Source organism: Emydura macquarii, unplaced genomic scaffold, assembly GCF_026122565.2.
Source record: "Emydura macquarii macquarii isolate MOO-44397 ecotype Brisbane River unplaced genomic scaffold, CSIRO-AGI_Emac_v2 contig_1551, whole genome shotgun sequence".
In the NCBI taxonomy this organism is placed as follows: domain Eukaryota; kingdom Metazoa; phylum Chordata; order Testudines; family Chelidae; genus Emydura; species Emydura macquarii.
This window is the reverse complement of record NW_027131688.1, coordinates 26693297-26810083: the sequence shown is the minus strand read 5'-3', so window position 1 is coordinate 26810083 and position 116787 is coordinate 26693297. Positions and strand designations below refer to the sequence as shown.

Here is a 116787-nt window from a genome sequence, read left to right as displayed (position 1 = left end):
AATATATAATTAGAACATCAGAACAGCCATAGAGGGTCAGACCAATGGTCCGTCTAGCCCAGTATCCTGTGTTCTGACAACGGCCCGTGCAGGATTATTCACAGGGAATGAACAGAACAGGGCAATTTCAAGTGATCCATGCCCTGTCGTCCAATTCCAGCTTCTGGCAGTTGGTAGTTCATGGACACTTGAAGAATGGGCTTGCATCCCTGATCATCTTGGCTAATAGGAATCCTCCATGAATTTATCTAATTCTTTTTTTAACACAGTTACATAGGTGGTGCCGCACCCCCCATCTTGAAGTAGTTTCCATTATGTACAGGGTTTACAGTTTGGTTCAATGGCGCTCAGCACCCCTACTATAAAAATTGTTCCAGTGCCCTTGCCCAGTTATACTTTTGGCCTTCACAACATTCCCTGACAATGAGTTCCACAGGTTGACTCTGCATTGTGTGAAGAAGCACTTCCTTGTGTTTGTTTTAAACCTGCTGCCTACTCATTTCACCAAGTGACCCCTAGTTCTTGTGTTCTGTGAAGGGGTAAATAATACTTCCTTATTCACTTTCTCTATACCATTCATGATTTTATAGACATCTAGCATATTCTCCTGTAGTCATTTTTTTTTTCTAAGATGAACAGTCCCAGTCTTTTTAATCTTTCCTTGTATGGAAGCTGTTCCACGCGCCTAATAATTTTTGTTGTCCTCTGCACTTGTCCCAATTTTAATATATCTTTTTTGAGATGGGGTGACCAGAACTGCATGCAGTATTCAAGGTGTAGGCATCCTGTGAATTTATATAGTGGCATTATGGTATTTTCTGATTTATTATCTATCCCTAGAGATTAGGTGGCAAATGCAGTACTCTGGGCAGACAGCCTTTCACCTCCGGTTTGACAATTTTAATCCAAGCAAGCAGGGGAGTAACTAAAAGTTGTTCATTTCTAAAGGCTATGTTATGGTCAATATAATCAGTTGGGGATATCAGTCCAGTTTCTACTGGATTGGTGTCCACATTATTTAAAAAAAGGCATCAATATATAAAGGCATCAACTGGCACCCTTGTTAGTATCCCCAGCAGAGAGGCCAAATACTGAATAAGAACACAGATTGACCTCTGTATCCACCCTAGGAGCAATCTCTCAAGGTGACTTTTATTATTATTTTGCTTTTTTTTTAAATGTGTTTTTCAGTTAGTTATAGGCTTTTCTACAGTACTTATCATATTAGTAGCTGCGGGCCTCACAAGCATTAATTAATTGATCTTCATCACATCCCACAGAGGTAGGCAAGAATTAATATCCTTGTTTCACACATGGGCAGAGAGATTAAGTGATTTGTCCTAGGTCACACAGGAAATCGGTGGCAGAACACAGACTATAACCTATATCTTCTGAGTGCTAGTCTATTGCCTGAACCACAAGACCATCCTTCCTTTCGAATGAGGCATGTTGGCAGGGTTGATGTAACGTGCACTGCTAATAACTAGGAGCCAGATTTTAAAATCAATGGGAGTTAGGTGCCTAAATCAATCTGAGCTGAGGCACCTATCTGCATCTTTAGGCACCTAAATACTTTTAAAAATCTGGTCCTAGATGACTGTGCTAAATCTGTCTATGAATGAATAAACATTTGGTATTCACCATGAGAGAAACCTTGGGTTTGCTGAACAACATAATACTACCCTAGAGGCTCACTTAAAGATGAAAGAATGTAACAACTCAAGAGTTATTCCACAGGACCATACCCAGGTCAAAAGCAGACCGAAAAGAGTCATGGCAGTCATATGATTCCAGAGAACATCAGAGCTTCCCCATCTCAACTTTTCAATAACCTTCCCATTTATGCAGGGTAGAAACCAGGACACAAAATTAGCAATATAGTCAACATCAAAAGATAGTTTCTTCATCAGGGACCTAGCTACCACTCCCTATAGTGAAACTAGTATTAACAATGGACTGGTACCGACCCGCACCTCTGCTAGATGTTAATAGGCAATAAAATATGGGTCACATGCCAAATCTCCCTCAACATATCCAGAACCCCAGCAAGAAAGACTGACAATCAGAGATGATGTTGTATTTACCCTGGAACTGGCTTAGAGCTATCCTACCACAGAAACAGCCAAACTGGTCCAAAGCTAACTGGTCTCATGTGGACAGAAATTATTTGACTCCATTCCTGAGCAAAGGCCACCCAGATTCAATAGGTTGGCCACCATCTGGAATTATGTTCTTTGAGACTTTGCCTTTCTAGAACGGCAGACACTCCAATATAATTAACATGCCCCTTTTGCCAGTAATACAGGTACTTGACTACAAATAGGGAGAAATGTTTGAATTGATCTATACTATAAAAATAGTCTCAGGCATATATGCTTTTTTATATCTGATATAAGGCTTTATCTGAATAATATTTTAAAAGATAAATAAAACATGAAATGAGCCATTAGAGACTCCTTGATCAGAGAAGTCAGTGGTTTTCAAACTTTTTACCATCAGACTCCATTTTTATCAAAGTAAATTAGGTCAGGCCTCACCATCCAATGCCCCAGAGAAAATATTTTAGACTGCTGGACAAATGTGCTAGAGATAATTATTACCCTCTTTGGCCCTAACACTTCACCAAAGTTTGGGGTCCTGTCAGTTCTTTCCATTAGGAAAAGAAATTGATGATAGAGTCAGATATCTTTGAGGCAATCCTGTTTATTCACAGATAATGTACTATGTCCTGTTCTCAGAAACACAGCAGGAGTCAAACAATGGGAGATGGGTTCTTTGCTCGCAGTTCCAGGCCTACACTATGCCAGTACTATGCATGAAATGTCTTTCTCTAGACTTTTTTCAGGGCCACACTCCCAGTGGTTGTTCAGGCTGTGTCTGATGCTTTCCTGCTGTGTTCTTGCTCCTCAGGTCCTTCTCTTTTCCTCTGTCACACACTGACACACATTCCTCCACCAAACAAGAACTGGTGAAAACTCCTCTGCCCAAAGAGGTCAGAGCCCTGAGCAGCCTCACATGTGCCTTAGTTTTAATCCAGATATGTACCAGTGTTTTGGTCAGAGGCCCCTATTTTTTTATATATATATATATCCCAAATGAAGAGCAGCTGTTTCACTCACCAGTTTCAACAAAGTCTAAGCCAATTCATAACCATATCATTCACTATTAATGAAACAAGAAGCTACTAAAGCATTTGGAATTATAACAGCTTCACCAAGGCACCTTTCAACATGAAAGGCATTTCAGTGGCAGGCATACTGCATACCCTGAATGTACCAGGAAACCTTCCTAAAGTTAATGATATTTCAGAGGAGATTTGACAGCTGCTCTCCAGCCTCTGTCCCCCCGGGTCCCTATTGAGATGTGAATATTTCAGTGATATTGCATAGTCATTTTCACCTGCATTCCTGAGTATGTTGAAGTTGAGAGGCAAATCTTTTGGAGATGTTCATGTGCAGAACGTAGTTACCTTTTCCCATGATGTAGCATGAGTTTTTCAGCAGAGTCGGATGGTACATTTCATAAGTTGCCAACCTGAATCCAAGGAATGCTGTTGAGAATAATGTAAAGAAGGTGGAGTATTCTATTGAAAACCTCATCTAACATGGAGGCCAGATCCTCACGGATATTAATGGAGCTCGGCCAGTTTGTGCTGGATGACGCATGTCCAGAGTATAGCACTTTTCTAACAATAGTCCAGTCAGGAAAAAAAAAAGTATTGACACACAAATACAAAAGTAAATCCTAACCTAAGGAAACTTACAACTCTTCCCTCACCCTCAAAATAACATTAATATTAACTGTGGTGAAGGCATGAGCAAAGTTACTGCTGCAGTGTTTAAGTATGACATTTGTTCCTGGTGCAATGCTTTAACATTACTGTACATAAACAAAGTGTCACTGAGCTCATGAGACACCTTATATATAATTTTGTCTTGTTGTTGTGATTTCAGTAGAAACGTATTACTTTATTGTGTGTTGTATTTTTAGTATTAGACCTAACTATTGGTTCCAGTGATCCAGGCCTACTAGACAGCCTTCCATGGCTGTATAACTGCCCATTGTGGGATAAATGGTCCATGTGGATCTTCTGTCTAATGATCCACCATGGTATCATGTCTTGAACTAGCTCATTTGACCCTGCTATTTAACAGTACATATCACTGTGTCATCCAGGGTTCTGCCAACCCAAAGCTCATGGTAACTTTACTTTGTGCGAGGTGGGGTCAGAAAATAAGCCAGATGGAGACATGGCTGTCCAGCCTATAGCTGGACTGGTAGAAACCGTATAACACAGAAGTGCTTTTACCACAAAACTATACTTTATTTAGGCTCAAACACAACATGAGAGTGCTCTTACTTTAAAGCTATACTTTACTTAGGCTCACGCACAACACAAGAATGTTTTTTAACACCCCCAACCCTTAATAATTACCGAAGTATGGGGCAGCTTTCAAGTGTAAATAGTGACGGCTTTCTGATTGGCCTGATATTCCAGCTGTTGGAGGATCTATTCTAGAAGGTGTGTTCAAGCTGTGTCCAAGAAGAGTCCAAGCCTCTCCCCCCATTTATCCTTGTTAGTAGACAATAACACTTTAAGAAAGAGGAAAAAAGTTTCAAAAGCTAGAGCAAAGAGAACTTAATTAACTAGATATGTTCCAACAAAATATGCGTATCTTGAGGCCTTGAGAAACATCTCCCAGAGGGCATGCCTAAATAAGCTTATTGGTCTTTTCCTGAAACAGATTCCAGCACATCCACCAGAGAATCAGGGAGGGATGCAGGGTCAGGCAAAGGCTGAGCAAGAGGCTCCCCTCCCCTCCTGGCTTAGTCATGCCAAGGCTGCACAGGCCTGCAGAAAGGCCTACCAAGTTTGGCTGCTGTTAGCAACAAATATGATAATCAATATTACACTATCTCACAGTCTCTGGCCCTTTTACTGGTCTATCAAAATCTCCCTGTAGAACAGAGTCCAGTTGTGTTGGAAGGATGGCAATCTGTATATATTGAGGTGTCAGAGTGGGGAAGCAGGGAGTTTGATCAACATCAGCAAGACAGAAATGGGGAACTCATAAATGTACCCCAAATATGGGACTAGCTATGTGTTTAGAATTGTCCAAATGCATAGGGAGTTGGGATCTCCAAAGCACGGTCACAGCTAGATCTGCCAGACCCAAATTGAAGGGCAGTCAGAGGAGAACAATTCCTGAAGTCTGTTCGCTGCTGAAAAGTGCCAGTGGAAATGAAGAGATTCATGGGCAGAACTCCCAGAGAGTGTCTTTTGCCAGAAACAGATCATGCAAACCACTTTTAGGAGCTAAACATGTCTGGATCTGCTGGCAGAGTTTTTCCTTTAAGCCATCATTCCAGTGTTGTGACCATACATCTATATCAGGAGTGCCAACAATTTCATAACAGTGTAGACAAAGAAAGTCTCCAGACATGTAAAAGCACTAAAGAGTTGGCATTTTAAATGTGAGTAGCCCAAAGTGATGCACCTAAATCCACATTAAGATGTCTCAATGGACATTTTTGTGTACTTAAACCAGAAATGAAAGTACCTACAGTAAGTGCCCATTTATCTGAGTGCCTAAGATGCCTACATTTGAAAACTGGGCATCAATACTCAATAAAAAGTTGGTTTAAAAACAAGCACTCTCAACATGCTAGAATCATCCCTTATTAGAGAGTTGGCTTTCATGAGGAGAAAATAGTGTCACTGTACAATTAGCCAGGATTATTATTTTTTCTTTGATTTCTTTAAAAGAGTTTTGCAAATCTATTTTGTTGTTTCTAAAGCCATGTCTGTACGTACAGTGCTGCAGCAATACAGCTGGTGAAGATACACTATGCCGAAGGGAGAGAGCTCTCCTGTCAGAATAAAACAACCCCACCTTTGCAAGCGGCATAGCACTGTGCACACGATCGCTTATGTTGGTGTAACTTATTGCACTTGGGGGTGGAATATCTACACCCTTGAGAAACATAAGTTTTGCTGACATAGGCTGGTGTAGACATAGCCTCTTTCTTCTAGTCCTCTTCACCAAAGATTGACTCTGATGTCCTTGTCTTTCTTACTGATTTCTTGGACAAAAGGGCCAGATCCTCAGCTAGCGTAAATCAGCATAGCTCTACTGAGGTTTGGACCCAGAAAGTTTTATTTTGTGCATTGTGGTAAGGGTGTGAGCATGGTCCCTCTGAAATCAGTGGCAAAGCTCCCATTGATTTTGCTGGGAGCAGGCCCAAGGCATCTGACTCCAGAACAAGAAAGTAATTCTTAACTTTTTGCATACTAGAGTAGATTTTACACAAAATACTAGATAAGCAGAGTTCCATGACTAAATGCATCCTGAAATGTGAGAGGGGAGTCAAAAGACAATCCATTATTGTTCAAAAAGCACATTGGAGCTACATATGCAGAAAATGTATTGCTTGATAATGGATATCCTTTTGGCAGGAATATCCAGTAAGTCTACAAGGTCATCAAAGTTCTGAAACAGTGGTTTTATAATGAAAAAAAAAAACAGTAATTAGATCCCCACGCTTTGGGAAGGCAACAGATCTCTCCTTGCTTGCGGTTTCCAGATTCTTTTATTCCCTGGTGAATCCCTAAATCCTTCACACTTCTTTTATATAGAAATTTCCTTCCTCCCCCTTCTTCCTCGATTTTGGTAACGGTAAAATGTGCATAAATTGTATGTCTGAGCTGAGTGATGTTATTTCATTTGATGTGGTATGAAGAGAAACAAGGGAAAGATGTCAGATGCTTCAGAGGTGTTCTCACAAGTGCAATTGCTCTTATGTGCCCCAGAAAGTAGCAAAGGAGAACTCCATCCTACAGATCATTTGCAACATCTTTAATTCTTATAAAAAACATTTTAACAATACTATTTTTTTTGCTTAAGAAAGAAAAGAAAAAACAAATAGTAGCTGTGTCTGGCCAGGTGAGATGGAAAGGGTTCTGCACAACATGAGGGAGTTTAAATGCATGTATGATGTAGGGCTTTAATGTAGAATAGAAAAATAAATATAGAGATGGCTCTGCCCTTTTAAGCGCCAAACAAACACAGTACAACTTCCCTCAGCCATAGTCCAAATTAAAGATTTAAACTGAGACTTGACTTCAAACCCAAAGCAAAGACCTAAACTAAGGCTCAATGCAGCCGTCTCCAAGAAAAGAATCAGAAAAATCTCTCTTCCCGTTGGTTCTCTTCTACACAGCCCTACTCCTCTGTCTCTGGTAACACCTTCCCCTTGTCTGTCTTTCCAAATGAGGATCATCTGCAAAACCATCCATACTATCTAATGGAATGCAGAGATGGCTGGCAATTATCTCTGCCACAGCTGATGTGGGGGTCCCCTCATCCCAGGATGTCCTTTTTCTCCTTCTATGGCAACAAAAAAATGTTACAGGCTCACAAGTTTTCAAAAAGGTCTTCTTTCTGCCTTTCTGACTGTAAAAGAAGGGAAAAGAAGTTAAACTCTGAAGCTAATATGCCAAACATGCCTCTGTTACGGTAAGCTTGGAAATGAATCTTTTGTTTTTCTGCTCTGTGTCTCATGTCCTTGTTTACTCTTGAACTCTTCAGAGAAATTCAAGGTACAGTGGTCAAATACAGAGGCCACTTCTGGCACCCAGGCCAACAAAGATTCATAACATCAGAGCTGAATAAACAAGGGGTTGATTGCACAACTCTTCCTCACGTTGGCGTGCACTTTGTGACACGAGCAGTCTCAGGAATGTCAATGTGATTATCAATCTGAATACGTGCTCACCAAGGGGAATGAGGTTTACTCAATCTTGCCCCAAAATTAAAACAAAATTAAAAAGAGGAAAAATAAGGGAAATCAAAGATAAACATAAAGCTTCTATTTCTCCGTAATTGTTAGTTAGAGTCAACAATCTCTTCCATGGTAACAGACAGGTTTAAACCCTCCTTTTAAAAAAGTGTTATTTGTGTAGCTTTCAAATATTATCTGAGCACACTTGCCTTCATCATAATCTTAGGATTTGACCACAAGTAGGGCAATGTGCTCTATGGAGATGTGAGTCTAAAACATATTCGTATGTTGTGCATAATTGACTTTAAGGTCAGAAGGGTCTGACCTCCTGCACATTGCAGGCCACAGAATCTCACTCACCCACTCCTGTAATAGATGCCTAATCTTTGAGCAGGGGGTTGGACTAGATGACCTCCTGAGGTCCCTTCCAACTCTAATCTTCTATGATTCTGGCTGAGTTGCTGAAGTCCTGAAATCATGATTTAAAGACATCAAATGACAGAAAAGCCACCATTTACACTGGTTTAAATCTGCAAGTGACCCGTGCCCCATGCTGCAGCGGAAGGTGAAAAATCCCCAGGGTCTCTGCCAATCTGACCCAGGGAACAATTCCTTCCCAACCTCAAATACAGTGATCAGTTAAATCTGAGCATGTGGGCCAGAAACCTTGAAAAGAATTCTCAGTAGTAATTCACCTCCCCATCTAGTGTCCCATCATCAGCCATCCCCCTACCACTCTAATGCTTTCCTGTCCCAATGCTTACCTGGAGGGACCAGTTCTAGGGTTCATTGCCTAGCACCCATTCAGTCCTTGGCCTTTCTGCTGAGCAAAGGTACTTATTGGCGTGATTTTTTTGAGGTGGCTATTTAATAACCCAAATTGCACTAGATATAAAGACACATTTGCTTAAAAAAAACAAAACAAAACATGGTAAGAGTCTTGCTCAAGAGCGAGTTGGTCAGGATGATAAAGACTGAGACTTTTTATTCCTAAAATGCCTCAAAGTCACCATTTTTGTCATGGCAATGATGTACTCCAAGCCTCAGTTCCTTTCCGGTTTTAGTTCGCGTCCCAGCTGCAATGGAAAATGACTGACTTTGTCATGTTGCTTCTCTGAAGAAATAATTTTGCAGGATTCTCACTGACGGGTTTCAGCCCCTTACTGAAAGACTGGGGAAGCTACCCCTATTAATTACTGGTTTTGACCATTAAAATAGTGGCAGCAAGGCAGTATGTGAACCAGGCCCACCACTGACTGTCCCAAGTCATCCCCCGAGCATAAATCCTGCCTTCCAAATGGTGCCATCAGTTCTGATTGCCTGGCAAAACAAGAAGTGGCTGGGTGGTCATAGGGCCACCCAGATTCAGTGCGAGTAGTAACTGACAGCTGCCCAGTAAGAAGCAGAATATTCCTCTTGTTACAGGAGCGTTCTATAAATGTATGTCTGGAGAGATGTGAATTAGAGCTGGTCAAAAACTTTCTGACAGAACGCTTGTTCCCTTGGAAAATGCTGATTCAATGGAGCCAAAATGTTCTGCAGGAATGTGTCAATTCTGTCAAACCTTTCGATGAAAACCAGGCAAGCATGTAGACTAGCTGGCTGCCCAGCCTCCCCGTCTGGATTCTTGACAGCCAGCTGGCTAGCTGGCATGCAGGCAAGTTGCGAAGGTACCTGGGCTGCCCAGAGAAACCAGCTACCTGAGAAGCCAAGGGGAGTGGGCTGCATATGGAGGTGGGTGGCCTGGAAAAGGAGCTGCTCAGGGAGCGAGCTGAAACATTGCGTTTTGGTTCACCCAAAAAGACATTTTTCACACTTTTTCTTCCCACAAAATTTTTCAGATTTTTGACCTTCGAGCGTGATTTGGGAGACCTTTTTTTCCACAGATGAGGAATTCCTCGTTCCAGCCAGCTCTAATGTAACTTTGTCTCAAACCAGACCTTGCAAAAGAGAAGCACCTGAAATTGGTGGACACTTTTACAAACCTGAGTTTCAGGGTGAAATCGTGGCCCCCGTGAAGTCAATGGAAGTTTTGTCATTGACTTCAGTGGGACCAGGATTGCACCCTAAATGATTTAGCCTTGGTCACAGAGGATGGTTTTGGCAGAGCCAGGAATAGAACCCAGAGCTTCTGACCCCCAATTCGATGCCCCAGCACCAAGACCATCACCCCCTTAAAATGTTACCACTATGTCACTGTCCCTTTGTGCCAGCCGTACACTTTAGATCATTTTAAAAACCTTTCCCTCTGGTTCTACTCCCACCTCTTCTCCACTGCCCCTATGCTCCCCCTTTCCTACCGATGCAGGATTTCCATCTGCTACTGCTCCAGTTTTCCCTGACTTCTTCTAGAAAGCTGTCACTTCATTTTTCATACACTCTCTTTTATTATCCCTGTGTAAATGCTACTATTTTTTTTTACCCTAACTACTTGTCCCTTCTATTTATTTCCATTCCTCCTTTTCCTGACCTGTGCTTCTATGAACTTTTTTGTTTTGGGTGATTTTTGTTCTCTTTTGCATTTTACTTAAGATATCCTGAAACAAAATTGCTGCTTTTGAACATAGTAAACGGCATCTCTGAAGTTTCTTAGGGTTGTCTTAGGCTGTTGGTTCTCTCTCTCTTCAAAGACCGAGGGTCATCTTCACTAATTTTGTAAAAAGCAATATGCAGTAACCAGAAGTGGGAGAGCTGATCTAAGCAGCAATTTACTGGTCATACTCAGTCTGTGACGTTCTGCAGGGATGGGACTGGAACGCAGATCCACACGTCTGAAATGGCCAACACTTCTGCAACACTAACCAGAAGCTACAGTAGGGCTGGGTGCATAACCACATAGACTCTGGGGATAAATATCACAGGAAAACCCACCTGAGAGGGGCAGACTGACAGGCTTCCTTATTGCTCATGGTTGGTCTGAGCACCCTATTTAAGACCAGGAGGCATTCCAGGAAGGGTCTGTGCAACAAAGTGGGCGCCTCTGTCAGCAAGCAATGGACCTGCCTTTTGGACCCCTGACCTTGACTCTAACTCCTGGTTTCTGATTCTGACTGCAACTGCTGTGACCACTTGGCATTACTGCCAAGCCCCAGTTATGACACAGCTTCACAAATGATGCCCATGTTCGACAAGGTCAGGTCTACCCTACACTTTTGCTGACATAGCTATGTCAGTTAGAGGGGTGATGAGGGGTGAGCTGTGCCAGCAAAAGCCCCTAATGTAGACATAGCTAAACTGGCACCACTTCACTTTTGCCAGTATAGCTTTTCTTGCTCAGAGAGGCTGGGATAAGCCAGGTCAGCAAAAGCAGAGTTTTGCTGGTACAAGCTGCATCTACACGAGGAGTGCTTTGCTGATATTATAGTGGAAAGAGAGAGAGTGAGTAGAATAGCTACACCAGCAAGGCCTTCCCAGCACAGACCTGACAGGAGAACCATAACAGCCTTCAGCAGTGAGCTACGGTTTAAAGGAGTTTATTTGGTGTATGAGAGGTGGCCAAAAAAATTCCAGCCTGCAACTGCCTCTTTTTTATATTGAGATGTTGTCCATGATAAAAGCAATAGCGTAGTATTATCAGGAAAAATTCTGTCCTCAACTAAGTACACAGTTCAGTGAGTTAAGGATTATGGGTGCTTATTTGTGGTTAGCTTTTGGACTAGCAATCCGTAACAGTTCTATCTGAGGTTTTCAAACCTCTTCACCAGCATACACAGCTCAAGCCTCAGAATGCCCCAGTGAAAAGGATGTGGTAAGTATTGTTGTTTCCATTTTACGAACTGGGGTATAGAAAGGTTAAGCAGTTTAGCCAGGGTCACTTTTACACTCAGGATCAGAACCCAGAAATTCTGACTCCCATGACCCTGTGCTGACTCCACAACCATACTGACATGATGCAAAATGTCCCACCAGAAAACACTCCAGCTTAATAAGAGTGGTCCTTCCAGTAAGGCCAGATGCAGGGGACTCATCACCACGCCCAAACAGTGGGCATCTTTCCAAAGATGGGACTGCAGGGGAAAAATCATTCTCCTCACGCACTAGAGTGGGTGCAGAGCTGCTCTGTGGGGATTAGTTTAGCCCACTGGTTCTGCAGGCCCCGCATGACTCTCCTGCAGGATCTTCCAAAACCAGCACTCCTCCCACCCTGGTGCAACAGAATTGCTGTGATTCTATCCAATCAGTCCTCCGCAACCACAGAATTGGGGGCCGGATTTGCCCCTTACTGACCTGGAAGTGAGTTTCAGTGACTATTTACTATTTGAAGTCTATGATACTGGATAATTTAAGTCTGAGATTTAAACAACTGTAATACTGGTTAGTCCAGAACATTATCTGCTGGTTGCACGGGCTAGTGGAAAGTGCACTGACACTGTCCTGTAGGCGTGCTCCTGTGGGACATCTAGGCTCTGGAATGACCTTCTCTCTCTTACATCCATAGCATACCACCATACGGGGCCAGAGAAAGTTACACTGGTGCATCTGTCTTGCTTCACAGACTCCTAGGACCAGTGTTCCAGAACATGTCTACATTCACAAAGAAAGGCTGAAGTTAGCAGTTACGACTGCCAAGAATTATGGGGGAGATGATCAGTACAGTATCTTTTAAATGAAGGTTTAGGAAGCACAGCTGGGCAAAATCCCCCTATCCTCACTTCCTGCTCTCTTCCCTCCCTTTCCACCCTCCCCTCACTCCCTGTAGTGCGTGTTTTGGGGGTGAAAGGCCCTGTTTGCGGACATATTGCTGGCTCAGATGCAGCAGAAAAGTTTTTAGACAATGGCATTATTTTCCTGTTCTTCTGTGGGACAATTTTCTGAAGAAACACTGAGGTTCCCATGCTAAGCCCACAACTCTCCAGTGGGTTCCTTAATTAAATGTTATGTACACCATCCCCACTAGTTAGTGTGGGCTGAATTAATTCCTGAATTAATTGACCTCCTGGGAATTACACCAAGGGTGAATTTGACACCTACGGCCACACAACTAATTGACTGTCCATGAGAATGAGTTACTAATTACAATCATCAAAACATTAACAGTGTTATGAAAATACTGAGAACATATTATATATCATAGCTGCTAAAGTTATAAATGAATGTGCTCACTTCAATTAAAGGTAGAAGCCAATTATCTGTCGTTTGCCTAGAGGCCTCTTCTGGTCTAATGCAAATCAACTATGGGCTGTGGCAGCTGGAAAGCAACAGATGAAGAAGAAACTGCTCCATGGTGTATGAAGACCAACTTCCCCTTACGCTTCCACATTATCTGCAGCGAAATTTCTTCCAAGCTAAACAATTTCAGAAGACTGCTTTTAGGAACACAGAAATGTCTGCTTAATTTCAACCTTGATGAGCCCCCATTGCAACTCATTCTTGATATATCAAAGTTAAATGTTTTAAACATTTATCTAGTTGCTATGGTTTTGCCTTGTGCATCAGACACTTTATCCATCAGACATGACAACTGAATAATATTTTTTTATTTTCAGACATGGGTCACATTCTTCTCATCATGCTACTTTTTCCCCCTTGCCCTTTTGAGCTCACTGGAAAATCTGTTCTGTAATACTGCGAGTAAATGAATTACTGTCACAGATGGCCTGTGAAGATTTCATACATGCTGCAGTTCATTTGTCCAGGAAAGAAGAAAAACCCTTGTCTTATGTCAGTATTATCAGTGACAGCTGATCAGACAATCTGAAGCTTGCTTGCACTCTGTACTCTATTGATTTCCTAAATTTTTGAGACTCATCACTTACCGTTCCTGGGTTTAAAAAAACAAAAAGTAGCATGTTCAGTTCCACAGTGCAAAGGCTTTTCTGCCATGAACTGTAGCAGTTTGAAATTACAGTGCATTTTTATATTCCTGTTCTCAAATATTGTGTGCTGTTATGGTGAGCTGCTAAATAGCTGCTGTGCTCCACTCCAACAGGAGCTGCATTTCAGTGGTTTGTGAGATCTTACCTCACAAGGATGTGTTGAGACTAAAGTTTGCAAAGTGCTTTGAGATCCTCAGATGTAAGATGCTGTAGAAACTGAAAATATATTTGGTATTAGGACAATGAAACACACTGCCTACAGAGGTTGTGGAAACTTCTTCAGTGGAGGTTTTCAAAAGGAGGCTTGATAACCATCTGTCTTGGATGGTTTCGACACAACAAATCCTGCATCTTGGCAGTGGGTTAGACTAGATGGCCCTTGTGGTTCCTTCTAACCCTATGGTTCTATATTAAATAAAATATATATGTGAATGTGTCCTGATCAGCATAGGCCAGGCTCCTAATGACAAACATTGAGCAGATCACTTAGGCCAACATTTTCAAAATTGGGTGTCCAAGGTTAGGCTCATGCATCCAAACTTAGGTCCTGAAATCCAAAGGCACTGGGCAGGGGTCCACCTCTGAGGAAATCATTGCAGGATTGAGGCCTTTGGCACTGAAAAAAAATTGCCTGATTTTTGGAGGTATCAAGCACCCACACGGCCCATAAGGACACTTTCATCTAGGTGCCTAACTCTAGATTTAGTATCCTAGGTTTGAAATTTCTGGATTAAAACTTCCCTGTGTCAGTTTCCTTTTCTGTAAAATGGGAGTGACAAGATCTACTTACCACACAGTGGAGTTGTGAAGTTTAAGGAATCAATAATGGTGAAGTGCTTTGAGATCCTCTGATGAAGGTGCTATAGAAGGCAAAGTGTCAGTAATAGCTATTGAGTTTCCCAGTCATCACAGCAGGAGACAGTCCTGTATATAACTGACAAGCAGTCATCGTCTGCTCCCCGTCTCTGTTTGCACTTCATCAGGTTATCTTTTTGCAAGCAAAGAAATCCCAGCAGATTAAACAGCACATTCATCATCTGGATTTTTCTATATCATTTTCTATATCAATAGTGTAATAAAAATCCCACCTCAAAAGTTCATGTAGATCTGCTCTATCTTCCACTAAAACATGTAGAGGAGCCCCAGCAAGAATAGCAGTTAAAATATACAGCTTATTCACCCACAGTGCCAATCAAGGAACATTAAACAAAAAATTAGTTCTACTTTTATTTGTTTGTAACATGAAAAGCATGAAATATTTAACAGCATTGTAATGAATACCAGATGGGAATAATGCTTGTTTTAAGGACACTGTTAACCACCTCTCTTCCACACTGCCCAAACAGCAAGACAAATCAAGCAGCCCATTAGAACAATTTATGAACTTCCACTGAGGGAGTTTTATCTAGAGGTCCACAGCTCGCATACTGCAACCCTGATAACATCTGTTAGGGTTATTCATTGAAGAGGATTATATTACAATCCTTAGTAATACCATGAATGCTACAGTAAAACCGGATGGGACTTCAGCTTAATTCGCTCCAACAACGTGTGTTTATCAGAGTGTTTTCGTGCAGTTGGAAGCTGAGGCGGCATTCATGAAATGTCAAGAAATGAAATTCAGAAAGCTTGAAATGTTAACCTAGAAAAAACCCCTCGGTCTTTACTCTCTGCTGGACGTAATACTCACCTCCTACACATAGCTCTGGTATTACCGCAAGGTGATTCCCATAGAGTGAATATGCCTTAAAAATCACTCCCTCAACCCTCCACTGTTGATTTTTATTTCATTTAAATATTTGTCATTCTGTAATCTTGCTGCATTCTTTCTAATCTGATAGGTTTATAATGATGGTTCTTTTTTTCCCCCTATTATTATCTAACCATAGAATGAGTGTTCACATCCAAAATTACCTCATTATACTGGCAAGCACTTTTGTACAATTACAATCTAGCGCTCAGGCATTAGACAAAGAAGATTACAGAATGATTTTTAACATTCTGTAAGATCTCTATTGACTATGAGCCAGATCCTCAGCTGGTATAAATCAGCCTATCCCCATTAACTTTAATGAAGCTTTGGCCATTTACACCAGTTAAGGATCTGACCCTCTTTATTTTTATTTATTGAACTTGCCACCTTTCAATGTTATGACCTAAACAGCAGTCTTCGTCCTCTTGCAGCAGGGTAACTATCTTAAACAGGTGTTTCTTCAATAATATCCAGCCTATATATTTATAACTGCCTAGGATACTCCAGTGGCCTCTAAAACCATTTACAGTAATTCTCATTGACTGCATCAACTCGCACTGATCAACTGCAGACTCCACTGTACCCTGAACTTGGTCAACAACACACTACTTGCTCACCCATAAAAGCGTGTTTTTCTTTTCAAGCCTGTGAAAATCTCATGCACGACTCTCTCCTCCCTTCTAGAAGTAAATTCCCTGCATTAGACACAATATCCAGAACACAGTAAAAAGCTTCCCAGTTTTATTTGGCAGTTTCAAAAAAACTGGCCTGACATAGGCCTGTAGCCATGAAAGGGGCTCTTAGGGGCTTGGTCACACAAACCCTGTTGGTGCTCCCCTAAATTAATAACCCATTAGGAGCAATACATTGCACAGAGAAAAGCTGTCAGTAAGGAGGTACAACGTCATTTGTGTATTGTTTTAAGCAGCCAACATAACCTAGTGATATAATCTGCAGGTCACCATAGTCTGACTTTCCTAAGGTCACAGAGCTGCCTCTACTCTTGCATGGTCCCCCCCTCCACTGTTGCTGGCACCTCTTAGGGTAGCAATCACAGTCCTCTTCATGACCTTTGCACTGCTAACTTCAGCTGAAGATTTAAACTTGTACAAGTGCAATCTTATGCCTTCTCCTTAATAACATTGTGCTCTCCAAAATACATAAGGACCATAAAGGGGGTCACAAAGCCATAGGTACAGGTCAACATGAGCTAACTTGCACCAGGAAAGAGAGAGACCATCCCAAAAGTTCATCCCAACACATGACTTTTTGGCACAGAGGGGTTTTCCCTACCACCATCAAATAATTGTTCTTTGGAGTTCTTCAACTTTGACACTTCTGAAAGACTCAGTCTCGCTAGAATTCAAGAAAGAAGTTGGCAATTATTTGGTTACTAATAATATTTCTGGGTTCACACATACCACAATGGTAAGCGAAATAGGAGTAAAAAGTATAGTACATACCTAACTATAATAATGCTAACTCACTTACACAGAATTACACTGAGAAATAAACTTTGGCAAGGAAGAAATTCCCGTGTATGTGTGTGTACGTACACACACACACACACACACACACACACACACACACACACACACACACACACACACACACACACAGAGAGAGAGAGAGAGAGAGAGAGAGAGAGAGAGAGAGAATGCATGTGTGTGTTTTCTCTTTCTTCTGGAACAATGAACAGGGATTGACCATGAGAGACCTTTAGAGAAGAGTCCTGTAGAAACTTAACAAGCTCTACAGAATTTTCTCTTTCTGTAGGTCCTGTAGAATTTCTATTGCAGGGATATAATTTCTTAGAACATTTGTTAGGACAGTCTTAAAGAAAACTTGGTATTTTCCAATCAGTGTCAAATTTAGGATCAAGTAGCTATGTACAACACAATCATTTATTTGCCTGCAGTGTGAGAGGATGATGGGAAAGGAGACAGCAAGCACTAACAGACATTAATCCTTCCTATTTTGTTCTTCTGTGTTCCTAGGACAGTATAATCACACTGATGGTAAGAATTCAATGCAGAGAAAAAACACAGAGTCGCCCCAGTATAACTGAGAAGCCCTTAAAAGAAAATATATTTATTTATTGTATTATAACTGCAACATCACATACAATTATTTTTCCATTTAAAAAAGACGTGCAGTAAAATACTCAGATTTTACAGTGCAGTTCAACATACAACATATTACTTCATTGATAACAGTGACAAGCAACACAAAACAGTCACATGGCAAGAGTTGTAAGTGATAAATTTCCAGTCCCTTTATCTTTATTGCAGACAGGAAAACCACCTCATATTTTATTGGTCATCAAGTGTTTCAAAGCACTGGGGCCTGATCTTACCAGGTGCTGAGTGCCCTGAATGTCCAGTGAAGTCCCATGCTGTGTAAGGAGATGTATGCTTAGTACCAAGTTGGGAAGTATTTTCTAGGCAATAAGCAATATTCTCTTCTATATACTACACTGTCAATCATTTAACCACCTAGGGTCTCATTTTCAGAGATGCTGAGCACCCAGAGTTCTCACTTACTTTAATGGGAGCCAGGGTCTCTCAACACTTTTGAAAAAGTAGGCCACTTCTGCAACATTTTCCTGTAGATTACTATCACATTCACCTGTGCATGGGACTTCAGTTGATTTAATCTGGATTCCAGCAATGGAACTAGTCCAGAATATACAAGGGAAATCTACAGTACACAGCAGTACATCAAATTTTGCCCTGAAATGCTCAAAATGTAACCCCCCTCTCTATTTAAAAGACCAGAGGCATTCATTAAGAAAGGGCCCCATTCTGTGTCTCTTATTCACTTGGCATATTACCTTACTCTTAATAGGCTCAATGACATTACAATAGAACTTCAGAGTTACAAACACATCGGGAATGGAGGTTGGTTTATCTCTGAAATGTTCGTAACTCTGAACAAGATGTTAGGGTTGTTCTTTCTAAAGTTTACAACTGAGCATTGACTTAATACAGCTTTGAAAATTTACTATGCAGAAGAAAAATGCTGTATTTAACCATCTTCATTTAAAATGAAACAAGCATGGAAACAGTTTCCTTACCTTGCCAAATCTTTTTTAAAAAACTTTTCCTTTTCTTAATAGTTTACATTTGACACAGTACTGTGCTGTATTTGTTTTTTTCCGTCTCTGCTGTTGCCTGATTGCATACTTCCGGTTCCAAATGAGGTGTGTGGTTGACCGCTCAGTTCGTAACTCTGGTGTTTGTAACTCTGAGGTTCTCTTGTAATAGGACTACTTGTGGAGTAACATACTGTGAAGTGTGAATAAGGCTCATAGAATCAGGCCCCAAAGCGCTATGGTCCCATTATGGATTCTCCCATAATTTTCAGGCAGGGCTTCTTAGGAAATGTTACTTTACTATAGTACTGGGTTCTGAATGGGCCAAATTCATCCCTCTACATATGATGGAGTTACATTAGGAATGAATTAGGGTCCAATTATCTTTTCAGTGGTTTTTTTCTTTTTAAAATGTAAACAAAGCCAGGCTCATTACTGAAATTATAATTGTATACACTGTCATACATAGGCAGCATAGAGAAGCCTGCAGCTTCTTGAGATCTATCTGGAACGTTAGAGGATATTTTTGAAGATAAGAGTTTCAAAACTACATGGAATGCAGTAGAATATATATTATTTCCAAATGCAAAGCAAGTGGCAGTTTACAAAAATACTATTGTTACAGTCTTTCTGCATCAAATGTGAATAAGAGTAAAGGGTTTGAAAAATAAGTATGACATTTCAAAAGACCACAGTTTTAGTAAGAAAATAGACTGGTCCACATTTCCCTGAATCAAGCCAGAAAGATTAAGGAAAGGTCCAAGACAAGGAGTCTGTCTTGGACTTGATATCAACTGCGATAACTTGCAGATGTACAGAGACAGCTATTTGGCTCCAGTATTGTTTACCTTAGTAGAGAGCCTAATTTATCACAAATGTATTTTAAAAACATAAGTTACATGATAAAAGTGGAAATGGTCCCTGCAATATGAATACTTGTGTTCATACAACAGAAAAGTGACAGCTATCCAGCCTTACATACACACACACACGCTCTTTGTATCCTAAATGTTACACTGAACAGCACATGCATAAACATTAGTTATTAACACTGACACTGGTAACAGCTACCATATATAAGAGAGATGTTCATGTTGTAAGTGTCTCTTACACTTGTTTTCTTCTTGAATATTAACATTTTATAAGTGGACCTGAGCTGCAAAACTGGGACCTGGGTTCAAGTCTGGGGTTCAAATGCTCCCACATGCTTAGGTGTTCAGATCTGGAGTTCTGATCCAGTCCATGACAGCAATTACGGTCTGGCTCTGGACTCAGACTGTGAACTGCCCTAAAGTTCAGTTGTGTTCAGGATTAGGGATTCTATCTGGCCTGTTATAAAGTCAGGCCCTAATCATGGAAATTGGATCCAGATTAAAGTAGAGATTAAGGTATAACTCCACCCTCTAAAGTTAAAGGATGTTCAGATGTTGGCTTCTTGGTTATCTCTAACTGCAAGTGGAAAACATATTTGTAGATCTTTTAAATTAAAACAAAAAACCCCCCTCAACATTTAGGGCCTAACTAAAGGAAATTTCACTAAACCAAGTTGTTCTTATTCAATTTTGTTGTTGTTTTTTGTAACGTACATTGGTTACAAAAGATACATTGTACCTTTTCAATGTAGCCTTTCAAAGGTTCTTAGCAAATTACCTTAAACATTCTTCCTAAAATTAAACAAAGGTATGAGCCTTGGGGGTGGGGAGATGAAAGTAAGAAAGATGGACTGTAAGTGAGATGGGAAATGTCCACAACCTCCTTATGACCTAGCTCTGTGAACTGAATTGGGCCCAACACAGCCAAGTGGTTCTAGAAGTGAGAACAGGTCTTCTGCAAAAGTTTTGTACACCCTGATAAACAAAAATACAATTTCCATTCTTAGTAGCAGTTTTTAACGTCAATGAGCTTGTAAGTCTTGTGAAAAAATGTTCAGAGAATTTTCATATGCACATTATTGTTCCTGCAAATGTTTCATGTAAGTCCAATGCACCCAAGTAAACAAATGAAGAGAAAATAAACGGCTGGAACTATAGCTGTGATGTTTTTCAGATGGAAACCACTCTCATGGAATTCTCCAAGAAACTAAGAGAGCACAAGCTAATACAAAAAATAAAAATAGAAATGATGACAGCCATGGCTAGTTATATTATAGCATCACCATACCAGAACCAGCCAGTGAGGCCCTCACCAAGGCAGAAATTCATTTTGGACTTCCAGTCACATACACGCACAATATGACTTGGAGCCACAGAATTCAAACATACAAATAAATCATGAAGCATCTAAATAGCTTCAGAAACACAAAACGCTCGACCCATGACTCTCAGGTAAACCTCTTAGGCTGTGTCCACTTGGCAGTTGGGAGTGAGCCTCCCAGCCTGGACAGACAGACACCGGCTAGTGAGGTTTGAGCTAGCGTGCTAAGAAAAGCAGTGCAGACGTCGTGGCTCTGGCGGTGAATTCTGCTACCCACCTGAGCTCAGACCCAGGGAAGCTGGTGGGCTTAAGAACCCAAGCTGCCACCTGAGCTGCAGTGTCCATGCTGCTATTTTACCACGTGCCAAACACAAGGTAGGCTAGAGTGTGAATCTGCCTACCCGGGCTGGGAAGCTTGCTTCTAGCTGCAGTGTTGACGTATCTTTAAAGGGCCTGATCTGGCAGGGTGCTGAATGGCAAGGTGAAGTCAATAGGATTTGAAGGAGCTCAGCACTTCAGTGTTTTCTTCTGTTACAGCCTGATCCCATGAAAACTGATTAAAATAAATCTCTAAACAATCCTTGCTTCATTTGAAAACAAACTTTTCTTTTTTAAAAGCTGCACTTGAAAATTACACACTGATGTGGAATGCCATCTGTCTTCAAGCGGCACTATTATTACACTTCCTCTTATACCCAGATCATCACGGGGCTAGGCTATTCTTGCAGAGCACAGGGATATACATATTTGCCATGAAAACCAAGTCTGTGGTGTTTTACTCTGACTGGAACTGACAAAGGAGACCTTTTGAGGGGTCCCATGTTATGAAAAAGGAACCCTCCAAACGAGAATTCTAGATGGAGGAAGACGGCAGCTCCAGGCCAAAAAGCTGTTAATGACAGGTGGGGTTGGAGCCAGTCTGCATCTTCCTCTGGCAACTTTCCTTCAATATTATTTCCTTTTTTTTTTTTTTTTTTTTTTTTTTTAAAGAAATTGCTTGTGTTCATTTTCCCAATGAACCAAAGGGACAAAATAAATGGTTTGCTAAAGTGGTTGATAAATGGTTTGTTATATCAGTTTGTCGAAAGCGACCATTTTTCTGTTTGAATGCCACAATTATATATCATAAATAGCTGGGATATTTTTCAAATGTCCCACAGGGCTCCAGGGCATGCAGACCCAGACTGCAGAGCACATGGCAGTGCTTAGATGGTCCATGACAATTCTCGGATAACAGAGCTGAATTTGAAATGCTGACCCTTTCCTTTCTTATTAAATGGCAACTTTATATAGCTAGTAACTGGATTACCCATGAATGCCTGATTAAAGGGATCAAAATGAAGAGTCTTGGGCATATTGTTTGTAATACAAATGGCATGGCGGTAATTATTATTATTATTATTAGTTAAGTCTGCACAATGCACTCTGATCTGTTTAAGACAGCATGAAAGGCAGACTAGAGAAAGGGCAAGATGTACTGGGAGATCCAGAGAAGATAGCTCATTTAGATCAGAATAACTCAAAAATAGATCCAAATAAAGTTCTAACATGGGTGGTGTTTGAGGGCCTTGAAGCTGAAGTGGGTCTGTAGGAGGCAACTGAATGAGGAAAGGGGGAGGGCATAGCACTCTGGGGGTGGGAGGCTGGTTTCACGCATGAGGTGGCATGAAAATAGGCAGGGAGAAGGAGTGAGAAGGTAATGAAGAGGTCAGTGAGGCTGGGATGGTCAGCACAGGATAGGCTGTGAAGGGGTTGAGAAACAAGATCCGAGATGTAGGCTGGGGCAGAATTGTGCAGGGTATGGAGGTGAGGAGGAACCATTGAAACTCTACATGGCAGCAGCTCTTCAAAGAGTGGGAGTGACTGGCAGATGAGGAAGACAAGTTTAACAGCTGAACTGTGGACAGACTGGAGGGGACAGTTATGGGAGTGGAGGAGGGTGGACAGGAGGAGGTTGCAGTAAACAAGGCAAGAGATGGCCAGCGCACTGATAAGTCATCAGGAAAGGAAGGAAAAGTCAGATTTTAGCTATACCAGTGAGGGAAGAATTAACATTAGAGAGGGTTCAGAGAAGAGAGATGGAGAATGATTAAGAAAAACTCACGTCAGGAGACTCTGAAAAGACTGGGATTGTTCACATTAGAAAGACGATAAATCAGAGGGGACATGATAACAGAAAAAATACCAAATAGCCTAGAGAAAGCAGATCAAGAGCTTTTGTTCTCCTGGTCATGTAACACAAGAACAAGGGGACATGCAAAGAAAATGAAAGGTGTCAAATTCAAAACTGAGAAAAGTAAATTACTTTTTATGCAACATGTAGTGAAACTCATTGCCGCTTGACACCATAGAGGCCAAAAATTCAGCATGATTCAAAGAGGGACTGGGCCATTTATATGGCTAACAAGAATATCCAGATTTATAATAGTAAATGCTAACAACAATTTTGGAAGTGATGTAAAAATATAAAAAGTGATAAGCATGTTTCAAGGTTTAACCAATTTCTAATTATTAGGGATTAGGCAGAGATTTCCGGAGCACATGGTGCTGGCCACTGCCACAGACAGGATATGGGACCAAATGGACTTTGGATTTGATCCAGAGTGGTAATTCCTATGTTCCTGTGTTACAGCACCTAGGAACCATTATGCCTTTGAAGGGATAATCCCTCCTGCTACCTCCATTGGGATGTTGCACTTCCTCTAACACAGCCCACCCCCCATGGCATAATAGATGCCTGTAGGTGAGACAGCCTACAACTACCTATTACCAGTTAGTACCTGGCAATTGCTAAAGTAGATTAGATAACAATGGCTTGCTTGTGAATAGTAGCGTAATTATAGTGGTGCTGTTTAGGCTACCAGTTGTGTTGGAATATTCCTGATAAACCCTATTCTTCAGGGGATGCTGATAACTCTTCTACAAACACATGGTCTAGTTTTCAATTAGACAGACCGAAGAACTTAAAACAATAAAAAAGACTGTATGCTAGATTATTAAATCATATTTGATATTTTGGGGAAAATATAATTGCTTAGGTTCTGGGATTTGTTTTATTTTAACACTGTACAAGTGCAAAATGAATAAAGAAATAGCATGTTTGTGTAACTCAAAAAGTCCAGTGCTTAAAAAAAAGTGTGGTTAGTCCAAGACATGATCAGACTTTTTGAATCACAGTTAAATATGGTAGAAATGTTAAAATTGGCTATTGAATGGATCACAATGTCTGTACGAACAAAGATATCTATAGTTTTGGGGTATTTTTTTTTTAAAGCAGGCAGACTGCAGAGAATGGCCAAGCCCCCATGGCTGGATTAACACAGTGAACCGGAAGAGCTCAGAGCAGGCCAATGATCTGAAAACCACAACGAACTTGTCTGATTCTCCCCAGCAAACTGTGGAAGGAGCTCTTACACTTCATCGGGTAAATGTGTTTTTAGCTGCAGAATAGCAATTTAACCAATGGACAGTAAAGGTCTTCAAAAGCAGCTATTACAGCAAATAGGATATTGCAACACATAACCCAAAATACATGCATGATTTCAGTCAAAGGTGCATTTATCTGGGTAACTAAATGTTTTTCAAATATATCTCCATCTGAGCCAAAATAAATATTGAATGTGAAATGAATGTTACTGCTACTTAATTTTAGTCCTTACTATTATCCAGCAATTCCCATGATTCCCAAGCAAGATTTCCAAACAGCAAGCAAGAAGTGCAACCCATTGGTTTATAGAATTCCATTTGCCCCCTTTATTTATTTGTACAAGCAAGTGTTTAAGCCCTATCTATCGCCTTTCAAAGTGCTCTTGTAAGTCTCCTTCACACTAATGGGAGTTCCATGCACACACCAAGTACAAAATATTTAATGTTCTAGAGATGATCAAGCTGAATAAATTCCTGAGCTCCTAGAGCACCAGTATATAACAGAGCAGGTAATTATTTTGTATAAAGGAACTATATAGATCTCTGTAATAATCACTTTTTGGAGAGACTGGTTCTTTTCTGCAGACCTTAATCAACTCCAATGAACAGGGTTAAGTTGAGATGAATAGTGGTTCTCAGAGCCCTACAATTTATGCAAAGTGATCACTAATGATTAATTAGTGTTTTTATTACTTAGGTGAGTAGCTTTATTTTCAGCCAGAAATGCTTGACTATAGTAAACATAATAGCGAGGACAAATAAGCTATTATGTGGCTTAGAGATCATGACAGCTCTGCAGTCTCAGTGTTATCAGGAGAATATTACTTTTTTGCATGTTCTTATAACAGAACATATTTTTTCCCTCACAAAGAGCACTGGAGAGTGGCTTATATAAATAGAATTCAATAGGATCTAAATTGCTGGTTGGAATCAGAGAATATTCTATAAATAGGTATGCAGCACAATAGCAATTTTCTACTTCATTGTACTGCAGTCATGGAAAAAATTGTTGAAAGTGTCTGGCTCCAGAATCAATTACAATTCATAAATTAGACTGAAGCCTTTCTCCAAAGGCTGGGGCTGAAGTCTGCGTGTGGAAGTCTTACTAACTTCCATTCACGAGCATCTGAGTGCAAAATTTGTGCAAATAGTTCCCAAGCTCAAACATATTTAATTTAAGGGCTACAGCTTTCCTTGAAGGTGCTCTGACTCTGGATGAAGCTGTAAACTGATTCGGTAGCATGAGCACTGAGGTCTGGCCTCTATCCATGGCCATGCATCTTAAGTACCTGCCACCACTGAGTCCATACTGTGCCCCAAACAGAAGCCCAATTGTGCGGCATGCAGATTGACAGATGTCACAGGCAGCTGTGTGAAGAATTCATTTTTCAGTTCAGTGGTCAAAAAAAAAAATTTAAAAAAAAATCCGAAAATAAATTCATTTTAGGTTTACCCAAAACACAAATTCTTTTACTTTTTCAGCAAACCAAATATACTGAAGAAAATACATTCAGGTAAAATAAGGGTTTATTTTGTTTGTTTGTTTTTTAAAAACCTTTCCATTTTTTAGAATAAAACTGAAGTAAAATTGTAAATGAAAAGTTGTTTTGAATCAAAAAGGCAAAAGGTATCATTTAAAAAATGTCAGTCTGAAATATTTTGACTTTTTCAGCATTTTGTGTTTTTTATTTTCGACTGAAGCAATTAAGTGAAGCCAACACACATTCATGAAAAAGTTTCAGCCAAAAATTTTTACCCAGCTCTAGTAACAGACAATTTAAGATTTTATAAAAAGTCAGGGCAAGAAAAACTGTGTATGCAGTAGACATGGATATCTGTACCTCAAGTTTGTGAGGCTGCTTTTGAAATTGTTACGCATTTTACAGATACTGGGGCCTGTGTTCTTGACACAGGAAACCAACAAAGTCCTATGAGGGAGAGAATTGAATCTACTTTCCTTTGCATTATTTGTGCTTCAGGATCTAATAGCAGTTACGCTCCCAAAAATCAATAAGGCAAAAACTTCTGAATTAAATCAAGAAATGGAGGAAGAAGGTAGGGTTTTTTTCCCCCTCCTGACACACACACTGGACCGGATTTACATCTTTTTTACACCAATTTAAACTGATCTCAGTGAAGTTACACCAGTGTAAAACTGGTGTAAGCGGTAAATCAGGGCCTAATGCTTGAGCTGATTTCCATTAAAAACAGAGAAAGGTTCACCTCTACCATAAGATATTTTTGTACTGCTTAGTTTATTTACAAAAACTGATTTGCTGTGATACACAGCAAAGAACACCAGGATTTACAGCAGAGATGCTAAAGAATAAATGCAAAACCCCAGCGGCAATTGTGGTTCTAATGGAGATTTTTTTTTTAAACCTGCCACAACACTGAAACTTTAAGGTGACATTTAAGTGATTTTCGTAAGACCTTCTGCATGGAAATAATTTCTTTAACATCCCCTACATTTGTATTGCCAATGCTTGTAAAATCCACTGCTGAATTAAAAAACAATCCAGACTAGAAAGGCCAGTGCCCAAAAACTCTTGGGAAATTCTGTAATTTTCATGGAAAAAACCTAACCATTTCCTGCTTGGTCTTCACCTTAACTAACTTTTCCCGCTTGTTATATTTCTTTTTCTCTCCTGTCTTTCATACTATTATACTTCATTTTTGACCACAACAAAATAGTCCAACAGCCCTCAAAGAAGCGTAATGTGGCTCTGTTACAAACACTGCTACATGTCTGTCCTGTCCCCTTCTCCTTCTGGTTCTTTGTACACATGGAAACTGTTCTGAAAGGGAGGTGGGAGAAGCACATGATTCAGAGCTTAGATGATTAAATCCTTGCTGTGCAGTCACATGGTTGTTCTTTCAGGGTTGTCAACAATTTAGGAGAAGCAGAGAGTATAATTTGCATGGCTCTTGAACCAGCTAACCAGGGGAGAGGAGGATGTGTCTCCCTTCTCCCCTGGAAATAACAGTTGCAAAAAAGGAATTCATTTGCAGCATTGCTTGTGAATTATAGTTCCTTTCCATCTGTCTCCTTTGCGAAGGAGGACACAGCTTGATTCCTTCCTTTCCTTCCTGTTTATATTTAAACCCCTTATTTGTCTCTCACAATTTCCTCTTCTTGCCACATTTCTGCTTTCAGTCACCTTTCTGTCTCCTCTCTTTTCTCCTACCTCTCCACTGTCAGTTTTTAATCTGAATTGCTTCAGATCTCCCTCTGCTCTTCCTTCTCACTGCATTCCTCCCCTCTGGCTCTGCCTACTCTTGCATTTTTCCTTTTAATTTCCTATAGCTGCAGGAGTTGATTGAAAAATGTACAAAAATAATTGTGTTTCCTTTTCTGGAGTTGAATTTTACAATTTCAATGACATTTTTCATCAGAATTCCCAAATTTGAAACATTTTTGACCAATTCCAGCTCTATAGCTTCAATGTGGATAGGCCATGAGCAGAAGACAGCAATTTGACCACCTTGTCCTCTCCACCTGCTCTGAGAGGGGTGAGACAACATATTTATTAGAACACCAGAGTTCTCTATGTATTAGAACTCCCACCCTTGCTGACCCTGATGTTGCTGCAGCTGCAGGACGCATGAAGAAAAATGCTTGTGTAGACAAGGCCTCCCTGACAGCGAGAGCCCTCTGCCTGTGGAATAGTCTCCTCAGAGAAATGGTTGAGGTCCCATCACTTGGACATTTGAAATTAGACTGGACACTGTATAACGGGGAATAATCCTGCATACATGTGGAGATAGACTAGATCAGTGGTTTGCAATGTGTGCGGACCTATGGGGGTCCACAGACTATGTCTAAGATTTCCAAAGGGGTCTGGCACCTCCATACGAAAATGTCTAGAGGCCCACAAATGAAAAAAGGTTGAAAATCACTAGACTAGATGGACCATAATAGAGTGTTTGTCTTTACATTCTATAGTCTCTCTCATCTTTCATACCTTCCTTTTTCAGACCCTATTCTTTTTTCCCCTCACACCTCTCTTCTCTATTGGCACTCTCCCCCACCGCCTATACTTTTCTATTCAGTACTCATCACTATCTCCTCCCTCCTATGCTACCTTGTCCTCTCTTCCTCAAGTTTTTTTTTTTTTTAAAGCTTTGGGGGAATCTCAGATCTGAACTTTGTTGTTTTGGCTCTTCATAATTATTGACACAGTAGGCAGAACTAACACAAGTTACCATGTAATCACCATTATACTTCATGGAATTGCTCTGTAGTTAGTACCTAATTTACATCAAATAAGATAACACATGTAACTATGGACTATATTCTACCCTTTACTTTGGCACAGAAGTCTCATGTATTACCACAAGGGACTGGAGTTTTGCAGGTGAAGTAGAATATTGCAGAATGTAATTAACCTCCTGTATTTTTTATGGTATAAAAAAGTGAGTCCCACCCATCGGAATACAATAATGCCTATCCAAGACAGAATTAATTGTATTTTGAAACTTGTTTGGAGAGAGACAAAAAGGTCAGTTGCTGCCACCTAGATTTCAAGTTTTACTCAAAGAAATAGCCACGATAGGAAAAAGTAACTAAGATTTTCCGACTAATAGTTTGATGACTATGACTTAGAGAATAAAAATGACCAGAAAAAAGGGGATGAACCAAAGCAGCACCACAAAGTATTTGAAACAATCCCCTCTCCCCCCTTTGGACAAGACTGCAGCTCTAGTTAGGTAAAACACCACCATGAAATGGTTTTCATCATAATAATGCTGTCAACCGCATTTACATTCAAAAGCATAGTGAATGAGTACATTTTTGTTAAAAAAGAGAAGCTGATGAACACAGGCACGAGATCAGGTAAAAGGATGATAATTCTCAGTGTCTCAGACCTCAAACTTCTTAAAAACCTGTAGTATAATTGTGCTTGATGCCATTACATTATGTCAGGTTTTGTTAGCAAGCCACTGGCATAACACCCCCTTGGAAGGAATCATGTTTATAGACTGCATTTGTTAATGTACTTTTGTGCTTTGACCATTTTGTATACTGAGGCTGAGACAAACTATATCCCACTGTCCAGATCATGTGGTCCATCTCAGAGCAATTTCTGGGCAAAAAGCAATCATGTGGATGATCTTTATAGTTTAAAAGAGGGGACAAGATCATATTTCTTTCCCCTTGCACAGTTCACTGCTACACAGAGATTTGTATAATGTAGCTGCACAAAATAAAATAAAAATTACAGTTTGGTTCCAAAATCATTTCACTAGAGTGAAGTTTAGAAAAATGCCCCATTATTTTCAGCTTTCCCAGCCCGGTTCTGCCTCTCCAGCTTCAGGAGTGACAGAGAACAAAGGATTAGAGAAAGTTGGTAAGACTGAACAGACAACATTTGCATATACTATGGGCCCGGTCCCACACCCACTGACATCAATACGAGTCTTTGCATTGGGATCAGTGGTGACTGGACAACCACAAAAAAACTAGCTACTGATCCTAATTAGAAACTTCCCCCTTTTGCTAGGGCTGAATGTGAAATTGCTTATTCAAACATGGTTCCTTTTCATCTCGCTCTCAGTTCTCAGTGACAAATTTTCTGGCACACGATCCCATGGAACATCCCTCATTTTAACACGCTCACTTTGACTTCGTTTGTAAACAACAAGAACTCAGTTTTTTAAAATATCTGCTGTTTGTGGCTGAACAAAGGCAGAAGCAAAAACATTGCAGAATTAGACCAAAACAGTGGAGTTTAGATTTTTTTTCATTATAGTTATATACACACAAAATATATATATGTACACTCATAGTATAAATATATTCATATAATGTAAAAATATTAATTTAGCTCTAAATGTTAATACCTGATGCTGCATTTATTTGACGATGTTTCCAGTTAATCTGGTGGCTGTGTTAGAAGCTCTAGATCGAGAGGACTAGCTATTGTCAAGACACCAAGGAAAAATCAGCCTAGATGTCTAAGCCAGTCACCTCTTACCACGTGCCTGTAGAGGAGTTAGGTTGGAGGAGGGCCTTCATATCTCAGCATCAAGTTGAAGGAGCGGGCAAAGTTGTTGGCGAGCTTGCAGCTGTGAGTCTCCTCCACCAAAGGGAGCAGAAACGCCAGGAGCAGCAAGAACAGCAGGAGTATCTGCAGTGGCAGTGCTGCCCAGCACACGCGGTGCAGGAAAGTACACATCCCCCTTGGACGTCTCTAAAAGACAAATGAAATGGGGATGACAGATTTATTGAGCGCATTAACAAGAAAAATAATGACAAAAATTGGGGGAGGGACAAGGAGCAAAGACACCTCAAATATTTCCTAGAATCAATGATAACGGAGGTGGAAAAGACCTGTTAGCCTATCTTGTCGAATGCAGAACTCGTCCTGGTGGTATATTCCTGAGTGTTCTGTACAGTTTGACTGATGCAAATGATGGCTCTTGAACCACTTCTCTAGGTTATTCCAAGGGCTAATAAATATCAGTGCTAGGAATTATTACTTGGCTTCACTGGAGGAAGAAAACATGTATCCTTAAGGTCAGATTTCTGATTACTAAGCAGTTATAAATGCTCACACACACACATGGTCTTCTCCTGGGGAGAAAAGGTCTGTTTTAGCAGCTCTTATGTCACAGCAAAATGAAAGTTTTGCTTTCTGGGAGAAGCCAGACAGCCTTAGGCTTTGCCTCAGTAGAAGTGCTTCATAGCCTGCTTGTATTCAGTATGTCCAAATCACTCAGATTTGATTTGGTTTGGTCTCCAAGTGCAGTCTGATCCTTGGGCCCTCTCTGTTTACTGCTGGCCTTCCTTGTGGGTATGGAAGATAGGAAAAGGCCCCCTCATTATTACAGCCAACCCCACAGCTTTTCATGCTTTACCAAACAAATCTTATACTTCACATGATGCAACAGAATGATGCAAAAGAAAAGGGAGACAGTAACTCACATTTGCTGCTCAGTGATTACTCCTTATAATAGGGTTCATAAGAGGAAGAGAAGAGCCAAATTCTGATCTCAGTTACACTGGTGTAAATCGAGAATTACTCCATTGACCTCAAGGAGTTGTTTTGGATGTACGTCAATGTTACAGAACAGAACTGGGGCTTGGGACATCAGGAAATACTCATTAAAGTGGAGGGTTCACAGTGGCAGGATTCCTGGTGAATTTTAAGTATTTTATTCACACACACGCAAAGTGTTCAAGATTTGTCAGCTGTGTCAGAGATCACAGGAAAAAGATGAGGTTAAAAAGTGGCCAAATAATTGGATGAGACAGTTTCTTCAGCAGGCATGGATCTACATTGACAGCATAGTAATGATATTTAGCATGTACACAGTACTAGTCATTTACATACTTTACAAATCGGAACTAATTAATTCTTACAACACCCCAGTGAAGGATGGTTAGCCTCATTCTACAAAGGAAAGGAAACAAAGAGTAGTTAAGTGACTTGCTCAAAGCCGCAAAGAAAGCCAGTGTCAGAGCTGGGATTAGAAATTCGAGCTCAGAATTCCTGGCTCCCACTTACGATCAGATTACTAGGCAATGCCTTACTCCTACTGCGTTCACAACAGACACTGCCCTTTGAAAACACTAGTGGAGAGGATAATGTCAATAAGCTAAAATGTCACAGAAGAATGGTCTGCATCTAGCTAGATTAGAAATTTTGGAGGTGTCTCTCCCCCTTGTAACTCAACTCCTCAATCTCCTGGTGCTATCTATGTATATATAAATGCTGGGGCATTTATAGAAATTGCTGCGGCACACAACCCAGACACACAGTTTCAAAGCATGAGATAATGATTCCGTAAAAATATTCTTCTGTTGCTGCTGATTTTTTTCTGCTATCTCAAATGACCGATGGAGATCTCAAATGACCGATGGAGTTCTAGTTATTGGATCTGGCGGATGTTGAGGAAGTCGAGTGACAGCTGATTGCTCTGCCATTACTGATTTGCTGCATTGTGACTGGGTTAAGGCTTGATCCAAATTCCATTGAAGTCAGTGAAAACTCCCAGACCCTTTGAGAATCCGTTGGGTACTTCAGCTGCTTGTGTTCCTTGCTTTGGATGAAGTACTAGAAAAAACTGGGAGTCTAAACTAATGTGTTCCTGAGGGAACTTCATTGTGCACAGCTGGCATTTACACATCCAATCGGAAGGTAGTGACCCTGCTAGCACTACAGGAGCCATTTCTACATATGGGGATGTGCTGTTCTTGACTATTGTGTCCAAGGCATCAGACACAACTGGGCATCCTAAGGGGTCTTTCCCTTCTCCTAGTCCTATCGGATCCTGAAGTCCTTAGTATGCTCTTAAATGAGAGTTTTGCCTAAGTAAGGACTGAATAAAAACTAAGCCGGGGAAGGGAATTCTGCACCCTTATGTTGAGTAGTTCCATTGATTACAGAGGGATTATTCACAGAGCAACATATTAATCACCCTGAGTACAGGTGGCAGCATCAAGTCCTGAGTGAAGCTTTCAGGGTTTGGCTCTGATTTTACAAAATGGGTTCTTCTTCAACATCTGACACAGACAGAACGTACCACTCTCTCCTTGGTGCGAGCCATGGAAACCAATGGGATTTCACTAGGGATTTCTATTTTCACTAGTTATTCTCTATTCCCATTTAATTCTCCATAATATCCTAGTGCAGCAATACGGTAGAGACACTTGTTTTAGATTCCTGTCTTTCAGACTCCAGAGCCCTGCAAAACCAGACCATGTTTATTACTATTTGCCAACAGTGGTGGTTTTGTTGGGTGGAAGATTTGAGGAAGAATTATCGTTGGCTGATGAAGATGAAGGATAACTCTTTCTCCCACTGTCAGAAAATGAGCGCTTCCACCAGGATCAGGAAGTGGAGGCACCATTCTCACTGGCACAAGGTTTAATATCAGCATTATTAAAGGAGAGGTCTCTGTAACAGTGAACAGCTCAGTGAGGGATGGACATGATGGATGAGATTTTCAAAAGCACCCGAGAGTTAAAAGCAGAGCTCCATTGATTTTGAATGCAACTCGTGCTCCTAACTCTCTTTAGCACTTTTGAAAATCCCATCATATAACTCTGCAGAATTCAATATTGCTTCTGAAATTTGCCTTATTTTTGGAGCTGTCCTTTAATTGCCAAGCCAGCTGCTCTGTCTTTGCCCTCCCACTTATCTATTCCTGCTGGAGAGTGGGTGCAGAGATGCTGGGCTTTTCCATTTGTGGCCCAGTTCCACTTCTGCCGTCATCCAGCAAGTGCCTTAGAGCATCCAGGACGTCCTTAGACTCCTTAGGCATCCATGTTGGCAGTAAAAGTAGTCTCGCTCTCATTCTCTCTTGCCTGTCCAGCTCTCCTAGGGAGGAGGCTGCTCCTTGAGGGCCACACACTGTTTGGCCTTCAGCAGGTGCTCTGTGGTGGTGGGAATGGTACATGGACCTTTCTCCTCAACTTCCATGGGCTGCTTGAATAATCCTAAGGATGCAAAAAGGGGGTCGGGAGGGGGCAGAGCCAGGGCCCTAGCCCTCCACAGCAGCCTCAGGGATAGAGATAGGCGCACCCCATACAGGGGTGTAGCAGCGGATGCACTCCCAAGTGCACCCAGGAGCTCCAGGAGGAATGGTCTCTGAGGCAGACTCCTCCATGCCCCCTCAGGTGTGGCACTATGTTGGGCTCAAGACAGAGCTCTGACTAACAGGCGCACACTAGCGCTGACTGTCTGGAAGCCCAGCTCACAGAGCGCCATACAGTGCCTGCCAGCAGGAGTTGTGCTTTGGGGCTTCAGGGAACCTATGGATTCTACTCCCAAGACTTGTCATTGACTCGGTGTGAAGATAAGACACCATGGCTCCATTTCCCCCTCTGCAAAACAGGAAATGGCCAAACTGGTCTAACCCACAGATGTGTCACGAGGCTTAAACACTGCTTGTCAGGCGCTTCAAGATCCACCACTAAAAGCTACAAAACAATACTGCCTTTCAAGGCTCAGTGTATCTTACGTATACTATTTTTCTGAGGCTCCCTTATTTATAAGGTAAGATTTTATTTCATTGGGCTTTCAGTAGAGTAAGATACCACTCAATGAGAGTAACAGTAGCCAAATCTGGCATTACATCTACTGTGCAAAGAGGGACTTTTACACTGGGGAAAAAGTTGAGGCAAGGAAAATGAATTTACTTTGCCTGCAGTTTCTAGCCTGTTTCCTTGCTGGGGTTACTGGTAATTTGAAGAATAACTTTTTCCTACACAACCCAGCTTCTCTGTTTTGCCTGGTCATACAGCAAGGTGATATTCTTGTATTTCAGATTCAGTTTGTTCTTGTAGTTTGAAAGCTTGGTCTCTATCTCTTCTACCAACAGAAGTCGGTCTGATAAAAGATATCACCTCGCCCATCTTGTCTCTCTCATATCCTGGGACCAACACAGCTACAACAACACTGCAAAGAATATTTTGCTAGTTATCGCTTTCCCTCTGACTTGGTTTTGACCATAGTCCAGAATACAGGAGAATGCTGTGTTAATTTGCCTTCGGGAGCTAAGAAATAGTGGCATTTTAAACCACAGCCTGTCCAGCTAATGGTAGAATACTTATCTGTGAGTTTCGTGCACCAGGCATATCAGACCCCTCCCACCCCCCAAATGTACCTCCAGAGCTGCTGTACATATCAGGAATCCCATGGGACAAACAGCATGTGGTCATATAATTAAAGACTGTATCATAAGGCACAAGGGGCCTGAACTAAGATTACACAGATAATATTAACTGTGGAGTGCTTGGCTTTGCAACCTTAGCATTCTTTAAAAAGAGATGTGTGGGGGAGGGAGGATGCTTGTGTGCATGCAACATCTGGGGGGAATTTTGAAAGCTGCCCAGTTCATAAGTAGACAGGCAAATCCCAGGGTTTTGTCTTCCTCCAGTGCACTCAGGGATACACAAAGTTGACCAGACTATAAGCCAGCATCTTTGTACAAGGGTCAACTTAAAATCACAACTAGAAACAAACCAGCAGTTTATACTCTGAGTTTCAGAAGACATATAGAGAACATTTCAAAGTTTCTGCTGCAAAGTTGCTTAGAACTAAGTACACTGCCACATGTTCCTGTGATGAAAAGAATTACAACAGCCAACCTCTACTGATAGATACAGCACAATGTGCACTTAGGATGCCACAGGCAAGATGGTGGCACTGGAGCTGTTAGAGCAGCACCGTCCATAAATAAGAAAACATTGCCTTCTACAATTCTTTATACACAAGGACACACAAGAAGTCTCTGGCTTTGAACTCGGCAAGCTCATGACATGATCAATGGAAGCGGCTTTCTTTCTCTCTCCTCCCTCCCGCCCTTTAAAAAAAAAAAATTGGGGATATTTGATCCTTGGTAAGAGTTTAGGAAGCAGTGGGGAAGATTAATAAAACAGGCATGTATGACAGCGAGCAGACGGGATGGTGGTGCATCCATGAGATAATATACAGTGTTGCTACAAAACTGAAGCCCAGTCTCTCAGCAGAATAGCTTGGGGGCACATTTCAAAATTAACAAGAGTGACAGAGTCCAGGAGGGAACAGGAGAGCCTGCACTCTGATCACTTAGACACCAATTAGTTCTGCAGAACAACTTAGATAATCAGGCTGGGTGAGACAGAGTCAATTAGCCCAGCAGCCCAAACCTGATAAAGAGGCACAGGAAGGAAGTGCTGGGGGTGGGGGAAGAAGGACTAGCTGAGCCCAGGCACACAGGGTATGTCTACCCTGCAATTACACACCTGTGGCTGGCCTGTGCCAGCTGACTCAGGCTCAAGGGGTTCAGGCTGCAGGCCTGTTTAATTGCAGTGTAGACATTCTGACTCAGGCTCCAGCCGGAGCTCTAGGACCTTCCCACCTTGCAGGGTCCTAGAGTCTGGCTTCCAGCCTATGCCCGGATGTCTACACTGCAGTTAAACAGCTTGGCAGCCCGAGTCAGCTGGTGCAGGCCAGCCATGGGTTTTTAGCTGCAGTGTACACATATCCACAGAGGCCTCAGGGACGGGCAATCTCTGTTCCCCTCAGGTCTCAATGAGAGGGCCAAAAGCACACAAGAAATTGTAAACAGACACAGTTGCCTGAGGACTGTGGTGATATTGGTGGAGGGAACTCAAAATGAAAGGCACTGCGAATGCACAACTAGTGGAGTCTGTGTAGTTTTTGTGGGCAAGAAGACAGGAGCGAAAGTTGCCCTGTTACAAACAGCCAAAGATTTATCTTTGTTCTGCTGAATAATCCCAAGCAGAATTATAGTGAAGGTTTTTAAACAAGATAATGTGCATTTAAACAGCCTGTTCAAACAAGTGCACTGAGAATCCTGCCAGTGTCAAAGGTGGATGGCAGTTCTGATACAAATATAAAAAAAGGTGTTTAAAGGTGCTAAACATTGGCTTTATTCTACTACTAGCCACCACATCTCCCTCCAGCTGCCTGCAGTTAGCGGGTGAGTACAATATTTCTTCACCAAATAATGCTAAGATTTGCCCTTACTGGAACTGCTCATTGGAAGTATCCTTCTCACAAAGAAAGTAAACAGCACTGTCAGTCAGAACTAACTGGCAACCTCCTGACATCCTCAGCAGAAGAATGGGATTCAAGGACTCAATGGAAATTGAGATACCTTCTTACCCCTGGGGAGGCATCTCATCTTACAGACCCAGGATAGTGCAGTATTTGCAGCTTGCACTGCTGCTGCCAGTGCTGGTTTGTCTTGCGCATAAATACGCAACTTCATGTTCTGGGCACTTAGTATAGCCACTGCTAGAACCACAAACATTGGGACAGATTCACTCCCCAGAACTTAAGGACCCCTGGGAGCAGAATTGGGATGTGGTAGCAAGGCAGTTCTGTAGCAGGTGAAGCTGCCTGGCACAGCCTCCCAGTATGGGAGGAGGCAAAGCCAGGCTGATTCAGCATTTTTCCTGGGAAGTGTCTGCTGATGGAACTACTATGAGTCTCAGCGAAATTGAAAGCTGCCCTCCCCCATGCAGCCCTGGCCAGCATAGTCAGCCCAGAAAGCTGGGATACTACCCTTATGTCCCTGGAGGTGTGAATCTATGCTTTTTAAATGGTAAGAAGTCCATTTTGCTCTGAATCATGCACATGACTGGGGCATGTAGCGTTGTTTGATTCCTAAACCTACAGGCCGGCTTGGGTGCACATGAAATGAACAAGAACACTCAAGCCAGTTCTCCGTGGGAGAAAAATGTTGATGATTGGAGCGAAGATGGACCCCAGCCACAAATCTAAAATCCAGATCTGAACTACTCCAAGGATCTGGTGTATTTGGACCCAAAATTTTGGTTCTGGGGGGAAAGATTGCTCTTATTTAGGGAGAAAGATTTCCTCAGTGTTTATAAAACAGGCATTAAACTGGGAAAAGTGTGTCGCCTTAATGCACATTTAAAAAAAAAAATAGTTTCCATTTTACCAAGCATGTTATTTTACAGCAGACTTCAAATGACCAAACACCTGCCATGAGTCTGACTGCCAAAAAATAAAATCTATGATGCATTTTAACAGGACACTATACATATGCCACGCTGTGTTACTGTAAATAGATTTTGTTTCCTGTATAATTCTTGTAATATCTTAAATTCAGTCTGTGTTATTACTGTTTTCTGCCAGGCAAGGAATGAGTGCTATAAGCTTTGTCCACAACAGCTTCCTGGATTGCTGCATTAATCTGATTGACTCAAGATCTATGGTGATTTCTAAAGAAGATTACATTATACACTCCCTCTGCCCATGTGTTGCTTAAGATTACATCCAGCAATTTCTCAAAGAGAAGCAATTAGGTGACCACAAATTTAATAAATTCTAATTATTTTGTTTGTACAAACAATAAAGCCAAAATTATTTGTGCAGCAAGGAAATGGAATTTGAAAATAAATCAAACAGTGCTACCTAGCCTCATAAATAACCAGCTTTTGATTCCTTATTTATGCTAAGAATGCTTGTGGAATATTTTCAGTTGGCTGGGAGCAACCTTCAGAGGTAACATTTATCATAATTATTATTTAGTATTTGCTCTATAATGTCGCAGCGTGTGCTAGGTGCATTACAGACACATATACAGACACGTTACCCCATCATGGTCACCTGCCAAAAATTCTCAGCAGCTGATACAATTTCCTGCAAAAGTTTTTTGTTGGTCTGTAAGAAATCCCTCTAAAAGAGATCATTATCTCATAGCGTTCATCTAGGGGGAAAGTCTAGCTAGTGGCATGTCCTCAGTAGACAAGAAGAATGAGAGAGGGAGTGAGCAGGAAGAAGCACATTAATATAAAGGGAAGAGGCTATGGCACAGACCATCAGCATTCACTCATGCAGCCAGGCAATGGAATGGAGACATGGAATGGGACCGGCAGCACCTGTACATCTCCACCTCCCACTGATGCCACTCAAATTTAAAAAACAAACTATTAAAACATGGAAGATGGGATGAGAATCACCAGAAACAACACATCATAGAAGCAAAAGATCAACTCAGCACCTAACAGTCTGCCTCTGCTGCTGCTTCTACAAGGCTTCACACAAAAGAGGGATTTAACAAATCATCCAAGGTGTAATTCACCCCTCAGCAGGGAATCAGCACATTGTCTAGGCAGCATTCAAAACCCCCAAACAGGGGTCTGCTCCTACTGCACACATGCTCAGTGGAGTGGATTTTGCAAGTGAGGAGGTGATGCAGCCTCCTCCCACGAGTGGTGCAGTATTTCAGTACAAGTTAATTAACTCAGAACATCATTAGTCATTCACCCAGAGAATTTTCATCTGCTACAGTTTTGAAGGGATACAGCCAACATAAAATGTATATTTAAAAAATACTTAACTCAATTGCTAGCAATACCATAGATCATTTAACCTTAATTTTAAAAAGCAATCTATACTCCCATTTGCACCTTCCCATTCATACTTTTTGTCCTTTTCCCAGCTTGGATAGCAATGAGACCAGACTGATCAATGTCACTTTCTAGTTCTCAGGATGAGCAGGGTCCCATGCTGTTATGTCAGGGGATATTTTACTCATACATCTATTTCTGATCATAATGGACCAGATTTTGCTTTCAGTGGCACCAATATGAATCTGGGATAACTCCATTGAAGTCAATAAACCATCCATCATTGGTGTAAGATGGGTGCAAATGACAGCAGCATTTGGGTCATTAGCATTTCTAAACCACTTAGAACTCCCTGCCAATGTTCTTTTAGGTGCAAAGGAAAGTATTTGCCCTCAGTGATTCTGGTTCTTTTTCTGAATTTTTTTTTGTCTCTCCCCCTTTGCAGTGGGTAGTTGTTCAAAAGTTAGGGAAGGGTTTCAGTGCTGCTTGGCAGGGATATTTGCACCTAGGGCCTAACTGCTACTAACCTGCCAACATTTCATGCAAGTATCATAGGAAATTACCAGTGTATCAGGACATCACTCAGGAGGAGGAGAGAGGAGGAGTATCAGCCAACTGTTAGGTGTTGAATTCAAGGATGGAATCTCACTGCTCAATGAAGATGCAATGGAGTCAAACATTTTCTGCTACAGGCAACTCTAACCCAGAGAGAACCATATTAAAACTGATGTTCTTAAGTGGTCCTTTGAACTTTCCCTTTACGGTCATTTTCAAGAGAAAGCAGTTTGGCGCAATGTCGGACAGCCTTCACAGCAAGAATTAAAAAGCCACATTGTTTTCCTAGGCTGATTAGGAATTTAAGGGAAAATTCTTGCCACTTGAACTATCATGCTGAAAAAAATCCAGCGACCCTGATATATGGTTCATGACACTCAGTGCCTGATGCTGAGCTACAAATGCAACAAGGAAAAGGCTTTGGGGCTTACTATGACTGTTCAAAATTGGCCAGAATTATTCAAGAGAGATGTGGGTATCACAATGCACATACTAGTACTTCATCAGCGTAAGAACTACATAGGGCTTTACCCCATCTTTTGAACATCTGGGGAACAGCCTTGATGCATTGGGAAGCTTTGGCATGGGGAGGACTTCAGGATGACAAGATCTGGATGTGCGTGACAAGGGAACTTAATGCCAGGTGCATGTGTTTAGCATCCTTTCAGAGGAGCGGGACATGGTTCTCAGGGGGGAGATGTCCTCCTTCTGTGGAGAGCAGAGTTATTTGGCATAGGGTGAGGTGGTGATCAAGTCACACAACTCACTATCCATTCATTTAACTTTGTGTGGTGTAAATAAAAGTCTCAATCTGTACCATCTAACAACAAAGGGCGGGTGAGATGATGTGAAGTGGGAGCCAACATTATTTATGAACAGAGCAAATACTAGTGGAGAAAAAGAGCTTGAATCAATCCCATTAAGATCACTGGAAAGACTCACTGACTTTAATGAGAGCAAGATCAGGCCCCAAAAGAAGGACTGCTCCTTAACTTTAATCAAAAGCTGGGGTTTTCTTCTTTTCTCTCAAGCCTGTCTCTTTTCATCTCCACTCTTGGTTGTTTCAGCCATTTACGGGATTGGTCCCAAGAGAAATTCCTTCACAGAATGCTGCACAGGAGCAGGGCTTATTCTAATAGTATCAGGCAAATTACTTTACTTTCCCTACAGTTCTTCACATGAAGGGACATAGCTCATCCAGCCTATGTTAAAATTTCAAAATGTGAATTAGGAACCTAAGTCCCACTTTCAAAAATTATCTGGCACCAGATTTTGAGAGGTATTTCGGGTCCTAGCTCCAATGGGACTTAGGCACCAAAATACTTTAAAAACGCTGGCCCTTAGGTGCCTCAGTCCTACTGACTTTCAATGAGACTTAAGCTCCTAAAGGCTAGATCTACAAAGGGGGCACTGCAATGCATAAAGTTTAGGCATCCCGCTGCCTAGAGGAATCCACAGCATTGAGTTAGGTGCCCAAGCTCCCCATATAATGTATGGGGAGAGATGGGTACCTAGGAACAGGATTCATAAAAGCCAGCACACACTGAGTGGAGAAACATCTAGTATAGCCAGTAGGGAATGCTGAGGAGAGGGGTGGGGCTAAGGCCCAAGATCCACCCATCAAAGGGAGTTAGATCTGCACTAGGAATTATTTTGGGGAAGTTCTCTGGCTTGCGTTATACAGGAGGTCAGATTAGATGATCACAGTGCTCCCTGCAGGCCTTGGAATCTATGAACCTATGAGTTAGGCACCTAACTCTGCGTTGGAGGGAGGTGCCCATTCCCACACAGGATTCACAGCTGTGACCCCTCGTCTGGAATTAGCTGCCTAAATCCCTTTGTGGATCTAGCCCCTACGCCACTTTTGAAAATGGGGCTTAAGAGCTTAAATTATTAGGTACTTTACAAAATTTTCATCCTCGTCTACACAGGAGATGGACATCCAGTTCCTATGCTTCTACAGTGGTAGGACAGTCCAAGGGCAATACCATGAGAGTAGAAGGAATTGAATTCCCTTGAAAGGGAATCTGCTTCTCCTTTTTAAACTTGGGGTGTGTCTACACTCTAGCTGCTACTACAGCAGCTCGGCTATGGCGTTGCATCTGTGCCACTTACAACTGAAGTGTGGCCGCTTCCTACATCGATGGAAGGGATTTTTCTGTTGCTCTAACTAACCCACCTCTCTAAGAGGCGACAGCTAGCTCAGTGCAAGAATTCTTCCATCAACCTAGCTTCATCTCCTCTGGGGCTTAGGTCAACCTAGTTACGATGGTCAGGGTGGGTGCAAAATATGTTTACAGCCCTGAACTATGTAGCTAGGTTGATCTAATTTTTAAGTGTACACCAGGCCTTGTAGAAGAGCAGCCTCCTTATTAAGGTACTTCACATAGACGCTTATCCTACTGCAACCAGCTCTTTTCAAGATCCTTAAAAAAAAGTCATTTAAAAGTAATCACCTGTGAAACTTCTAATCTAACATTTGTGAGTTTAATGACTGGAAAACATTGTACCTTTCTGAATCCATCTGGTTCTTCCAAAGATGTGGGAGTCTGTTTAAAAAAGAGTGAAAAAAAATAAATACAAGAACACAAAATTCCATGAACCTGAGATCCCAGTGGAGCCTATAACTGAATATTCATTTCACAAGGGGGAATGTTTCTTTCAAATTTCTGGTCATCTGGATAGGCTGAAACAGCAGGTGATTGGTGTTTAATGAGCTTTTTAATGCACATCAGGAATAAAGCCCAAATGGATTTTGTTTCCTGACAATGTGAGTCAGATGCAGTGTTACCTAAGAAATAGCTTTGATTTTACTGACACCTATTGACTAAATGTATTCTTACACAAGATACCTGGGGAAAAATGTACCACACAATCACTCTGATTTTATATTATTTCCATAATACTTTGATTAACAGAGACTGCCCTTCACCTCTATTGCAAATCAAAGGATGTGTATTCTAAATAAATACTTTCAATTTGAAACTCACTGACAGCTTCTTTGAAGACTAGCTGAAAAGGACAATGATTACAGATTTTCTCCCACACCTTCAGGCCAAGATTTTCTAAAATGTTGAGTTATTTTAGGTTGCTCAATTTTCAGGTGTCCAAGTTAAGATATCTTAAAGAGGATTTATTGCAGATAGTGCCAAGTATCGACAATCTGAAAGTTTGGCGCTCAGAATCACTAGTCACTTTGGAAAATCGTGACTTAACTATGCCAATTTATGCTAAAACTAACTGCAAATATCTTTATTATTATTATTTACAGTATCCATTACTGGATACACTCCATCTTCTTTACAATGCCTTCATATACAACTATCTTCATATACAACTGACTCACAGAGCAACACAGAACAGAAGATGGTTATAATAGAGTTCTGTGGGCATATAACCTTGTTACAGTAATTGTGCAAAAGAATATTCTGTGAGGAAGAGAAGGAGCAAGCAGGGGGAAGGGAAGGAAGCCCCAGGGAATTCCTCACTTTATATCTAAGAGAAAGTTATATATTACATGTACTCACCAACTATATGTTGCAAGGACCTGGGGACTAAAACCTAGGTCTGTGGAACCTGGGGCAGCTGATAGTCCCACAGCGTCACTGGGAGGCCACATGGAGGCACAGCCAGGAAGCACTGTGGAGAGTAGGTGCTGCAGGAAGTACCGACAAAGAAACCTAGAGTGACAGTACCCTGCAGGCCTCTGATTGGCCAAGTGCCCCTACTAAAGCTCAGGGGTTGCTCCAGGAAGCTGTCTGGGCAAACCATCCAGACTTCAGTCTGCTGTAATGTTATACTTCGCCTCTACTCCTGCTATCCGATCTTTGACTCCAGCCTGACTCTGACCCTGATTTCTGCTTCTCAATTCTAACCTGGTATTATCTTTGATCTCCAGTCTCCGACCCCAGCCTGACTCTGACCCTGTTTACGGGACCTAGCCTTGCGATTCCTCCAACTCCAGCCCGGCAACTCCAGTCCTGGTGGCAGACCTCAGTCCAGCTGTGATTGCTAGGCCAGACCGCCTACATCCCAGTCCCTGAGATATGGTGTTGGAGATATTATCACTATTGGGCCAGTTCTGAAGTATTTACTCAAGCAAAAGTAACGAGCGTTGCTTGCATGGAGACAAAGAGGTCACAGGATTTCAAGTTGCATATTGAAAGTGCGTATGTATATAAATACATTCAGTTGACTTCAGTGGGATTACCCATATGCTTGAAGTTAAGCACATGCTTATGTCCTTTCTGGATTGGGACCACAGTAGTAAAAAACTCATGGTTATTTCAAAGAATCATAGAAAAGGTCTACAGTGTCTTTAATGCTAACATCTCTGGCGCCCGTTCACCTACCAATGAGCTGCAGGAGTCTTTGACTTTAGATTTATAGAGCATCCATCGATAACGTAGGTCCTCCATGTCTTCAGAGGTTCCGGCAACTGTCTGAAGACTACGGAGATCTTCGAAAAGACGCTGCCCCTCAGGAACACGAGACTGAAGCTCCTGCAGGGAAAGACAAGGTCATCAGCAACATGACATTTGAATGAATCGCTGCCTTTAAAAGGCATTTAAAAGGACATTAGCATTGCATACTGCTGTTGGGAACACTGCGTTTACAGTTATCCATTTATATTTATTTTGTCAACACATATTCATCTAGAATGGTCTCATCTGCAAGATTTTTCTAAACTGAGAGGTTTGTGCGGGGTTTTTGGTTTGGTTTGCTCTGATAGTTGTCAATGTTGGTGGATTTTATTGTATTGGTTACAAGTTGGGCTGTCAAACAATTAAAAAAATTAATTGGGATTAATCGTGAGTTAAAAAAATAGTTATGATTAATCGCAGTTTTAATCACACTGTTAAACAATAACAGAATACCACCAATTCAAATTGATTATAAATATTTATGGATGTTTTTCTACATTTTCAAATATATTGATTTCAATTACAATGCAGAATACAAAGCGTAGAGTGCTTGCTTTATATCATTTTTTTATTACATATATTCGCACTGTAAAAAGATAAACAAAAGGTAATGCAATCTACAAGTCGAAGTGTGAAGAGGCATAGGAATGTTTAGCATGTCTGGCACATAAATACCTTGCAGCACCAGCTACAACAGTACCACAGAAACACCTGTTCTCACTTTCAGTTGACATTGTAAATAAGAACCAGTCAGTGTTATCTCCCATTAATGTAAACAAACTTGTTTGTCTTAGCGACTGGCTGATAAGAAGTAAGACTGAGGGGACTTGTAGGCTCTAAAGTTTTAAGTTGTTTTGTTTCTGAGTGCAGTTATGTGAAAAAAAAATCTACATTTGTAAATTGCACTTTCACGATAAAGAGATTGCACTATAGTACTTGTAAGACGTGAACTGAAAAATACTATTTCTTTTGTTTATCATTTTACTATGCAAATATTTGTAATTAAAAATAATATAAAGTGAGCATTCTAAATTAATATATTTGAAAATGTAGAAAAAAATCCAAAAATATTTATAATCAATTTAAATCGGTATTCTATTATTGTTTAACGGTGTGATTAATTGCGACTAATTTTTTTAATTGAGTTAATTTAAATTAATCGCATGAGTTAACTGTGATTAATTGAGAGCTCTAGTTACAAGTATTAAAACACTGAGGATAAAAAATGAAGACAGATTTTAGCCAGAAAGTTATACTATCTCTGCCAAACAAGGCTGTTCGTGACATGGGTAAATGTCTTGCGGAAATGCTGTGGTGCTACTCTGCACTTTCCACTGCACCACCGTGGCTCTTACAGACTTCCCCTCAAGGAGTGGAATATCTGTTGTAAACTCCAATGCTTCCCAGGACACCCACCTCTCCTGTGATTTTATAGGAAGAAGGTGTGATATGGCCTTGGATGCTGATTTTAGCTTTTAAATCATTTGGAAAGCATCACCACTTTTCAGCCTCTGTGCTGTGGAGGAGGATGAAAGTCTCTGTGAAGAAGATCATCAAATGGAGGGAAATGATTCCATAGTTGGGACTCTCCTTCCAGATGATGTCACGGTATCCTCTTGCACTGAGGATACCCCTACAGGGGAGGGAACCCCAGTTATTAGGAACACACAGATAATAGTAATGGGGGATTCGACTATTAGAAATATACATAGTTGGTTTGTGATGACCAGAAGAATTACATGGTGAACTATCTGCCTGGTGCAAAGATTGCAAACCTCTCAGACATCTAGATAGACTTATGTGTAGTGCTGAGGAGGAGTCGTGGTCATGGTATATGTAGGTACCAGTGGAAACATAAGGAAACGTAGAAGAGAGGTCCTGGAAGCCAAATTCTGGCTGCTAGGTAAGAGACTGAAGTCCAGGACCTCCATAGTAGCATTCTCTGAAATATTTCCAGTTCCACACACAGAACCAGTTAGACAGACAGAACTGCAGGAACCAAATGTGTGGATGAGATGGTGTTGGGAGAAGGGATTTAAGTCTATTAGGAACCGGGGAATTTTTTGGGAAAGGAGGAACCTATACAGGAAGGGTGGGCTCCACCTAAACCAAAACTGAACCAGATGGCTGGAAAGTAAAATTAAAAAGGTCATAGAGAAGTGTTTAAACTAAGGGGCAGGGGAAAGCTGACAACTGTGGAGAAGCACACAGTTCAGACAGAGGAGAGGCAATAAATTCCCTAGGAGAGGATTATTAGACGGGATACTCTATATCCTAGTAAAGAGTAGAGAATAAAAGTTGATGAAGTACAGGTAGGAACTGAAGAGAAACAGTCAAATGAAAAAAAGTTTCATTCAATTGTATCACATGAAGGCAGACAACTAAATACTGAGAAATTTTTATAAATGCTTATATACAAATGCTAGAAGTGTAAATACTAAGAGGGAGAACTTGAGTGCCTGGCATTCAGTGAAAATACTGATATAAAAAGCATCATAGAAACTTGGTGGAACAATGATAATCAATGGGACACAGTAATCAGGGTACAAAGTACACAGGAATGACAGAGTAGGTCATACTGGTGAGAGAGAGTGACACTATGCGAAAGAAAACAGAGACAAATATAATAAAAGTCAATAATGAATCAAACTGTACCTTAGAATATGGATAGAAATTCCATGCTTTATTAATAAGAGTATAGTAGTAGGAATATACTACTGACCAGCTGACCAGGATGGTGATGGTGACTGTGAAATGCTCAGGGAGATTAGAGAGGCTACAAAAACAGAAAACCCAAATATAATGGGGGTTTTCAACTATCCCTGTATTGACTGGGTACATGTCACCTCACGACAGGCTGCACAGATAACATTTCTAGACACAATTAATAACTGCTTCTCGTAGCAGCTAGTCACAAGGGGAGAGGCAATTCTTGATTTAGTATTAAGTGGCACACAGGATCTGGTCCAAGAGTTGAACGTAGAAGAACCGCTCAGTAAAAATGACAATAATGTAATTAAATTTAACTTGCTGTAGGGGGAAAAATGCCAAAGAAACATATCACAGTAGCATTTAACTTCAAAAAGGGGAACTATACAAAAATGAGGAAGCTAGTTAAACAGAAATTAAAAAGTACAGTCACAAGAGTGAAATGCCTGCAAACTACATGGAAACTATTTTAAAACACCATAATAGAGGCTCAAAATACACGTATACCTCAAATTAAAAAAAACAGTAAGAGGACCAAACAAATGCCATCATTGCTAAACAGCAGACTAAAAGAGGGGTTAAAGCCAAAAGAACATCCTTTAAAATTGGAGGTAAATAGAAAGGACAATAAAAAGCATAAGCAAGTCAAGTGTAAAAATATAATTAGGCAATCAAAAATGAATTTGAAGAGCAAGTAGCAAAAGACACAGAAACGAAGAGCAATTTTTTTGAAGTACATCAGAAGCAGGAAGTCTGCCAATGATCAGTGGATGATCAAGTTGCTAAAGGAGCACCCAAGAAAGACAAAGTCATCACAGAAAAGCTAAATTCATTCTTTGCATCCATCTTCACTGCAGAGGATGTGAGAAAGATTCCCACACCTGAACCATTCTTTTTAGGTGACAAGTCTGAGGAACTGTCCCAGACTGAGTGTCAATATAGAAGTTTTTTGAACAAATTAATAAACTAAACAGTAATATGTCACCAGGTATTCTTGGTATTCACCCAAAAATTCGGAAGGAACTTAAATATGAAATTGAGTAACTATTATCTGGGATATGTGACTTTTTGCTTAAATCGACCTCTGTACCAGATGACTGGCAGATAGCTAATGTAACACCTATTTTTAAAAAAGGCTCCAGAGGTAATCCTGGCAATTAAAGGCTGCTAAAGCCCAATTTCACTACCAGGAAAATTGGTTGAAACTATAGATAAGAACAGAATTATCAGACACATACATGAACACAATATGTTGGGGAAAAGTCAACATAGCTTTTGTAAAGGGAAATCATGCCTCACCAATCTATTAGAATTCTTTGAGGGGGTCAACAAACATGTGAAAAGGGCAACAAAAGTGATTAGGGGTAAGGAACAAATTCCATATGAGGAGAGATTAAAAAGACTGGGACTGCTCAGCTTAGAAAAGAGATAACTAAGGGAGGATATAATAGAGGTCTATAAAATCATGAATGTGGAGAAAGTGATGGGAAGTATTATTTATTCCTTCATGTTACACAAAAACCAAGGATCACCCAATGAAATTAATAGGCAGTAGGTTATAAACAAATATAAGGAAGTACTTCTTCACACAACACACAGTGAATCTGTGGAACTCCTTGCCAGAAAATGTTGTGATGGCCAAAAGTATAACTGGGTTTAAAACAGAATGAAATAAGTTCCTGGAGGATAGGTCCAGCAGTACCTATTAGCTAAGATAGTCAGGGATGCAGCCCCAAGCTGCATGTGTCCCTAAGCCTCTGGCTGTCAGAAGCTTGGACGGGATGACAGGGGATGGAGATGATTCGATAATTGTCCTGTTCTGTTCATTCCCTCTGAAGCATCTGGCACTGGCCACTGTCAGAAGACAGGATACTGGGCTAGATGGACCACTGGGATGACCTAGTATGGTCATTCTTATGTTCATCTCCCATCATCACTCCCTACACTCAGAAAATTACTGTTTGAAAACCAACCTTCAGCTTGCTGTGTCTTGCTTTAACTTCCTCACTACTGGAGGGTTTTGTGACAAGAATCTTGGTCAGTTTGACATTTTCTGCATGTAACCACTGTTCAAAGTCCTTCATGAGTTTAAGGAGGTGTCTGCTCTCTTCCTCTTTGCTCACATTCTCCTGCATCACAGAACAAAAACCAAAAAGGAATTTATAAAAAAGGAAACATGCCTTATTATTACTGCTTTCAGTCATCAACAGTTTGATCACATTCCTGCTGAAGTCAATGGCAAAATTCCTATTGATTCCAATGGGGCATCATCAGGGTCCAAGTCTGGTCTCTCTTGTCTCATCTTAATCAAGACCAATTCTACAAGGTGCTGAGTGCCTCCTGAGAGGTGCTGAGCATCTTCAACTTCCATTGAAGTCTCAAGTCTCTCAGTCTCTCAACATGAGGAAGAACTTTAGGTCTGGATTTCCTATGCACATAATTCCAGCAGAGTTATGCGTAAGGACAAAAGGAGGCGCCATCCACCTGTGATTCAAGTTGTTAACAACTGGTCACAGGAAGGAGATGGAGGCCCAGGTCCTCAGCTGGTTAAACCAACTGCATTGGAGCTATGCTGATTTATAACATTTGAGTATCTGGCCCTGTCTTTGCACTACTAAAATCTTGACAGTCGAATGAGCAATTTTGCAAAACACAGAAAGCTCAGATTTTTTTTCGAACTCCCTGTCTGGCACAATGCTACTATTTACAAGGGTCTCTACTATAACACATACGGTTTCGAATCCAAAGCAGTACACATGAATTTAGCTGAGTGATTTCCTCTGATTTGTATGGGAGTCATGAAGCTATGCTCCTACACCAACCTTTGCAAATTGAAGATGTTGGCTGTACTTTCTAATGACCCAGTAAGGATCAGAGCCTTAATTCCTACATTTCAGATGTTTGCTGGACTTTGTATATTGGAAAGTTTTATATACGGTATCAGACAGAGCCAAGGGGAAATGGTCTTTGTAAAGCTATTATGGGACACTGATACAGACTGCTTCTCTCACCTGGGAGCGCTCAAGAGCTACCTCTAAGGAGCTGAAGGTGAACCCAGGTGTCAGTGTATTATCCACGATGGGTCTATTCTTCCCCGTAGCAACCACTGTTGCATTTGGCTGCATATTGTTGAGGAGGCTTGAAAATAAAAAATCAGAGAGGTCAATGCAGTGACACATCTGACAATTGATACATGCATGGGATGGGGGGAGAGGGTAGGGAACCAAAACAACATACCTCTGCTGATATAGATTATGATTACAATAATTTCCTTACCATTAATAAAGTAAGAACAAGTAACAAATCAGCAGTGTCACAAAGTATCAGTAGTACTCAGTGCTAGCACTGACTTGTAGCTCTTTAAAAAAAAAAAAAAAAAAGCTATCTGAACAACACTCCTCTGCAGAAGCAACACCACTGATAGACTTTAATACTTCAGCCTGTCGATTTCCTTGATTTGCTCCCTCCTTGCACCATCTTGAGCCCCCTGTCTCTGCAGTGCTCCAAGCCCCTGGGAAGCAAAGGAAAAAGCATGCGACTCAAACCTGGATAGCCCTCCCCTCCACCCCCCACACACTACTATGCTGTCCCACGTAGCAGTTCTGGTGACTCCTCATGCTGTTGGGCACGTCTGGCTGACTAAGATACCAAGAGGCTTTTTTGATAGCTCAGGATCACTGAAGCATCACCAGTAACTCTCATCATATAAATAGGGCCCTACCAAATTCACAGTCCATGGTGGTCAATTTCACGGTCATAGGATTTTTAAAATAGTAAATTTCATGGTTTCAGATATTTAAATCTGAAATTTCACAGTGTTGTAATCATGGGGGTCCCAACCCAAAAGGAGGTTGGGGGTGTGTGTGTCGCAAAGTTATTGTAGGAATCAAAGAATCATAGAAGATTAGAGATGGAAGGGACCTCAGGAGGTCATCTAGTCCAACCCCCTGCTCAAAGCAGGACTAACCCCAGCTAAATCATCCCAGCCAGGGCTTTGTCAAGCTGCAGCTTAAAAACCTCTAAGGATGGAGATTCCACCACCTCCCTAGGTAACCCATTCCAGTGCTTCACCACCCTCCTAGTGAAAAACGTTTTCTTAATATCCAACGTAGACCTCCCTCACTGCAACTTGAGACCATTGCTCCTTGTTCTGTCATCTACTACCATTGAGAACAGCCTAGCTCCATCCTCCCTGGAAACCCCTTTCAGGTAGTTAAAGGCTGCTATCAAATCCCCCCTCACTCTTCTCTTTTGCTGACTAAACAAGCCTAATTCCCTCAGCCTTTCCTCCTAAGTCTTGTGCTCCAGCCCCCTAATCATTTTTGTTGCCTTCCGCTGGACTCTCTCCAACTTCTCCACATTCTTTTTGTAGTGGGGGGCCCAAAACTGGACAGTACTCCAAATGCGGCTTCACCAATGCCGAATAGAGGGGAATAATCATTTTCCACGATCTGCCGGCAATGCTCCTCCTAATGCAGCCCAATATGCTATTAGCTTTCTTGGCAACCAGGGCACACTGCTGACTCATATCCAGTTTCTTAGTCACTGTAACCTCCAGGTCCTTTTCTGCAGAACTGCTGCCTAGCTCGTCGGTCCCCAGTCTGTAGCTGTGCATGGGATTCTTCCGTCCTAAGTGCAGGACTCTGCACTTGTCCTTGTTGAACCTCACCAGATTTCTTTTGGCCCAATCCTCCAATTTGTCTAGGTCACTCTGTATCCTATTCCTTCCCTCCAGCATATCCACCACTCTCCCCTGCTTAGTGTCATCTGCAAACTTGATGAGGGTGCAATCTACCCCATCCTCCAGATCATTAATGAAGATGTTGAACAAAACCGGCCCCAGGACCGACCCCTGGGGCACTCTGCTTGTTACCAGCTGCCAGCTAGACATGGAGCCATCGATCACTACCTGTTGAGCCCGAAGATCTAGCCAGCTCTCTATCCATTTTATAGTCCATTCATCCAACCCATACTTCTTTAATTTGGAGGGTTGTGGTATTGCCACCCTTACTTTTGCACCATCCCTGCAGGCGGCGCTGCCTTCACAGTGGGTGCCCAGCCAGCAGCCACTACTCTCCTGCCACCCAGCTCTGAAGGCAGCACCGCCGCCAGCAGCAGTGCAGAAGTCAGGGTGGCAATACCGCAACCCCTCTACAACAGCCAGATTTCACGTGGGAGACCAGATTTGATGGTCCATGACCCGTTTTTCACGTCTGTGAATTTGGCAGGGCCCTGCATATAAATGTAGCTCCGCACTGTACAAGTTGATGTAGGTTATATTTGTGTGAATATGGGCACATGCACAGCCCTACATTAGAAATTCAACAAGGACCAGCAAATCTGAAGAGCGTTAGAGATGGTAGTGAAGGCTGCTATAAACAGAATCAGTATTGACAGGCAGGAGAGGATATCAGCTCTGCTTAGAATGTTGCAAAACATTAAGATCCAACTCCAGAAGTGGCCCCTTGGAAGTACGGTTTGATATACTTTCAGAAGAGAAGGATGGTCTTGTGGTTAAGGCACAATGGCAGGAGTCATCTGACCTGAGTTCTATTCTTGTCTGCCACAGACTACCTGCATGCCTGTGGGCTAGTTTCTTAAAGGGATACTTTCAATTTGAAATGTAATCTCTAACTTTTTTTTTTTTTAAAAAGGAAAGATAGCTTCTGAATTTCCCTGACAGTTTTTGTGGGCTTTACAATCATATTTTCATATTGAAAAAATATTTTCTCTCCCTTATTGTTGTATGGAAATACCACACATGGGAACCAGTGAAATTAACAACACAAAAAGTGCTGTCAGAACATACACAGTAAACATGAGAAAAACAGAGACAAATTTTCCTCTAATATCTGAGTTACAGTTAATACTTAAAATGACTGTATAATATTTTTGGAAAGGAGTGTGATGCTGGTATTGCCTATAGATTTAATATAGTGCTGTATTTATGTATATCCAGAAGGGTCACATAATTAACATGGCTGGAGTATGTAACCTACACCCACTGTGGTGCTGTCATTTTATTATTAAGGTCTCCAGTTAGCAAAGCACAAGCAATGAAATGCCACCCAGGGGACCAGAGTTTGACAACCAAAGATATCCTTCATTCCCAAGCCTCAGGAACTGCGAGCATGGTGCAGGCTGAGTGTTCTCTCCAGCTAAGTTGCTTATATGGCTCCCATCAGGGTTGTATCTGAGTGACTCACAAGCGATGATGTATTTAGACTCTCAACATACCTGTGGGGCAGGGATTATCATCCTACTCTTACAGTTGGGGAATAAGGTACAGAGATGCTAAGGCCATGTCTACACTACAGCTGCTACAGTAGCACAGCTATGCCGCTGCAGCCGTGCTGCTGTAGCACCACAGCGTAGAGCAGTGGTCCCCAAACTGTGGGACACACCCTCCTAGGGAGCAGAGGAACAGTCGGGGGACACAGCGGGGCCTGGGCCAGCACCCATGGGGGGGAGGGAGCGACATCAAGTCCCGCCATGCCCCCAGCTCCACTCCAGCCCTGGCTGCAGCTCCCGGGGGGGGGGGCACGGCACTGACCGAGTCCATTTCAGGTAAGGGGGCACAACACAAAAAGTTTGGGGACCACTGGTGTAGGAGCTTCCTACATCCAAGGAACAGGTTTTCCATCAATGTAGTTAATCCAACTCTCCCAGGCCTAAGTGACTTTCCTGAGCTCACACAGGAAGCCTGTGGTGGAGCAGGGTATTGAACCCTTTGTCTCTCAAGACCTAAGCTAGTGCCTTAACCACTGGACCATTCTTTCTCAAGACATTGGAGATGATACCTGCTCCCATCCTTGAGCAAATCCCAATAGCCAGCAATTTTAAGACCTAATTTTATAAAGTACTGAGTGCCCTGAGTTCCCTATGCCTTCATTGGGAATTTAGGGTGCTCAGTGCCTCACAGAATCGGGCCCCTAGAGCATCTTCACATCACAAATGCAACTGAGCTAAGGGACTCCGTGACAACACTGTTGTCCTGACACAGTCACAGCTGGGTTAAGAACTGTAGCATTAATGAGACGTTAAACACGTTCCATGATTAGCTTAAAGCCTGGGATAGGAGAGGGCTTCGGCTCAGTTACAGAACATGCATAAGTCCCCATATGCACTTCAAACTGGAGCCAGGTTGTAACCAGCTTGGAGGGGGGTGGGGAGGACACCACTATTGCAACTGGGGGCCCTAACTGAGTTGTGGTAGTAGAAGACAGGCCTTTAGAGAATGGCCTCCGACTTTCTGGCAATACAAGGTTTCTGTGACTAAAGGCTCGAGGGTGGAGAGGGAGAGCGTGGTGACACTGGATAGTCCCAGACAGACCTCCCACCCTTCCAAAAAACAAAGAGCTCTTCATGTCCGATCATTCCCTGTAACTCTAGATTGTGTCACTACAAGATATTGGAAGCACAGGGCTGTAAAAGATCCTGGGGCTGGGTCCTGACACTGGATTCCCCATGCCTTGCATTTACAGAGCTTTACCTTTTAATGCCAGTTTTTAAAGCTTCTTCTCAGGGAAGAGATTTTAAGAGGATGGTGGTAAAGGATTTGTAGTTCTGATTAGGAAATGGAGCCAGCCTGTTGCCATCTTCTTTACAGAGGAGGAAAACTGATTGGGCCCTGGAGGTGTGGGTTCCCTTCCAGTTGAGCCTCATGGGGCTTGTCTTCACTGCAAAGTTAATTAATGTTCGAGTGTTGCCCTTCACTTGACTCCCGTCCACACATGAAGGCCCCTCACTCAAGTGCACTAGTGCTTCTAACTCAAACTGGCTGGCCTGAGAGACCTGGGTGTATGCCACTGCTCTAGTGAGCAGAACTTGTCAGCTGCTAACACAACCTCTCTGTAGTGCAGATACAGGCTAACACCACCTCAGTGCTGCTAGTCCTCCACTGCCATCCCACAATTCTCCTGCTGTCTCCACTCCCCCATCTCTACATGCAGCTTAGCACTCTCCTTAGCAAAGCATGTCGCAACTTTCTCATGGTGACAAGCCACTGCTGAAGTGCCCACCACCATGCCTTGTATCAACCTCCTTTTTCCAAAATCAGAGTTGCATGGGTTGCATTCATGCCAACATTGGGCACAAGTTAATTTTAATTTAAAGTTACTCTTTAATTTAAAGTTGCCAAGCTAACACCACTGGCACTCATGTGCGCAGAACAGAGACGGGCTCTCTCACAATACACTGTGAAAGAATTCACAAAGCGGCCACAGGACGTGTCCCCAGAAGTCTCAATGCCACACAAGTGAGTGCAAGTCAGTGCAGCACAGACGTGTGGACACAGAAACTTAAGTGTTATTTTGCAATGCAGCTGCTCTCACTTGAGCTAGGCTAACATGAGAGAAATAACTCGAATGCAGACTGCTGGAGTTACCTCTGCAAGTGAAGACATAGCCACAACAGACACAGCTCATTTTAAAAGAAGGGAGGGACTAAAGCAGCCAACAGAAGTTTGGACAAGAGACAAACGTGCAACAGCCTGAAAAATAACTAATAAAAGAAATGCCTCAGAACATCAAGGGAGAGTAGCATTGAGCTCCCCGTAGGTATAGATTTTAGCAAGCCTTAATATGGAGCAGAAGCAGACAGGACTTGAAGATAATTCATTTATTATTAAAGGCTTCAGAGTGAGGCAAAACAGTTGATGAGTCTGGGAAGATCATTCAGCCTGTATGAAAAGAAATGTGCCTTAAAACAGGGTCATACAATGGATCCAGGAATGGGACTGCATTGCAGAAGAACACTGTAGATGCAGGACAGCATAGGGGCAAGAAAGCTATTCATTATTATTGGTGGGTTATTTTATTTATTGAGCACCCAACCATACAGTGCACTAACTGCACTCAGATAAAGACACAGCCCATGGTTTAAAGGGAGTCCATTCTCAGTTGGGACATTACACAAGTATTCATGGCATAAACAAAAATGGAGTAAGGGGAGAGGTAAGGAAAGGGTCACAGATACAGCTCACTGGTTCTGTGAAATGGGGATTTTTTTAATGTAATTTTTATTAGCTTAATTCTCAGAGGTGCCACAACAGAGGTGGGATCTGAATGAGGAGGGGGTGGTACCCTGGCTAAAGGAAGGTGCTCTACATGTGGGGACAACGTGAAAGAATGTGGAAACAGAAAGAGGGAACAAAAAGAGTGTCAGTCAGTAGCCCCGGCAGCAGTGGCATATGGAGGGTCTCCAGCGCCCGGTGGTCAAGCCTACATTTGCATTCCCCAAGGTCTCTCGCCTGCCCTCCCGCCCTCGGGTGTCCTGAAGGGCTGACCTGGCCCCTCTCAGCTGGGAGGTGAGGCCGCCCCATGCGAGCGGGTGCTGGGCTGCGGGGCTAGAGCAGCAGGTAAATGCACTCCAGGCCAGCCCTTCACGACGGGTGGGGGGCGGCGAGGCGTAGGAAGCTCTGCAACCCTCAGAAGCTCCTGTGCCCCCCACCTCCTGCCCATCGTGAAGGGTTGGCCCAGTGCCCCCCCACAGGCTGGCGCCCGGGGCCTGCCCCATCTCCCCCCTTGGTACGCCACTGCCCGGCAGAGCCAAGAGTGTGTTAGGGCAGGGAGAGAACATGCAAGGAGACAGGCTCGGAGTTCTAGGTCAGGGCTGAGTGAAAGTCAGAGGGAGCTAATGTGAGGTTAGGTACCACATGAAAGATCTTTTTACGGTGAGTGGAAAATAAACCAGTAATCGGCATTCATGGATAGAAGCACTTTTGTCTCATTTGGAGAGAGCTGTTTGAGGGAGCAAATATGTGGCTGCTATCCTTTGGTGTCTGTGCCTTGTTGTGGCGGTAGAGCTTGCGGGCCCTAACGATCCCCAGAGTCTGTGTTGGCAGGGCTTTATTTGCTCCTGGTAGGTTCAACCATGCCAGATTGGTCTGTGGGGGAGGGGCCAGACAAAAACAGACACCCTGATCCTCCAGGTTGGGGGGGTGAGGGGGGGGGGTGGGTTAGGCACAGAACTAACAAGCCTGTCCTGTAAAAAAACAAAATATGTTAAGGAAACAGCTGTGGAGAAATCAACCATTACTGTGTGTGATGGCCTTCAGGAGTCAATGACCCATATGACTGCCAGTGGTGAAAGCTGAAAGGAAGCCACAGGCATGAAGACTGAAATGCTCAACACCAAGACAAAAAAAGCAAATTTGTTTTTTGGAACATACGGACAATGTACGGAACAGGGAAGCTAGCTCAGATCACAGCAGAGAGGAGACGCTACAGATTACACATCCTGGGTGTCAATGAGAAAACAAGGCTGTCTGAAAACAACATGGTGAAGAGCTGTGGAAGTTAAGCTGAAAAACCTGGGGCAGAACTGGGGAACCACTGAAAGACTTGCCAGAAACAGACAGAAGTGGAGGAGCTTCGTCACTGCCCTAAATGCCAGAGGTGTAATGGGGGACTAACTAAGTAACCAAACGTGGCTGGTGGAGTCAGACCACTACTAGGAGGTCAGGATTGTATAGACATCAAAGATAGACATCAAACCTCTGAGAACCCTGATATTTGGGGAGGGAGAAGGCAGGGGGAGGGAACCAGATCTAAACAAATTCCAAAATGAAAATAATTGACGGTGTTCTCAAAAAAGCCCATTTGAAGCAGGTGAGTGACCTGCTATTGCCGTGTGTATTTCTCAGCAAAATCCAGGACACCCACAGAAATCACGAGAGCCTGAGAACTCCGCCCAAGCACATGGTTATCCAGACAAACCACTCGTAAAAGAGCCCAAGAGCTCACACCAGAGCTGGAAAGGGAATGTGTCATTCTAATTAAGCAGCGTTCCCTGCCAGGTAACAGCCAAGGCACCTGCTAATGGTAGGGGTAAAAGTCTCCAAAGCGACAATTAGCTTCCGCAACAACGTAATTAAAGAGCTCTCTCTCTCTCTCTCTCTCTCTCTCTCTCTCTCTGTTTGGCTTGGCTGGTTTCTGAATGGTTTTATTTGAATTATTTATCCTTGGGAGGCGTGCTCTGAAATCTAGTGAGGTTTCAACACTAACACTGTGAAACTGCCACCCCCATTACAACCTCGGTACATAATGAAAATTCCCCAGCACAGGCCATCAGCAGCCCCTACCCAGGCCCCCTCACAAGCTCTGACACAAGGCACATGGCCGGGGTACAGGAGGCATGCTGGGGACAAAAGGAGTTTGCCCGTGTGGGGCAACACTAAGGCAGCACCACTCCCCACAGGCAGCTGGAGATGAGCTGCTGTAATTTAGAACCACCTCCAGGCTGTCTATGTAACACCAGGGGCTGTTTCAACCTCTTCATCAGCCCAGAATTGGGAGAGGGCAAAAGTGTTTTTAAACTGCCTTTGCCCTCCCTCCCCCAGGGCTGAGCGTGGTTTCCTCCGCTTGCAAGAGGGACAGCTCAGTGTCTCATCGACTATTAATGCTTTAAGGATACAAGAGGTGGAGACAGTTTGGGGTGGCTGATCCCGATAACTAACCTACACGTTATCACCGTGCTTGGTGAAGTCTCAACTCCCCACACCTAAGTCCTCCTCTTTTCCATCTCTAACAATATCATCCTCCCAGCTTGGCACCTTTGACTCTGTCCTCTCCCTAACCCCACACCTACAGGCAATATCCAAGTCTTGCCTCCCCTTCCTCCTCTATAGCCTCTCGAAGATCCAGACTTTCTTCTCTGTCCACATTGGCATCACTCTCATTCAGACCCTTATCTTCTGACTCAAGTACTGTAAAGCTCCTATTGGCTCAGGCCTACCAGAGATTTGCCAGGTAGAGTTTCTGCCCACAGACCACAATATCCTGGCTGAAATCTCAGAAGAGGTACTGTGGAGGTCACAGACACAGTGGGTCTGAGTCTCCTCCTTCTTATTGCAGTGTAAATCAGGAGTAACACTACTGCAGTCAAAAAAGCATCAAGCACTGTCACTAACTTCAATACTCCTTTAGGCTTAGAGTTTGCACTATATCAAGCAGGGCTGGTTACAGAGCAGCAGAGAGAATCCCCCTCCAAGGGACACGGGAAAGACATATGAACACTTACCTTATTGTCATTTTTCTGAGTGACTTCAAAGACTCTGTCAGCTGGTTCAGTTCAGTGTGGACATGTGCTGCCCCCACTGGGGAGGAATTCTCAATCACCAGCTGGCCATGAGCCCCAACAAGGTGCAACTGGATCTCCTTACCCGGGAATTCGGCTAGCAGTCCCTGAAATTCACAGCATGCACGGTCACTTTCAGGTGCCGCTGCTATTCCTGAAGCTTTACCACAATGCATGATACCTGTGTCAGATTAAGGGCTTTGTTCAGCCCAGGATTATGCTGGTTTCTCTTGGCACTACACCAGTTACATGTACCCCACAGCAGGATCTGCTAGGGGTTCCTGCAGGAAGCCAGCAAGCCCAAGAAGTGGGTGGCACGGGATTAGGGAAGAGGTGTAGCCAGGACATCCCTACTGCAGAATCCACAGTGGGGCTCCTCTGGAGCCCCCAATGGAAATTAAAGATGCTGCTTCCCGCTCAAGGGCCAATCAGCCCAGGCTGGCCCTAGAAGTGTAAGTTATCAGTAAGTATGAATCTGACTCCAAAATACTTCCACAAAGGGAAAACTGAGCAACTGTGGGAAAGGGGAAGTATTCCTTTGGCACAAATAAACACAACGTAGGATAAACCAGTAGACTAACGCACCATTTAATGCTATTCTGTTGTGTGTCTGGAGAAACCATCTCAACAGGAGGAATTCATTTTCAAGACAGGATTTCCTTGTAATGATGCTGCAGACATTTCAACAGAAGCTTCATGCTTCATTCATCATAACCATCCCCAGATGCTCACTGCACTCATCATATAGCAGTCCAGCTAGACTGTAGGAATCATCTGTCCTCCAGTTTACACAGCAAAAATTGAAATGGAGCTCAGGGTAACGCGCCCCTTTCCCTGAACATCCACCAGCCGCATGGATCACAAAGCAAATGGATGACATCATACGCCAAGATGTGTTCCTCACCTCCAGTTCTGCGACTCTGCTCTCTGTGTTCCTTTCCCCACTGGCATCCCGATAGGATTCCAACTTCTCCTCGGTCACTGTGATCCACCGCTGAAGGTCTGACAGTTTGTTATTGAATGTCCAATGATCCCGAACGTGCTTCTGAGTCCGCGACAGGATGATCTAAAAATATCAGGAGTGACCAAAACACATCAGGGATAGAACACAAACAGACAGCAGGTTTCAGGAGAGACCATGGCGATGGGTGCTATAAAAGCAGAGAGATGAAATAAAAATATTGATGAAAGGCAGACACTCCAGTCTAGCTGTTTAGTACCATGACGTGGAATGCACATCTTAACTAGAGATCTACAAGCTCCTGCAGATCTGAGCTTAGCCACATGGTGCAGATCTGAGCTTAGCCACATGGTGGAGTGTTATGTATTAGAATAGTTTCCCTCTTCACAAATGAATCAAAGTGAAAAAGCCTATATTTTAGTATCTGAACTAAGTACTTCCTCCCCTCTTCACATACAAAATCACACTATATATAATTGAACGAGATCTGCCATATGGTATTTTTACCTGGACAAATACTATTTCAGTGATAAATTTCTTTACTATTTGTGATTAAAAACTAGAATTCCCTAGCATATTGATGTCAAACTTTATCAGGGATAATTTTTAGTGACATAGCAAACCATGAGAATTTTACATAATTCACTGTTTTGGGAGGGAAGATTTTTACTGCTGTAAAATATCCAAGCAAGATATCCAATATCTTTTATAAGCAACAAAAGATTTTAGGCCAAATTAGTTCTCGATGTAACTGCAGGGGCTTTGGTCCATTAACTTTTAGGTCTTATAAAGCATATGTGATAAATCTTCCTGACCTAGTACTAATGCCATATACAGCAAATCCCAAGAACACTGCACGAGCCGAAGCCAAAAAGATCTGGACACTCAGCGATAGACTCAGTCCCAAGGGGTGGGAGCCTCACACTGCACAATGGAGACTTTTCAAACCAAACACGCAGTGCTTATAGTCACTACAAGGGAATCTATCCGCTCCTCATGAACTGTCTGAACACAAAAGTTGTACAGTTGAATTATGTGTGTATAAGGAAAGTCATACAACCCCCACTAGTGTGGACACAGTTATATAGGTAAAAAGGTGCTTATAGTGGTATAAAGGTGCTTTAGAGCAGTATAGTTTAACTGCATCCATTTTAGTAGTTGTATCGTTATAACGATCAGTAAAAACTCTGCCCTCCCCAAACCAAAATACTTATTCTGGTTCAAAATCTACATGTAGCCTCAGCAGGTAGGATGGTGGCCACAGTGTAGGGTGGGGAATATTAAAACACTGAAAACTGGGGAATCTTTGAAGATTTATCAAGGCCATAAGAACTCAGTCCCTGCCTTCTGCCAGTGAAAAATGTCAGCAGTTGAAAACAGACATTATGATAATGTCAAAGGATCCTTTTCGCAGCTGTCACTTTAATTTTTTTACTACATGATGAGTTACCTCCAGAGATCTCTTCAGTGTTTGATAATCAGATGAAAGTTGGTTCATTTTCTGCCTGTGGGTGGGATTAGATTGAACTAGGTTCTCCAGCTCTTCCATCTGAACTATAAATTCTGCCAAATCTTCTTCGATCATCTGTAGAGGAAAACGGATACTATACATTGGCTACCTACATACTGAGAGGACTTAGCCCTACAAGACAGGTCAGAACATTGATTCTGCAGTTGGTTCCATTTGACAGCATGAGATGTTATGAAAGAACAATAACTAATTTTAAGTAAATTAGTTTTTGATGCCTAGAACTGAAAATCTCCAAAAGAAGCCATCAGCCATTCTGATACTTTAGCAGCTGATTACAAAGAAGCCAAGTGGATAGCATGCTTGCTGCTAGTAGGACAATTAAAGCACCACAATGGTGCAAATAGCACCAAAACAGCAGCAAACTGAGAATTTAAGGGCTTGATTTTGCTGTCAGTGAGGCCAGGTCTACACTAAAAGGTTAGGTCAACCCAGCTATGTCACTCAGGAGTGTGAAAAATCCCAATTCCCAATCCCAATTCTCAGCACTGTGAGATCAGAACCGGGCTGTAAAAGCTTATCATAGAAAAAAAATCTTTCTAGAATCAGATTACATGTGTGACAAGTCAAGCAAAGAAAGGCTTTTCCCCCTCTAGTACTTCGGATATTAATAAAATATGCATTTTGCCTAGAAGGAAAAGAAATCAGTCAGGCCACCTGCTAACGTGAGCATGATTAACATGCAGATTGAACAGATAACCATCACTGTAACATACCTGTAGTCTCTGGAGTCGTGTTTCTTTACCTAAAAGGTCAGGTTGTGGTTCATTCTCTAGATCTACTTTGGCTCTGATGGCAGATAACATCTTCTGCAAAGGCACAAAGCCTGCATCAAAGTCTTTATGCTGAGTTACCAAACTCTAGGCAGAGAGCAAAAAGAGCACTCAATAGAATGATAGCTATAGTATTTTGTCAGTCCATTTGACACTAAGCAAATAAGCAACTGCATTGCACAATACATGTTTCTATTCACCATTTATCAATCTACAAAATGCATCAGACACAGTTGGTTAGTATTAGTGAATTTATTTATACAAACCTGGATTAATAAAAGATTAATCACGATCTTTGGCATGGATATTAAACCATAAATGGCTTTGAAGTAAACTTACTATTAAATGCTCACCTGTAGTCTGCTTTTCTTTTGCAGCAGACTTCTGTGTAGACTTTCTCTCTCCTTTGCAGTATCAGTTACCTCTGCCAGGAGAGACTTCGCTCTCTCCTCACCAAAGATATTGCTTAGTAAATCCTTCTTCAGATGTATCATCATCAACTGCTCCCTGAATTGGGAGCTTTGAGCGAGGCATGCCTACAGGAGAACAATTCGTCTAGTGAAATCATACCACCCAGGGCTACGTGAACGGACCAACGATCAGATGGTAAATGCACAGAAAAACAGCAATGCCATGGCTGTAGGACAACAGTACCTTGAGTGTACCTGGTATATCACAAGGAACCCACAGTGTGTCCCAGTCAAGGGTCTAATCAGCAACTTGGCAGAACCCCAAGGGCAGCACCCATTTTTTAAAATAAATGGAGCCAATTGCAGTCACCTTCACCCCCAATATGGAGATGAAGCCCAAAGGCTCAGCATGAAGCATGGCTGCTCACATCAAGGTGAAGCATTGCTTACTGGGACCTGTCGTCTACACTCCTATAAGGAGGAAGCTGTGGGCAACACTGCAGGGCTCTGAGGGCCTACTCCAGTCTTGCTATAACAGATGATTCAGGTTGCTATACCACAAACTGCATCAGGAAGGAGGAAACTCTGCTCACAATAATTCTTTTCTCTAAACCAGACTGCTTCTTTTCTCTGGTTCTGCAGCCGCTTTGTTGTCCTGCATGAAAGAAGCCTACTGAGCTACACAGAGCTTGAAATGAAACAATATCAGAGTTCTGATTCAGTTTGATCCCTGCTTATAAAAGCACTTATTCCAGAGATCCAAGGGGTGGGGAAGGAGGTTGCCATCACTACCCACCTCACGGGCGCATGCAGCAATGACGCATCTTAATCTCTAAGCTATATTATTACAAAAGTATTGACGGAGCCCCCAGATTTCCTACCCAGATGGATTTTGAGTTACTGCCTAAGGCAATAATAATCACAGCAGCCCTTAGCTCTTATATAAAACATTCCTTACTCAACTGGGAACTCTGGGCATTCTGCTCAGTGAGCTAAAGTGACATGATTTTGTTACAGTTAGCGAAGATGTAGGCCTGCATATCAGCAGTTTTATTTCCTATGATAATTGAAAAATGTTCTCAGTTGTCGGTGTCAGACAGCTGCATTCATGCACGTGTCACTCCAGCTTGCAGAATGCGAACAAGATACCGGCTTCCTGACTTAGCAGCAACTCTCTACCTCAATCTGAAGTAAGAAGGCATGTGTCGATGCAGGCTCAGTAACTTTAGCAGCAGAGTCCAGGAGTCTCTGAGTTGGTGGCTTCCACAGCTGGAACTCTCGCAGTGGATTTTGAAAATGCTGCCTGAGGTCAGTTTCAGTCTCAGTGCTCATTTTAAATGTCTTCCCCTTAACACTGCGAGAATAAACAGACAACAGAGAGAATGATTAAAGTGAACTCAGGCTGAACATGCAATTCACTGAGGGACAAAACAGCACAATCTTCATGTGCCTGTTACACCTAACACAAATGACCGCCGTTTTCTCCTTGTGTACTCCTTGCTCTGTCCACCCTTTACTAGGCATCTGCTTCTGCCAGTCAGATGTCCAACAAACCTTGCTTAGATGTGGAGGGACACATTCATCTCTGCTGCAACTGCACTGAAATCACTGGAGACGTACCAGGGATAATATCTGGCCTGGCAGCTCCAGTGCCAAACAATCTCACTGTATTCATTATTTGCTGGTGTCTTCAGGATTATCCACCAAGCAAGATCAAAGGAACAATGTGCCTGGTGGATGGGTGAAACAAGCTATGCATGTACACCTAAGAAAGTAGCGTTTAGTTGCATCCCCCTTTGGCATTTATACATAAAAAGGTGAAAAAGGCGTTTTGGTCCATTTAAAAAACATTTTTTTAATCTTTACACACAAAAATAAATGTTGATAATCCAAAATTGCCCAGAATAAAGGGAGACAAAAATAAATTTTCCTGGTCTTTTATTCTAAATTTCTTAAGCTTCTTAGAATTGTTTGTGTGTCAAGTAAAATCAGTGGATAAATTAAAAGAGCAAACACTCATTAGACTAATGTATGGTTTAAATATCCGGGCTCCCAGTACGAAGGCTGGTCCTACATGTTGCGGGGCCGTGAGAGGTAATTTCTGCCGTTCCCTTCCCAGTGGCAGGCCCCCTACAGCTGTCTCCCATTTCCCTTTGCTTTAATGACTCCCATCCTGTTGGATCCAGAAGTCAGGAGAAACTTGCGATATAAAGTTTATGCATAAAAAGAAACATTGTCCTGTTAAGACACAGGACTGGGAATCAAGAGATTGCAGTTCAACTCCTACTTATGCCACAGCCTTCCAGTGAAATCTTCACCAATTTCACTTTTCTGTGTCTGCTTCCCCCTCTGTAAAATGAAGATAATACTAGTTACCTACATGTCACAGGGGTGCTAGGAAGCTAAACTCACTGCAGAGGGCCCTGAAATGCTCAGACGAAAGTCTCTGTTATTACTTCCTTTGCCATCTGCTCTACAGCCTCTGCTAGCAGCAGCCTGTGATTTTGCCACACCTTGCAAAGAAGCAGGACTTTGAGGAGAAGTTGGCAACTCAGAGAACCACCACAGATTTCTGGTCAGAAGCAAATTTAAGTCTCCTATATTTGTTCTTCATTGGGGGAAAAAAAATCAGTTTCTTTCATTTTTTTAAAAATTTGAATTGCTTGCTTTTCAGGATCAATTTCATTCCTCCAGTCCTTTTCAATTTGCCAGCACAGTCTGCTCTAGGAATAGGAAAACCAATTTAGATACAATTTTAAAAAACTGACCTTTTTCCCTCTCCCAAACTGATCCTTTCTTGAAGTTTGCTCAAGATTTAGCTGCAGCCTCTGCACTTCTGGATTCCAACCAGCCTGGAAGCGGAAGTGCTGAAGCACAGGGAGAGGCTAGATTGGCCATGTTTCCAATCCAAAAATGTAAGCAGGAAACAGGAGGTACGTCGCAGAGAGAAAAGTGGAATAAGCCCTGCCAGACAACTGCGAGGGGAATGATTCATCAAAACAAACCTCCTGGAAAAAGGCCACGTGCATTCTGCAGTAATTCAGCAGTTACGGTTCCCAGCCTGATTTTTAGTTATGATCATGAAAAGCAAGCAAAAAATAAAAATACTGATTCAACAAGGTTAAAACAAGTAGTCAAACCAACGATTTCATTCAGACTATGCATAGTACAGCAAGAGCGTGATCCAAGAGCAGATGAGGCATCCGTGTTTCAAACCATTATGGAGACTGAGAAGATACTGTGGAGTCAAACCTTCCCACTATGTCAGAGGAACCACAGAGATCAGTTTCATTTGATATTTTTAACATGTAAATGCTCGATCTTGCTCTCATTGAGGTCAGAGGCAAAACTCCCACTCAAACTTGAGCCCTAAAAAAGGGATTTTCCAGCACTCAGAACTAGGGCCAGATTTGTGAAACTATTCAGCACCCAGCAGCTCCTGTTGCGACACTTATAGCCAGAATGTCAAGAGGCCAACGCCCAATGTGCTGAGCTATTTTGAAAATCTGGTAATTTATTCTGGTGCCTAAATGGGAGCTGGGCTCTTCTGGGACTTCTCCTGTGAGTCAATGCTTCTCAACAAGGTTCCAGGAACTGTTCCAAGGCAGCAGGTTACTGAAATGTTGGGTGTGGCTATAACCAGATTAAAAACAAAACCCCTTTGTGACTCTACCACCTAAGGTCAGTCTGTATCTTGCACTTTCTCCACAGGCCCTTGCTGATCCTTTGAACCATTTAGTCCCCAGTAAAGTTTTATGTCAAGCTGCCCCACCCAGATTCCCCATTGATAAATACCTTTGGTATTCCTGTATTGCGGATACAACACCATCAGACAGTGGTTGTATATCCTGTGGAAACCAGAACAATTCCTTAAGATGAGCCTTCAGTCTCTCAACCTTTGACTCTTCTGCTGCAAGCGCTGCTCTTGTTGCCTGAATCATAAAAATAACCATCAGTCTGCACTATGAGCACAAAACCTGGAACATGGAATGTATAGACTATGCTGAACCTAGAGACAGTCAAACTATTTGCAGGAAGTCACTTATCTAGCAGATTTGGCCCTTTTTTCTGTTCTCAAACTGTCCATGAACCAATCAGGATTTTCATGAACTTTCATGTCGTTTGTTATAGTTGGGTGACTAATTTTTAAGAACACCTTTGTGCCTATGGGTTTTTTTGTAAACTGTTCAAAGTAAGTACTGTGTGAGTATTTGATATGCAGAATCCACTGTTTTAACTGTGTGACTGGTCAACAAAGTCACATGGCTTAATTTCTGTTTCCTGACTGGGCATCCTAAGGCGAGCAGAACTTTTGGTACAACTGCCGTCAAACCTATTTGTACTAATAGCAGCTCTTCCCTAACCAGTTACAAGAATACAACATGGTTACATGGATGTGCATGGAAAATGAAACAAAAAGGGATAGGTACATGGCTGGAATGAAACACAGTTTGGATTTAGTGAAGGATGTTTGCAACTACTTTTGCTCTACTCTTTGTACAGTACTTGCTGACTACTACACATAACAAGGCATTTTGGATTGTAATGAAAGTAATAAAAATGATGACAGATGCATAAATGTCACAGCTGTTAACAGGAAGTTAACGATACATGATTTTAAATACTCCATCTGCAAAGAACCGCTTCTTACTGCACCCTCAGCAAATTTGCAGATGACACAAAGCTAAGGGGAACGGTAGACACCCTGGAAGGTAGGGAGAGGATACAGAGTGACCTAGACAAATTGGAGGATTGGGCCAAAAGAAATCTGATGAGGTTCAACAAGGACAAGTGCAGAGTCCTGCTCTTCGGACGGAAGAATCCCATGGACAGCTACAGACTGGGGACCAACGGGCTAAGCAGCAGTTCTGCAGAAAAGGACCTGGAGTTACAGTGGACAAGAAGCTGGATATGAATCAGCAGTGTGCCTGGTTACCAAGAAGGCTAATAGCATATTGGGCTGCATTAGGAAGAGCATTTCCAGCAGATCGAGGGAAATGATTATTCCCCTCTATTCGGCATTGGTGAGGCTGCAAAAAGGATGTGGACAAGTTGGAGAGAGTCCAGCAGAGGGCAACAAAAATGATTAGGGGGCTGGAGCACATGACTTATGAGGAGAGGCTGAGGGAAGAAAGTTTGTTTAGTCTGCAAAAAAGAAGAATGAGAGAGGATTTGATAGCAGTCTTTAACGATCTGAAAGGGGGTTCCAGGGAGGATGGAGCTAGGCTGTTCTCACTGGTAGTAGATGACAAAACAAGGAGCAATGCTCTCAAGTTGCAGTGTGGGAGGTGTAGGTTGGATATTAGATAAAAGTTTTTCACTAGGAGGGTGGTGAAGCACTGGAATGGGTTACCTAGGGAGGTGGTGGAATCTCCATCTTTAGAGGTTTTTAAGCTGCGGCTTGACAAAGCCCTGAGTGGGATGATTTAGCTGAGGTTAGTCCTGCTTTGAGCTGCAGGTTTGACTAGACCTCCTGAGATCCCTTCCAACTCTAATATTCTATGATTTTTATGCCAACTGATGTTTGAGAAGTTTGATTTTTTTAATATGAGATTTCTACAACCAGAAATCTGAAATTATAAGTCTGTGCACACATGCACCAGTACACACTTTATTTTAAAGGGACTACATGCAGAGCAAGGCACAACCCTATGCGAGCAGGAACAAATATTATTTAGTATGCCTAAGGAAAAGCTGGGAACAGGTAGTGTGAGGCAGAGACTGTAGAGTTGTTGGTTTTTTCCTCCCCATTCAGATTCCCCTTATTCTAGTCTACAAACATTCTTATACCATCCACAGCCTCATAATATCTGAGTGCTTTCCTACACTGTACTGTGACATGACTAATATCTGTGTGATCAAGGGTAGTCATGTGCATTCAGTTTTGTCAAGTGTGTTTACCATACTTCTGACGTGGTTTTGGACATACAAAATGCAACAACTTACAATGTATTTTCTCCACAGACATACTAACTCCTCTTCACTCTTCGTCCTCTCCCCTGGCTCCAGGTCATTTTCTAGTCTTTGTACAATCTTTCTGAATTCCTGGATCTCTGCCTCTAACTGTCTGGCTTGGGACTCATAGGCACTTTCTGACTTAAGGATCTTATGCAGTCTCTCCTCTTCCTCAGCACACATTAGTTGCAACTTCTCCAAGACTTTCCTCAACTCCTCCAACTCATCCTTCATCTTCCCAGCTCCCAGAGGGGAGGTATTCTGGATCACCCCTGTAGACTGAACCTCAAGGCGCTTCAATTTCTTTTCACCACTCTTAACATCTTTGGCAATGTCCTAAAGAAAAAGGGGAATCAGAAAGTGTTAATGGGAAAGAATGGTTGGGTGGGGGTGGGCTGAAAATGACACTTGAGATTAGTCACTTTCTATCTGTATATTTGTTTTCCTCTCCAATTGTAATTTCAAGGCATGTTATCTATGAAGTAGCAATTGCCAGATTTGATATAGGTAGGTGAGATAATACCTTTTATTGGACCAACTTCTATTGGTGAGAGAGACAAGCTTTCAAAAGCTCTCCTTCAGGTCTGGGAAAAAGCTCTGTGTAGCTCAAAAGCTTCTCTCTCTCACCGACAGAAGTTGGTCCAATAAAACATATTTCCTCACCCACCTTGTCTCTCTAATACCCTGGAATTGACACAACTACAACAACATTGCTTACAGATTTGATAAACTTATTTGCTATTTGTTGCCTTAACATTTAGATAATAGAACTGCAGGAGCGTGTCTTCCCAAGAACGAGAGGAATCTTTTAAACCTGTTGGGCCAGATTTTCAAAAGCGTGCAGCATCCACAATCCCAGTGGACGTCAACAGGAGCCACATGTACTTGACATCACTGATAATCAGGACACAGAGGTGTCTAAAGTTGGGCAGCCCAAACTGATTCACCCAAAATTGGAGACCGCTTTTGAAAACGGTGCCGCTAACAGCATGACCAACTCCAAGCATTCAAAAATCACGAGTCAGGCCCCACCAAAATATCAGGAGATTTTAAAACAAAATAAAGGTCAGGGTTCTTTTTATTTGCCTTCTGGCTTTTGAGCCTCTGGGCAACACTGAGACCATGTTTATAGGCTTCTCTCTGTAATCAGGAGGGCTAGAAACCTATATTTTTTTAAATGAAAGCTCAGATTCTCATGTAATCACATGACTTCAGGAACTGGAGCTTTAAGAAAAATGTCAAATAGCATGAGACTCATGATAAAATTGTGAGAGGTGGCAATGGTACATTAATGGCCTCACAGAGAGGTGGTGGCAGACCTAGGATAATTCCTGATTCAAAGTCCCCTGCTGTAGCTACTACATCAGAATTTATTTTAAATGCCTCTCTTTTAAATACACTATTCTGTTAAACACTCATATAGTTTGGGAAATATACAAAAGAAGGGATTCAGGTGAGAAGAATATATTTCTTGGCAGCGCCCGCTCCCCCCAGTAGAACTGTATCATAAAGAACCTGCAGTGCCTTTAGCCCGTTCTCTGCTGGCAACTTCGTTATTTCTCCGATGCAGCAGTTAAATCTTTCAGTCACACCATTCAGCCACAAGTGAAATTTGTCGACATTGGCCTTGTATTGCTCATGTTCCTTTGTTACCTTTTCAAGCAATTTCACTCTGCACTGTAACAAGAAACATTCAAAACCGTCAGGGCAAAGCTTATGTGTCTCTTCACAGGTTGAATTTTTAACCAAGAAAAAGAATCCATTTCCCTTCACTCCCATGTCACTCAACCTTGTCAGGAATTTGCATCTCATCTCCAGTATGAGGACAAAAATATGTAAAGTTTTCTCCCGATCTTGGCTGTGCTATAGCATCTCAAAATGTATTCAGAGAACAAATGATGGCAGATTCTGTGAGGTCACTGCCTAGCCTTCTCTTTATAAAGCTTCATATTTTTCATTAAAAAAAACAGTATTATCCTTTCCCAAATTTGCTCTAAAGAGACAATATATGGGGTCTAGCTACAGCTACCACCTCCATGAGGTCAAAAAGTATAGGCTTATTCTGCTCGATCATGCCTGGAGGCATGCAAATAATTTCACAGCACTTGCCATTTAAACAAGATGTAGAGAAAGGACTAAAATTGCATTAGAAACTGCAGTATTTTTACCATCTGTGGTAACCTCCAAAGACTTTGCTTTCATTGGCACAACATATAGGACCAGGCTGTGTTTGGCTCTGCATAATCTGGGGACAGGGTGCAAGGAGATGTCTCTCTACATGCATTTTATGCCCCTGTGCAGGGGCCAGACAAGACTGGATCCTGGGATCTGGCTGATCCACCCAGACTAAGGCTGGTCATTGGTTTAGGGGCAAAGGTCACTCAAAGCTTCTCTTTGCTCTCCCTGATCCTGGAGCTGCTCTATGCAGTACCCTGCATCAAGCTGGAATAGTCTGACGGCTCCTCTCTCTCGTTTTAGCTGCAAACTGCCCCAGCAGTCTGAAGACACCATGGTACAGTGGCATTCTGGCCATGCCACCTCTCTTCCAGTCATGCCAGCAGCCCATAGACAGAGAAATGTATGAGCCCATATGTCGGCTCCAGCCACCAGAGGGTCACCCTTGTGCTGGGATGATCCTCCAGGGCCTGTCCCCCTGGCTTTAGGGCCACACTACGCCAGTGATGCAATGCATAGCAGCTACACCGCACTGGAGAACCTGCCCCACAGTGACAATCTTTGCAGCCAGAAGACAAACTTTTGATCTCAATTACGTGGTGTATTAAAACCTGTTCAAACAGTAGGCTGTCCTTTAAATTCCAGGGCATTTCCCTGATCCTGCTTGCAAGTGTGGGGACTCTGTAGGGAAGCGTGTGATCTGGGCTTTGCCTAGCATGAGGGATCACAGGCCTTGAACTCAGGCCCAAGGGTCCCCACATAGCACTCAGGCCATGACTTCCACCCAGCAGCTCACCTGAGTAACCAGGGAAGGGTCCAGTGAAGGGTGAGCTCGCAGATGGCCGCACCCACAAAGCTCCTGATTGGGGGAAACATCCAGCCATCCAGCTGGCTGAAGGGTGCTATATAAACCAGGAAGAAACACCAGAAAGTTGTCTGAGCAACTAAGAAATCCTTGGCTGACTGATACTATGGCTTTTTCCTGCTTACCTGAGTGACTCCTGAGCCCTGCCTCCCTGCCTGCTCCTGGTTCCTTTTCTCCTATCCCAGACTCCCGTCTACTCTCAGTTCCTGCTGTCCTGCCCTACTCCAGGTCCCTGCTCCTCTGGCTTACACCTGACGCTGTCTCCGGTTCTGAACTTTGGCTTGGCACCTGACGTGGTCTTCGGTTTTGACCCTTCACTCTGACCACTTGGTCTGACTCCTGCTCTGACCACTAGCCCTGGCCACCCACACCCCGGGCACTGCACCAAGCCGCTATTAGTTCAGCACAAAGATAGCTTAGAGTAAGGTGGGGTGAGTTGTGCCTCTCTGTTTTGAGGTTCTTGTGTGTTGTTATTCTGAATTCTAAGAAATAAAGTGTTACATTGCAACCTTACAGCAAGAGTATTTCTATGTTTATCTAATTTCTCTGTTTGTATGCTGCAAACATAACAAGTTACATTAATATAAATAAGGAGTACCTGAACTAATTCAGTTCAGTTACACTGGTGTCAACTTGCTTTAAGTGATGGGAGAATCAAGCCCAATGGCAGCAGGATTTGCCATCTGGATGGTGCCTATCTGGACCCTCTATACCATGGGCTGTGCCTTCAAAGGGACAGCCTAGCCCATACAGCAGAGGACAAACAAGAGTGAGGCTCTGGAATAGCCTTCTGGTAGAAATGGTGGGGGCACGAAACCTAAATGGTTTTAAGATGGCATTTGTTAAATTTGCGAATAGAATTATATGATGGAGTTGCCTGTGATAGCAGGTGGCTGGACTCAATAACCCAGGAGACCCCTTCCACTCCTGTATTCCTAAACACAGGTTTGAAACAACAAACAATAAAAAAATGTTGACAGTAGGTTGAAAATGGCTAAGTTGAACATAGCAAAGCATCCTATAACCCAACACAGAAACTTCTTATTGTGATTTGACTGTCCAAGATTTACTGGCCTGATTCTGATCTTGCTTGCACCTTTTTAATCCTCATGTAAGTCCACTGACTTCAGTGGTGCCCCTGCAGATTCACACTTCTGTAAATGAGATCAGAATCAAGCATTGTACATAGTGTGCCAGATCCCTGATTGATGTCAATCAGCATAGTTCAATGGACTCCACTAGCAATTTGCACTGATTTACACTAGCTGAGGATTTGGCAAAGAAAGATAAATGAAGAAATAAATACATGAGGGCAGAAAGTGCAAGTTGTAAAAGCCCCCGAGCGGCAGGATTGAAATCTGATTGATAAACAGAATTACGGTGAAAATGTACTCCCGCATCTTACTGTAAAATTACAAAGGTTAATTAAGGAGGAGATGTGCAGCTTAAATTGAGAAGTAGCTAACCTCTGTCTAGGACAAGCTATTCAAGCAAAATAAAGCAGTCCCGGGCTTGGAGATTATTGCTGAAAACGTTGTGATCAATCAGGTCATGTGATAAGTGACACATCTGAACAGACACAACACTGTGCTAACTGTCATATGAAAAGCTACCCAAGGACAGGCTGAAAAATTGCTAGACTGGGCTGCCTCTGAGGGGAACCTTTTAATGAAGAGAAAGATGCTGCCACTTGCTTTGTTAGGGAACTAGTTATTCTTTTCATTGAGAAGCAACAAAAAAGCAGCATTAACTCTTGCCTTCTGCAGAGGCACTTAAATAATCAGAGAACATCTATAAGGACACGTTTCATGTACAGGACATGTTTTTGGTGCACCATTACCCAAGAGATAAAGCATGAGGGGTATGCCCCATTCTCTGGCCTTTATTAGTATGGGTATGTCTGAGAGACCCAAGCTTGTGGACTTGGTGTTTCCAAATCAGAGTTTGAGTGTTCACACTGCATTGTAAACCTGGCTTTACAATTGCTGGACCCGGGTTTCTCAGCGATGCTAACATGTCCATACAGCACTATGCAGGCCTTCTGACTTATGTCTGCAGCTTGACTTGGGTCCACCCTGCAAAATGACAGGACTTGGATCTGAGTCACAGCAGGACTCAGGCTTTGATCCACTCTGCTATTAGGACCCGAGAACCCCGGTCATAAGTGCTTGCTGACCCAAGTCAGACTGATGTTTGTGTGTGGACAGAAGGGGGACTTGGGCTCAAACCTGAGTCACAGCCCATGGTAATGTGCAGTGTAGACATATGCTACCTGCCACTCCAGCAGCAAGTAGATTGCAAACAACTGGGGGAGAATTTTCCTGGTGCAGGCAGTGTGTTGGGCCTTCATAAGTGGGCCTGTGCCAGCTCCCTGCAAGTGTTGGCACAGGAGGTGTGGGATGGCAGTTGTGGAGCTGGAGACAGGCTGTATCGGGGCAGAAATGTACCATGTGCCACTATGACCATTCTGGCATGTGTTGCAAGTCACAGGAGGCTGCCATAACTTAGAGCAGCCCCCAAAGCTGCCTGAATTTTGCTAGAGGTTGTTTCAGCCCCTGGAGCAGCCCAGAATTGAGATGGCACAAAAGTTACTTGAAGCCACCTTCTGCCCCTCTCCCCCACTAAATCACCCGGGATTGTCTGAGAGAAGAATGAAGGATTGAGCCAAAAACCTGTAGGTTTAAGTTAAGAACCAAAGTGAATTGAAAGGTTTGTGTTTCGCACCAGCCTAGGTTGAATAAGTGTTGAAACTTCATACCTCAGTACTGTTCCTGCTAAACAAGAAAGACAGGATGTCCTCAGTGATTATTTATATTTAGATCACATTCTTGGTTAGTACCAATAACTTTGCGAAGCATGGAAGGGACACGGGGAGGGGGGAAGAGAATTGACTGCACTGTGTAAAAATATTACAACCACCATAATTAAAAGAAATTCTGGTGAATATAATTTTTAATTGCAGGAGTGTTAAGGATACGCCGTGGCAGCACGAAAATATGTTAATTCATTGGAGAAGCAATGTCACGGTTAAACCGTTTCACAAATGGAATCCACTTGCTCAGCCTATGACAGAAACTGACAACTGCATGAGATCTAAAAAAGCTTCTTGAGCACCAATGAAATTTACAAGTACCAGTAAGCTGCCTCCTGTAGCCAGCTATGTAATTCAGCTGTCATTTGTAGTTTACATGTCCTTCCATCATGAGAGGGGCTGAGATAACTTCTCAGATTACTGGGTCTCTTTCATTCAGTCCTCCTTCCCACTGTGAGAAGCAGCAAGATTCCTTCAGCTACCATTATTCACATCCTGGCAAGATTCCCAAGCTGCCTGTAACCTAAGAACTAGCCAATGATTCCCCCCCTTTATTTCAATCATAAAAATTAAAGCTTTCCACCACCCCGCCCCTGCAGCCTCCCTTAAAGAGAGATTTTTCAACTGGATTGTCTCACTTTCTCTTTTGGCACATGGTGCCATCTGTAGCTGCTTCAGCTGCCTTTTCTAGAGCCTCAGTTAGCTGGATACATCAGTGTGCATTTTATCTAAATACATGCTGATCTCACAGCAGCAGCAATCACTGTAAATCTACACTGGTGTAATACTAGTTTAAGAGTGTGGACTTAGGCTCTCTGTTCAGATAAGTTGTTTGAGAGAACGGGCTAGTCCAAATATCAAACTGCACAACACAAATATTAGCTGTTCATGGATGAAGCACAAAATCTTTGTTCAGAGGGAAGTCACTATACATTTAAAATGGGAATCTGGTGAAGTTTATAATCCCAAGAGTTGAATTGCCAGGAGCAAAAAAGAGTATTTTTTTTAATGAATGGATTTACTCTGTAACCTTTGATTACATGTTTCTTTAGGTACATTTATGACTAGAAAGTACCACTGCAGCAGGTGCATGCACAAAATAGGAGTTTACAATTTTTTAATATTTAAAATGAAAAGGTAAAGCATTCGTGTTCCTGAAAGATGCTGACCCTAGAGACTCAAGGCTTCTGTCTGCTACAAAACCACAAACTTCCCCATATTCCCCCTTCAATGTGACTCAATGCTCCCCTTGGATGATGACTTCTCAGGATGAGAACGTGGCCACCATTCACCATAACCACTCAATCCTTGGCCTGGGTGGAGAAGTGGGAAAGAAGGGCAGGTGTCATGGTTGTCCAGGCAGATAATAGAACCCACATAATGGAGTTCAGTTTTTCTAACACTAGTTGTTTGAATTAGTCAGTTACCAGACACTGGAATTCCCGTTTTGTCCCAAGGCAAATCTGAAGCCACTGATGTACAAAGGCCAGTGTACAGGTGGCTGGATATACCCTAGATATGTCCTTGATCTACTCTCATTGCTCTAGATTCTTCAGCATCCCTACGTGTAAATCCTTCCTACCCACCAAAGGCAAATCCTTGTCCCCCAGCCAGATCCTTCCCACCAGTTGTGGAAGTGAAGGGTGCCGTCTCAGCTCAAACCTCAACCCAAACCAACTGTCAAAGTGAGTCACTGACACCAAAAGGTGAATTAGAATGTTGACCACTCTCCTGTCTCATGACCACTGTTCCTCTGGGATTGGTGGCAGGAAACTGAATTATCATCCATTGAAAATCTTTTAGCTATTAAGGTTGGCTGCCTGTGCTTTGTGTTGGAAAAGGATTAACTGCTTGCCAGCTCCAGGATTATGGTGTGTGGGTCTTGATCTGGGGATTCTGTGTTATAGCCTATAATAAGGGTACTTAGTTGGGATGCTTCCTCATTTCCTGGGGTGGATTACTTTGCATCAAGATCACACTGAGATCTTTGATTCATCAAGGGGCAGGGAAGCATTTGCTTTAGAATTATTTGTATTAATTTTACCCTGTTAAGAACACTCAAACCTTCTTTGCACTAAAGACACACTCTTTTTTTCATGTACTATATTGGATGAATCCTAGCTTTTACGTCAGACGTAAGAAACACTAACAGTAAATAATACTGAATAAAAACTGGTGAAGATTCTAAAGCCTCCTCTCTTTATAGTTGTATTTTACCTGAGCTTCTGCCTTTATTTCTTCGTATTCCACCTTCATTTTCTTCTGGACATTCTCATCAACACTCGGGTCACCTATCCTGTTAAACAGGGAAGCTGCTTCCTCCAGCAGCCTTTCTAGCAGGACTGACTGATTTAGGACATCATTCAGCAGAACCTGGGAGTGGCTCAGCTGCCATTGCTTCTCCTTTAAACCGAGCTGCAGCTCTATGTCAGGCTCCAAAGTAATCTTCATGTTATGAATCCAAGCGTAAAATTCATCCTGGGCTTTCAAGTATTCACTCCAGTGCAGCCATACCCACTCGATACGGCTGTTGGGGAAAGTGAGAAACAAGGTACATGAGGTTCTCCCAGAGCCATTGGAGTGTGTGGTGAGTTCAAGATGCTTTAAAAAAATGTTGGCAATAAAGAACCAGATTCTCAGATGGGGTAAATCAGTCTAGCTTCATTGACTTGAGAGTTTCACAATCTGTTTCTCAGATTCCCCTGACTGCGGGAAGAAGTACCCTGTGCTAGTCCTGTACCTGGCACTGATTATTTCTCAGGTCACTGGACTGTCATACTATGGGAAGATGTAGACCTAAGGTTCCACCTACCCTTTACTCCTTTCCAACATATGCATGGGAACCCAGTGAAGCCTCCTCTTTCTCCCCCACAATGTAGGTAGCCAGAGCAGGGAGTAAGGGCATATTATATGAGAGCATTAGACAAGCCACAATCTGACCTAATATGTCAAATCCAGTCTTTGTGAAAAAGGCACGTGTCCTACCTGTGGCAGTGAGTAATGTAGGTGGATGTTTCTTCCCACATGGCTTTAACGTCTTTCAGTTTGGATAGTATCTCATGCTTTTCCTCCTCACTGATGCAGCAAAGAAGGGCATTTGCTTTCATCAGGACCAAGTCCATTTTCAATCGACCTTCTGGCTCCAATGCACAAATTTTCTATTAGAAAATACAAAACTGAAAGCATTTAAAAAAAAAAGAGAGAGAGAGAGAGAGAGAGAGAGAGAGAGAGAGAGAGAGAGAGAGAGAGAGAGAGAGAGAGAGAGAGAGAGAGAGAGAGAGAAAAAGAGAGCCTGCCAATGTAGTTACTAAATTTGAACCTTGGTTTTATCCGGAAATCATTACATCCCTGCTAGAAAACTCCTACAAAATGTAATAGAAATGAGAACTTTCCTACGGGTTTTTCAACTCTCTTACAAGACTTAATTAATAGAGAAATATATCCCTGTTATAGAATGGTTAACAACATTTATAGAAAGCAGATCATTCTCTATTAACTTCTGTAGGTTTTCACAGCAATTTCTGCACAATTCCTTTTTGTGCCTATTAAGTTCTACAGGATTTGCCTATAAGAGCAGTGTCTCCACTACTGTTATGGATCTATTCTACTACATAACCACATGACATCTAATTCACATTCTTGGAATAAGTGCAGAGGAAAAACTAAGCAAAACCAGTGTTGTAAGTTGCACCAGAACGTGCCATGGGATCTGCACAAAAAAAGTTTGTATTGCAAATCATACAAGACCTACTTTGAGCCACTCTATAAAAAAGAAGAGACGGTTACTCACCTTGTGCAGTATCTGAGGTTCTTTGAGATGTGTGTCCTTGTGGGTGCTCCACTCTAGGTCTTGGCGCGTCCTCGCGTCCTTGATTGGGGATTTTTACCAGCAGTGCTCGTCTAGGTCGCGCATGCACAATCCATGTCTTGCAGCGCCGTTGGTGTCCTTTTCAGCGTGCATGACCTGACCCCCTCCGTTCCTTCTCTACCATGAAGTCATATGTGTAGACTCCAAAGTAGAGGGGAGGAGGGTGGGTAGTGGAGCACCCACAAGGACACACATCTCAAAGAACCTCAGTTACTGCACAAGATGAGTAACCGTCTCTTCTTCTTCGAGTAGTGTCCTTGTGGGTGCTCCACTTTAGGTGACTCTCAAGCACTGCCCTCATTAGGAGGGGGGAGCTTTGGAGTTCTTAGGTTGAAAAAAGAGAGTACTGATAGTCCAGCTGCTGCATCAGCCCTTGATGCTTAGTTGATAATGTAATGTTTTGTGAATGTATGAGCCGATGCCCAGGTAGCTGCTTTACATAGTTCTACAATTGGGACATTGTGCAAAAAGGCTATGGACGTGGAGACCGCCCTGGTGGAATGTGTTCTGACTCATTGTGGCGGTGATATTCCTGCTTGTGCGTAACAGGTGTGATTGCATCCTGAACTGCTGGAAGCTCTGTCTTGGACCGTGGATGGCTGAGAAAGAACTGAGGGGGTCAGCTTGAATGTAGTGAAAAGGGCGCCAATGGCGTCATAAGACATGGGTTGTGCATGCGCGACCCGGACAAGCAGTGCTGGTAAAAATCTCCAATCAAGGACGCAAGGACGCGCCAAGGCCGAGAGTGGATCACCCACAGGGGACACTACTCAAAGAAGAATAGAGAATTATATCTCTATTATCAAATTCTATTCCTACACTAAAACATGTGCATCAGTTAAGGCTACTGCATATACATGCATATCTAACACAAAACCTAAAAGCAAGGAAATGAAAGTTAAGCCATCTAACACTACGTACCTTCTACTCTTCCATCTAGAGACAAGCATAACCCCTAGTACAACCACTCCACACCACCTTAATCCTGCCCTAATAGGGTTGACAGCCTTCTAGCATCACGTTCCCACTATTACACAAATCTCTAGACTTCCTTTTCCTGCTGTCTCTCTGCACAGTTCTGGGAAGCCACACTCACTCAAGTTGGAGGAAGGGGCGCTAAAAGGAAAATGCTGAGACACTTAAAAACTGAGGTCTCTTTTGAAAATGTAGGTCTAGGTGATTTGATCAGAGTGATTTGCCTATTACCCATAAATATATTGTTTGATTATTTACTTTGTAAAAACAAAATAGCACTGAAGGAAATATAAACTGCACCCAGCAAACAACAGAAAGGTTCAAACACAAAACTGTAGCCCAGGCTTCAGATCTTGTTCCTGATTAAAGTAAATGAGCCCACCATTGAGAAAGCTGTGGTTGGAGCTGGCATTTTTATTTTCCAAACAGTATTTTTTTAATGATTGTTTTCTTTGGCTGGCATTTTCATTAGCAAATTAACAGAAAATAAATCACAGAGGAAGCCTGAATAAATGCAAGCCAGCTGAGAAAGAGGCACTTGGAACTGATGTTTTTATTTAAGAATAGCCAATGGGCAAAAGAATGAGCGGGCCAGAAGGAGACGTTAGCTAGGGGGGCAGAGGAAGATGAAGGGAAAGAAAAGAAGAACCAAAGAGCTACTTGCTTTTTGTTTAATAATAATGATGGATTTCCAACATCCAGATTGAAAAAGCTACTATAACAAGGATTTTCTGTGCATTATGAGCCTGTTCCAAAGTCCAACAAAGGCAACAGGCTTTGGATCAGCCCAGGTAAGATCATCACAAACTACTCAATCTTCATTCTTGTCATCTGTAATGTCAACAGCACCCCTTGATAAACTGGCTCCCACAGCACCGACTTTCCTGAATTCCCTGCATGCATTACGATGTTGTGTCTATCAACATTCCTTATGCAGAAGGTAAGGGCTGTGCTCATCTGAAGGCAGAAACAAATCCACAATCCAAAATGAAATAGGAACTTCCAGCCTTTGACTGCTATGCAAGTCTGCATATCACCATCAGCTCAGTGATGAGTCTCTGTGCTAGGCCTGGCACATGCTCCAACCCTCAATAAACTCCATTTCAGAAAACGGTCCTGAAAATACTACAATGCCATTATATAAACCATCCTGAGAGCCATTTTCAGTGCTAGTCATCCCATCTCAAATAGACGGGGTTCAAAGATGGGTGGCAAACATGACTAGATGCATAGAAAGATGTTCATATGAAGAGAAACAGAGAAGGCTCTTCCATTTAGAGGACAGATCTATCAGAGGGAAATATGAGAGCGGTATAGAAAATAAGCTAGTGTGATGGGGTATACAAACCGCACGCTGGGCACAGGGTTAATGAGCTATTGTAGGCTCAGTTAGCCTGGCTCCCGCCACACCTGTGAGCAGATGTCAGACTTGAAGGGAGGAGCTGAAAGGGGAACACAAGGCACAGCTGGGGGCAGAGCTCCTCAGAGGTGTGCAGCCAATGGCTTCTCCCTGAAGGAAGGGACGACCCAATGCTGATCCACTTTTGATGGGACTGTTCTTCCATATTAGCCTGTGAGCCTAGTCGTGGCCACAGCTTAACAGAAGCCCTCTGAAGAAAGCCTTATCGCACCTGCGGGACAATCCATTTGTGTTTATTCTTCTTGTGTTCATTTCAAGGAGCAGCCTGCCCAGGGCTCAGCAGAGACTCTTACGACTGGACTGACGCCGGGGAACACACAGAGGTCGCAGAGCAGTGGCCCAGCTGAGCGCAAAGGCCCATCCTGGAGCCTGGGGGGGCACCCTGGGAAAGGATGCAGTGATACTAGTCTCAACCTACTGCTCCACTGTAACAATGAAGAGCATAGATGGGGTAGACAGGAGCAGCCAGTTTTCTCAGCATACATCAAGGGACCTCAAACGAAATTGAAAGGCAACACATTCAAAATGGATAAAGGAAACACTCTTTTTTTAAACACACAAGACATAATTCGTTTGCCACAAGATCTCGCTGAGGCCAAGAGTTTAACAGGCTTATACAGAGGATTATCTATTTACATAGATAATGTGAAGATTCACAGTTCCATTAAAAGGATGAGCACCATAAACCCACTAACTGACAGGGTTTAGAAAGAAACTTCCCCTACAGACAGATTAGTCCCTAACTGTCCATTCTACGGATTCCAGTTCCTTTCTCAACAGCATCTGGTACTGTCCCCTGTCAGAGACAGGGCCACAGGATGAAATGGGGTACTGATCTCATCTGGTAGCACAATTTCCTGCTCTGCATCAGGTGGTTGCAAACCCCAGTCCTGTAATTGTGGGAAGCAACTAAACTTCCACTTTAGCATGCCTAAGTGAATGAGCGCTGGGTACAGCAGCTGAGATCGGAGTCTGGGAAATCAGGACTACTGCTAGTCTTCCAAATACACATGAAAAGGCTGGAAGCATCTAATCTAACAGCAGGATGCAACCCCCCACTCCATTCCCTTTTCTTATAGCAGCAGTAAGTGGCTTGCAAAACAAAAAGCTGGAGAGAATGTTGAAGAGAGCCTGTCCAAATGGGACCAACATTACAGATAGTGAGGCTATTTTCAGGCCCTATTCCAACCTTGATAGTCTCTTAGTGGCAGCCTCTCCATGACTCTTGGCAGTCACCACAGTGACAATGCCACTTGTGCATACGTCTCTCAACAGGAATACCAGTCTTCTCTTACCTCAGTCTCTCTCAGCCTGGCTTCCAGGGCAGACCGGGGTCCTTTGGTATTGTCATTGATCCGCAGTCTCTCCTGGATGGCTTTCATCCAAGCTTCTGCATTCTCCACGCTGGTGTCAAATTCATCCTGGGGCTGCTGAGTCATTGCATTAAAGGAAACTGAAAGGATAAAGAAATTAAAAAGAAATAATCCTCTTCTCAGGAAATTCTCTCAGTCTTAAAGAGCAGGGGAGAGAGGAAAATTACTGACCTCTCTTTGATTAATAGCATCAAAATTCCCACCCCACGGTAGTCCTACATCTCTATGCGAAACTCGACAGAGGTGCGTATGGAGTAAAAGCTCAAACTCAGAGCTTCAAAAATGAAAGTATACAAGGGAACAAGATGAAGTTGGGGCACTCCTTTAAACGCCGTGGTCTGGGCTGACATTCAAAGGTATCACAGTCACTGCATTTAATCTGAAACCCTTTTAAATTAGGTTAATTTGGTACTTGTGAAATGTACCAGACTGGCCACCATTTTTGCCATTACTATGACCAAGTAGTACTTCACTCTAAGCGCTCCCATTGATATCCATGAGACTATTCACGCAGTCAGGTATTGCTGAACAAGGGGAGGCAGAGTATGGCCCATAGTGGAGTTTAAGGTGCTGGTGGTTTTGACCTATAAAACCTTCCATGGCTTAGAACCTGTTTACCTAAGAGATGGCCTCTCTATTCTGCCTCAACCCTGCACCTCACTTGAGATCTGCAGAGGTCAGCTGGAGCTCCTTTGGAACTTAGTCCCCTGCTCTGAAGCAGCCTGAATTTGTTGACCTCCAGGGTACATTTCTGTACCCAGGCATTTGAGGTTTCAGGGGCCTAAAAAAGGGCTGATATTTGTGGGGAAAAGGAGTATTGTTCAGACTAGAGTTTTCTTTACTATGTGATACTGTGCTTTGGGGGAAGAGGAAGAGCTGTTCACTTTATTTTTATTTGATTATATATTCAATATTTTGCAAAGTATTAATGATTCTGGGTCATATTTATTATAGTTAAAAATATATAAAGTATTTCTGGTAAGTTATTGCCTCTAAAGGATTGAGTAACATTTCCGGTGATTAAACATGTAGTATAAACATAGAGAGAGCTAATTATGAATTTACTGACCAATCAAGGCATGTCTCGAGTGTCGGCTTTCACACACCTAGTGAATAAGGGTATTAATGACTACACTTTCAAAATGGCCTACTGGAAAAAGAAAGAACAGTATTTTTTAAATTAAAAATAAACTTTATTCACTGGTCCAGAAAAGGGAGCTGCTTGATTTTATTAAGGTTCCATCCTTCAGTGCTGACATCAGGGAAACGAAATTATTTTTTAAAATACATTTTAATTTAGTATTTTTAAATTGATTTTCTATCTATTTTTAACTGAGAGATATGGTATAGTAAGCTAGTTGAGGCTCTAGAGTCCCAACACTGTCTGTGAAGTCCCATGAAGAATTACAGCCCTATATAAGTAAAAAATACTGACTGGAGGAAGGATGTACTAGTAATGAAGGCGCTGCACTGGGACTCTAGAGATCTGGGTTCAAGCTCATAAGAATGGCCATACTGGGTCAGAACAACGGTCCTTTTAGCCCAGTATCTTGTCTTCCAACAGTGGCCAATGTCAGGTGCTTCCCAGGGAATGAACAGAATAGGTAATCATCAAGTGATCCATCCCATTGTCGATTCCCAGCCTCTGGCAAGCAGCTATCCCTGTCTATTCTGGCTAATAGCCATTGATGGACCTATCCTCCATGAACTTATCTAGTTCTTTTTTGAACCCCGTTACACTCTTGGCCTTCACAACATCCTCTGGCAAGGAGTTGCAGCTTTGCTACACATTTCCTGTGTCACTTTGGGCAAGTCACTTAACCTCTCTGTGCCCCAGTTCCCCATCTATAAAGTGGGGATAAAAATTCTCCCTTTCAACTACCCTAAATCGTGTCTATTTGCATTGTAAGCGTTTTGAAGCTTGGACTGTCTTTTTGCCTATGTTTGTATTGCAACTAGCACAATGAAGCCCTGCTCTTGATTGTGGCCTCTAAGTGGCAGTGTAGTATAAATACTAGAATTGCTATTAATCATCAGTGGTAACTCGTGCATTCAGTGATCACAACATGGGTCTCACACCTTTTCAGCTATGCAGATTATAAACCACTTAATATGCATATAACCTGGATTTTTAGCTGTGTGCTAGGGAGCACTGGGCGGAGAGTTTGTCACAGCTGAATCAGGGGCCTGACGTGCATTCCACTGTGCCCAGGGGATAACCGTGCTGGAGAGGGGATTCACCCTGGACAAGGGAGCAATACCATTACTACTGAAGGTTCTCCTGGTGGAGGGCACAGGCCAGGGTTTCGTAAGAGCCCACAAAGGCTGCCCGGGGAGACACTGACTTGCTCCATTTCCCAGCCAGCCTGAGCCCCATTCACCTCAGTAGTTGTGGTGGCTGGGTCCAAGCCCCACAATGAAGCAGGGGATGTGAGTGGATGGGCTGCTATGCTCTCACTCCTAAAAATCTTGGAAGGCCCAGCACAATCAGCCCCGGTTTTACAAGCTGACCTAACAGACAGGGCTCGCATAAGGACTGGGTGTGCCACTGCTCAGCAGGGGTGACAGAAGAGTTGTGTGTGGGAAGGATTTGGCCTGCCTAGTAAGCCTCTAGGAAAGGAACTGGTTAGTCCTAGGTTGCACAAACCCTCCTGTGACAGAACCAGGAGCAAACTCTTTCTCAAGGTGCAGGCCAACTGAGCAACCTGGCTTGGAGAATCAAACCTGGTTCCTATAGAAATGGTTTAAGAAATATTCAGCAGCAATGCTGGACAACAAATGGTCCTATCTTAGTCTACGGCTACACTGACGGCAGCAAAGTCGCCGCCGTCAGATCGATTGCTCTGGATTGACTGAGCGGTCAATGAAGACCCACTCAGTCAATCCAGAAATCGACGTACTAAGACCACCTTCGCAAGTGGCGTAGCGCTGCATTGACAGGAACACGGTTCCCGAAGGCACAGTGCAGTGAAGACGCCACACAGAAGAAGAGCCCAGAAGTCAACGGGAGTTACGCAAGTTTTTTGTGTTGCTTGGGTAACTCCCGTCAACTGCCGCCGAATCCCGGAGGTAAGTGTAGACAGGGTCTTATATATGTTCTATGAGTTGTTCAAACCATCTGGACACATATGAAGGAAGACTGAGACGCTGCTCATGCTACTCTGTTTAGTTTAGTTTGAAGTATGAGCCAGATGGCTCTGGCCTCCCATTGATCTCCAGAGATCTGCTAGGTTTGTGGGTGGACTCTGGTGTAAATCAGGAGTAACTATGAAGACAAGGGAGTAGCACTAGTGTAAACCATGTATATGAGATCAGAATCACCCCATTATGTTTGTATGGATTAGCAGAGAGATTAATAATGCTAACGGTTGCAGAAGTTCCCTCTGCATCTTGATATCCCTTCCTTACTTACCTGGAATTATTTACTCTCCTTTAGTATCTACAAAAAAAGCTCTATGGAAAAGCTACATGCTATTGCTATTAGAGCTGTGCAACTAACTAATTTTTTGGTTCTCTGGCAATTGCAAAAATTGAAAAAAAAAATGTTTTGGGTTGAACAAAAAATTTTATTAATTTTTCCAAAATTTAACTTTAAAATTAACTTGAAGACAGTTTTGAAACAAAAGTCCTTTTGATTAAAAAAAAAAAAAAAAGGAAATGTTTTGTTTTTAAAGTGTCAAAATGAAACATTTAGACTTCTTTGAAATTTGAGGGGTAGGAGGACAGTATTTTCAGCCAAAACAATTAGGTAAAATCCACATGAATTTGCAAAACATTTTGGTGTCACCAAATCTGCATTTTTTTTTTGGTGAAAAAAGTTTCATCTGAAAAATATCACTCAGCAGTCACTGCTATTAGTATTAGTGTTGAACAGGTATAAACCAAGGTCTCAGTCTACACACGTCATCTCACACAGAACCCTGCTGAAGTCAGTGGGATGATGTGCAGGAGCAAACATAATTATGGGAATGACTTAATAGGATCAGGCCCTAAGTGGTCACTTATATCTCCCTATATGGACTTACTGAAGGATGGTATCTAGTGTCCTTCATTCTCTAATTTCAGTATGAATTTATGCTAGCCCTTTTATTTTGTTAACATCCATGTCCTTCACTGGGTCAGTAGGTATGTACTTTTCAAACATACAAAAATGTGTAGGCACAGTCCCATACATACTTGGGTCTGGTATGGTATGGGATGGACTCCAGTCTGAGATCTATAGAGGTGACTCTTGGAACTCTTTTTACATAAAAATTCTAATTTATTTATGTATTAATTTATAAAGCACATTGATACTGGAGAAATCTGCAATGGCATATACGAGTAATAATTAATCACAAGAAATCAAGGTGTAAATAACAAAGCATTGAACAAAAACCAATCCTATTCCCCAAATGTAACAATGCAGTCACCCCCTGTGGGATAGTAAAGGCAAAAGAGAGGAGAATATTCCAAGATACTGAGAGAGGCAGCTATCTGGCTGACCAGAATATACCCAGGACTTATAAAAAGTATCTGAGGGTTCAATTTGCGTAATTTGGTAAGTGGAAAATATTAGAGATGGGCCAAAACCAGAACCATTTAGCTGATTCTCTTTTCCCATTCCCATCTCCCCACAGCTCTGACCTCATCTCCACCCTTCCCATCCCGCAAAAAACCACCCACAAATAAACATTAGCCACTTAAATAAATACGGATCCAGGTCAGAAAGAACCTGATTTTATACCAATAAAATATTGGCCCAGATACTGAGCTGTGGCTAAGGTCTGCTCAGCACAGCTCAGAACATGGTATGCAAAAGTAGCTTTAACACACATGTGCACCCTAATGACCATGGAGCTACCTGGCTGCCAATCCAATCCAATCCTTTGTATTATGCTGGCTGCTTACAGCCCCGTGGCACCGCTCTGGCAGCAGGGGATCACTGGAGCATAAGGACGCCTGGTTGTGCCCCTATTTCCCTGGCCATATACCTGCACAATGGCCAGGATGGTGCTGGTGTAGAAGTTATTCTACAACACGTGAATAATCCCTGGCCTCAAGGATTCAATGGCAAACTCAACTGGGGTTAGGGACAAAGCAGCACAAATGCCTGCCAAGGATGATCTAGGCATACCTGATCCTGTCTCAGCACAGTGGGATGGACTAGATGGCCTCTCAAGACCCTTTCCAGCCCTACATTTCCATGAAACCAGCTTTTATGTACCAGAGGATCTGACCATCTGTCAGCATTGCAGTCTTTGAATTTCCCAGAGTACATTTTTTTTTTAAAACGTATGCATCCAATTTAACTACCTTTCAAATTGGCTTAACAACCCTCATTGGGCATTGTGAGGTTTAGTGAGTGAGTGTTTGTGAAGCATTGCTAAGATCCTTCAAATTCACTCTAAGTGCAATGTGCTTTTGGCAGTATTATCATTGTTTTTCAAACTTTCCCAATGCTCTTTTTTCTTCCCTGCAAAGCCATTCTGCTTTTTCTATCTTCTTAACACATTTTTCACAAATCAATCCATTTCTTAAACATACTTTCAAACCAAACATTTATAGTGCCCTGGCTTTTAAATAGTTTCAATATGTCTTGAATTTCTGTGTTCATGTACTACTTGATTCACTTCCAGAACCAAGCTCTTTGACAAATAAAAGAGGGGGAAAGAAAAGTGCTCCAGGAAAGTTAAATCACTCACCATTAGGGACTGTATTTTCCAATTATTGAAATACTTCAAGCTTTTCATAATTCTTTCCATTTGGAAGAGAGCAGGTTCTGGGTCTGCACATGAGAAGTGTTCGAAAAACACTGCAGTGTGTCAAATTTTATATAAATGCACAAGTGTGGAAGCGACTATGGTTCTAGGCATTGTTTGATATTTGGGTTCTGGGGTAAGTTAATAACGGCTCAGCTGCCCTGGATATTGTAAGGAGAGTTCTGAGACACAGTTGTATAGGAGCATAAGTCTTTCGAACTGGAGATGGAATTAGCATATACTATTGTGGAAGTGATGCACCAATCTTCATGATTTCCAAAGCTGAGCATTCTTGGTATACTAGTAAATCTGCAGTTCCCAGTCATGCTACTATTAGCATATACATCCCTAGATAAAGGACTAGATGACTTTGGTGGGAACCGCACTCACTCACAGCAGAGCTAAATTTGGTCCTGTGTGAGAAGGTTCAGAAACTCTTGAGGTTCTAACAGGCACTAGCTGTAATCCCAGCAATCTGTAGCTTAACCACTATTTGGGATTCAGGACATTAATCCTAGCACCTTGAACATCTTCCAGGGCAGGTTTTTCCTATAATATTTGTGGTGACTATATATGACCATCAGGAATTGTCTGTCCAAACTAACAGACTGAAGAACAAATTCATGCTGGGTGTTTCTGGAACAATTACCTCCATTTCTTGCTTGACTACAGCCAAGTGGTTGTCACATAATTGGCAGGGTGTACAGTATTCACCTGCTGCACTTCCATTTCCGTTCTTCTCCAAAACAATATCCACTCTCAAGGGAAACCCATAGCTATTTGAGAAACCTGACTGCCACCATGTGATCACAACAGCTACTTTTTGGCTTCTGTCACCTTCCATGTGTCACTGAACATCATAATGACAACATAATTTGTTGGATCTGTTCACCAACTCATAGGGAAGCTAACATTTTCCAGCACACAGATCTGTTTTAGGTCTGGTCTACACTAGCAAATTGGGTCAGTTTAGGCATATTAAACTGACCTAAATGCACATGTACACAGTGCTAGGTCAATGGAAGAATTCTTCTATCAACCTACCACTACATCTCAGGGAGGTGGACTACCTAACTGATGAGAGAATCCCTCCCATCATCATAGGAGTGGCTATGCTCAAGTGCTGCCGCTGTGCCACAGCTGCATTTTAAGTGTAGATAAGCCCTTACACTCGAGTGGGAATAAAATACAAAAGTATATATAACATCCCCTTACTTTATAAACCTATTTTTAAACTTCCATCATTTCCAGTGTCTAAGAAGACACTTGTCGAAGTGTGGACCAGTAATTCTTCTCTGAAAGGAAGCTAGACTTGTAAATAAATCAGAGCTGAGCTCCAGGGTTACTCCTCTTTTCACTTTAGGGGTGGCAACCAGCAGAACTGTGTTCTCCAGGCTGGAGCGCATTTGGGGCGTTCAGTCTCCATGATCAGCTAGGCTGGCAAGCTCTCCACACTGATCAAACAGGAAATGGGAATTCAAAATTTCCCAAGGCTTTAGCAGGGGAAAGGCTGTTTCCTGTGTACCTGGCTGCTGTGCAGTGGAGTTGAAAACAATCTCCAGAGCGGTCACAATAGAGCATTGTAGGACACCTCCTGGAGGCCAATTCAGTCAATTTACACAACACTGCGTCTACACTGCCTCTCTGTCAACCCATCAACATCGATTTAAGCGCCACACCTCTCGGAGGTCGAGTAATTAAGTCAACGTTACAGACAAGTTAGGTCAGCTGAAGAGACCTGTAGTGTAGACGCATACCTAGTGTAGGTGGTGTAGACGCATACCTAGTGTAGGTGGTGTAGGTGGTGTAGACGCAGAGATTATTAGTTTGTAGTGTAGACCAGGCCTGAGTCCCTCACAATCTTTAACATAGTTATCCTCACAACATCCCTGTGCGGTGAGGCCATGCTATTCTCTACATTCTACAGATGGGGAATTTGTTATAATTAAAATTATAACAAACAGCTGCCAGGTGGAGCATGCAGATAGTCAAATAAAGAAATGTGTGGCTGTTCCTGGTTGTGGTGGGTGCGTTGTTGGAAACTGCTGGAAGTGTGGGTCTGTGGAGCTATTGCAATGTTATATACTTGTTGCCTGAATAAACACAGATAGTACTCAAAAGCAGCTGGAGTGCATACGGCTTACAACACAACAGAACTGAGGCACAGAAAGACTAAGTAACTTGCCCAACTCACACAGGAAACTTATAGTAGAGCAGGGAATTGACCCCAGGTCTCCCATGTCCTAGACTAGTGCTTTCACCACTAGTGAGAGGCTCTCACCTTATTTTAATATGCTAGTAGGGAATCCTCAGAACTAGGCATGTCTTCTTCAATTGCCAATAAAAGATAACCAGTAGCCTACCTGTAACCTTCTGATTGTGAACTTGGTACCCCTCCTAGTGAAATTGTCCAGACTAGATCTCCAACTTCTGCTCAGCTCCCTAAAATAAGAGGTACACCATCAGTCAGCCAAGGGAAAAGCACTGCAAGCCTAGAACATTAGAATCATAGCCCCTGTGGCTGGGATTTATGTATTTAATTAAATCCCATTGTCCGCTAAAGACTGCACGTGCCCCCAGTTCACCGCTGGGTGCCATGCAAGGATACCGATAATATTGACCAATCATGTTCTACAGTGTCTAGGTCGTGATTGAAGCTGGAACTCCAGCTGCCTGAACAATTTTTAATGAATAATGTATCTGATAACTTTCACCCCTTTTGCTGGTCACACCTTGCATGTGAACAACCTATGATTTCCCCACATATTTGTTATTCAAAATTATTTGCCAGATATATTCAGAAAATTATTCCTGCTCTGCAGATTGCTCATTGGAATCACGCAATATTCCAGCTGTGCTGGTTGGTTTTAATTAGACCCGATAGGTAACATGGTAGTCATGGTTTCTGTTCTCTGGCTGGATGAGAGTAACTCTTATTATTAATTTATTAGTATTTACCATTTGTACTGCACTAACGCCTAGCATCCCAGGACCCCATTGTGCTAGGCACTGTACAAACAGAACAACTTACACAGCACCCTACAATAAGCCTAGATGCTTTATAGACCAAATAAGGTAAACCCCCTGCCCTGAGAAGCTTACAGTTTAAGTACCAGACGGGACTGAAGAAGTGAAATCAGTAAAATAAAGCATGTGTAAGTATGGGGATGAGAAGCGACGGACAGAGAAAGGGACAATAAGGGTTACAAAGACACTTAGGCTGCTGTGAATGTGCCCCAAGGATTCTAATACACAGCTCATCTTGCTCACCTGGAGCCAAAAACCAAATCATCTGCAGAAGGGGCTGGACATTTCAGAATCTAGAAATATACCAGAAGCCACCAAGTTCAGATTCTTATCAGATCCAAATGTTCTCAAAGTCTGAGTATTTGGAACTGGGGGTTTTTGCTTCAGACCCATCATTTTAAAAGAACCAAGTTTGAACCTAATATGCTAAATTCCTCTCTCAGGCTGGTGACGGGCAGCACGCAGCACACAACTCTGAAATTAGCAGCCCTTGTAGCTCATCTTCAAGTATATATTAGAAATATGAACATTTACAGCTACTGAACACTTGCTCAGACTTGTATGTCAGACCTGACCCTTACCCTTAATTGGATACCAATACCCTTTCCCCCTTTAAAAACAAAAACCTGAAAAAATATTTAAGTCCTAATTTTGACAAATCTTAAAAAAACAAAAACCCCCAAAAACCCATCATCATGGAAATGCAACTGGCAAAGTTTGCCATTGTTAGCTTTATAATTATTTTTAAGTTAAAATTAAAAATGAGATCTGTGGGAATGACTGTCCCATGAAAGGAATAGTTTACAAACACAGCCCTATTCTAAACACTGCATTCAATGCTTAAAATAATTCTGTGACCTCTAGAGGATCAAAACTCATGATCAGAAATATCTGAACATGCTTTTGTTTACACCACCCAGTGACGGATTTTTAAGACTAGCATATAACCGCGCCGGGGCTAAAACACTGGATCCCTCTCAAGAGCACATGCTGCAGGATAAGCAAAGATGCATCTAGATAATCCAATCATTCAGACATTATTCATAACAATATTGTGTTGAGCTTATGCCAAGGTTTTCTGTTGCAAAATGGCACTGGTTTGTGTTCAAACAAATCCAAATTTTAGAGTAAGCTAAGGCTTGCCCTACATCCCAGGCGCAGTAAATTATTGAAGCCAACAGTAACCTTATCCCCACGCTCTTTCTTCAGAAACTGAATAGTCGACTGCAAACCATAAATTGCCACTAAATTAATTTTGAATGGTTCAGAACATTTCTGGAATTGAGTAAAATAGGCTGCCTTCCTGTGACTCATTTTTGCCTGAACTCTAGGCAGTTTCCATAGCTTAGTCACCCTCCCACCATGCCTACATGGCCAGGCACTGTGGGTCAGTAACAGAGCAAGCATATGCTTTCAATCCCAAAGACTATTCTTATTAGCCATTGGAGTTTGCTGTTATGCTGTGTTCTGCTAAGAGATCATAACCCCAACAACTCAAAATTCTGTTACCATGTAATCTGATATTTTTACAATCAGTGAATGCTGTAAACTGAACAAAGGATCCAATCCTGATCCCACTGAAGTCACTGTTAGTTTTGCCATTGATTTCAGTGGCAGCAGGATTGGGTCTAAAGTTCTAAATCCTAATGTCCTGAGAGCTATTTTAAGCTGGAGCTGTGATCACAGGTAACTCCTTCTGCTGAGCAGTGAAAGTAATGCTAGCATTTAATACTTCCTGCATTGCTGTAATTTAACTTTACTAACTTTTTGGAAATTTGATAATCTATATTTTAATAACTAAACCTGGGATTTTCACCTAAAGGAGGTAAATGCGTAAATCCCATTGAATTTCAATGAGCATTAGGCTCCAGATCCTCACATTTGGGTGCCTTAGAACCCATTGAAATCAAAGATGCCTAAATACCTTTGGGGATCTGGGCCTAGGTGCCTAATTTCCTTAGACTCCTCTGAAAATTCCATGCTAAATACTATAGGGCAGATTCTCAGCAGTTAATTGTCATACATCCACTGAAGTAAACAGAGCTGTAACAATTTACACCAGCTGAGTATCTGTCTATATATAGCTATACCTATCTACACACACACACACACACACACACACACACACACACACACGTTTGTATATTCCAAAAAGAAAGTTGCTAAGTGATAATGTCACGTCATTCACAAATTTCAAGCACTTAAAAGTAAGGAATAGTTAAGGCTATCACAGATCTTATACATACCACCTAAATAATTTTTCTTTATTAAAGTAATGTATATTCCATCACAACACAACAATCTGAACTCTGACCCAAAAGAAGTAATACTCTTTTATAGTAATCTCAAAGCATAAACACAGAATTCTTTAGAACACCGTGTGTCATTAATTTGAACATAAGTAACTTCTTGTTTTCTCCAAAAGGGTTTTGTGTTATATCAACTATTTCCCCCCCAGACCCTGCCAACACACAGAGTGTGACCCAGCAGTTATGCCCTGGCAACCTATCTTAGGTTTGCATGCCGCAAATTGAGAAACTCTGACCTAGAAAATAGGTAAAACAAACATCACCTTTAAGAAGGAAAATTTGAACTTTGTGTCTGCGGGGCAGTACTGCTGTTAAACTGAAGTAGAACAAAGCGTGTGACAGACACTTCTTATACAGGGCTCACTAAATGCAAATGATGAAGCTATATTCAAATTATATTCTATATTTGCAAGTGTCATTAAGTTTCCTTAACGCTTTAACTTGCTCTATACACACAGGGCCACGTCTTGCATAACGATCCAATAATACGGAACTAATGGCATTATCTATCTGAAGTGTGGTGTATTGTGTGTTAAACTGGTGAGTTAAACTGGTGAGTTACACTATTTCACTAACTTTTCTTTGTGAAATACACTAACATTCCAGAAAATCTAGAAATCTCATCTAGAAAGAAAGTTGTAGGTTTGCCTGCTTGTATCATCTGCATGCAGGTCAGTCAGAGATAGATCAAAGCTGAACTATTTATGCAAACCTCCTCATCTTTAAGGATTCAGATCAAATGGGACTTGGATCTGAACTTCTGGTGTTGATTTTGCAAAAACAAACCCATCCCTTGGTTCTGTTCATCTGGAATTATAAAGACCTTTTGACTTTAAGGTCAGATTGCATAGCAGACCTAATGAAAATTATCCACAGCTTCCAGGAGTCCCAAATTGGTCAGGATTGTCCTAGGTTTTAAAACTCAGTCCCCTCATAATTTCAGTCCCAGCTACTTTCCCAGGACTGTTGTGTTGCTGTGTCATGCCTTCCTGAATCACAGCAGCGCCGCTTCTGGCTGTTCAGCGGCCCTGCCTATCGGCTCATGTTGGCTGCCTGTCATCTGCAACTCTCACCAACTCTTTAATATTTTAATGCTCTCTTTGTGTCTTATATTAATATCAGGTGGTAAATGCACAAGAATCGTGTGGATAACAAAAAGATCCTACAAAAATCTCTGACTGAATCCTGAGGATTCTGGAAAAACTACAGACAAAATTCTGTTCTGATTTCATCACCGTTCCCTATTGGTTTCCAGTGCCCCAATCACAGCTCAGCTTTAGGACTTGCTTTGGAGTTGTGACATCAATGCAGCATGGTGAAATGAATTAGGACATCTGAGTAAGAAGAAAGAGAGATGGGTTGGTTTTTTAGTCCTGATAGTGAGAGAAAAGGATTTCCCCTTATCCCATGGGCATGGATGGGAGAAAGGAAGCCAGACTAGAGACCAATCTGACCAAAGAAAGGACAGCACACAGCATGATGCCACTGTTTAAAAGGTGAATAAGATTTAAATAGCGATAATCCCCAAGAAACTCTCTAGAGTTCAGGTCACCAACTAACAAACTGGTTAACTCCTGTAGGGATTAATGTTTAAATTATTACGTCTGACAGATGTTTGTAGAACAGGAATTAGCATATAATACCCTGTACTAAAAACAATAAGAAGCTAAAGTGCAGTAGTTTAGGCTGGGTACAAATTAGAGCTGAGATTTCAGAAATCATTTATGTAATCTTAGACACAGACGTTACTTTTGTTTGTCTTCCTTAATTATTTTTCTATTTCACCTGCACTTTCCAGGCAGTAGCTTTTTCTTCCCTGTACTGCTGAGAAGAATCTGATTGACCTAGCCTAGGCCGTGCATCAGTTACATCTCTACAATCCCAGGAACAGAAGGCAGAATTTAGCCAACCTCTTCAGTCAATGCCAGTGCTTTTGCTGTTTGGCCAGGGATCTCCCAAATGGCTTTAGTGTTTCATGCATCACACTTTTCTGATGCTCACGCTCATTGGGCGTTGTCTGTCTTCTGACTTCCTGGGACCTTTGGAAAATAAAAGGTTCTGATTTCTCAGTTCTGATTTCTTGAGCCACTGTTAGTGTTGGAGTTCAAACCTACTGGATGGCGCCACTGCTACACTGGATGTAGTTTACACTTCCACCATCATAGCATGCTGAATCCAATTTATCTGCTCCAAGGCACAGTCAGATGGCACTCTCACTCACACCAGTGTAAATGCAGAGTAACTCCACTGAAGTCAATGGAATCTTTGTGGATTTTGACCAATGTAAATGAAAGCAAAACCTGGCCCATGTCTTCTTAATTTACACTACATTAGACAGGATTTCTAGGTTTCAGATGAATGTAAAGAGGAAATAATTATAGGAAAGGTAGAGCAAACATGGTGATGGAGAAGAGGAAAAGGTCAGGTCTGATTCTCCTCTCACATCAGTTTTACACCCATGTATTTCCATTGACTTCAGTGAAGATACTCCTGACTCGCATCTATTTTAGTGAGTGGAGAATCAGATCCAGGAAATGTAAAACAAAAGCAGGGATAAAAGAGCACTCTGTAAAACTTCAAAATCCAACCAGAAGACGACAGCTGAAAGAGAAACTGTGCACTAACATAGCCCCTCGCAAACCACCTCAGAGACTGTTAGCTAAAGAAACAGATAAAGAGCTAAGCTGCAGGCTAAGGACCAAATTCTCCTCTCAGCTACAACCTCACAACCCCAGTGTAGACAACTGAGAGTGTAGCTCAGGGCAGAACTTGGCCATAGCTGCAAAAAGCAAACCATGGACAGGAACGTGTGAACATCAGAGAGAAGCATCTTAGGAGTTTACTGCTTCTATGTTCCAAAAAAGGAAAATGATCTATTTGGTATTTTGAAGCTGAATTAAGATCCCTCTTACTATCACAAAAATGATACACAATCCCTAGCAAAAGAGAATCTCTCTTAACACAGGGCTCTGTGCAGATGGAAATGTATGAAACTTTCTTGGTGTACTAGCTGAGAAGGAGGCCTACCTATCTAAAAAGAAACCAGCTTCACACTTTGGGACTGTCAAGCTGCCTCAGGGGCAGAGGTTAGAATCCTTGAAAGTGAGCCTCCTCATAGTGCTGTTCTCTATTCTCTGTCCTGTCTGCTCTCCCCTACTGGGAGTACATCCACAGTGGCTGTGGGATTTACTACAGCCCTATAGCATTCGGACTAAGAATGTACTCCCTAAGGAAGCAAGCTAGGGCAGCCACATAAGGCTGAAATCCACATTTATGTAGATCACAAATGGACTTTGGGGCATGGAGTTTTTGTTCTGTATTTGTACATCACCTAGCACAATGTCGATGACTAGGGCTTCTAGGCACTATGGTAATAAAAATAAACAACAGCAACATTGTGCAGCTGCTTCTACCAGGAAGATACCCCCTCACAATAAGGAGTAGCCTCTGTTGATGACTCATTTAAAAGGCTCATGGAGTCCCAGCAGCCACTAAAGCAATTTAGGATGGACAGAGCCCATTACCGGCAACATGAGAATCAAACTAACAGGCAGAAATCTGCCAATGCCCCAGAAAACTTTCAGTGAGTGAGCACTAAAACGTAATCTATATATATTTTCAATAAATCCCAAATTACCATTTATGAGCACAATTCCCCTCAGTCCCAAAGATGATCATAAACAGATATTGATATTTCACAACAATGCTACACTTTCTGCATGTAGCCCCAAGGCCTGACTTCTCAGTTAATAAAGTTCCCATCCCTCTGGTTTGAAGGAAGGGGTTTTCAGCTTCAGTTTAAATGAAGGTTTGGACAGCATTTTTTTTCTTGCTAGCACTTTCAAACCCATCAACGTTGCTGCTGGGTGAAAGGCAACAGTGTAACTGGTAACTCTTGAACCTAAACAGTTCTGTGTACAAATGTGAATTCAATTATTCCTATAAATAAAACTGGTTTCAAATTAGACAACAGTCCACACGCTGCAAAGGAAACACATGTCATTACACACTGAAGCCAATGGAGTTACTTAAAGGATTATTTTGGCTCACTGTTTAATCTACCGTACTTAAATGATGCCCTGGGCAGACTGGCTTAGTTGCAAAGTAGTAATCTGCCACTCTCCACTGCTATATGGGTTTGATTCCCAGTCAGTGGGCTACCAGAGAGAGATCTCACACTGCTTGACCTCCAATACTTCAAGGACAAGGATGATTCATTCCAAAGACAGGTTAGTCTAGTCCTCGTGGGCCTCAAGATGGCTGTGACACACCGGGCCACAAGAACTGTAAGGTGCAAAGCAGGATAAAATTTCTTCAGCACTCTGATAAAGAGCTTCAGGAGGGAATACAGCAGCCTTTTGACTCTAGTGTGTAGAAATGGTTGTTTCCAAGGACAAAAATGTGGCTTAAGTGACCATTCAGCAATATCTAAGGGGTATGGCCACTAGCAACGATACTTCCAGCTGAGTCCTAGACACCATGGCAACGAGTATGGTGTAAATGCCGATCAATGGATAGATGCCAAAGGAATTTTTTCTAGAGTGTTGAAGGAATCCACTATCAGCATTACTGAATGGGGCAGGGTGTCACGCAAGCACTGACAAGCGACAAGTCAACCACCAACAGCAGCAGCCAGTGTTAAAACCAACCCATCCCTGTTTAAAACAGGGGGATTTACTGATACTTAGTCCTTTACTTTATTTATTTATTTAAATCATTCCGCTATTAATTATTACTACTACTACTGCAGTTGCATCTAAAGGTCCCAGTTCAGCTTCAGGGCACCATTACACCAGGGGCTGGACGGACAAAGAACACAAAGCCAGACCGTGGCCCAGAGAGCACACAAAATCTAAGATTCTCACAGTATACAACAGGTAAAAAAACGGACAATGGGAGTTGGAAGACTGGGCAATGCTAAAGGGAAGAGTGTTTGTGTCAATTAGCGACCAGGACGTCTCAGTCCCAGGTGGCCACCAACAGAACCAATGCCTGATGGAAAGGAAGATTTTTCAGGACGGATTTAAAAAGAGAAGATGGTGGCTTCGCAACTTCGGGTGAGAAGTATCTGCCATAAGCATCAGGGGTGTCATGGAAGAAAGTGCCAAGGTACTTCTAGGAGAAGCAGACAAGGGGGCTGCCAGGCATAACTGATTTGGGAGCTCTGCGATGCGCACATAGTTAATCTCTGATAACAGGTGTTCTCATTACCATTACCCTCATTCTCTTCCCCCTCCTGTACTTTATCTCACTAATCATGAACTTATTGATTGCAGTCTTAGATTATATGCTTCCCAGGTCAGGGACCACTTATCTTATGGTTTGTGCATTGCCTATCACAACAGGGCCACCACCTTGTCTGACTAGAACCTTTAGGTGCTAACGTAACAAATAATTTTCAAGGACCAGATTGATCTTGGTAACTTTGCCTTTAATCTGCAATGCTTTACAGAAACAAGTTTCCCATGTTTTGCTACAAGATTCACAAGCCTGTTTGGTTACCTGGAAAGATGAGAAGAGGAGTTAATTCTGCATTGAAAGTGTCTTTAAAAAATGTCTCTCCAGGGGACGAAGGGGGTGTTCTATAGAACAGTGAGATTTAGAGCTTTGATGCTGAAAGCCCAGCCAGATGCAGCTGCTAAATCCACATCTATTTCTTTCATTCTGAATCATGTGAGGTTGAGGATCTTAGCTACACAACAGCGCCCTATGTCACTTGTATGTAAAGCACTTTTTGTGCTCTTGGACACAACATTTAATAGGGCTCTATTGACCTCCAATCTGAAAGTGTGGGGTGAAATCCTGGCTCCACTGAAATCAATGGGAGTTTGGCCACTTACTTCAATAGGGCCAGAATTTCACCCATAGAGTCTGCTGGTTTAGAAGTCAACAGTTATAGTTTTCCTTGGTTTTTTCCTTTGAGCAGTAGATCGAAACCAAGAATGAAGCTTCTGACATTTCCTGAGCGAGCCTGATGCGCTACATATTTTACATACAAACCAAATGCCAAACCCTTGTGTTTATCATCCAAACTATAGAACATTCTTGCTGACTTACATAAGAAACATTTGTTAAGCATTGCTGTTTACCAGCAACCTAACCATCTACCACATTCCCACAGAGACTGAAGGGCAGCCATGCAATGAGAATGTTTGCATTAAGGAAAATCAGTCACTACAACTACAGAGAATTTATTGCTCTGGGAAGACTCTGAACTGACAGCTCCACGGACTGGTTCCTTCTGTTCATTCAGAGAATATGGCATAGGCAAATTTCCTCACACTGCCCTGCCATTAACCTGACTTGAAAGGACAACAGAATAAGTCAGTCTCCATACATATTCTGCTCTTTGCTCTCTGCTGAGACTGTCAATAGGATGATGGCTACCGTTTATATAGTAATCCATTAGGAACTGAACTGAGACCAACTTATTTCACATAAGCCACCACACAGTCATCAGATGGTAACAGCTTTCAGTCACTGCTGACCCAGTCTGGATTCAAGCCAATCACCCAAATGTGAAAGGCTCTATACCCCATTACTACTATCTTGCCAAGCCATCCAGTCCCCAATGGCTGCCTAATATAGACATCTTTGCTGCAGACATCCAAAAGGTTCAGTGCATGTGATAGCATTCTAAAATGCTAATTAGTTCTGTAAAATTGGTTTTTTAGTCTAAGACACAATGCACTCTTCTCTTCTACGATTGCTTCATTATTATAATAGTTAAAAAAAAAAACCTGGTGATCTGCATAACAAACAGGATACAATTTAAAAATCATCCCAGCTCTTTATTCACAATTTAATTTTCTTCTTGCTGATGTCATTCCAGCTCATGTGCTAGCTTATTTACTTACTTACAGGCTTTTCTACAGTGCTCATCACCATATTATTTGACTGCCCCACACTGACTTGCCTCACCAACACCTTTGTCAGATAGGAAAGGATGAGCATCCCCAACTCAGAGGGCAGCACAGAGGAAACTGAGGCCATCGTTTCCAAAAGTGGCCTGGGACTTATGGTGCTAAACTCGAAACACATCAGGTACACAAAAGCATTGGTGACTGTTTAAAACTTGGCCATCATAGCTCATCCAAGACCACATATCAAGTCTGGGACAGAGCTTGAAATAGGACCCAGCTCTCTCGGAACCCAGTCCAGTGCCTTAGCCACAGGGCCATCCTTCCTCCCTTAACAATAGCCCACCTCTATCTACATTGTTCCAGGGTTGCTTCACTTCACAATACCAGTTAACAATATGCTCCTTAGAGACCAGGTGGGTGAGGTAATACCTTTTATTGCTGCAATAAAAGGTATTACATCCCCCACCTTGTCTCCCTCATACCCTTGGACCAACACAGCTACCACACACCAAACAATATATGGCTTGCTCAGGTAAAACTCCCAAAGATTTCAATGAGTATTTTACATGTGTAAGCAAGCGTAGGATCAGGTCAATATTTATTAGGTAAATAAAAGGATTTTCGAGAAGGCTCTTGCTCTGTCAGAGTCAGCATTGTCCTGAGTCTTCTGCCACTTAGAACCATGAAGCAGGACATTCAAGGAAACCACAAGACACCACTGCACCAAAAAGTAATAAATGGGAGGGAATGTGTCTAGTGGTAGGAGCACAGGACAGGGAGCTGGGACTAAGAACCAGCAGTTCTATTCCTGACCATGCCACTCAATCACTGGAGCACTTGGGCAAGTCACTTGGTCCCCATGTGCCTCTGTTTCCTCAACTGTATAGGGATTGAATTATCTTTACCTACCTCCCAAGGGTGTTGGAGGCATTCATGGATCTGAGTCTTCTCCCATTAAAACCAGTGGATTTTTTCCTATTGACCTTTATGGTAGCAGCTTATGGCCCAATATCACTAAAGAGTTTCTGGGATCCTCAGTTGACAGGCATTATGTGCAAATAATAAATTAAATAAATAAATATATAGTAAGAATCCCAATACAAGGTAGGAAAGGTAGGAATAACTTCTTACAGGACATTGCCACTAATAACATAACCACATTTCAGAACATTTCAAACCATTAGCGTCTCGGTGCATATTGTAATTACAACAGGTGCATCAACTCGTAATAAATAAATACATATGTACGGACATACATACAAACAAACAAACCAGGGAAAACACAGAACAACCCTCTACTTTTATCTGAATGAATGATGGCCTACCTGGTCTCCTTGTTTCCTGCCTCCCTTCCTTTCCACTTTCCCCACTATATTATCTGTTCAGTTTGGATGAAGCCCAGGGTTAGGGCCTGGTGCCTGGCCCTCACCCAAATCCAACTAAAGTCAAAGGAAAGAGTCCAGTGGAGTTCAGTACATTTTGTATCAAGCCCCTGGTTTCCTACTTGGTTGTAAAGAAGGATGGACATCAATGGTGCTATAGAAATAAAATATCAATACAAGGCAATTAAGAAGGCTAATAACAAACAACCCAAAGAGCACCAGATGGAGCTGTACCTTCTTGAGAAATCACTGCCTTTTTTTCTTGCAGCCCACTTATTTATTTCAACACAGAAAGCACAGGCCATTAAAGATTGTTAATTAACTGAAGGCAAACCAAAAAAAACCAACAGCCTGACATGACCCTCCCTTACAAACCATCCCAGCTTCTCTGTTTACATTATGCTGACTGGACTGGATAAGAGGCTCCTATCATTAAATGAGGCAGGGCTCCTTAATGTAGCAAAAGTTGAATATTCCTCAGCTGACATCCGCATGAATCATCTCATTGTAATAAGGCTAATGTCATCATGGGAGTAACTTGATTTAATTGGTCACTGTGACAAGCGTCTTGGTTTTCAGTGGGTAGTGCATGCACATGACCTAAAGAGCAATGGCCTGCCCCACCTTGCTAAATCCATGAGTCAAGTGCAGTCAAGCACAATGATTAACACACATCGTGTTTACACTGTTTGCACTGGCTTTGTACAGCTGAAGCTAACATCTTGCAGTGTTCTGAACTCTTTTGATATTATTTAAAGCCCCAGCTCATGCGGACGAGTGATGACGTGAGAATCTTCTATTTCATTTTAAAAGCAAAAAGTAATTTTATAACCCCCTTGGTTACAGAGAAGAGCTTGCACATCAAAGACAAACACCTGAAGGCAAATAAAAAGAACATTTTTTTTTTTTTTTTTTTTTTTAACATTATGGCTTTTAAGCCAATTTCATTATTGGCTTTTGAACATCTGTCTGGGGTTGATAAGGTGACATCTTGTTGGACTGTATCTAGAATCTCTACTCTCCAGATGAAACATGTCAATATCAGACATGGGCCTGAGTCACAAAATTCAGCTCCAGACCCAAGCTTTCCCAAAGTTCAGGGTGTCTGGCTCTTGGAGTCAATTGTTAATCAATATTGTGCTGATTTTTAAAGGGGACCCAAATTAGCCTCCCATTTTGCTTCACCTATTTTATGCCTTTTATTGGATCAACTTCTGCTGGAGAGAGAAGGCATGTCTACACTACAAAATTAAGTTGATCGAACTTATGTTGGCATACAGCTGCTGCAGTAATTACATCACTTGTGCATATCTACACTTCCCTCCTTGTGTCGCAGGTGTGCATCCTCAGCAGGAGAGTCTGTACCGATTTACTGTCAGTGTGAGGCATTGTGGGATGGCTTCTGAAAGCCAGTAACAATTGATGTAAGCAACGCAGTGTCTACATTGATACCGTGTTGACCTAACAACGTCTATGACCTAACTACAGTACATCGACACTGATTCTATGCCTCTCGTGGAGGTGGAGCGGTGCAGTTACAATGGTGGGAGCGAAATTTTAGTTTAGAGACTTACCTAGTTAGGGAGACAGACGTAAGCTGTCTTGCATTGACCTAACTCTAGTATAGACCAGGTCAGAGACAAGCTTTCAATCTTACACAGAATTCTTCTTCAGGTCTGGGAAACTAATGAGAGTGACACAGCTAAATACAACATGGAACAGAGAGCTTAGCATAAGTAGTTAACACATTTCAAGGGACCTATGTGAGAGATGGCGACATGCTACCGGAGCAGTGATATCAATTTCTCTATAATCATGTATGGCCATGGTGCATTCCCGTTGGCTCCTATTCCCACCTTGCACTGACCTCAGTCTATGGCTTTTAAGGAGATAGTTGCAAGCATATAGCACTGCTCTTTTCCTGTGTGTTTCTGCATGCACACTTTGCTGTGCACAACGAAATAACTGAGGTCATAATTCTGTAGTGAATTCAGTGCTTCTGAAAGGTGCTGGATTGGCAGACTTGGAAAATGGGCACTACCCAAGCCAGCTACTCCCCAAAATGTCTCAGTGCTGGAGACCTACCTCTAGATGTGAGAGGGTAATTCAACATCTGTGGCCAATTACATCTTTAGTCTTTATGCCTGGGCTGCCAGGGAGCACATGCCAATAAGAGTGGTGGTTTTTGTAATCTGTCTAACAGGAACTGGATGAGACAATGATATACATCTCATATAAACTACCCACCTGTCATCAGATGGTCACAGCTTTTGAATACCATCACTATTCCCAACCTGCTGCTGATTTGCATCACAACAGTAACTCTTCTCAATATTTTTGCAACAAACAGCAGTTTGCTCCTTCTCCCAGTTAAAGGGAACACTGTTCAAAGCAGACAGCCCCATATTTTTATGACTAATTTTTTTGTACTATTTATTTTCTTAATTTTTTAAAATACATTTACAGGCACCTGTCCAGTGCTCCTACCCCATACATTAAATATTACAACATACACATAGACAAAGAACATACATTTATCCAACACAACAGCCTTCACAAAGAGAAAAACTGTCTCACTAAGGGACCCCAACGGAGATCAGAACCCCATTGCACTGTACAGTCAAGCACTTGACTGGACACAGAAGAAAAGAGTCTTGCCCTGAGGCGCTAACACTGTAAAAGACAAATATGATGCACCAAACAATGGTTTGGACGTAAGAGGCAGGGAGTCATCAGTGAGATCAGGCACGAAGGTCACGCAAAGGAAGGCTATTCAAGAGGCGTGGTTTTCATGAAAGATCTAAATGAGAGAGAAAAGAATTCAGCACGAGTTGTGGGAGACTGCTCCAAGAGTGAGAAAGCAGCCAGGACATAAAGGTGGAAGGAAGAGGTGGAGGAGGAGAAGATGGGAGCAGAGGAGTACAGGGCCTGACCCTGCGAGGTGTCGAATGCTGACTAACAGGGGCTGAGAGCACCCAGCACTTCTCAGGATTGGGTCCAGGAAGAACATGGGCACACAGGATTAGAGGAGAGCAATGATCTAGAGGGGAGAGTATTGTTACATATTTTTATAGAAGGACCGTCAGCTTTGACAGAGTCTGCTTCAACATAACTCGTGCATAAGGAACAATGTTCATGTGACTCACTCGGAGTTAGGCTTTCTGTAGAAATGAAGTTGCTACTGGTGTAAGTGGCTACATTTTCCCTCAAGACCCAGTTGGCTCACTACCCGGAAACAGAAGATTCCACATTCGCACACAGTTTTGAGATCCTTTAAAAAAACATTGAAAAAAAACAACTGATGTCTTTTTATTATTGTTTTATTATTGTTTTAAATTCCTTAACCATCAACAAATCACTATGTACCAAGATTTTCAAACAGCTTGCAACAGACAAGGAGCGAGAAGTAATGTTCCAAGAGGTAACAGCAAATGGATCTCATTGGAAAGTGGTGCTATTCGTATTATTTTTCCATTGTTTATTTAGCACTATAAATGCCTGATGACTTACAAGCAAATAAGAAGAGATAGCCCCCGCCCTGAAGAGAATCCTGCAACTCTTACTCACTCGAGTAACCATTACACATGTGAATAGTTCCAGCAGACTTCAATGGGATTACTCGTGTGTCTAAGGGCTACTTGTGTGAGTAAAGTTTTGCTGAAAGAAGCCCTAATGCAGACAAAAATCAAACAGAAAATAAGCAGTTGGGAACAGGGGAGTCAACAGAAAACAAGGTGATAGGGGAAATTGATGCAATGCTGCAACTTTGTTTTTTCCCCTTTGCAGCAGGGATGGGTAGAGTCTTGAAAGTGAGAGCATGGACTCTCAAGTGAATGCAGGAGAAAACAGGGAGCCAGGCCACTTAAGAATCTTAAGGAGAACATTGGGGGAGACACGCTCAGAGCTGCAGGGGCAGGTTTTGTTAGAGCTTGTTGAATAGACTGGAGGTAGGAGAGGTAAGGAGGGAGAACATAAAGGAGACGGCTAAGGTGTTGGCAATGAGGATGGAGACCAAAGGGAAGATGTAGCAATGGTAAGTATCTGGATTTAACAAGAGCTTGAATGTCAGAAGGGAAGAGTGGAAGATGGCACACAAGACTGTGAGCCTGCACAACAAAGTGGATAGTGCAGTTGTCAACTGGGACGGAGATATGGGGGAGGGGGCAAAGGAGGGGGGCAGAGTAGGAAATATGAGAGGTTCCGTTTCTGACACATTTATTTTGTGGACTGTTGTTCCACAGCTTAGCACAACTACAACTCCCGCAAAACAGAGTCTGTCACTGGAGTATATATAGCAGGGGAGAGCACAGCGACTTAGGGTGGGCGATACAGAGTGGAGGCCAAACAACAGGAAACCTTTTAATCATCTCTGTGGTTCCTTTGCCCCGCAGGCATTCTACCAACTGACAATTTCAAATGAGTTTCCCGGCCCTGCCCCTTCGGTGGAAGCAGCTCCCTTTCTGGAACAATAATGGTTTATTCTTCATTTTTACTGGCTCCCGTAACTGCCAGTCAAACAGCACGGGCAGGATTCCCTGCACAGAGTATGCCAGCAACACATGTCTACAACACAGGAGTATTGCGTGCCAGGTTTTAATTACACAGCCTTGCTATGTGGCTTTGGATGAGCCATGATGGCCAAGTAATTACAGAGGGAAATGAGCCTTTTACATTAACCCTTGAGGAGCACAAGTCAAGGCTTGTTCACAATGTAGTGAGTTAATAAAGAGCAAATTACACATTGATGTCAGAGATTTAGACTCTTGATTCCAAGTTGTAAAGGACCAAACTGCAGCTGTGTGCACACCTCCCCCTCCCTCCCGGCCACATCTTTCATTTTAAATGAGATTTTGTGCAATCAGAGCACAAAATGGGACACTATCATTAAACTGCATCAAGGTTTCCAGGGAAAACTCACATCTTCATTCCATTGTTACTTTACATTTGTTTACAGTGTCCTTAATACAAAAGCAATAGCAAAGGGTGATAGCTGGTTTTAAACACTTAAACACTTTTCCAGCTTATAACTTTATACAATGGTGGAGGCAGGGGGCAATTGGCCCAGGCACCTACAAAAGTGTCACGGGATCTTTAATGTCTATGTCGTTATTTATATTGCACTCACCATCGTGATTGTCTGAACACTTAGTAGTACCCACCTACCTCTTACATAGCACTCTTCATTGGTAGGTCTCAGTGCTTTACCAAACGAGGTCACAATCATTATCCCCATTTTACAGATTAGGCACAGGGAGGTGTGGTGACTTGCCCAAGGTCTCCAAACAGGCCAGTGGTAGAGCTGAGAATAGAACCTAGGCGTCCCAGTGCTCTATCCACTAGGCCATAGTTTCTCAACCTGTGGTTTGCATACCCCTGGGGGTATGCGAGACATAGGCAGGGGGTGCATGGCAAAAAACCCAGTGAAGGGAGGCGGGCAGCAGCCGCCGACTTCTGGGAAAGCCAGGTGGCAGTCACCTGCTTCCCGCCCGGTCCCAGCTCCCAGCTGGGAGGCAGGCAGCAGCTTCCAACTTCTCAGGGAGGCAGGTGGCCGATGCTGGCCTCCCGCCCATCCCACCTCCTAGCTGGGAGGTAGACAGCAGCCACCCCAGTCCTGGGAAGCTGGGCGGCAGCCACCAGTTCTTTGGGATGCTGGGCGGCAGCTGCCTGCGGCCTGCGTGATCCCAGCTCCCAGGTGGGAGCCCGGCAGCAGCCTCCTGCACTCTGCAAGCTGGGCTCACAGCTAGGTGAATGCCACCCGCGCCCTGGCTCCGAGCCAAAAGACAGCCTCCTGCACCCTGGCTTGAAGATGGGCAGCAGCTGCCTGCCGCCTGCCCACATCCCCGGGTCCCAGCCTGCGCGGAAGCCTCCTCCACCCTAGCTCAGACTGAGTGACAGTCGCCCACTTCCCAGGCTGGCAGCCAGGCAGCAGCCACCTGTAACTTGCCCAGGTGGCAACTCCCCTCCCCAGCTCAAAACCCAGTGCCCAGAAAGCCAGGCAGAGAGCCCAGCGGCTTGCCCAGTCCTGGAGCCAGGCTCTACCCGCAGGCTTACTAGTTGAGCTGTGAATTTGACAACTATGACAACCCCAGATTTTACCAGTATAAAAATGTTAAGAGGGGCCACACAGTGTGATTTGCCCCACGCCCACACCCGCCCTAAGGACGGCCCTGGGGAGCGCTGCTATCCACTCTGGTGGGCCGCTAGTGCCTGCTCATACCTCACAAGTTCCCACCTGTGTGAGGAGAACACCAGGTGACCCCACCATCAAGCCATAGTGATTGGCTGGCATTGATCTTTGTTCCTATATGGAAGAAGGAAAGAGGAAGAAGGGGAGAAACAGCAGGGGGTTTTGTGATCTGCCACAACCACACAGCACTGCAGAACTCAGAACTCTCCTGCTTTCTGAGAAATAAAGTCGTCCAGCAGTAAAGGGGAAAAATTGTATTTCTCAGAGTGGAAAACTGAGTGTTGGGGTACTTATTAAAAGGTTCAGAAGTTAGGGGGTACTTGCTACTTAAAAGGTTGAGAAACACTGCACTAGGCCACACCTCTTCCCATTGTGTTAACATCCACAATGTCTAGCAGACAGGACTTTGTTTTCACATTTTCACCAACAGAGCCAGACATGGAAGACTGCTTGGTGCTCAATCTATCTAGTGAAGAAAAATTACAGGTGATGGAATCGGGACTTGTGGTTCTAGATATCACAAAAACAAAGCATGATCCTACAAAGAGACCCACACACACAAAGCCTTGCCCTTGAAGTGGAGCATTAGGTATCCTGCACCAGCGGGTCATTTGCTCTGGGGCAAAAAGGCAGTTTCCCCCACACACACTTGGTTTGCTCCTCGCCCCTCCCCTTTTCATATGCTTCACTTCTTGCCCCTTCCAACTTTGCAGGTTATAATATAATCACATATCATGTTAGATATGCTGATATAATTTTGACCACCACAGATTTTTTCTGAAATGATGCCCTTGCTGTTCTTGCTCACAAGGGGCCTGTACACAGGGAACTGTCTGCAGGATGGTCGACCCCTTACCGGGCTTCAGCTCTTTGCAGTTTCTGCAAGCCCAGCTGGAGAGGTTTGCATTTTGTGCTCATGTCGCAACTCCAAACAGATTGGAATTTGTAAAGGGAACTCCCTGTCCCGGCTAGCCTTGCACAGTTCTCAGTTTCACTGCGCGGTGCCACTGTACACTATACTTAGTTACACTACGTGGGGGAGGAGGGGGGAATGAATACGAAGGACTGTAACCACAGTAGCTCTCACACCACCAGCAGGGCTGCTTGGTTCAGCTATAAATACATTGCTGCTGCTACCACTATGTCCAATGCCAGCATGCCACTGCACTACTCCCTCCCACTGACAGAGACCTGCCGCGCACAGCTCCCGCGGCAGCACCGCTTCGGGGTGCCAGGCTGAAGGGAGGCCCGGGAAGAACAGCGGCGCCCACCGCAGGCAGCGCTCTGCTCCGTCCCTCACGCGCAGGGCGGACTGCCCCGCCTGCTGGCTCCCGAGAAGCGCCCGGGGCAGGAAGGAGTTAAGCTCGGCTGTCACCCACACTCCGGCGCGCGCGCGTCTCCTTCTCCAGGCTGGGCGCGAGCGCGACCCATTCTCCCGGCCTAGGAAAAGTTTCTCCAGCAGCGGGAGGAGGGGGACGGACGTGCCAGTCCCTCCCCTCCCGCTGATCCCGCTATGGCCTGGCCAAGGCTGGCACCTGGAGAGCTCGGCGCCCGCCCGGCGTTCAGCGGGAGCAGCAGCGAATGTGAAAGTGACTTGCAGAGCCCTGCCCTCCCCTCCCCCCGGACACCACGCAGCGCCTGCTGCCCCCCGGCCCCGGCCCAAGGCGGGAAGGTGCCACTTACCCAGCAGGGGCACGAGACGAGCCGCTGCAGGAAGAAACGAGTCCAGGAGCAGCTGCGGCCGCGGGGCGCCTGCAGGACAGAGTTTGAATGGCGTTTGCAGAGGCCCCTCCTTCCCGGGCTCCCTCCCCTCCTCTGTCCCGTCCCCGATCGGCCTGGCACTGCCCGTCCCCCGGCTCCGCCGCCGCGTGCAGGCCAGCGAGACCAGAGCGACGGCGAGCCGTGCCCTGCCCTGCCCAGCAGCTGCGGTGCTGGTGCCCCGGCTGGGTGGATGAGGCCCGCCGCAAGCTGCTGGGCTACCGTGAGCCTGCTCCCGGCGCCCCGCTGTGATGCCACCGTCCCTCCCCTCCAGCCAGCAGCAGCAGCGCAGCCCAGCAGCAGCAGCATCCCCTTCCCCTTGTTTGTAACTCGGGGGGCGCGGAGCCCGCGCCTACAGCGGCAGCCTGTTATGTAACCGCATCAGGGGGCTTATGTTATGCAACGGCAACGCTCCGTGCGCTGCACAGGCGCTCAGTGCTGGCCTCCCGGAGGGGCTGCCCGGTACAGGGCGAGGGAGGTGGGGACGCAGCTTGAAACTCTGTCACACTCACAGCCAAAACGCCGGCTCCCCGCCTGGGGCTTTCACAACCGCCTGGGCACTTTTGGGTGACGATCAGCAAAATCCGTTTGTTTTAAGCATGGCTTCTCGGCCTGGTCCCTGCCCATCTCCTCCTCCTCAATCCCGCAGCGTGTGCGAGATACCCCAGCTCCTTTCCAGAGCACCACATTGTTATGTCATACACACGCAGGAGTAAGACTTCATCCACCTGGGATCAAGCAGAAGGAGAAGCTAGATTAAGAGGGAGAAAGATTTTATTGCACCTAGAGTCTCTTCTGCAATAGGCAGGGCATTACAGGGAGAAGTAAAGGGAGGTTTGTGTAAACCTCCTTCCACCATCCGGCGTCTGTACAGCAGGGAGCGTTGGTTGCCTGACTGAAGGGTCTTGCTTTTTAAACACCGTTATTTTAATCCAGTGTCGTGCACACCCAAGAGCTGTGTAGTACTTTAAATTGTAGTGAATGGAGTGATGCACTTAACAGAGAAGGCTGCTTTCTCAATACCTTTTTCATACAGTGCTTTTGGGAAGTAAATGGTGACTTTACAAAACAATTACAGATTCATCTGGGATTGCACACCCCGCTGGCACCAGGATAATCAATTCCATCACAAAAATAAGAACAGCAGCTTCTTTTTTCATACCCATTATTATTATTTCTACTACTGTAGCACCTCGTGGCTCAAACCAAGAACTGGACAGCTCTTGGGTGTGCTAGGTGCTGTACAAACACAGCAGTAAATGGTCCCTACCCCTTAGAGTTTATAATTTAAATAGACAAGGCAGATAAAAGGGGATATCATCCTCATTTTGCAAATGGGAAATTGAGGCAGAGATTAAATCTCCAATCCTGCAAAGAGTTACATGCTAAATTTAAGCATTCAAAAATCATTACTCTCATCTCCACAGAATCATATGACTGGCTTAACATTCATGAGACTGGCTTAATAAATGTTGGGTTTTTTTTATTTCCTTTCTATTTTTTTTTTTTTAAACTTTGGGGCTCCGCATTTTCAGGTTTTTCTCCGCAATCATGGAAGCTCAAAACTTACTTTAAAAAAAGGCGAGATTCTCATGTAATCACATGACTTCTGGAACTGAGGCTTTACGGAAGACACCAAACATTATGAGACTTGTGATAAAATCATGAAAGTTGGCAATGCTGTCATGGAAGTGGCCCCATTGAGACTACAAAGCAATCTGCAGCAGACCTGGAAACTGGATTAAGACCTTGAGTGCCAGACCAGTTCCTTAATCACAAGGCTATCTTGCCTCTTGAATTACCCAGTGAATTACTCTTGAATGGCCCAGTGCCCATAAACTAGGACAATCGTTCCACACTTCACCATATAAACACACAGAAAAAACACTTCCAGGTATTCACAAAAATATCAATAAATTCACTTTAAAACATATTTATAAAACAACCAAAGCTCATTCAAACCAAGAACTAAGAAACTGAAAAACAGATTGTTGTGATGTTCACTTCCATTCTCAATCAAATTACCATATGTATTTGATCAAGATATATTCTTTTCCCCACAAACAAGCCTATTATGCCTCTGCTCATATTATATGTTTTTGGATGTCATATAAAAACAAAATGACCAAAGTGTTTTCATTTTCCAGCACTGGTGTAGTTTTTCTTAATATAATCAAATGAAGGAACCCGGGCAGCAACAAACATCCCACGGTTTGACCTGTAGCATCAGAGCTTTTAGCTATCACCATTAAAAATCACATTGTATCAAGCCATTCCAGTTCCGTCTTAGGTGCAGCTTTTCTGTACCCTCATGATAACATGACAAACAAAAATCAAATGAATACATGTAATTTTGCATTACAGTGATTCATAAGGTTAAATGAGGGTGCACTCCTAAAAAAAATTGGGGCGATCTAAACAGATGGGGGTTTTGTTTTGTTTAATTTTAACTTTCCAAGTTTAGTTAATGTTAACTAAACTTTCCAATGTTGAGATACATCACTACAACATTTCTAAAATCCATTTAAAAACTACAGCCAAAGTGACTGCATTTACTCCTGAACTTGCTTTAAGTGCGTTGGATTTAATTTTAAAAAAGTATATATTACAAGTATCTTATACACTATTATCTATATATATACCTAAATAAAATGTACTGGCTAGCAGGGATGCATATCATTGGCCTCTGCTGCACAAAATCAGAATTGCTCAACTTTACATCACAGGACCTGAAAGTTATTTAGGCACCTAATTCTCATTGATTTTAATGGGAATTAGGCACCTAAATACCTGAGGTTCTGGACCTATGGTTCACTGGCCCTTGGCAGTAAAGTTCCAGCACACTGCCAAGGGCTCCCACACTTCTGCCATTGTTTTGGAAACCTTCTCCCTCCCCACATAGGAGTGGCAGGCTCATTATTTAACTTACTAGCTAGTGTTTCATGGGGCAGGAAGGAGTATGACTGCATGGAGAACAGCCAGGCTTCCAAGGGCATCCTCTGCAAAACAGTGGAGGCCAAAGTCCACATAACACTTACAGAGAAACTTCCACAAGGCTGGGTGAAGGGGGGTACAGTAGTGCAGAAGTGGCACTGCCTGATCCTTACTTGCCTCATGGACCTATCTGATTTTCTTCTCCTTAGCCTGTGGAAGTGGATAGAACCCAGAAGCCTTATGGACTCTATGTGTGTGTCAAGATAGATTCATCATATTTTATTCTGTATCCACACTGGGAGTGTTGATTCTGTCACCATCGCGTTCAAATGGAGGCACTGACTCAGTTCTATAGGAGTCCTGCAGATAGGGAATGAGGTTACACTTCCTGATCTATTAAGGCAGAAAAAGATGGTCTAGTGCATTCAGAAAGATTTCCTTTGCCATGTAAGACCCGCAAACAGCCAGTGTTCAGCGATACACTTTGAATGTTGTGTTGTCTTTACCATTAAATCAAAACATTGATTGCATTAAACTTTTCTTCTAGCGTTTCCGAGTGCTGATACCAGATTTTATATTATTAACCAAGTTACAAACCTAATTAGCTCTTGCCATTGAAGACAGTTCATGATATGGTTAGGGATAAGTCATCATTGTACAGATAATCAACGTGTGTTAAACAAATTAGTACTCACACTTACAAAACCATGCAAACAATGGAAGGCTGACCTCAGCAGGCTATCACTCCACACCTAAAAAAGAAGGGCGGGATGAAATGATTAATGGTGAAGTACAGAGGAGAGCTTCTCAAAAGAAACGAGCAACAGCTTTCTTTTTAAATATATGGTTTTCCTCTCCAAGATAAGTCTTCTCTTACTGACAGACGTGTGGTTTGATTTAATGTGCAGCAGTTTCATTCATTTCCTGTGATAGTCAGAATGCCTACGAGACTGGGTGGAAAGCACCAAACAGTTGTTGGCAAGCAACAGCAACAGTTGTATTGGCACGATTTACTCATTAGGCGGAACCTGTGCAGCATCCTTACAACAATGCGGAGGCATTTACAGCACCACAATGTAACTGGGCTCTTCTATTTTTAGTGCAATACACCATTTGCATATTTTGTGGTTGATGACACGCAGGCGTTACAGAGCATCTGTATGAAATTATGTTTCCCTTTTTAAGTTGTTTGTGGACAGGGATGGACCCAAATCAGAGAAACCTGCAATCCCTACATTCCTGAAAACTACTATTCAAATGTTAATGAGTCACTTGGCAGACCTGAAAAAGTGAGGTGTGATGTGAGAAGCAGGATGTTTGTGTGTACCAATGATATATGTCTTTGGAATGATAAAAACTGTAATATCCGGGCTTTTCCAGCCATAGTGTAGATTTTAAAGAATTTTAACATTTAATCTGCTATTTGATGCTTCACATGGCTGTACAATGGACATTCAGAGGGTGTCACTAGAGGAGGTTATAGAAAACTTCTTTTCCTACTGGGAGGGGAACAAAGAGCTCTAAAATCCAGTCCAAAATCTAAAAAGGGTCAAATTCTCCAGTACACTGGGGTAGTGCTCACATTCCTTGTGCACTCCAATATTACACTCACTAAAACAAGAGTTTTGATGCTGCAAGGAACAGAAGTAAATTTGGACTTTTGTCTGTGCAGTCACTGAAGTGCCACTTAACAGAAGATATCCTTTGTTCTTGATTTGGGTATCTGTTAAATGCTTTTCTCCTGACTGTCAGAGACGTCCAAAGAAGCAGCAAATCCCTGTAGCATCCTTGTGTGTGAATGACGGAAGAAAGTCTAGAACATATATAAAATGGAACACAGTGGACAAGATCCTCAGCTTATGTAAATCAATGCAAATTCTACTGAAGACAATAGAACTATGCTAATTTACACCAGCCTAGGATCTAGTTCAATTACTTACATACTTACGGGTAAAACAGTTTCTTTATTATAACATATGGTCTAGACTCTCAGATTCTTCCCAAGAATATAACATTTGCTTGAGTTGCACAGTATTTTTGAGCGTGCACTCTGTGTTTCAACAATCTGTATCCATATTTTGGAGACAGTCAAATCTTTCAGGACATTGAAAATATTCATAAACAATACTTGCTTGATTGTTAAAATACAATTGTCACAGCCTCAATCAAGCTCCCCCTACTGGACACTCACCATTATTGTCTTTTGATCCACACCGTACTCAGGCATGTGCTTCTATGCTCCTCATTGTCTGGGTGGGCTTCAGTCATGATCTCTAGGTCCTGCCCCTCTGACATACTTGCTGGGCACAGAATCGGTTTGGTACCCCTCTCCTGGAAGTTCAGGGTAAGTGCTGACTCCCTAAGACACCTCAGTAGCTTAAGCACCCTCTTACTGCTCTTGCCCCCTTGTGGCACTCTGGTTTATAATTTACCTGTTCAGAGCCACAGGATACTTGTAGCACATAGACACAGATTTTGCAGGAGGATTCCTAGAACAATCACTCTTATTTTAAACAGCACAAGATATACATGGTGAAAATTTCCAGAGCGGTAGTCGTGTTAGTCTATATACAGCAAAAACAACGAGTGTCCTGTAGCACCTTAGAGACTAACAAATTTCTGCGGGCATCAGCTTTCGTGGGTTGCAGCCCATGAAGGCTTATGCCTGCAGAAATTTGTTAGTCTCTAAGGTGCTCCAGTACTCTTGTTGTTTTTACAAGATATACAGAGATCCATACAAAATAAGTACACGGTTCCTTGTCTCTGTTTCCTTACCGCTCTTGAGAGTTCTTTGGGATTTGTTCAGAGTCCTCAGGGGAGTGTAGGATCCTTTCCCTCCCCTCACCCGCCATTTCCCTCCTATATAATCTTGCCTTCTATCCCCCTCTCCCTCAAATGGCCTGGAAAAGAACCTTCCTTTAACACACTTCCAGTCTTCTTTGTCAGGTAACCCCTCAAATCAGGTGATCAAAGTACCCCATCAGGTCATCTATCACTTGATCATCACCCATCTGGAGTCCTGACTTGACAAACTGGTTTGCCCTAGGTGGTAGGCAGCTCTTTGTTCAAGAGTGCTTTCATCTGGATGATCATCAAGATTTAAGGACCTGCCACTGCTAACTCTCAGGGGCAACAATTTCTCCTGATACCTCCTAGCTAACTATGGAGGCTACAGAGCAAGTTGAAGGCACAGAACAGTCTTTATAAAAATCATGTTCAGAAAACAAATAGGAGTTTGATAGTTGGATATGGATACATACAGAGTTCATAATGTCAAAATGAATTCAGAAACTGAACAGGAACAGGTCCCCCAAACCGTCACATTGATTATTCTTGTCTCAAAAACAAAGCAATTAAAGTTAACAGAAAGGTGCCCTTGTTTTTCTCTAGGATTTTATACTGTGTTTCTACCTCCTGGCCTTAAGTGTCCCCTCACTTACCCTAGTGAAAGACAGGAGTAACTCTGCTGAAGTCTATTTGAAGTCTATTTGTAGAACTGGTGCAAGTCAGAGGAGAATCAGGGCTTCCGATTTTTAAACATTGTAGTTATTGGGTCAAATTCACCACTGGTGCAACTAGCATCAAAAGTAGGCTCCACTTTCCCCAGCAGTGAATTTGAACCACTGTTTTGTTTTATTTATTTTATTTTATTTCTGTTTTGTAAAGGGCTCTGAGACATTCCAGGGAAAGGTGCTATATAGGGACAATATATGCTTAATGTACAGTAATTGAGAAAAATACCTTTTAAGGTCTTGCATGCACAAAGAAATGGGGAGGGAAGCCATGCAGCACCCCAGACCACAGTGCAACAAGGGCTAAAGCCATTTGTCTTGCATCCATGTCCCACTCTCTGAAAGACAATATAAACAGTATAGCAGGGATATAATTTGAAAGGGGCAGTTACCTCCATGCCATCCAACACTAGAGGAACAAAAGTAGATCTCCCTTTTCTGCTACTGTAATTATCCCCTGTCATTATCTCCACAGATCCTCAGAGCTCCGTCTACTGCCTTTACATCTTTAGCAATGTGAAAGCACCCAGGTAGCTTGTCTTCTCACCTTAACTGTGGGTAAAGGAGGGGTTGGGGGGGGAGAAGAGAAGCACTCATGCCCCCAGGTGTATATTAAGGATGTTGGAAGCAAAGAAAGGAAAGTGAACAGGATCAGGAAGTTTGGAGACTGAAGCTGTGTCAGTACTATGGGCGCTACACCAAAAGCTATGCCTAAGGATATGGTAACGGAGGTCATGGATTCCGTGACTTTAACATAATTCTGTGACTTCTTCAACTCCGACTGTCAGCCCCTGTCTCCCCCATACCCTGAGTTTGTACATTTTTACACTCCCCTCCCCCTCACCCTGCCCCCCTCCCCCCGACTTCCCCATGACCATACCCTGATTTTGTACATTTTTACTGTGACTGTTGAGTGAGTTTTGCTTAATTTTACCATAACAAAACCTTATCCATAATGCTGCTATTACCCCACAGAATATATGAGGCTTCAATGACAGAAGCTGTTTTTCTATCACTGCAGAAACCCCTACACACGCCTTCCCCCTCGAGTGACTGAGCTAGGCGGATAGAAACATTCTTCTGTCACCCTAGCTGCGACTACACCGCGGGTTTAGCTCAGCGCACCTATGGTGCTTAGGTGTGTGGATTGTTCACACCCCTGAGTACCCGTAGCTATGTCAACCCAACTTTTAAGTGTAGACCAAGCCATAGCAGCAATTCAGCGATTGTTTGCATACACAAGTTGTACCACTTTAACTATCCTTGAGCAACCCCCCTAGTGTGGACACAGTT

General features: G+C 42.8%; 1 protein-coding gene across 1 annotated transcript; it reads right to left on the bottom strand.

Annotated features, from left to right (window-relative positions):
• Positions 1–30060: 30060 nt before the first annotated feature.
• Positions 30061–89905, bottom strand: SYNE3 (spectrin repeat containing nuclear envelope family member 3). Its single transcript, XM_067555175.1, has 18 exons — positions 89886–89905; positions 81704–81861; positions 77131–77303; positions 76363–76672; positions 69809–69970; positions 68285–68629; positions 66134–66270; positions 63518–63692; positions 62282–62464; positions 61872–62015; positions 61078–61212; positions 59571–59732; positions 58610–58773; positions 49600–49726; positions 48562–48717; positions 43808–43957; positions 41966–42004; positions 30061–30258 (listed from the first exon to the last, which is right to left on the bottom strand). The coding sequence occupies exons 2-18, from the start codon at positions 81845–81847 to the stop codon at positions 30061–30063; spliced, it is 2904 nt and encodes a 967-aa protein (XP_067411276.1). The 5' UTR covers positions 81848–81861; positions 89886–89905.
• Between the last annotated feature and the right edge of the window lie 26882 nt (positions 89906–116787).

Coding starts and splice junctions, on each gene's coding strand:
- SYNE3 (XM_067555175.1), bottom strand. CDS start 81,847: ATGACTCAGCAGCCCCAGGATGAATTTGACACCAGCGTGGAGAATGCA. Junction 49,727..58,609: donor CTCAGAAAAATGACAATAAG/GTAAGTGTTCAT, acceptor TTTATTTTCAAG/CCTCCTCAACAATATGCAGC. Junction 42,005..43,807: donor AAGACTCCTGCAGCTCATTG/GTAGGTGAACGG, acceptor TTTTTTAAACAG/ACTCCCACATCTTTGGAAGA.